This window comes from Sebastes umbrosus, chromosome 8 (genome assembly GCF_015220745.1).
Source record: "Sebastes umbrosus isolate fSebUmb1 chromosome 8, fSebUmb1.pri, whole genome shotgun sequence".
In the NCBI taxonomy this organism is placed as follows: Eukaryota; Metazoa; Chordata; class Actinopteri; order Perciformes; family Sebastidae; genus Sebastes; species Sebastes umbrosus.
This window is the reverse complement of record NC_051276.1, coordinates 8,068,583-8,212,761: the sequence shown is the minus strand read 5'-3', so window position 1 is coordinate 8,212,761 and position 144,179 is coordinate 8,068,583. Positions and strand designations below refer to the sequence as shown.

Below are 144,179 nucleotides of genomic sequence, written 5' to 3'. Positions count from 1 at the left end.
CATTTCCACCAGCCGCCACTGTATGTGATGAAGACCTACACTGTATTTAAAAAGGAATACAGGGTGTATATTTACTCTTTAGTGATACAAGGTATATCCATGGTTGAGCTGAACATGAATAGAGAACTTAGCTAGATACATATTTGCTTTGCTCATACTAAGCATTTATTTTGAAGGGGCATGTATCTGTATCTTAGGTAACTGTGGGTTACTTGACGTCACCCAATCACTGAGCGTTCAGTGCTAGTATCTCGGATTGTGATTGGTGGATGGTGTTGGCTTTCGACCAATCGCTGAGCGCTTCCTTAGACAGTCTGAGCACATTGCTTACATTGGACCGACACTGGGCTCAAGGTGAGAGGAGACGAATAAATAACAATTTAAGAACTTATGGTTAATTAAACATTATAACATTTAACCGGTAACAACTACTTTAGTGTAAATGCATCACGTTGAGTAACGTTAACGTGTAGCTTGGCAGCAGACGATGCAACATCAGCTGGCTCATAGATTGTCGTTAGCTAGCTAGCTAAAGAGTTAGATAACACAAACCTTCCAGTTATTCTCTAATTTAGCTGAATTAGAAATGCTTCTTTAAACTCCCTTGATTCCCTAGAAGACAACGTCCCTTAACAGCCATATTAAGACAATTACAAAGACAGCCTTCTGTCATCTGAAGAGTATAGCAAGAATCAGAGGACTGATGTCTCAGCAGGACAAACTATTCCATGCATTTATCTTCAGTCGTCTTGACTACAGTAACGGCGTCTTTACTGGTCTTCCTAAAGAATGGATCAGACAGCTGCAGCTGATTCAAAACCTGCTGCTGCTGGAGTCCTCACTAAGACCAAGGAAGTGGATCACATCAGTCCAGTTCTTAGGTCTCTACACTGGCTCCCTGTCTCTCAGAGAATTGATTTCAAAATACTGCTGCTGGTTTACAAAGCACTAAATGGTTTAGGGCCCAAATACATTTCTGATCTTCTGCTATGTTATGAACCATCCAGACCTCTCAAGTCATCTGGATCAGGTCTGCTTAGTGTCCCCAGAGTCACAACTAAACATGCAGAAGCAGCGTTCAGTTTTTATGCACCAAATATCTGGAACAAGCTCCCAGAAACCTGCAGGACCAACTCCAACTCTGACTTCATTTAAAACAAAGCTTAAAACTTTCCTGTTTGCTGCTGCCTTTTATTAAACCAGATAATGATCTTATACTGCACTGGAGCTTTTACTCTTTTGTGTTATACTCTATTTTAGCTTGTTTTTATTTCTTTAATCTTTAATGTTTTTTATGTTTTTATAACTGTTTTAATTATGTCTTAATGTTCTTTTGCACTTTGTCTTAATGTTCTTGAATGTTTATGTAAAGCGCTTTGAATTGCCCTGTTGCTGAAATGTGCAATACAAATAAAGCTGCCTTGCCTTGCCTAGAATGACGTTACATGTGTAAAACAATAATGTATTCTCTGCAGGTTTTCTCTGCCCTGGAAGGAGGAAACGCGGTGACACCATGGGTGTGTTGTCCACCTTGATGAGGGGTCTGGTAAGAGGAGCGGACAGGATGTCTGAGTTCACCAGCAAGCGTGGATCAAGGACTCATAATAAAGGCAGGGGCGCAAGGCCCACTGGACTGAAGCTCTCCAGCTCAAAGTTTCTGTCCATACGGACCATGATTCCTGAGTTTGTGGTGCCTAACTTGGAGGGATTCAAACTTAAACCCTACGTATCGTATCGCTCTCCTCAAGGAACAGAGCCTCCAGTCACGGCACAAAGTGTGTTTGCTGAAGTTGTGGCCCCTCAGATAAAGAGAGATTTTGAAGAAGGTACTTTCAGCAAAGGACAGCTGGAGAAATATGGATTCAATCCCACACAGGAGGGGAAGCTCTTCAAGCTGTATCCCAAGAACTATGTGCGTTAAAGATGCACTCACAGTGTAATGTATTGACAAAGAAAGACACAGACTTCTGATTAGACTGAAAGCTACAGACTAGCTGATGTGACACCTTCACAAATGGGACTGTATATTATGTTTAAAAAAATCTATTTCCTACACGTGGTTGACTTTTCTGTTATTTGATCATCCGGCAAAATAAAAACTTAAAGGGTTATGATCCATACTGCAGAGTTGTGCCTTAGTCATTGTAAAGATCTGTTGAACAAACAAGAACATAACATGGAGAGGACTGTCCTGAGGCTATTGATAGTTATTCTTGACATTGTCTTATACAGAGGAGAAAGACATTTTCACTCTGTGTCCAAGTTAAGATATGCACAGTGAACCCAGAACTTGACAATGTAACTTTATTGGTCAGAAAGTGTACTGAATGTAACCAGCAGTTGAAGTGGCATTTACAAATGTTGATAAACAACTGTGATCAATTTTCCAAAAATCATCATATGGTGAAGATCACAGCCTCAGATTTCTAGGGAGCAGCACATATGCTGGTGTAACACTTGCATAAAAGCAAAAAGGGGTTCATCTAGATCAGATTCAATACAAGGGAGTCTTAATACATGCCTTCAACCAGCCTCTCTGGGCTTAAATCACAACTCATCAAGCATCAACCCTGCCAAAATGTCATTAATGCTTAACTGAATGCAGGAGCACAATTTCCTTAAAAGGCAGAGGGGTGCAAATGAAGAGAATTTCCCTTTAAGGACCAATAAAATCAATCACATTCACACATACTGCATGGGTACCTACAGTAATACAATTGGTGCTGTCTTCAAGCAAGGTGTTTTTGTCAACAATTTTCCTTAACACAATCACAAAGTGCCTAAAAAAGCTTTAATAAAAGGCAAGGTATGTGGGTGAATGGTGCTATTGATCTTTCTGCTACAGGACATACAGTAAGGATATTGTTTAAATACAAGTTTATAAAAATCAATTACGAAAATATAGGGTTTTCCTAATTGCATATTCTGTGATAAGTGTGGGGACTTATCTTGAAGATGGTGAATTGAATCACAGTATATAATGCCAATGTTATAGTTGGGCTGTACATTCTGCTTTACTTCGGTAAATGTTATAATTTGATAGAAAATAATTATTATAGTGTAAAATGCAGCCAGCGCTACAGCCTGGTCAACATTGCTCTGATTCCTGTTGAGCCTCCTCTGGAGTCCAGTCCCAGCGCCACACATGGAGCATATGGTCATAGAAGGAGCAGCTTGCCAGCAGACAGGTCAGTGATGGGGCGTCCTCATTACAGTTGAAAGGTGGGCCTGCACTTGGGGTGACAGGGGGCGTTGCAATGCCCTCTGGGATGTATCGTCCTGCATCATCCTCCAAGGAAGTGTCAAAGCTGGCGGTGGGAGATTCATACTGAATTCTCAAGTGTCTTCCACTCTCTGTGAGGCTTTCTTTTGGTTCTGCAGCAACGGGGGAGCAGGGAGCCGGTTCCTCCAGGGACAGCCGGGACCAGTCAGCTCCGTACGCCAGGGAGTTGTGGAGGATATAGGAAGCTACGACGGGACACGCTCCTCCACTGCCCTCTGGACAGTGACAGGAAAACATTGATGGTTTAAGACTTTTATGGCAGAAACATAAATAGCTCACTTCTCAAGTTGACCTGGGGTCTCAGTTATAATTAACAGTACATACTGGATCCACTCTAAATATTTGCATACGTACAATTGTACATACACCTAAAAATATTCTGATTTGTAAAACCGTGCGTAATTTCCTTTTATAAATCTCAAAAGCAACTTGAAAATGTGCACACGTGGATCAGCCTCGTATCCCGCCCTCTACACGCCCACATTGTACCATAAATGGTCGATGCAAAGCACCTAATGAATGTTTCAGTATAGAAATGATCCTGCTGATCAAGAGAATTTTTCTGACACAGAAATCGAGGAGCTTGTGGGTGAGGTTATCCCTGAACACTCGCTCCCTCCTAATTCTTCCATTCACATAGTCCTCGCAGTGCCAGTGCATTCGTCAGCATTACGAATGTCACCGCAATATTGATATGTTTACAGCAATCAGACTGATTGCGAGTGCCAGCCAGGCAGAGTTTGTTGTGATGGATTACAGAAAGCGTAGCTTAGTGTTATCTAAACAATTTTCAATGTCATGGCTGAATATTTAGATGAGAAGGTAAGACATTTTTTTTATTTCTCTGTAGGGTCCTTTCCATAATGTTGTCAGACAAATATAATAACAATCTGAGCCTGTCAGTGGCAACAACAAGCACTTTAAGTGAATGTTAACATTACATTGATGCTGCTCATTTGCCTTTGCAGCTGCCGGTTACAGCGTTCCCCCTCAATACTGGACTAATTTCTAGAATTGTTGTCCCCATTAGTCACTTTGACACAAAAACATGGGAACATAGGGGTCCAGGTTGAAAAAAAATACCAAAGTTACCCTTTAAGTTAACTGAATGACTAACCTACCATAAAAGCGAAAAAGGAAAAACAAAGAAGTAACAGTCCAGATCAAGTATTTTCTCCTTCATACTCACCTAGGCTCTGCTGGCAGTGAAGGATGTGGAAGTCATTGTGCATGCAGGCTGCGAGAAGCAGGTGCTGATTGGTCGGATGCCACTTCAGCCTCCACACTCCACCGCCCACAGGACTCTCACTGAGAGGCTGCCGCATGTTCCTGCCATCCCACAGCAAAACCTGCTCGTCATAGCTGCAGAAAGAGAAGCCCAGGACACGAGACTTTCAGAAAATAACATGCCTGAAAGAGTTAGCCAGCTGACAATTTAGGGCAGGAAGACCGAAGAGAAAGGAAGCAGTGGTAGTATAAAAGGTAATACTCACACAATGTCAAGTTACCATAGAGAGTTTATTGGGATATTTACCTGCCTGTAGCCAAGATGTGTTCCCGATGTGGGTTGCTGTGTATACTGCACACACCCATTGAGTGCCTTCAAGAGAACAGACCAGAAATTGTCGATGTACTTTGTCTCAACGGGCTGACCAAATGAATGCTGTTGACACTAACATCAGTACTCACCTTTTACTAGTGAATGTGGGGCAGGAGGGACCAACCCTGAGATCCCAGCCTTTAAGTTTGCAATCATCACCACCTGTTGAGGAATGACACAAACACACATAGAGAAAAAGGAGTAAATGCATATACAGTACAAGCATACCGAAATGATCAATAAAAAGAGATATAGCAGTTAAAATGAGCTCTCTCTTATCCACCAACTAGAATTACCACCTCGCGGTGGTATGCCTCAGCCAACAAGTCAAGTTGCAGTTTACATCCATGTCTGTCCAAAATGTCAGCACTTAATTGTTTTATACTGTTAGACATTTGTGTGATATTGTCATGATAAGCATATGAATTCTTGAGTTATGGCCAAAAATGTGTTTTGTGAAGTCGCGGTGACCTTTGACCACCAAATTCTAATCAGTTCATCCTTGAGTCCAACTGGATGTTTGTGCCAAATTTGAAGACATCGGTGAAGGCGTTCTGAGAAACCATCAGAATGGAACAGACGTGAAGTAGCTGTGACCTTTAGACCTTTAACCACCAAAATCGAATCAGTTCGTACTTGTGTGTGTGGACGTTTGTGCCAAATTTGAAGAAATTCCCTTCAGGCGTTCCTGAGAAATCATCACGTTCACAAGAATGGGTCGGACGTATGTGCGTACGGCGGACGGACAACCCGAAAACATAATGCCTCCATGGAGGCATAAAAACACACGCTGATTACACATTACCACATCAACAAGAATAATAGAAAATAATTAATCATATAACACTTTAAAAGGAGACATGCAGCATACAAAGTACTTTTAGTGTGATACTGATTAGTAACTTTTGCTGATCATACTTACGTACTTATACTTTAGTAAAACTTGTAAGGTAGGACTTTTACTTGTAATTGGGTATTTTTACACTGTAATATTACCACTTTTTCATACTAAAGATTCTGAGAATATTCTTGGGTGAAAATCAACATGATTATTTCTATTATGTTTCCATTTTGATGTTAAAGGCATAGTTTGGGTGTTTCGAAGTGGGGATGTATGGGGTACTTATCCATAGTAGGTGTATTACTTCCAGTAGATGACAGATTGTGATTTAGAGGAGTGTTACCAGAGTAAAGCAGCTGTGTGTCCCAGTAGGAGAAGGCTGAGATCCAGGCCTCAAAGTCATGGGCCTTCCACTGTGACAGAGTCGTCAGAGCGCCTTCAGCCAGGGAGAGCACACTGACGCAGCCTGCAGAGTCACTGCACACCACCCGCACATCACTGCTGCTGAGACAAACAGGGGGACGTTTGACATGACCAGTGTTTCCAAAAAGTAGCTCCACCAGAGGCAAAATCAACTGGCATAAAAGTTGATTAAAAAATGATAATAAATAAATTATTATTATTTATTATAAATACTAAACTGAATCAACATTTGGTTTTGATGGTCATCAGTTATCATGTGTGTTCAGCTGAGCTACTGAATTAATCTGAATCATACTTGGACGAGAGAAGGTGCCGATTTATTGGTATATAGCCAAACTTTTTGTTAATGGAAACCGCCTACATGATAAAAAAAGCAGCCCAAATTATCACTTCCTTTACCTTCCCAAATAAAATGTTTTATCACCCACCCAAATAAATAAAAAGTAGCCCAATAGGACAGAAAACTGCCCTGTTTTGGCAACACTAGACAGGGATTTTCATACAAAATATGCAATTAACTGTTGACACAGCTGCAGGTGCTCGGGCTCTGTGTCCATGCTCAGTTTGTTACCTGTCCATTCTTCCAGTGGACCAGTCTAAAGACAGGGCCAGTCGCTCTGCTCCCACCTCCAAACTGCACAGAGAGTGCAGTCTACGGCCGCCTTCCTACTGGATACAAACATTCATGAGTGCAGAGTACCACATCAACAACTAGAGTCACACCAAGTCTTAGAATACATAATAACAGGTAAACACATGCGTCACTACCCAAACACATCATTTTAAATCAACAGTGAACTAAGCAGCTTCAACATTTCTGTGGTCTCCTGAACGAATACTGTGGTTCACTTCAGCGTGTCCTCCTCTCTAAACAGACTGAAGGGGCTATGTGTACAGTAACTTAGTACAACAGCTGTGCAAGCTTATAAAGTTGAGATGTTGTTGACACTGGGTCATGTGTTTTATTGTACAGTAGTATGTGATATGCCGTTTGTCCATCAAGAACATAATGCAGTCCAGTACAAACCACAGACTACAGCTGGAAAAATAAATTAAAAATGACACTCAAACAAACTCAATGATATAAGCTTCACAAGGGTTGTGTTTATTATCTTATTCATTGCAGGTCTGTTGTATTAGACCGCATATTATATTGTGTATCTGTTGTAAGGTGTTCCAGGTTTTCTTGGCCACCACTGTGCGTATGGTCAGTTTTAATAAGATACAAGGGCACTCGAGCGTGACAACAGGTTGGCCTAACGGAGCAAACTCTGTTTTAAAATCTGCTTTAAAATCTACAAGCTTAAACACAGAAGCACATATGGTTGTGATTATCTGATAAATCTGGTAAACACTTCTATGTAGCACAGAAAAATTGGATGTTGCCCTCCACTGACCATTTTGGTGTTTAGCCATTTCTTAAAGGCAATGTAAGACAAGTTAATTTGCCTCTAGCACATTCCATACACAGTGGCAGTTCATTGTGCTTTACAAGTTGCATAATTGGAAAAAGAAATCGGAAAGCAATAAAAAAAAACTAACAGTGCTATTTGATATACAGTACAAACATAAGCATTCACATGTTGTACCTTGTATGCATTCTTTGCTCACAGACAATGCCACATTAAGCAATATTATAACTTAGTTTGGTTAGAATTATGTTCTCTGCTTAAAAGAAAATGGACCATTTGGACTTAATATTGTGGTAGAAAAGGCTGCTTTCAACCGGTTTTGATCTCAGAGGCTGATGTATATATTCACCGGTCATGTGTCCTGTCAAATCCTTACATACCGATTCTGTACACAAACGTCTAATATTAGATGTCACTGGCTATGATTCTTCTGATGCCAAATTTCTCACCTGAGCGTCTGACAGAGTGTACAGCTGCAGCTCTCCGGTGGCAGCTGCCATTCCCAGCACTGCCTTCCCTGACACCGGCACATGGCACCTGAGAACATGCAAAAGGAATCAACAAGAAGAGAAGCAGACAATGACAAAAAAAAAAAAAAAAAGCCACAGTGCTGGTCCAACCTGATTTCTTACCATTTCAAATCTAAAATAGCCGCTGTGTCCATGCGCTGTAGCTCAGTGAGAGGAGGGCTCGTCGATCCCTCTCGCCGAAATTCAAAAAGGTACAAACGACCAGTCCGGATTGGGGTTGCATCCTCTTCCCCTGGCTTACAGGAAGAATGTAAAAGGGACATCATCAATCAACAGTCAGACACCAACAGTCAGACACTAACAGGAGCTACTGTAGCCCCAATATGTACCTCTTACTGCTGCATTAAAGTCACAAAGAACTCAGGCTGCACAATTGATCATATAATAATCATTATAACTTTACAAGACAGGCTTGGCAAAGTATTCACAATTAATTTATTTAACTGTTGTTTTTTTGGGGGTATTGGCTCTGTACTCCAACTTGAATTGAAATGAAACAATGAGTATGAGGTGAAAGTGTTGACTTTGTAATTTGAGAATGTTTACATCCATATTGATTCAGAGTGAAAAATTGTAACCCATCCCAGCCAACATGGTTATGTGGGCCCCACATGGGTTATGCTCGGGGGTACCTGGGTACCGAGTAGGTATGGGCCCAAAATGGGCATCTTATCTGAGGCCCACTGGGATCAACTAAGTAGGTCCCACATGGGCTCCCCATGTGGGTTCTAAGTGGGTCACTAATGGGAAATTAGTGCATGGGCTCAGAATGGGCAACACAAATGACGCCCACTTGGGTCAACTAAGTTGGTCCCACATGGGCTCCCCACGTGGGCTACCCATATGAGCCTTAGTTGGGTCACTACTGCAAAATTAGTGCATGGGGTCAACATGGAAACTGTGGACAAACCCACTTACAACCCATATTTCAGGCCATGTAGTCCCCATGTAGTTTGCACATAGATCTTAAACCTGGGGCCGAAATGGGTTTTGGTTTATGTTGCCCAGATTTGGCCCATATAACACCCGGTGTACTCCTGCATGAAACCAACAAGGGCAATTGGCATGGGGCCATTATGGAACCCACGGACAATCCCACATAGGGCCCATTTTTCAGCCCATTTACTACCCACATGGGCCCCACATACAAATGTTGGCTGGGAGGTGAAGAGAACAAATGCACTATGTATTAAATAGGAGTCATATTGCTGATCCAAGTACTGTTATTAGTTGTGTAGGCACTATAAGGGAACCCTATAGCATGTTGTCAATGTGTTTTACTATGTCAATGACAAGCTTCAGTGTTTACAGAGAATGAACACCTGACAGTAATGCTATGAAAACAGGTGAGGTAGCTCAGTGCTGGTTAGTATGAGGTCCTGCCCATAAGACAGGTAGACTAACGGGGTGTCCCGGGACAGTTAGGACTGTTCTGTATGTGATCTCACCCCTTTCTGTAGCTGATATGTCCCGCAGGCCAGGACGTCGTGGCTGGACGGAACAGGACACCACTCCACCGTGTCAGCACTCAGCTCCGTGTCAAACACCTGTAGGTTGCGACTCTTCGACTTCCAAGCCATGACCTCCTGCTTTGCATAACGCTAACTGTGCCCGGTGCAAGAACTGAAATGATATTACGTTTCCACTGTAAAAATCTAAAGTAAGTTCAGGAAAGTCTGTCATGTAGTTTAGTAGGTTAGACCTAACACACATCCAGCTAGCTTCCGGTCGGCTACCTGAGCTAAATAATCTGTTTAGCAAGCTATTATTAACTCACTGCGGTAAACTGTCAACAGTTAGACACTTCAGCTGGTGAAGAGATATTCAACAAGGTGAATAACATGTCCCAAAGTTAAGTTAACATGTGTTTAATAGTGAATATCCACAGAACAAATCATTATCAACAAACACTCACATGTGTGTCAGTCCCCGACCCGACGACTCTGTGCGTCGTTACGTCATCCGGACGTAAGGGTGCATTCAGGCACCACTGCAAAAACAACAATTTGTTGGTACTCATTGTTGTTATATGGTTGCAGAGATAGCAACTTCATGTTTTTGTTTTTTTGTTTTTTTTACATTTATCCTTTGATATTGAAATATATTTTTACTAATTGTTTTTTATTTGTTTGTTTGTTTTATTGACACAACAAACATTAATTACTTCTTTATTGTTTTTCTTCCATTTACATGAATGTTCTTTTTAAATATCTATATATTGTAATTTGCTTAATGAATTGTATATGTGTATATGTATATATATGTTTTTGTTTTTGTTTTTATTTTTATTTTTATTTATTATTGAATTGACGCTTTGGCAATATTGTTCACCTGACAGTCATGCCAATAAAGCAAATTGAATTGAATTGAATTGATAGCAAGACTAATTATTCTCTGTTATAGGTATCGGAGCAAAAATACTACCTGTATTCACAATAACATACACTTTTAGCTATGAAACAACACGAACCCCTGCATCATGAAATGCAATCCATGGCACTGCAGTAATTCCAACGACTTTTATTTGGCAAGTTTTATTTTGGTTTTTTAAATATATATATATATATATATATACATATATATATATATAATATATAAAATAATATACATACACAACAAAATATATGATATCATATATTTTGTTGTGTATGTATATTATTTTATATATTATATTATATTAGTATATATATATAACATATATATATATATACATATATAATATGTTTGTTGTGTATGTATATTATTTTATATATTATATTATATTATTTTATATATAATATTTTTGTTGTGTATGTATATTATTTTATATATTATATTATATTATTTTATATATAATATTTTTGTTGTGTATGTATATTATTTTATATATAATATTTTTGTTGTGTATGTATATTATTTTATAAATTATATTATATTATATTGTTTTATATATAATATTTCTGTTCTGTATGTATATTATTTTATAAATTATATTATATTATTTTATATATAATATTTTTGTTGTGTATGTATATTATTTTATACATTATATTATATTATTTTATATATAATAGTTTTGTTGTGTATGTATATTATTTTATAAATTATATTATATTATTTTATATATAATAGTTTTGTTGTGTATGTATATTATTTTATACATTATATTATATTATTTTATATATAATAGTTTTGTTGTGTATGTATATTATTTTATAAATTATATTATATTATTTTATATATAATAGTTTTGTTGTGTATGTATATTATTTTATAAATTATATTATATTATTTTATATGTAATAGTTTTGTTGCGTATGTATATTATTTCAAGAAAACTGCTGTAAATAGTTTTATAGTTTTTTTTTAAGCATCCATAATCAAATAGGCGGCGTCTGCTGTCCAACTTTTGGTGATGCATTCACGGAAACACGTAAATGCAAGACCTCAAACAGTGAAACAGCACAAACCTCTGACGATGAAGTCACAACTGTCGCATGTTCTTATCATATAGAAACTATCCACTGTTAAAGTTTGTCCAGTTTTGTGCTTCTATGTATTTTTGGCAGAGTGATGTATACGTTTGACGTAACTACGCCTCGTCGTCATGGTGATCACGTGATTTGTGCCGTGTGCCACAACATCCAGCCGCTGGAGTCGAGCAGTCGTCTACTGCTTCCAGTATAACATCACTATAGCTAGCAGCAGATACACAAACACACCATGGACTTCAACGTGAAGAAACTAGCCTCCGGGGCTGGAGTGTTCTTCACCCGGGCTGTCCAGGTAATGAACTCCTCGGGTACAGTATACTGAGACACTTCCGTCCATGTTGACAGCCAGCTGTTACTGTCGTTACTGACTACCGGTAACTACGCTACAGCCTCTCAGCTAGCAGTATGTTAGCACTGACGAGCTAACCTGCTGCTACCTGATAGCATAGGGTGACTTGATATTCAGCTACGTAGTTGCTATAGTTGAGGCCTTAACGTTACATTGTAATTAAACAGTCCAAATGCTACCACTGGCAGTGTTGTTATAACCACCACGATACCGTTATTTAGTTACTGTAACGTTATATTTTAGGCCAAGCTAGCCTACCAGTAGAAACTAGTGATGGGAATTCCGGCTCTTTTTAGTGAGCCAGATCATTTGGCTCAGCTCACCAAGAAGAGCCGGCTCTTTCGGCTCCCTAACGGCTCTTCGTTTTACCACTTCTGCCTTTTATAATTCAGCCAAATTTAGCATAGTTTTGACCTACGATTAGTATGTGTGTACATATATGACTTAAATTATTCAATATAATTATACTAAACCTTATAATTTTCAGAATACCATCATTTTACATGCTGCTTCGTTTCAGACTGTCACTCATCTTGTCTGCTATTCGCGCACCGCACTCCTCTCTCTTCCTCTCCTCCTCTCCCTCCTGCTCTGTACCTGTATAGACCGTCAGCGCGCCGCGCATCCCCGCCCCTCCCTGCTTGATGGTATGATCCTTGTCTGTCATCGCCTGATTGGTCGCACGGACGTCATTAACACAACATTCAGTCACAGTCAGTGCATGGAGTGCCCGTGGGGCAGAGAAAATGGTCCTATCATTCTGCCTTGAATTAATTAAAGAAAAAAGAAAAAGAAAAAAAAAACGGCTCTTGGACGGGAGCCGGCGCTTATCATTCACTTAAAAGAGCCAGCTCTTTGAACCGGCTCGGTCGCGACTGACACATCACTAGTAGAAATTAATCATGGACTCAATTAAAGGGCATGAGTTATATTCATCTGGACAAGTTTGAGGGTGACTGAGAGAGAGAGAGAGAGAGAGAGGAGATGGAAAATACTCTCACAGAAGAGGGTCGTGAACCCCCCATGACTTCATGTTATCGTTGATTCCCTATTCAATCAATCAATCAACATTTATTTGTATAGCCCCTTTACAATAACCAAAAGGTACCCAAAGTGCTTTACATTAACATCAAGAAATAACAGGAATAAAAACATAAAATCATAAAAAGGTACATAAAAAGCACAGGAAAAATGTCACAGCGCTACTAGGTATTAAAAGCTAATCTAAATAAAAAGGTCTTGAGTTTAGATTTAAAAAGTACTAGGTCAGTGACAGTGCGTATATCAGTGATACTATTGATTAAAACCATAGATGAAATAGGAAGAGTTGTGTCTCAGTAGGTCACTTATACATTCATGTAGTTCACCCGTGTGTGTGTGTGACAGTTTGTGCTTTTGCTCAGTTCACAGAGGAGAAGTTGGGCCAGGCGGAGAAGACAGAGTTGGACGCTCACTTTGAGAACCTGATGAGCCGCGCAGACTGCACCAAACACTGGACTGAGAAAATATACAGACAGACTGAGGTCCTGCTGCAGCCCAACCCAAGTATGCCATCAATATCCGGTCATTAGAGGTGGAGAGTGTATAGCCTATTCTAGAGTACATATTCTCTTCAAGCAGAACAACTGCTAATGATTTTCGGAATTTTTTTATGTTAGATGTTAAAAGCAACATAAGGGAAAGATTACCTCATCTATACTCTTAGTCGAGGTTATTGATTTTATTTAAAAGAGATACTGAATCAGATATTTGTCATGTAATTCCAAACACAATTTAAACAATTATTTATTTTAGAAAAACAAAATAAAGTCCAACGAAGTAATGCTTGACTGATGGAAAAATGAAACATTTTCTGGACTGATTAAACCATAGTCATAGTATAGGTTGTGCACCTTTTAAAGGAACAGTGTGTTGCATTTCGGGGGGATCTATTAGCAGAAATGGAATATAATATTCATAACTATGTTCTCATTAGTGTGTAATCAACTGAAAGGACTCATTGTGTTTTCGTTAGCTTAGAAGGAGCCCTTCATATCTACATAGGGAGCGGGTCCTCTTCACGTAGTCCACCATGTTGCTTCGCCATGTTTCTACATAACAGACAAACTAAACACTGGCTCAAAAGAAAGCCTTTCACGTTTTTGCGTTACCTGAAGGCCACCGTAGTTCTCCGACACGCTTGTGAAACTGCGGTAACGTGAGCCGCAGAGTGCAAAACGGTGGTACTGCCGGCCGCCGTCTGACTTCCGTTGCTCCTAAAGTAGTGTTATTATGGTAAGGTGTTACCACGGTTTAGCCCTTGGCGGCTCACGTTACCGCTGTCTTGGAAAGGGAGGAGTGAGCGGAGGGGTACTCAGTTGGTTGCAATCTGCAACCGCACCACTAGAAGTCACCAAATCCTACACACTTTACCTTTTAAATAATGTGTTCAAATTAGGGTAATCCCTGTGACAAACAATACAGTGAGGCATCACTACTTGGCAGTAGTTATGGCCCATTTTCCAGGGTGAGAGTCGGCTATTGTAGGAATGGGATAGTATATCACCTGTTATCAAAAAGTGCGAGTTATTGTCACATAAGACACTATGAGACTGCAGAATGACCAAAACACTGACCTGTTATTGTTAGTGATGTTAGTCAGTCTAACCCAGAGAATGTTGCATTACTTTTCGCCATCAGTGTAATTAATTCCATTATGCAATTAGATAATACAGTAGTAGTAGTAGTAGTAGTAATAGTAGTAATAGTAGTAATAGTAGTAGTAGTAGAAGAATAGGCAGTTCAATACCTAAGTCAAAATATATAATGCTGAAAGGACCACACCTATGGCATTACATGTTTTAACCTATAAGTTAGACATTGTGTATGCTGTATTTCTTCTGACCATATTGTCTTACGTCACATGCATGTGCATTCTCATGCAAATGCACAATACAAACACAACGGAGGACCCAGCCGTAAAATACCACTGCTATGGTCCTTAAAGTAATAATAAAAAGACTGATGCAAAAAATGTTTCTCTGAATAGGCACCTCATACCAAATGTCAGTACAGTTATAAAACATTGTGTAAGAAGGTAGTGTCAGCATATTTGCAAGGACACTTCAATTCAAAGAGGTCAAATACGTGTATCATAGTATTATTAGTTATAGGTTTACAGTGATATGGAATGACGTACTGGGGGACGGGGAGCTCTAACATGTGACTTTTTGATTCTCCATGCTACAGTTGATCACACTGGTAAGTATTCTGCCTCCCTATTTTAGTGCCGTGCTGTGGAAACCTTTCATGCTTTTGAATTATTGGTACAGAGAAGTTATTCATGAACCTTAACAGGACCAAATCAGCACATGATTCTTTGGTATTTTGATCAAAGTTTGCTGCAAAATACATTTTTAATTCTCAGGGATGAGCATATGAATGAATCCTATTCTGGCACACAGCTGATAGTAAGTCAGCACATGCTGTACTGTACATGGGTTGATAATTTATGCCAAATGGATATTTATTTAAACATATTGTCTTTCTTGTGTCTGTCTTGCTATGAAGCTGAAGCTTGATATTTGGCTATTCTGTCCATATTCAAAAATAGAAGAGTATCCTGGTTTGGCTTGTCAGATTTCAGCACCTGTTAGCATTTGTCAGTGTTATGTCCAATCCAAGTCATACAGTGTAGAGACTCCTCATTCTTTCCTGCTCCCAAGGTGACTGGCTTAGATCAAACTACAAGTTAAAAGTAGCACAATATATTTTTTTGCCAACATGTTGACCTTTTATGAGAGAGTGTTAGAACGTGGTTTGATTAATCAGAATGGACAATGATTCAGGATACAGGGACCCTCAAAGTTGACAAATATGGGGCGCCCACCCCTCCTAAAGACAGATATCTTCTTCATCAACTCAAATAGAAGGACTAATCACAGTTGAAGACAGTATCCTGACCTTACTAGAAATGGATCTGTCTGTTAATGTGACGCAGCATCAGGTAGAAACCAAAGGGACCTTCCACATCATTTACTTTCCTAACGCATTCTGATCAACTCGTGATTTGAGTTGGGTGATGTGCTCACATCAGTGGAGCCGTACACATCAACAGGCAGAACATACTGTCTAAGTCCGAATGAGATGAGCAAAGCATCATCAGCCCATGACCAGTTGCTTCAAAATAAAAAGTAAAGATATTCACAACTTCACATGATTTTGCACTACTCATTTTTGCTGACTTCGCCTTCCTTTTCCTGTTTTTCAGTCGTGTGATGACTGGGGTAACTAAAGTAACATTCAAAGTGAAACAGAAAATCATAGGCAACATTAAGGATTCATGTGTTAAACTGACCTACCCACCATATACTCTGTCTGCTGCTGCTCAACCGATAGCAGGCTCGACATGTAAACCTCAGGAGATCTAAAGAAGTGTCTGTCCGATATAAGGACAAAAAAACACCTAATTTGCAAATGTATCTATTTTGGACCAACAAATATTGATTTAATGGATAACCTTGTTTGTTAGCTTTCCGATAATCAGAGATAACATAGTGTTGTGTTTATTTTTGAAGAAGATATCTGTGTTTTTAGGATGGGTCGGCATCCGATGTGTGTCAACTTTGAAGGCCTGTGTCTCCTGAATGGTTGGTCATTCAAACCGCGTTCTAACACTCTCTCATGTAGGTCAACATGTCGGAAAATATTTGTTCAAATCGAAAGGGGTGAGGTCAGAAAGTGATTGATTTCTGACTGAATGCCCACCCTAGTATCCCTTACTTAAAAATACAGAAAAAGAAATGCATGTTTCACCTTTTATAAGTCTATATTGCTCCTCATATGAGAACTCCAGTGAAGAAAAATAGATTGAAAGATTGACTTTATTGTCCACTTCAGTGGAAATTTGTCCTTGGCTTCTCCAAATACTGCAAAGTTACATACAATACACATTACACAACATACAATTAAAACATACAAATATACAGTGTAAAGAGTCTGTAAAGGCACTCCTAGACAGAGCAAGGATACAAATTTATATTAAAAGCCTAAAAGTAGAGGATATTGTTAAAGAAGCCCCCTGTTTAAAGACTTCATGCTAAGCTAAGCTAACTAGCTGTTGCTTCATAGTTAAGGGACCTACACAAGAGTGGTATCAATCTTCTCATCTAACTCTTCACCAGAAAGCATATGCTTCCAAAAATGTCAAAGTATTCCTTTAGATGCCAACATCATTGTCTTTTTTGTGCAGTGAATCGTAATAACTTGTCATCTCCTGACTTTTTGTCTGGCGTCGTCATCAAGCCAAAGTTTCACCTCACCAAGCTGCTAGCATGGCTGTAGACTTAGACTTTTAACACTTTAACATTTTAACAAGACTACCAGCTAATACAGGCAGAATTTAGCTCAGAATATGGACAGAAATATGTCACAGTTTCAGAATGAAAGAAGAATAATGAAGAAGACTGATAAAAGAAACCCTCTATGAGAAATGACTTTGAACAATAAAATCTAATGGAACAGATGAGAAGCTAATCCAGAAATAGGGCAGGATTTCAGTTCTCTGTACCTTTGTGTATTTGGTTCCCCACATTTGACCATTTACACAGTTCCCACTCGCCCCGACTCTTCATATTACACCTGCTACATGTAGCAGTCTGTCATAGTGTGTAGTGATGTCTGTGTTTTTGGAATATGTAAACCATTTCTAACTTTTTGGGTGAGTTTTCTTGCACGTTTGCCTTGTCATACACAAGTGCGATATAACTTGTCAGCCACATGGCTCTTGGCTGTCATTTTAAATCTGTCTCATGACCCTTTTATCAGTATGTAATTAATAGTAGAATTTATTTTGTAGATTTAAGACTTATCAAAGATACAAAGTGATATACAAGAAAACCATCATCAGTAATATGTATGTATGTGAGCAATAAATGATGATGAAAAAAGAAAACAACAAATCAATACAATACAAAACAATGCCCAGAAACAAGAATGTGAACCGATGTCCTGATCAATATTCTTTGCTTTGACTGGAGGCTTTTTTTTTTTTTTATATAATCTTCTATTTAATAGATATATTGTTAAATATTATGGACATGTGATGGAGACCTTGAGATCTAACTGGATTAAGGAACTATACTTTTTGACCTTCTCTGTAGGTGCCAGAATTGAAGAGTTTCTCTATGAAAAGTTGGACAGGAAGGCACCATCCAGAATTACCAATGGAGAGCTGCTGGGTCAATATATGCAGGATGCAGCAAAGGAATTTGGTCCTGGATCTCCATATGGTAATTATGCATCCACTTAAAGGTATAACATGTAACTTTTCTGCATTAAAATGTCTGAAAACGACTAGACGTACTGTACGTTATATATTTTGTTGAGTTGTGTACTTCCATTATCCTAAATATGTCCAACAATTTTAAAACCTAGAAAAAATTTCGTAATTTGAATCAAGGTAACGGTCCGTTTCATTTGGTCGCCTGTCAGTGGCCTCATATACCCTTTGCTCATGCATCGGCTTTGTCTGTCAGAAGCTGTCATAAATTGACGTTAGCGGCAGCTCGGCTCGGAGCACCTCCTGGATGTCTTTTGCCTGCCGAACAGCGGCGAAGAAACCCTGATTTTTAAGGTGAAACTGCTTTATTCAGTGTTTTTATCCGTTTTAATCACTGGATCCGTTTGTTTTTGGAGAGGTGGAAACCTCAGCAGATAATTTGGCTCCTGGTAAAAATCCTCCTGAACGATGATCACTGAAAGAATTATAACCTGGAGACATTCATTTTAGTGAGGTCTACCTAATAAACGACATGTTTTTGGCTATAGCATTCCATCAAATGGACATGATTACATGTTTGATGTGTAAGTTTAGACATATTTTCAGCGGGACATATTCAGTGTTTTGCAAAAGTGCGCGTAGGAGAGCTAAGAGCTTAATTATTTTGATAGTTGCTATTGGAAGCTCTGGGTACATGCTGCAGTAAATTTAGAATAAACTATATTGCTGTGAGCAACCAATGGACAGACATCCTTTCCCAACTCTTCGATGTATAACGGGTTGATTCTGTGCACACCTTTTTGTTCTCTCGACTCAGAAATTCTCCTTGAATTCTGTTACACACACTTTTGGGCTGCACCCTCACTTGATATGTTATATTGTTTTGTGAATAACATTTAAAGCATGCTAGCACCCAAGACATAGGAATTCCTCTGCTCTCTATGTGCCGTTGTTATGCAACAGTAACTTAGTCGCAGGCTTTCTATTATTCATGCAGTGTAGATTGCAAAGAGCCACTGGAGCATGGTTCCTCTCTTTTTCCCTAAAACACTTTTTGGATCTATATTTAACTGACAGGAAATGTCAAAAGTCCATGTTTTGTCTCCATCATGTACAGTGCCAGATAATTGACTTCTTCTTTATCTTATTAGAAAAGATGCGATAATAGTCAAAGATACAGCGAAGGAGGAGATAGTGAGAAACAATAAAAGGGAACTTTAACTCAAACGTTACATCGTACTGTTTTTGAGGGGAAAAAAATGCAAGACTGTTGAAATCTGTCTTAAAATGAAAACTACAAGGCTTTCTTCAGCCAAGGCCAGGTGGTTTTGTATTGTGACATAAGAACAATTGTTTTCTTTGTTATGCATTTGTAGTACAAACTTGTGCACAATTTTGATACAATTTTTACCCCTGCATCCATAATTTGTACAGCAGAAGTAATAAGATCCTACATATTTTCAAAATGTTATTCATTTTTGCAGATGTTCTTCTTTAAGTAGAGTCTAGAAATGTATTGAAGTCAGAAGTGCAACACAAAGTAGTTGCGGCACGTAGTGTTGAGTCTTTTGACAGTCCTAGCATGTCAGATGTGTCGGAGAGACAGAAGAAGTAGTCAAGGTACGGTAGCCACTTCAGGGGCTTGTCTCATAGAAAGGCATGAGCGTAGACGAGAGTATCTACAACTATACTGTACATGCAGAAGACATTTTAAGGCCTGGGAAGAGAGTGGAATTTGAAATGAAAGCTTTATGATGAATGGATCTAATCTGTTTCTTGCAGGGAGCACTTTGATCGAAGTGGGGGAATGTGAGAGAAGATTAGGAGGAGCAGAGAGGGAGTTCCTCCAGACGTCAGCAATCAGCTTTCTTACCCCCCTCAGGAACTTTCTGGAAGGAGACTGGAGGACGATTTCAGTGAGTCCGAAATACTACATCCACCATACTATCTGTAGAAAGGCCATTCGCTATAGTCAATGTTGAAATGTTTGGGGAGAAATATCGTCGCATTCTAGTAGAACACATAAGAAACTCCTGAATGATTTCATTTAATGTATTTTTTACAAAGTTGGATCATGCTGACAGTCTTGCAGACAAATCTATGGCAGCAGTTCTTATTCAAATCCAGTTTTAGAGGTTTAAAAGATGTGGTTAGAAAACATAACCTACACTATGCTTATATATTGAATTTCACAGTTTACAGCCCACAAGTAAAAACCTTCAATTATAGGAAGTCAAGCCTTTTCTCCATAACCACCAGAGGTCAGCATCGTTGCTTTACTCATGTTCTATGAGTCTTTATAAGCCTATGGTTGTTCATCGGTGGGTCCATTATAGTCTGCTTTACTTGTACCATGCAAGCCGTGAATTGTTCGTGGTTGCTCACAGCTCAGCTCAGCTACTTCCCGATTGTGCCATCGTGTGTATTTCAGAAAGAACGGCGTCTTCTGGAGAATCTTCGCTTGGACCTAGATTCCTGCAAAGCACGTCTGAAGAAGGCAAAGGTGGCTGAGGCTAAGGCTGCGGTGAGTCTTTTTGTGCCTCCCAAACCACAGCCCCATTCCCCCACCCATAATGTGATAAAACATTTGGTGGTACTGGCATTAACCATGACTAACTGTCTGTGTATTCATAACCTTTGCAGTGTGATGGTGAAGTAAGTATTAAATACATTTTTAAAGACTTTCAGTATGCACTGCACATGTTGGGTTGTTTTTCCTGTCTCACTTGCTTTGAGTTTTTTTGTGCTTCATTCAGCTATTGGTGACAAGAAACTATTAATCATTGGTTTAAAAAAAAAAAAAAGCAAAGCAAACGGACTGAAAAAACAAGTTTGACCTGAAGTTTACTCTTTGCAGAGAAAGCTTGAAACTTGTGGCATATTAAATGATGTTAAATGATGGGAAATTAACACCAGCTATTGACCAAATTCAGCAAAATATGCAGTCACAGCTGAATTGCCGCAGCTACAGCCCATACAGCCTGCCTGCACACAGCTCTGATCATGGAGATGTCTGAGCCGACGGTTTCCGCTCTATCCTTACGGTCTGAGCCCCTCGTGGGTTGCATCGGAAAGCAATACAGTTTGCATTATTTATCAATAAATTTTTGTCATATTTAATGTTGATTATAATATAATGAGTTTTAGGGGGGTACAAAAGCTCATTTGGACAGGCATTGCCCTCTATGCCGCGCCGGTTAAATAGGTTATTGGTGAGTTTGCTCATATGCTGGAGTTGATGGAGTTGTTGATTGTACAGAGCATTGGGAGACATTGCGGAGGTTGGAGGGTCCACCGGCCAAGGACCACATGCATCGCACTTTCACTTTGCGCACAAGCAAATCTGTTTCCTCATCAGAAAACCGCTCGCTTCTCCAATTTGCTGAATCAGCCATTTAAATAGCAACGTGCCACTGTGCAGGCGATTCATGTTACGCCCAAAACACACCTATGATCAAGAGACTAAATACAACCCCTTTGCCCCTTTCACCTTACTTTGTGCCCAGATTATACACGGTTTAACTAGCCAAAGTGGAGTTGGACATTGTCGATTCATCTGTCGATTATTTTCTTTATTAATCAATTAGTTATTTGCTCTAAAAAATGGTTAAAAATCTTGATCAGTGTTACCCAAAGCCCAAGATGACATCCTCAAATGTCTTGTTTTGTCCATAACTCAAAGATATTCAGTTTACTGTCATAGAGGACTAAAGAAAACAGCAAATATTCACATTTAAGAAGCTGGAATCAGAGAATTTTTTGTTTTTTAAATTACTCAAACCGATTAATCAATAATCAAAATTGTTGGCGATTAATTTAATAGTTGACAGCTAATTGATTAATTGTTGCAGCTCTAATCAGGACAACAAGTCACTAGGGCTGTAATGGTCCATTTAACTCTTGCATCAGAGTTTCGGCAACAAAACGAAAAAAAAAGAAAAGTTGATTAATCAATAATCTAAATTGTTGTCGATTAATTTAATAGTTGACAACTAATTGATTAATCGTTGCAGCTCTAATCATGACAACAAGTCACTCGGGCTGTAATGGTCCATTTAACTCTTGCATCACAACTATGTTAATGTTTCGGCAACAAAACGAAAAGAAAAAAAAAAGTGGACTGTATAAATAAGCTAAAGTCTGTATGGATGAACTCTCTGCTGAAGGGATCTTTGCCATGTCATTTGCCTGGATCTGTGTTCACAGCAGTTTTTTTTCATTTGTGAAAATTCATAGTTTTTATTTGAAAAATGCAAATGTGTAATGAACGACTTCATGGCAATATTTGTTACAACCTGAAAAGATTGACTTTATTTTCTCTGAATGGAGATTAAATTGCAGTACAATATTTGAGATTTGGATCATAAGTTGGTCACTTGCAGTGTCTATGACCGTACTTCATCACCACATCTGGCATGCATGGTTTACCTGAATATTTATAAAATGCACCTTTTAAAAGAAATGTGTTTTCTGAAGAGTTTTATAGATTGCTGCTGTGAATACCGACATCTTAAAATGTGGCAGTTGTAATATGAAGGCGTCTGTTGAAAAAAATGATGAAATCTGGTACGCAAACAATTCCCAAAACCCTCTGAGTGAGACATGGTGCAAACACTTCAAAACCAATACAGAGCAAAGAGCTGAACCGATACACCCCTGCTGTTCTCAAATAAACTTATCTTAAAGGTACAATTGATAACATCAACAAACATTCTATCATTCTAACTATCTGTCACATTCTCCCTCCCATGTTCCATTACATTCCCTTCACAACAAATGGTTGCCAGTTCGTTGCACAACCTACATATTTCATGGTCGAGTGGAGTGACTCAGACAGACAGTCATGTAAAGTGATGAATATTTAATGGTAGGGTAAACAACAGAGTATAAGCCTACGTGCGCGCATGGATTTGGAGGCATACATGACCAGGCATTATCAATCCACTTGACAAAGGCGGTTCCAAACTCAGGTGCTTTCCCCGAGTGCACTCGTTTTTTATTCCGAGAAAATTCCTCTCCTTTTCCTGTCATGATATCAATGTTCTCGCAGCTCAGGTATCCAGCCGGAAACAGACGGTCCAAGAGGCAAAGTATCAGGGGAGTAAAGTGAAAAACAAAACACAAATTCACTTTTCACTAACGATAGTCTAACATAGTTTTAAAATGTTTTTCCATATTTTCCAAATTGAGCGCTGTAAGCGGACTACTTAATTACTATAAGCAAATGATTTAACCAGCGTAGAGGAATGATTCTGTCCCAAGATTTTTAATCCAGAAGCGGTTGCTGTATAACGTTAGATAACTGGATGCAACCGTCACTAATGCTAAGATGCTAAGATGTTAAGAACGTAGCTCCTCAGGGATTGAAGCTGTTCATTTTCTCATTTTGACAATCTAACCGGTGACAACACATTAGTTAAGGTTGTAAGAGCTATGGCTGTTGGTAGTAGTTGTTGGTTTCGTCTCTCTCCCTGTACTATTGGCTCTATTGTTAATGACAGGCCTTCGGAGACAAAGAAAATGGAGATAATCTTTTTTTACATTGGACATTTTCAATGTGCAGTCTCGTTCTGATTAATGCTCATGTTTTGGACTGCATGTGACAGACAAATTGCCAACATTTTTTAGAAGCACAGGATTATGTGGTTAAAGCTTCAGTCGGTAACTTTGTGCAAATATGATACAAATTTATTTTTAGAAATCTGTCACTATTTCCTTACAGTAGTGCAAGAGACAGATAATCTGCGAAAAAAATGTTATCAAATTTGCTCAAGTTACTGACTTCAACTTTAAATACAGATTGGCACAGGCTTAAAATGACTGGACAACATTAGGGCTTTACTCTAAGAGCTAGTTGTCTAGTAGAATAATAGAAATGGTTGTTGTAAAACTTGTGAATGCATTGTGGCATGTAATCAAAACAAATTCTTCCTTTCTTTTGTTATCTGTAAAATGGGTACAAATCCATTTGGACTTTATAGTCAAGGCCAAGAACCAGTTTTACTCAATCTGGGGCCTTAGAAATCTTCAAACTGAGAACATTGTATATTGTTTTGCCAGCAGGTGGCTGTGCTGCACTATCAGCCAGAGTCCAATGATATTGTGCTTAAATCTGACTTCCCTTTTTCACATAGTTATGAATTCTGCACGAAAATCTGTTTGAGTTGCAAACTTTGTTACTACTACTCGAGTAACCAATCCATAGTCCTAAAATAGAAGGCCCTAACTGATAATGTTCCTTCCCCATTTCACTTTGTATGTGCCTTTTAAAAATCCCCTCTGCTTTTTTTATTTAACTGTTGAACAGAATAAAAAAAGTCTGACTTTTATCAGAAGCATTTTGTTTGCAACCTTTATGCATGTTAGCATGAACATGATACATTCCTGCTGACTAAGCTTGTAATGTGAATGACTCCTATTTACAGTGGATTAGTCAGGACAGTGAGTTAGACGAATTAGTCACTAGTTTCAGTGGTGCTGGAGGGGATGTTTAAAATACAGTTGTGTTGCATCACCTCTCTGCACCTTTCTTTTATGAGTTCAGACACACCTAATGTCACAAGTGCTGCAACAGTGTGCTGGCAGGTATTCACTGCAAACCGCCTCTCATATCTTTGCAACTGGTTTGGATAACTCTGGGTTACATAACTGCCCCTTTGAATTAAAACAAATGAATTGGGAAAACTTGTATCTAACAATTTTAAATTAAAGTGGCAAAGGAAAATAAACTCAAGGTCACATTTTCAGACTTTCTGTCTGGAGGAAGCTCTGTATTAAAGATGGATCACATGACTACACAAATATCATATTGACGTTTTTTCTAATGTATTACAGTTTGTTGCAACTGCTAAAACACAATTTCTGAAACTAGGACCCTCTTTGTTAAAACTCTACACACAAAAACCAAAAACATATACACAAAATACAAAATATCTTCTATCTCTTGCAGAAGCAAACACTTTTGCATCACAACTTTACACACATACGCCAAATAAACAGCTTTTTCCACATGTCAACTGCACACTGTGCTAGGTATGTGTTAAGTCTAAAATACAATTACTTTAACTGAAGATGGCATGAACATAGTTACTGTGTTGTACTGTAAACAAAACACAGTATATTGCAGTTACAGTCCTCTAACTCTGTCTCCAAACTTGGCCTCCATTGTTGCGCACACCAAAGAGCAAATCTGAATCCTGAATCTGATATCAAAGTGATCTAATTAGTTACAGGTGTTTTCACAGGTGCATTCTGGGTGCAGGTGATTGGTAATTGAGTGTGGCATCTCAGTGGCAGTGTTTAGCAAACAACACACACAGGTTTTTAGTTTTGAATGATGTGTCCAATGTAGATAACCGAGTGTAGTTATTTGCAAAAAGTGTTTTTTAGAATTTCAAACTTAAGCCTCGGTTATTCTCCTGAACGGCAGCGTACATCGACAGCTGCGGACACCACGGATTCATAGTAGTTCTGTTTATAGTGTCCGCTTGGAGGACGCGTTCCACACATGTGCAGTAGATCGCTACACGGACGTCCGCGCAGGGCCCACACATACATCCTCTGATGACGAAAGTTACATCTCACGGAACCTCGCGGACGCGGAAAGTATATAACTTCGGCTTTAGAGTAAAGCAGAGTGCTTATGGTGTAGCCGTAGCATACCTGGTCAATAGATAGGCTATATATTAGTTAGTTGTTACAATAATTGTGCCACAAGTACCAGCTTTTGTGTCTTGGCAATTGCAGAAAACTGCAATATACTGGAAAAACTGAATTATCAGCCTCTGATGATATGAGTGCACAGATTGACCATTTCACAGATATGAGTGCTGTTGTGTAACTCATCAAGATCATGGTTTTTATTTCTGCTCTGCTTTCTGTTTTTGTCTGCATTTCTCGATACATAGTGTGTGCTGATGTATGGTTGCCGTGTATCCACTGAGTACACAGCAGTACGAATGTTAAATAACCTTACCGTTTCTGTAGATGGCTCCAGATTTTCAAGAGACCAGACCCCGCAACTATGTGCTTTCTGCCAGTGCCTCTGCGGTAAGGAGACGATTATGCTTTACTAAACAAAACTGGAAATGCACAAGTATCGCTTAAAAATAACGTCAGGTTCCATGTACACATAGTTCAATCAGAAACAGAGTGAGGTCATTGGCTATGAAAGGCCGCCAGGGGTGGGTGGGAAAACCACCTACCCTTTTTATTATGGTTCTTTATTATGGTTCTTAATGCAATATTCAGGTACATACTGGTTCATAGCAGTCACCTATTGTAAGTAGCTTTGAATCTGAATCTGTTAGTGGTAAGAAAGTGTTTCCATCTGGCAACAATGGTGATTATGAACTCAGAGTTGCATTCCTGACCTCTGTGTCATGTTTTTTTTTTGGGCGTGGAGGGTTTCCCCTTTATTTATTCAGGTGGAGGTTCACTGAGAACAATGCTCTCTCTTCAGGAACTCCCTGATTACATTAACACAGTTGCACATTAACACCTGGAAACTGCCCAGTACAACCGCAGTCTGATCTGCTGGCCAATGAGCAGCTCCACTGGAGCGGTTGAGATTAAGTGTCTTGCTCAAGGGCACCTCATTGGTGGTAATGAGGGAGGGGCATGCGCTGCTTTTCACTTTCCCCGCCCAGATTTATCCTGCCGGTCCGGGGGGATTGAACCGATAAATCTTGGCAAACTATTGATAGCAACAACAGCCATTGAAGGATATTGTTCATTAACTCGTCCTAATCTCTGTACTTTTCATTGCTTTAAGCCTTAAAGCCTTACGTCTTTCAGAACTGAAGCTTGAAATACAAAAAAAAAAATCAGATAACAATAAATCTGCTGATAGCAGTTTCTCTAATACAAAAAAATAAAATACACAAACAATCTTGGTTGGTTTAAAAAAAAATGTGACCAAGATACAGACTGAGAGGGACATTTTACAGTGTCAAAATCAGTCCTCTCTGGTGGACAAACTATGTAATGTTAACGCTGTTGTTAGCTCTAATCTAAAGCCACACACTGTCACTGCTTTTTGGTCATCTTTTTTTAAAAAAAAGGAATCAACTTTGTCAGGAGTGAATTTTTGTACTGTCATGCTGAAGCTGCTGTCTATGTTCTAAAACCATGTTCTCTTTTTGAATCATCCTCCTATTCTCATGTTCACTTTTTCACTTCCTCCTTCTGCTTATCTCTCTCTGAATGCTCATGCTCATTCCCCTTTCTCTCATCTATTTTTAGCCTCTTGAGGAACATCCAGCTCTAAATATTTATGATCAAGTGCAACTTAACAGCAACAGCAACTCAGCCAACTCAAACAATTACATTTTGAACACTCTACAGGGCTTGGAAATGGTATGGGAACTTCCAAAACTGACTCAACACAACTTACTTAATTTACACCACAAAGAGGAAGTCAACCCGAGGAACTAACCCCGCCAAACAAAAACGTCTTAACTGGTCAGAATCAATTCACATAACCAACATTAATAAGCGGAAATTCTTTCACAAGCCCACGCAAACATCAAAGTGACCAGCAGCTGCATGCGTCAGTGATTGTTTGGAGCGAAACTAAATCTTTTTCTTTCTTTGAAAAAAAGACAAGGTAATGTGGCATTTCAATGTGAATATCGGGCGAGACGCAGCCTTGATCCAAAACCGAGGTTTGCCTACATTTAGTACAGCCTTAACAAACGTGTTACGCCTACCACTACTGAGAGGATGTCTTCCAGGGATTAAACAATAGGCACTAGTTGTACACCGCACTAGTGAAGGCCTTCTGGAATATCCTTGTAATAACTTATATTTCTCTCTTCCTCTTTTGTTGTATGTGTTGACCTATCAGCTCTGGAGTGACGAAGTGGAAAAAGTAAGTATGCAATGTTGTGGTTGTGAAATTTGTCTGCTTTACCCGTTTTCCAGGATTAATGCGTCAGTATGGTTCAGATGGAACTTCTCATGAAAACATTCAAGACTTTGTGACCTTTATAACAATTCAATCACCAGGTCTATCAGATTATTGTTATTATATTGTCAGCCTATCATTATTCATTACCAGTCATTATCTTTAAGCACGTCTACGGATTCAAGTCTGGACTTTAGATGTGGCAAGTATCCCGAGAGATATGACGTAAATATGTCGCTAATATTCTTCCTATTGTTTCAGGCTGAACATGAGCTCCGAGTGGCGCAGACAGAGTTTGACCGCCAAGCAGAGGTTACACGGCTGCTTTTGGAGGGCATCAGTAGTACACATGTAGGTCAGCCACACACCCTCCAGTACTTCTATCAGTGTCACACATTTATGCTGCATTTATTCACTTTTATCTTTTCTTTTTGTTAACTGTGGGTTGTTAAAATATCACATTCTTCAAAGCACTGAAGTCTTTGAGCTGGAAACACTGCGACTTTTAGATGTGCGCATGAGGTTCATAAAAAACGAGTGAAAATGTATCTGCAGCATCCCTTAACGAGAACACTTCCGAATAAAATGCTTACTGATCTTGAACCATTTTGATTAGATCCTGGAAAGGTAATTCTTTTGAATTTGATATTTAAATACCAAATTAGTCTAAGTGATGCCGAACCAAATTTACATAGACACAGACTAGGTAAAATAAAATTTAAATGCCTGTTTTTAAAATATATATTATATTAAAGAAATAAGCATAGTGATATTGGGATCCTAAAATGATTTTCACATTATAGGTCTAAGTTACATTGTTCAGTGCACAAAAATGTCCTTCTAATCAAGTCATTATAGTCTGTAATTGAGTCCTTAAAATCTTATTTTTTTATAGTGTAAGACTAAGCAGTTTCAGGTATTTTCTAAAACATGATTCTTGTGCAACAACCTGCCTCATTTTTGTTCTTGTTTCGAGCTGCAGGCTCTCCTTTTTCGAGTGTTTTTGAAACAAACAGATTTAAAATAAAAACTGGTTGAATACAGTATTCTTACTGCACACTTTTCCCTTGTTTTAAGAAAATTAGGTTATGACGTAATTATATACAGACATGTCTTTGTGAGATTGCGGGTTTTCTAGATTAAACTGCCCAATAGTATATAGAAGAGTTCAAATTAGTTCCACCATGACCAACTACAACAGCAGTAGGCTACTTACATATTAATGCATCAGTAATAATCCTAAAAAATATTATAGTATGTACAGTGTACAACACCCTTTACTTTGGGAGTATTTTTCACATTGTGGTAATACCACTTTTACTTAAAGGGGACATATCGTGCTCATTTTCAGGCTCATACTTGTATTTTGAGTTTTTACTAGAACATGTTTACAGGCTTTAATGTTCAAATAATACATTATTTATACCTGTATATTTACCTCTGTCTGAAATGCTCCATTTTAGCGCCCGTCTCTTTAAGCCCCCCTCCCGAAAAAGCCCAGTCTGCTCTGATTGGCTTGCGAGACAAATATGGTGCACCTTTGCAAAAGTAGTTCTCAAGCTGTGGGCGGTATATTCTAATGAGCCTGCATGTGACAAAGGAAGAGAAGACAAATCTGAATGGCTTGTTTAATCACATGTTTCCTGATCTAGGCAGCCCACAAAAAACTGACTGGGTTGTCTTATTTCATAGTTTGTGGGTTGGTATGCACTCCAGATACCCAAATTTATGTGCGCAAGCACTGAAAAGGGGGAGTTTTTCATGATATATCCCCTTTAAGAAGAGGATCTGAGTACTTCTTCATGGAGATGAGCTTAAAAATCTGTTTCTTTTTTAAGAGTGACTATTGTGTTGTTGCTTATCTGCAGGTGAACCACTTGCGCTGCCTGCATGAGTTTGTGGAGGCCCAAGCAGCGTACTATAAGCAGTGTCATTTCCACATGCAAGAACTACAGAAAGAGCTGGGAAGGTGAGAACCACATGGGAGATAACGTGGGGTTGATTCAGCGTCAGGATGTCCATGTTGGGATAACTGAGCAGTGTGTTCTGTGAACAACCCAAATTCAGAGCCATGATGCAGGCACAGCACGAGTGCTTTTCTAGTTCTCCCAGGCTGCACTTAGCATCTGCAGCTCTTCATCTAACCAGCTCACTATGGCAGCTGGTTATTTTGTATAATTCCATCTTGATATCTTGATATCAGCAGCTGTAGGCTACAGCTCTGTTTGTTGATACAAGAATAAAACCTTTGTTTAACCCCATCTAATTTATGTCCCCCAGAAAAGCTTTAAAGTGGCACAGCATTGTTACCGTATAATTTGATTATATATATTTTTTTTAATATCTTTTTGAATTTTGTAACAACAGGCAGAGCAGGAGCAGCATTGAAAAGACGGGAATATTAAATGTAATTTTTCTGATTCAGATAATTTACTTCAGTTTATTTATGATGCATACGCCTAATTTACTTTCAACTACATTGGATAAGCTTCATCAGGGGAAAACCTGCATTCTGTAATTTATTAGCTTTTAATGATCAGGGTAATTCTTGGTTTAATGATTGACTGAGGAAAGTAAAAGTTGCAGCATAGTCAGTGTTGATCTAAATCCTTTTATTAAATATTGTGAAGATGATTCATATTTGATGAATGTATTGTTATACAACATAAAAAACAACAGCAACATAGATTTGACCTCAGTTCCAGTCAGGTCCTGCCCCTTTTTTGTTATTTTTGCTTTTGTCAAATGATGACAAATCATTGTCATTGTCTCATGCCCTCAGTTCTGATGAGGACGTGTGAGTATGACCTATCTTCTTGCGTGCTGATGCCATTTATCTTTCTCTTTGTGTGTCTGTTCTGACTCACACATTTGCTTGCTTTCCAATGCTTCCCAAATCCATATTAGATAAAAGATTAGTAGGTGTGCAAATAGGAAACCACTGCATTTGGTTATTTCCCCTCTTTGGTTAACAGAATGAGATTGAGGCCCTTGTTGGCTTTCCTACTTAAATTTCCATGGTGGCAAACGACCAGCACAAGCAGCGCTCCGACAGTTTGGTATTTTCCTGACCATGAGATTTACTTTGCCCACCTGTGTTGTATTTTTTTTTGTAGCCAGCGCAGAGCACATGGTGGAAGGAAATGCACAAACGTGGGGGGTTCATTCAAAAGAGACAGTGCACTTTGGTGATTTTATTTTTAGCAAACAATAAAGTAAACAATATACTTGGAGCGAATGCACCGCAATCACAGAATTATGCTTAAAGGCGCAGTGTGTAGGATTTGGTGGCATCTAGCGGTGAGGTTGCAGATTGCAACCAACTGGAACTTTTCCCGTGGGCCCTATCTAGAGCCAATTCTGGGCTACTGTAGAAACATGGCGGCTGGCTCTGTATGTAGATATAAACATCTCATTCTTACTGGGAATCCCCACTAGAAGGGAGATGAGAGTGCGACATGAGCGTAAGCGTTCTGTCATCCAATCCACACTGACTCTGTCTTCCGTTAATCTCTGTGTGTCGTGGCCTTCTTTCCAACTTTTTTTCATTTTTTCCCATGTTTGTGTTTTATTCTTAAAATGCATGGTGGTGCAAACACTGCTGTATCACATTTTATGATTTTACTCTGCTGCACCAAAATAGCGGGCGGGTTTGGAGACACCCACACAGTCAAGCCAAGACCTATACCACTTTGAACTTGTTGCAATTCTGGGAATACAATACGGCCCTAATTGTGTAAGACTCCAGTTTCCTGGACTTGAATGTCTCATGATTTATCATATGTTCCAGTGGAGAGTATAACTCATGATATGTTTGGTTTCCAGTATTGTTTTTGTGTAATTTTTGTATGTTCGTATTTTATATGTATATTCTGATCATCATCTGTCTGCTTTCCCCTCAGGCTTCCCAATGCATTTGCACTGAACTCCACTCACCCCGTAGCTGCTGCCAGCTCTGCGTCAGAAGACGCCAGCAGCCCTGTTGAGACAGACACGCTGAAGATTGAGGAAGTTCAGGCGCCAGCTACCGGAACCCGCAAGGCCAAAGTCCTTTACGATTACGATGCTGCTGACTCCAGTGAGCTCTCCCTTTTAGCTGACGAGGTGAGGTTTCATCATCAACCTGCAGCTCGTGATTCAAGTAATGCATCTTCCCTTTTCCTTGAAGGTTCATGTTTTATTATCCAAATGTATACGGCTTTTCTGATGATGGCGGAGTTGGGCTTTACTCGAGATGGCCCACCTCTGCTGTAAAAACTTTGTTTAAAATCCTGATGAAAGGCCTTTACACGACGAGGGCATGACGAATAAACGACACGAAAATGCTAAAATATTGCCTGCGAATATTATATGTCTAGGGCTTTTATTGTGAAAGGTAAGAACAGGAGGAGTAGATCTGGTCTGCACTGCCTTTGTCAAGGTTGAAAGGAGTAATATAAAATTTGGTTCAGGCTATTGAGCCTCCGTGTTGTTCATGAATATAGGCACAACTCAACCCATTCTGCACAACCTGATTGGTTGATGCCTTTAGTTCAGAAAACTACCTTGTTTAAAAAAACAGTATGTTGCTTTTTCGGCGCATAATATTTGCATTCTGTGTGAAAGTACAGTTCAAAAAAATATATTGACATGCAAATTGATCGCATTAAAAAAAAAACCTGAGCACGCGCCACTGTACCCCGCTGTTGCCTGGCAAAGGCGGCGGTGTCAGCGGCACGGAGGTCCCCGGGGAACCGTCTGTAGATAATAAAAAAAATGGACCTGAATCCATGAATATGTAGGATATCACTGCTGACATTCCTGTTATATTACGTCGCGGCGTCTGCTGTATTATCCATGTGTTCACCAGTGAGTATTTGGATATAGAGCGGGGAAGTGAGATCCGATCACAAGTGGTCACTGGAGACGCATTCTAATGCCAGGTGTGAACAGACTATAATATGAATATGAATATACCTGTATTCACCCTCTGTCTGAAATGCTCCGTTTTAGCGCCTGTCTCTTTAAGCCTCGCTACCGAAAAAGCTCAGCGTACTCTGATTGGCTTGCGAGAACAATATGGTGCAAAGGTAGTTTCAAGCTGTAGGTGGAGATACTCAGATGAGGGTGGAGGGGGCGGTATATTCTCATGTAGCCTGCATGTGACATAGGAAGAAGAGCCTGTAAGGCTTGTTGAATCAAAAGTTTTCGGATCCAGGCAGCCCACTTATTTCACAGTTTTGTGGTTTGGCAGGGCCTCCAGATACCCAAATGTATGAGCACAAGCATTGAGAAAGTGAGTTTTTCTATGACATGTCCCCTTTAAAAGTGTCCATGTACTCTGTGTTACAGCTCATTACAGTTTACACAGTGCCAGGAATGGACTCTGACTGGCTGATTGGAGAGAGAGGAAACCTGAAAGGAAAAGTGCCTGTCACATACCTGGAGCTTCTCAGCTAAAGAACACACACGCATTGACCCCCCCCCCCCCCACACACACACACACACACACACACACACACACACACACACGTGCATGATGTGCATGTGTGAGTACTACTGAAGCCATGAGGATATTTCATTCACCTCATTAAATTCCACACTCTTACAATAACCTGTAAAATCCAATAGCACTCCTCCACAGTAAGTTAAGCACGCACACACACACACACACTCATCCGTGTGCTTCTCAGAGCAGACTGAAGTATATTCACCTGACACTGACAGCAGTGATATGGATACATTGTTACTATGAGTGCAGGAAAATCCCCACAGGGAATGGTTAACATTCCTTTTAGATAACGTTTGGTGGATTATTACGATGATGCTTTCTTTTCCTATTTATTACCTATTTATTGTTGTGCATCCCGATGGTTCAGGTAGACCTTCCGCACTGTCTTCAGAGGGATTTCCAACCAAACGATGGTGTTGATTTGATTTTGTTTTTTTTAAAGTGTCTTTATTTTCTCTTAAGTGGAGACAACCCAGGTGAATAGGGTAATAAATAGGGTAAATAAATAACTGATAGATATCACCATGAAACTTCCCCAGTTGATTACTTACAATAAAACAATTATTTTTTGAATTACAAGTTTTCTGAAAATGTATGTAAGTATGTTTAAATATGCAAATGAGGAAGTATCTTGTTAAATAGGTGCTAATTTGCATACATTTCCAGAATTGTATGGTATTATCTAATGCAAAATTTTGGTGAAGTTAGGAGAAATATAAAGACGCAAATAGACAAGGAGTAGTGAAATGCAGTCAGTACAGATTAAATGGTGTGAAAATGACATGGGCGACTGGGCTGGAAAGAACACGTTATGGAAGCAAATTGGCCCAAAATTGACCAGAGAAAAACAATGTTTTTGCCTGGGTTGTCTCCCCTTCTTCTGAAGGCAGTGGTATGGATAAACCAAGCTTGCAATGACCACGTCTCTTTGATTCTCCCGATTAAAGGGGTTATGACAAGTCTTGTCCTTCAATTAAGTCAGTTAAAGGAACAGTGTGTAACATTTCTACAGTAGCCCAGAACAGACAAACCAAACACTGGCTCTAGAGAGAGCCTTTCGCGTTTTTACGTTACCTGAAGGCCACCGTAGTTCTTGAGAAACCACTGTAACGCGAGCCGCAGAGTCCAAAACAAACGGCGTTGTCACGGTTTTGTACTTCGCGGCTCACGTTACCGCAGTCTTGAAAAGGAAAAGGTATTTCGTTGATTGCAATCTGAAACCATTGGCCGCTAGAAGCTGCCAAATCCTACACACTATTGAAGAAGAAGTGAATACAACAGTGTGCAAACAGACAACGGATCACTGTGACCACCTCATGACAGACGCGCCTTTATATTGAGAGTTCCTGTAATCACCAAGTTTATTTAAATCTTTAAGTAAAAATGAAAGATGTGACTGCATCCCTAGTTTTGCTTCAGAAATGTGTTCTGTTCTTCCCCTTTCTTCCAATACGTCGTGAACAGAATTGCATTTCTTGTGTGTTGTATCCTCTTTTTTTTTTATCCTCGACGAAAACATTAAATATGACAACCGTTAACTTACTGACGAACAATAACTATAAAACAGCAAATAAAGTTTTTCACGGACGTTTTATCGTCCTATCATCCTCACCTCTTGGGAAGCAGATTTGCCTTAACTGCTAATGGAAAGAGTGTGTTATGTAGAGCGACAATAACATTTTGTGGACAGTTTGATGGAATATTACTAGCAGCAGCTTTACTTGATTGATTCATGTCATTCCTTTGTTTTGATTAGATTTTCCCAAATGGGCTTTTTTTTGCCTCTCACGGCTTCCACGCCACTGAAGATGTCCCTTTGAACAATATGAACACATGTGCAGCAAATAAACATGAACATCCTGTCCTAACTGCCTTAAGATGATGGGAAGGAACCGCTAAGGCCATCTGCTGCAAACCAGAGAATGTGCTCTTCACAACAAAATGTCCACAGAGACTTAATGTACACCACATCACAGCATGCAAGACTGCAACTCCTTTTAACCATGTGCGTGTTTGTGTGATTTTTTTGTTTGACATTAATGTTTTTTTTAATTAACGACGTTCCTGTCTGTTGCTGTTTTTGTCTGTTAATACTTCAAAGTGTCTTCAGTCTTAGTGCTGCATGTGCTACAGCTAGTAGCCTGTCCTGCTGGACGTGCGTGTGTGTGTTATACGATTATAAGATGTAGCGAAGTCTGTTTATGTGAGAACTGCTGCACCAAAAAACTAATGTGCTCTCTCACATCCAGTATATGTACATGCATGCACTTTGTCTTTTGTTTTTTTAACCAGCTTTGTGATTTTTTGTGAAATGAGCACAATGTTTGATCATGCAAAAAATCTGCCAGCAGAGAAGTGAGATTAACCTGAGACTCAAGCAAATAGGTTTCTTATACCTGCAGTCAATGAGAGGAGAGAATGAGATCTAATAATAATTCTTGTTGGCAGATGAATGTAATCCACGTCACCTGTCCTGCTCTCTACTCTTGTGCTCATTTCACAGATTTGCGAGGAATTGTTATTTTCAATTTTTTTTTTTTTTTTACTTATACTGTTGTGATTCTGTTTACCTCATCTTGTATTATTATTATATATTTTTGTCAAAATATGTATTGCCTGTTCCTTAACCATGCTGAATGAATGAAATGTATGGGATTTAATAAAAAGTAAGATTTATTTGAATTCAATTACTTTTTCCCAGTTCCTGCATATACACCATTTATAACAAACCACCGTGGTCGAAAGCTGAAGCCAATGCAGAAGTGCCTTAAGGTGCGGTTCTTCTAAATAGCTTCCAAATGCAACTATGTAATCTTCACATCCTGATCTCTATTTCTCTAGAATATGGTGGTATTTATAGAGTCATTGTTCAATTGGTGTGCCAATATATGAATGCAGAATCTGTAGGCGACGGGTCTGGGTTCTGCTTTCTGGTTTCCGTTTGTAGTCTGAGTATTAATATTAATCACTTTTGAGCGCGGGTTTTGGTTGCATCTAGGTACACAGTCCATGTGGAGAGCAAAAGAGGTCATTGGCCAAAATGCTATCTACTATTTCAATACATTCAGCTATACAGACTTCATTTAAACTTTAAACGGGTTACAAGACTCAAACTATTAAACTTGTATTCAGCTTTTTGATATCTTTTACAGTTTCTTCAGACCCTTTCTGGGTTTGGGTGTGTATTGCATTGCTTAAAGTGGAGAGGAGCTTTAAAATCTTCTGAAAAAAATAAATATCTTAAACTTAAAATAGAGGAAATCTGGCGTTGGTCGCATCAAATGGAATGGAATCAAACGGACTTATTCGCTTTATTCTCAGGGGCGTTACTGTAGAAACGATTATGTCCGTAACTTCCGGTGAGGTAGTGGAAGTAGCAGTAAGCTAGTTAGTCCCATAGGCTAACCATAGTGGCTAACCACCAACAGTGCTTCTTTTGAAAAGTAATTTACCTTTATTTTTAACAGATATTTAACTAACGTTGAATTTACATTTTCTAAAATGTCATTGCGGAGCTGTGGTACGATGTTCCGTACACTTTACGCCCGTAAGCGCCACGCCAGGCAGCACTCCTCTGTTGTTAAGAGCCAGACAAGCTTGTGTGCTCATTCTCCAGAGGAATATCCCAATATCATCCCCCTGCAGAGCTACACTTTGACTGATGTCTTTTGGACCAAGAGTTTTTGAGAAAAGTGGTGAAAAGTAACGCCTGAGTAGGAAGATCATTAAGCCTAACGGTGTGCAGTACAGAGCGCATAACATGATTTCAACGGCGATTAATTAAAAATGTAACCGTCAAAATATTCAGTTGATGTAATAAACGTTAACTTTATTGACCTTTTATTAAATAACACTGATGCAACATCAATATTGGGCGCAGGATAACGTGCAAACAGCGTCTGTGGTGACAGAGTTGCTGCTGCAGCGCCAAGCAGTCAGTGAGCACCATTGAGGTTAAAAATGACGTTTTGAAAGCATTTTATTCCACTAAGGGTAATATATTTAACAACGTGTGATAGCAGAATAATCATTTCATACAGACTACAGTACTGTGAGAAGCATACAATAAGTTGAAATGTACATTTTTGCTGCTCTAGCTATGATTTCATGTGAAGGAGGACATCAGCTTTGATTTCATGTGTAGGAGGACATCAGCTTTGATTTCATGTGTAGGAGGACATCAGCTATGATTTCATGTGTAGGGAGGACATCAGCTATGATTTCATGTGTAGGGAGGATATCAGCTATGATTTCATGTGTAGGGAGGATATCAGCTATGATTTCATGTGAAGGAGGACATCAGCTATGATTTCATGTGAAGGAGGACATCAGCTATGATTTCATGTGTAGGAGGACATCAGCTATGATTTCATGTGAAGGAGGACATCAGCTATGATTTCATGTGTAGGAGGACATCAGCTATGCTTTCATGTGAAGGAGGACATCAGCTATGCTTTCATGTGTAGGAGGACATCAGCTATGATTTCATGTGTAGGGAGGACATCAGCTATGATGTCATGTGTAGGGAGAACATCAGCTATGATTTCATGTGTAGGGAGGACATCAGCTATGATGTCATGTGTAGGGAGAACATCAGCTATGATGTCATGTGTAGGGAGGACATCAGCTATGATGTCATGTGTAGGAGGACATCAGCTATGATTTCATGTGAAGGAGGATATCAGCTATGATTTCGTGTCTAGGGAGGACATCAGCTATGATTTCGTGTGAAGGAGGATATCAGCTATGATTTCGTGTGAAGGAGGATATCAGCTATGATTTCGTGTGAAGGAGGATATCAGCTATGATTTCGTGTCTAGGGAGGATATCAGCTATGATTTCGTGTGAAGGAGGATATCAGCTATGATTTCGTGTGAAGGAGGATATCAGCTATGATTTCGTGTGAAGGAGGATATCAGCTATGATTTCGTGTGAAGGAGGATATCAGCTATGATTTCGTGTCTAGGGAGGATATCAGCTATGATTTCGTGTCTAGGGAGGATATCAGCTATGATTTCGTGTGAAGGAGGATATCAGCTATGATTTCGTGTCTAGGGAGGACATCAGCTATGATTTCGTGTGAAGGAGGATATCAGCTATGATTTCGTGTCTAGGGAGGACATCAGCTATGCTTTCATGTGTAGGGAGGACTCAGCATTATAGCATCTGTTTAATGACAGCCAGTAACTTTTACTGTTTTCTGTACAGTTTATAATGTAAGACAGTTTATGCAGGGCAGCATCAGACTACAGATAGATAGTTTCAGTACAGTTATCTGTGCATATAAACCCAAACCTTGTTACTGTGGAAGTATTGATCTGCCTTAGAGCTTTTTCAGATTGTTCATCTCTTCACCGTCTGTAGCAGTGGAGTCAATAAAGTAGCTAGCTTAAATATGCAAGTGGAGGTTATCTGAGGCTCCATCCCTCCACAGTAGAAGGCAGAGAGCTATGATCACAGGATCCCGTTTGAGCTGTAATAGGTGGTGTTACCACATGTTTTACTAGATGTATTAATACAATCACTCTAGAAGAGAGGATTAGCGTACTTTCACCATAGAAAACGATTCAGTGACACGACGCGCCGGAAGTTAGGGACACAATTCACTCAAGGCATCATGGGGGCTAGGAATAAGGTGGATACACATTTGACTATAACAGCATGAAAGTGACAGGAATTCCAAGCAACTGCCCCCCATAGGCACTCATGTTAATTGAGACAGCAAACAGTACCAGTTTCCTATCCTGCTACCATGCTCACATTTTGGACACTACACACACAAATGTACCACAATTTGTTCATCAGAGGGTCCTAAATCCTCACGTAAAGAATTTAGGCGATAGGAATTGCGTTTTTTTCGGCTAGGAAGCAGAGGTATGAGAGGTGCGCCTCAGCTTAAATTCAATTCAATTTCCTGTGTGACTTTTTTTTACCTTTATTTATTCAGGGGAGATTAAGGAATGCCCTGATCACATTCACACTTGGAGGTTGCCCAGTACAACCACAGTCTGATCTGTTGGCCACTGAACACCTCCACTGTAGCGGTTTTGGGTTGAGGGCCTTGCTCAAGGGCACCTCAGTGGTGGTATAATTATGGAGGGGCAAGTGCTGCTTTTTCACTTTACCCACCCAGATTTATCCTGCCCGTCCGGGGGATTGAACCTACGACCTTCCGATCACAACCTCGCTTCTGTAACCTTAAGGCCACCAGTGCCCAATAAACTATACTTAGCAGGTACCATCACCGTGTGTACCATCACCGTGTGACGTCAGAGCAACTGGCCTGTAGTCATTGGGGGTGCTGGGGTGTCCCTCATTGGTCACCGGGACGATGCAGGAGGTCTTCCAGAGCTGGGCAACCTTCTTCACCTACACATCCGACTTCCGCTTCAACTCGGGTACGTGCCACCTACAGAAGTTCTCCGATGACTCCTCCATCGTCAGCTGCATCACGGATGACAACGAGGAGGAGTACAGAGCTTTGGTGGAGAACTTCATAGGGTGGTGTGATAACAATCACCTCCAGCTCAACATTGGAAAGACCAAGGAGCTGGTGGTGGACTTCCGGCGGAGCAAGAGGCCCCCAACTCCCATCACCATCCAAGGGGAGGAGGTGGAGGTGGTGGACACCTACAAGTTTCTGGGAGTACATATCAACAGTAAACTGGACTGGACTGATAACACCGAGGCCCTCTACAGGACGGGACAGAGCAAACTGTTCTTCCTGAGGAGGCTCAGGTCTTTTAATGTGTGTAATAGGCTGCTGCAGATGTTTTACCAGTCTGTAGTAGCCAGTGTACTCGTCTTTGCTCTGGTATGTTGGCGGGGTAACACCAACACAAGGGATGCCAACAGACTGAACAGACTGGTGAGGAAAGCCAGCTCTGTGGTTGGATCTGAGCTGGACGATCTGGAGGTGGTGGCAGAGGGCAGGATGAGGAGGAAGCTGGACGCTATCCTGGATAACCCCTCCCACCCCCTCCATGATGAGCTGGTCAAGATGAGGAGCACCTTCAGCCACAGACTCATCCCCCCTCGGCACAACACAAAGCGCCTGGGTCAATCCTTCTTGCTGGTAGCCATCAGGCTCCACAACCAAGGCTGACCCCCATATGAGAACTATTAGGACTTTAAGAACTTTAAACATGCACTATCTGAAACCCTCTTGGTCTCTAACCACTGGCGCACTTTACACTTACTTACACTATACATCCTATATACCACTTTATTGCTGACTGCACATATGTACATATTACATTTATTTATTGCACATTCTACATTTATTTATTGACGGACTGTACACACTATGTTCACCCATTCACTCTGTATCTTTTATATCTCTATTATTGTTTTTATAATTTTTGTATACCTTTACCTCACCATCTTATCTTATCTTACCATCGCCGTGGCAACCTTTGATTGTTGCTAAACAAAGACAGGTTAGTTGAGATGAGCTATTTAGTGCAGTTTGACACACACAGAGACACACACATGCTTTTCTCTACTTAATCATACTGTCAGCGAAAAAACTTGTTTCAAACCTCACAATGTTCCACATCTTTCATACATTATTAGTATTTTTTTAAACTTTTAAAGCCAGCTATAGTACTAAAAGTCTTCAAATGGTTCAGAACGCTGAAGCTAGAATCTTAACTAAGACTAGATTATTTGAGCACACTGTCAAAATACCTTGTTCTGGTTCAATGTGCCTACTAGCAACAAGGCTGAAAGCCATTCAGTCAGTCAGTTTGTCTCTGTTGTTTTGTTGCTGTATGGAGTTTTGGTTTGCCTGTCACCTTTCTGCTGTACCTGCCTGTCTTTGGGACTTTGAGCCTGTAAGAATATTTTTGCTTTATTAAAGTATCTTCATGGTGTCAGCTCGTGTCGAAGTACGCATTTCCTGCTTCCATCAGCCACAACATTAACCAGACAATTTTTTTTACTCATTCAGTAATACAGTATTTCCAAACTGTTTAATTTCCCTTTTTTTATAAGCTAGCCTATATGTTGTGTATTTGCACTGACTCTGTCATGTAACAGTGAATTGCTTTGTTTGAAAGCAGGAGGCCTTGTCTGACTCAACGGTCTGTCAAATCAAAGCAGGCACTTCTGTACCAACGACATAAAGCCGCTTCACATTTTCTTTACAGTTTTGACAATCGCTAACATCCTTTTGTCCAATCTGTTGTCACATTTAACACATCATCCGTCTGTTGAGGACCATACCTTTAACACAGTTCATGTTGTTTTCACAGAATATGAAGTTACGTAATAGCTGCACTTCAGATTTCTTGAGCACAAAGTGTTCTCTTTAGGATATACATCTTTAATGCAAATACTTCAGTTTTCATCTTTATGTTGTGTCTGTCTGTTTGTCTGTAAAAGTGTGAATTTACTGCACTTATTTAAGTTCACAACATCCCACGCAAAAGAAATAATACTCTTATGATCCTTGTTGTCCTTTCAAAACTGAAAGGGCACAACAAGACCGAGCATGTAAATTAATAGTCACGAGGCCTTGCAGCTGCAGTGAGTCAGCTATCGCCCACTCTTTTTGGAAAGCCACATGAAAGTACTCACCAACAATCAATCAGTTTCGCATATACATCCGCTGTGGGCTTGATAGGCGCCATGAAATGCAATTATAATGGGTGCCAACAGTGATTCAGTCACAGCAAAGAAGAGTATCAACATGACCATAGAAACTTCTCAAAACACACCTTCTTTTCATTCTCTTTAGTTCCACAAAAAGCAAAGCACTGACTGGAAGATTTGGCAGTGAACAGTGATGAAGTCATTATGCTATTATTAGGGTGGTTTGAGAGGTTCTAATGCAGCAACTCTGGGTCAGTGTCAGGCGAAACGGTGCTACTACAACTTCTGTGTCCGTCACGTGATGCCATTGGGCCCCTAAAAGACTTTTTCCCATAGACTTACATTGGGAAAGAGACATCTGTAACTCAGCAGACATTTTTTTTAGGTGAATCAACTCCCCAGTATGAACACTTGGATAGCCCTTATTTAAATCATTATGTCCTAAAAGTTGTAAAATGCACTAATAGCCAATTATCCAGAGTTATTTCCCTTCCTCCGTTTATGTGAATGAGTCATAGTGCCACTGACTGGAAACTTTTACAACTTCCTCCTCGGAGATGAAGCAGATCCATTTGAATTTGGTCAGAAACGCCTTTGCGACCTCAATGATGCTTTATTGTGAAGATTGTGAGTTTTCGGTGTTGACATCTTCTGGCCACTTTTGTATCATACTCATAACGGCACCATAGTGGCAACAGGAAGTTTCAGCTGCTATACTTTGCCGTACTACTCTTTGCAAGTTAACCAGATCACCCTCAAACTTGATCGCAAAAATTGAAAGAAGGAACGCCGTGTCTGCGGCGACGCATTCTTTGCCATGAAACAGGAAGTTGTTTTTGAGGGGCTACTTCAAAACAAACTAAACTTGGCATATGTGTTAAAAGTGCTAAAATGTGTTGTCTGATATGGTTCTTGTGCTCGGGTGTGTGCAGCCCTCATGGTACATTTCATCTAGATGTACAGAATTTGGTATGCACATGTATCACATTTACTTAAAGCTTCAGTAGGCAGAAATTCCATAATAACTAGACTTCTTCTTCTCATCCTCATGGCTCTGTTATCAGGCTTTAAAAAATCTAGCCCGTGACGGGAGACTTTGACCAATCACAGGTCATTTCAGAGAAAGCGTTTCTATTGAGCGTTCCTATTGGCTGTGCTCCGGTTGGTGGCTTGGTATTTCCTCAACAGATCTCAACATGGCTGCCGGGTCACAAACTTTCTCATTTTACAGCTAAACAGTACACTACAAGATGTTTCTGAAAACATTTGAGGCGTGAAATAGGCATAAACGTAACAGAATATTGATTCATATTTGATCAGCGCTGCCTAGTTTGACCGTTTGATCGGAGTTTGCAAGTGATTGACTCGTGGCTCTCATAGATGATAGCTGGACGGCAGACTCCAACTCAGCTCTGATTGGTTGTTTTCCCTACGGTCTGGGAAATCTTGCAGATGCCATTATATCACCGGAGGACACAGAGGCACATGATTTTTTTTTTCAGATTACCTGTCTCATGTACTACTGTCAGGATATAGTGACTGCGTTATAAAACCACCTCCATTTCTACCCACTGCAGCTTTAAGGGCTACTCCAGCGACTTAACGTTGTACTACGGGGCTCAAATTCATAAAAGGACTGTCTAAATCAATGCAGCAGAGGCTGAGATATCCTGACATTTAGTCAAGCTCCAAAAACCGTAGATCATGCAATACCCATCATGTACTGCAATAGCGTCTCAAGTTCATAACACAGGCTTTCTGTTACAAGTGTTAAGTTCTGAAATAATCTAAAATAACCCTTCAGAGCTACGGGGCACATTATACACCTATTTTTACAGGTTGAGTATAGCATTCCCCATGACGAGTAAACTCCATGTGGTGCAGTGCCCATTTAATGTAAAGACAGCTAAAAAAATAAAATAAAAGATACCCAACTGCCATTGCCGTTTTTGTTCAAATATAAGTGACTATTCCAGGACTGTACAGATAAGAAGGTGATATGGTAAGATTTCCTACACTGAAACCCAATAGCTGTTTGGGTGTTGGTATCTGTTTGGGTTTCGATGAGACCAGGTGCCATTGATCCTGTACCAAGGAAATGAGTGGTACACTGTAAGGAAGTCATCATAACTCATGTCAAAACAACTTAATTTTTTTAAAACACACAGAGAGCTTTACAGGATAGTGACGAACAAGAAGAGATGCAAATACAGTATATGTATTGCATTATAGCTGAGATAGATTAAAATAATTTGAAAATTTACTAACACACCCTGCAACTGCACTTGCCATGCATTGGCTTTCATCTCACATGTACTGTAACACTGTTGTCTTAACTGTCTTGGCCAGCCTACACACAAGGAGTGGAGCTTTCCAAAAGTGTGGGTGGCAGGTGAAATCTAGTGATCAGGATCAGTGATTAGATTCCCAGGGGACACATCATGAAAATACTCACTTGTTCAGTGCTTGTGCACATACATTTGGGTTATCTGGAGTACCAACTCACAAACTGTGAAATAAGACTACCCAGTCAGTTTTGTGGGCTGCCTGGAAACATTAAAAATTAAATGTACAAACAGTACACCATACAAGATGTTTCTGGAAACATTTGAGGTGAGAAATAGGCATTACAGTAACAGCATCTCGAGTCATATTTGATCAGTTCCTCCTATAGTTTGATCAGAGTTCACAAGTTTCCCAAGCAGTGACTGACAGCTGCTCAGAGAGTCCTCTGCTCTGATTGGTTGTTTTCCCTCGGGCACGTTGAAATCATACAAAAGGCCATTAGGAGGACACAGAGAAACATGATTTTTTTTTTTTTTATCTGTCTCATGCACTACTGTCAGGATATAGTGACATATCATGTTTGCTCAAAGATACCGACTGCGAATGTGAACAGGTTCTAGTAGAAACCCAAAATACAAGTAGAAACCTGAAAAGTGAGCATGATATTTCCCCCTTTAAATCTGGGCTTGTTCATCTGAAAGAGATTTACAGTAATTTACAGTTACAGTTTACACAGTCATGAATTACAGTACATCACTCATAATGATGCGGAGGAAGCGTTGGTTAATTGCATTTCACAACGCTTTGAAAGAAAGGAAATTTTATGCCACTCATTTACAAGGGCTCAACCTCAAGTTCACGTCTCGCGTCTGCAGAGGGAAATGTCACGTACGCGGACAGATTTACTGTGCTAATACAAAGGGTTCAACCCTCCCTTTTTGCTCTCTCATTCTTCTTTTGCCCCCTCCACCCGCCTCCACCAGTGACACAAAACCTACTGAAAGCCAGTCTCCCTCTGTCTCTTTCTTTGGCAATCGGAGAGTGGGAAATTAAATAATGTTGATTTAATAAGACAACTTTGAAGTGATCAAACCTTGGAGGTGTAGCATGCACTTTTGACCCCAACTAAGCATAATTTTTTATCTTTGGGCTTGGGGAGGAAGTTTCCTTTCTCTGCCCATACCCTAAATCTCTGTTTAGGGAATATATATATTTGTTTTCTTACCAGACCTTTACAGCCCGCTCCTCATCTCAGTTTGAGATTGGCGGCTCGAGGCTACATTAGCCGCGTGAATCTCCAACATGCATTGTGGTACATGTCCACAGGGGCGTTTTTTATCGCGAAGGATCGCCTCGCTTCCCAGCATTGGACGCTTGATGGGCTGCCACTATAGACACTAGTCACCTGATTGGATGAACTCTACTGCTCCCAGCTTTCAAACCAGAACCAACATGGCGGCTCGTTTGGAAACTTTCTTCTCTTATATCACGAACATAGTTCACCGAAATGTGTTTCTGAAAACGTTTTATGCGAGAAATAAGCCATGCAGTTGCTAAATCTGTCTTTATTTTAGATCGATTAGTTTCAAAGTTTCTCGGGAGTTTCCAGAGACGGCGAGTCGTGGCGGATGCCCCTGATTTGCATAAATTAGCCTAGACATCAACTTTATGCTAATGAGGTGCGGCCAAAGTGACGCGCCATCTCTTGAATCCCACCGCTGCATACATAGACAATGAATGGGAAGCGCGGAAAGGACGGAGGCTGTGGACACGTACCATTAGTGCACTTAAAGCGCAGCCAAGCCAGGTGCGATCACGCTAGCGGACAGAACCGGCGGAATAAGGCTGTGTCTATTCATGAGGCTATATCCAACTTGAGGCTGTCAGAAAACACCCCTCACCCGGTGTGGCGGCTTTAAATAACGTTACTGACAAGCTGTCTGACATGAGGTTTGGCCGTCGTTGCGGTGATTTCACCGGGTTGTGTGTGAGAGGTCTGTCGGCATAACCTCGAGGAGAAATACTGTTCAGTCCAGAGTGACCCTGGGGGAGGCAGTACTCCTGTGTCTGTTTTTCCCTCATCTACCCATACGTGGGTAAAAAGGGGGTGCAGCACGATGGCCCAGCCAGAGATGATGCGCTCATCAACAGACGTCACATCACTGCGTTCCATTCCTCCCTTCTCTCGTGTGGAGACTGGAAAGGAAGAACACTGAAATGACCGAGCCTAAGATGAGGTCATTTCAGTGTTCTTCCTTTCCGGTCTCCACACGAGAGAGGGGAGGAATGGAACGCAGTGACATGACTGTCATAGGATAAGATAAGATAAGGTATTCCTTTATTAGTCCCACAGTGGGGAAATTTGCAGTGTACAGCAACAAAGGGGATATATAGTGCAAAAAAACAAGAAGCATTGGTAAAAAAACAAAAAGCAAGATACAACACGGTGCAAAAGCATAACAAAAGTGAAACACAATATGAACAATTTCAATAGAAGGAAATATAACAAGGACGTGATGTCTGTCATCACGGGCGAACCCATTACCGGCTTAGCCCACTCCATGTTGGCCCCCCTTTGGACCAGTCTTCCGTTTATGGGGAGCTGGCGTCGGAGAGGGCTGAAGGCTGGTGACGCACCTGTGTGTTAATGGAGTGGATGGAGAGAATGCAGATACTTGAATATTCTCCCCAGTTTGCAGCCTTCGTCCTCTGGGGTCATGGAGGTCAAGGAGGTGGATTTATGACAGCTAACTGTCACAGTGTAATATCCTTCCTTTTAGTAACTGTCATCATCGGTTTGCACAGAGTTTATGTCATTATTGTCATGTAATGACAGGCCTTTAATGGATTTGTCGTCACTGTCTGAATCTGTTTCTGAGAGCTGATTCACCTGTCTACTTGATTTTGCCGGTTTTGCAACACGTTCTCATCCCAACTCGCCATAGGTGCTTTGTCAGACCCCTCGCCGTAACTTTTTGGTTACAGTAAATGTTGTGAATTAAATAAAACAACTTGTTTAGGATTAGGCAGCAAAAGCACTTGGTTAGGTTTAGGAAAAAACAACACAGTTGGGCTTAAAATTACTACGTTTTTACAGTGCAAATGAGACTTCACATTGTGAACACAGGACACGGACGAACAGCCGATTGTAAAGTGAAACGTAGCGCACAGGACATGAACAGCGGTCTCCTGGATGAAAGCCTTGTGTAGCCTAATTCAAATGAAATCAAAGTGATCCGACACACAGCTGGACATCCAGCCCGCCACAGTTTCAGAATGAGGCGAACATATTTTTACACTTCTCAATGGGTGGGGTCTGCGCAATTCTCCGGTGAACCGGCTTTAGGTCTGCTTGGAAAGGCCAGGGGTGAAGGTGGCTCGCGGTCAACCGGGTCGGACTGTCAGTCTGCGGGGGATGTCGGCAACCCATCCGTTCCCATTCCAAAATTTTCTTCTGGTGGACCATGCCTTCATAGTCCACAAAATCTTATGGGAAACACTGTATCACGTCATCCAAAGCTAGATGTCCCGTCCCCCCTCACTAAATCTACATCTATGTTGACGTTGAACAGGTTGTACTACCTTTCTTATCACATCTGAAAGCATCACATACATACATCCAGAGCTTTGTCTGCATTTGGAACCTGACAGACAGGTTTCAGTAAAAGTTTCTTGCATGTAAAAGAATAGGTGTGAAGGAAAAAAGAGAGTTACTGGTAGTAAAGAACTCCATGACTATGAGATACAGTTGAATAAGTAACAAAGAGAGGTGGAGCAAAGTGAGAAAAACATTCATGTTGTGATTCATGATGATGACTAAATTCTAACCTTTTGTTTGATTTCTTGGTATGGGAACCTCGCAGTGCAAAACAAAAATAGACTGCAAAATCATTGGCACACAGCAGCTTTCCTTGACAGTTCTATGACAGACAAGTGTTACGAAAGGCATGGTTGATCTTAGCCGGCTCTAACCACCCACTCTCAGAGGAATTCCTTCTTCTCTGGGGCAGAGATACTGATCCCCCAGGATAAAAAAGCAATAGGTTGACATTTTCCTTTCTTCCAAGTGCAATAAATGCGCTTAACCTGCACTGAACCTTGCCTGCACTGCTTAGCAGCACGCATACCGGCTACCATTCCAATGGTTTGATACTTTTAGCGAACAGATATATCTTTTTTTATCTGGTTGTTTGCTGTAACTGTTATGATTAATGTCCCACGTCCTCTTGTATGTTGTGTTTTTGCCCTCTACTGTAAATCAAATTTCCCCTACAGGAACAATAAAGCTCTGATACTGATACTGATTATCCACAATCCATAGAGGTTTTCAAAGTGGGATTTGAGCCTCCCAAGTGGAGGTTCAAAACTGTTTCAGGAGAGGCTCAGTGAATGGAAGTGAAAAAAATATTATATTAGTTATCAAAAGAAGAACACATAGAACAGCCTAAGTGTGTGAGATTTAGTCAAAAAGATAGTTCAGGGGGGTGAGAAGGCACCTTTTCCCAAGCTTTGTCAGAGGGGAGGCCCACAGTCTTTGAAAGCTGCTGGCCTAAAGGAAACAATACTGCAACAATATTATGGCTGGAACCAGGTTGGTGATATTAACGTAATAATGATTCATTTAATTTTCCTGTTTCTCTGACTCCTGCCTCCCTTGCCCTTCAACTCTGGAGCAGTTTGGCCTATGGGAACAAAAGCTCTCCACTCATTGTCGGATAGAGACATCAATCAGCCATGTTTCAATTCACATTTTTACGCACAATAGAACTTCCTTCACACGACTGATAAGCTGTTTCTGCTGTCGGCGTCATTAAGGATATTCCCGTGACGCGCAAAGCTTGCCTCCGTCTCTGGAAAGCACGCGCAGCCAGAGGCCTGTACTACGAAGCAGGATTTGGCGTAAGCGAGGTAACTTCAGGGTTAACTCAGGGTTTTCCATCCTACGAAGGTGGATCACTTCTTACTGGGGTAGAGCACCATGGTAACTGATGCTGAACAGCTAACCTGCTCCAGGGCAGGTTATGTTCCAGATAAGAGATCAACTCGTATGAAGGCACCTCCTACTGACCAATCAGAGCTCTGTGCGGTGATTGTATGGTAATATTACACAAATATGAAGAAGTTACAGTCATAATCTAGCTAAAAACAACACAGTTTAAACTGAAAAAATGCAGGAAGGACAACTGGCTGTATGCTGTGGGTGTTTACTTTGTATTTGTCTAATATAGTTTACTCTTTGTAAAATGTGCCACTCTGTCTGTCTGTCTGCAGTCAGTAGACTTGTCCATGTCTGTGATTGGTCAGATGCTGCAAACACCGCCCCGTTCATGTGAACGCGCTCACAGCCAGACTGAGAAACCCTGGGTTGATTTACCGAGTTGATAACCAGCTTCGTATGACCGCTTAGCGGGATCTCGTTTGTTAGGGTTAGTTAAGCCAGATAACGAGAAGATACCCTGGGTATGTTGAACTCGCTTCGTAGTACAGGCCTCAGTTCTCAGTCCCACGAGAGGGGAGGTGCACGGGTCCAACAAACACAAGGCTTTCATCCAGGAGACGGCTGTTCGTGTCCTGTACATTACGTTTCCATTTAACTTTACAATCAGCTGTTTGTTTGTGTCCCATGTTCACAACGTCAAGTCACATTTGCACTGTAAAAATGTAGTAATTTTAAGCCCAACCATGTTGTTTTTTTCCTACACCTAAATACTTGCATCAGTGGCAAAGAACAATCTGGCAAAGAGTGTCTGTGAGGCTGGGGTAGGCCTATATAAACTGGCAGTGAGCAATGAGGAACAGGTGAACAGAGTTACCTTGATAAAGTGGATTTGGCTGAAGCTGAGGAACGGGAAAACCAGGGTGAATGGAAAATTGGTGAATGGAAAATTACTGAATGGGAACTGGGTGACTGGGAATGCAGAAATGAGAATGTGACTGGTAATGCAGAACTGTCACATAGTTTCAAAATAGGATGCAGGCTCTACACAATGTTTTTTTCCTCGGCAACTATCATGTTTTTCCCAAATGATGTACAGATTTTTAGGTATTCAGAGTAGACTCCGCCTCCTGACGAATCACAGTTCCTTTAATTTGTGCAACGAGATGTTGCAAGTCTTTTACCAGTCTGTTGTCTCAAGTACAGTCTTCTTTACTGCAATGTGCTGGGGCAGCGGCTAAGAGCCGGCGACCAAAATAGACTGCATGAACTGATCAAACAGGCTGGCTTTGTTCTGGGAACTACCTTGGAGCTGTTAGAGGTGGTGGTGGTGAGGAGGAGGAGGAGGAGCGGGATGCTCTTGTGCATCATGAAAAACACCTCACTTCCTCTTTACGACCTCCTGATCGAGCGGAGCCCTTTCAGTAAGAGACTGTTTTAAGCTCCGCTGTGACAATGAGCGCTATAGGTTCTTCTTGCCATTTAAGACTTATACAAACACTCTCATCCTGGACTCATACACCTTTCATCTTCTTTAAATGATCTGATCCAAAGCTATATTGCAACTTTACAGTATACAGCACCTTGCATTTAATTCTGCACTACTTGCACTATATCCACCTCACACATGTGTATATCTACAAAACTCCCACTTTTAATTTAAGTTATTGTTTATAAGTATTGTATATTGTTAAGTATTGTATAGGTTTTTTTTTGCTCATTATTTGATGAGTATTTTTTGTATGTTTATATCTTTGTCTTTAATAATCTAAGCTGCTCTAACAGTAACATTTCTAAAAATACAAAAGAATCTATGATCGGTTCCCTCTTTGTCATGAGGATTACTACTCAGCCTGTGCAAACAGTGACTTAATGTGTTCTTTGGCTCTCGAGGAACTTCCCAAAGTCTTCTAAATAATGATGACATCAGGGTTATTATTGTATTTTTTCGAATTGGGCTTGGATATGGCAAATTTATTACAAAAAAAAACTGAGTTACAAAGTAGGGGTGTGGAGTTTGAAGGACAGGCATTTACCAGTCAGGTTAGGGTCCAATGAAAGGAGCTGTTGAATTGCATTGTGGGAAATGTAGGATCTAGTGCTTTTAAAGGTTGTCCCATATTAGGGACTAAAAGTCAGGATGTCTTGGCTTCTGTGTCCTTGGTTTTAACCATTCTTTTTAAGTGAGACTCTTGTGAGTCCTGCAGCTTTATGGAAGAGCAATGTTTAATTGCTGAGTGCCAATTAATGCCAGCCAATCAGAAACATGAAAAATGTCCAAAATGTGAAATTCCAAGAAGCCTTTTTTTATTTGTCAGGCAAGCAACAGGCATTGAACGTGTTTCATGAACATTATTAATTATGATTAACAAAGTTCCAAAGTTTCATTTTAGTTGATCAGAATACAGCATCTGCATAGAAGTTGAGATCATTCTAAACTTGCAAAACTGCACTTGGTTTCCATCAACGGACAGACATGGTCCTGGCCCATGTGCACATTTCTTAAAATCTCAGTGAAGTCACCTTTCACGGACAACCACAGTGTAAGGAACAACATAACCAGATATCCCAGCCACACGATTCAATTCTATAGCACAAACTTAATAACTTATGAATACATTTTACATTCTTTTTATGATCAAATAAATAATATTTTTTTTTTCAGATAACAAGACATGTGTTATAGATACAGTATTACACAAATATTCATTCTAGAAATCATTTAAATCCAATTCTTTATTTAATCCTCTAGGGTTTAAAGTACCCAGTTTAGCAATACAAAGCAACGAAAACAAAGAAACGTAATATTACTGTAAATTATTCGTCACTGTATAACTCGCCAAATACGCCCTTTGGAAAGACTATAAATGCCGAATATCATGAGGAACATTCCAAAAGGTTAATAAGCAGCCAGGATGGGTGGAACAAAGTAAGGAAAGCGTTCCAAAACCCTGATTCATGTTGATGATTGAATGGTAATGGTTTATCCACAATCATAAACTGTGTTACCTTAAGGAAACCATATTTCGAACAACATTGTGGCTGTAACCAGGTTGGTGACCTATTTCCTGTTATTCTGACTCATGCTTATCTCTGGAGCAGTTTGGATTTTGGGGAAAAAAACTCATTTGCGGTTGCAGACATACTCCCTTATTCATCCATTATAAACATTTGGGACGTGAGAGAATGTCTTAAAAGTTACGCCAAAACATTAACCCACACATTTTCACTCCCCACTGACAAAAGGTAATAGCTTGATGTTTTGTCATTTAAGTTGTTGTTTTTTTTAGAAACTTTTCTTTTAGAAATTCTGCACAACACACATACACACAAATATATATAAAAAAAATCACAAATCATATGATATCTTTCAAAGTAGGAACACGTCATTTTGCAAAGCACCAACTCAGAGTACATAGTGCCCAGCAACCAATGAACTAAATAATAAATTAAACACATCTTTAACTTTGTTAAATAGACCTATGTAAGCATAATTGCATAACAGCACCTTGCATGTAAAAAAATAACAAAGAGAAAAAACCCTTTCCATATGTTTTTATCAGTTTACAGTTAGCCTCATGGCGAGAAAAAGTCAAATTCATCAATACAGCAGGGGTGTAATGATCTCTTTGTAATCCATCACCAGATCTATAGCAGACTATTCAGAAAGTCGTCAAGCATCTCGAGTTGTGCGTCTGAATCTGAGCCATCATTTATCAGACAGAGCTGACCATATGTTTAGCACATTGCACTTACTTTAATCTATTTCCAGCATATTCTGTGTCATTGAAAAAGTAGAACTGTTTTGTCCTTTGTGCTGGTGAAAGTAGTTCTGCATTTCTTTCTTCATCTTTATTACTTGATAGACAATAATATGGTCAGACATACCACAAGAAAGAGATCATGGCAGCAGCAGTGCATGGGCGTGGGCGTGGGATGATGTGTGACTGCCGGTAATTTTCTTATCACACCCACGAAATTGGCTTTGGCGACGCATTGTAAGCTAATAAGCGCCGTCCTACAGCACTAATCACATTCAGCTTGTGGGATAAAATAGACGTGAGTAAAAATGACCAAGCACATGACTTCTCTGAATACCAATGATACTGGTGTTACACCAAAATCTGTGACCATTGTGCATCACGGAGTCTTCCACGAGCTGCTAGCTAGACAGCTGTGAGTACTAACAATAGCCGGTGTTCGTTGTTTACATTCATAATGATCATTTTGGGGGAGTGGCTTTGGAGGGAGAACTGAAGGGATGGACTGTTGGTGTTGCCGACTTGGCGAATTTCTCGCTAGATTTAGTGACTTTCGGGTGCAAAAGCTCGAACATCAACGAAGAGCGAGCTGTACCCAGCATGCTGTTCGGTGGTATAACAGTTGATATCAAGTAGATCTATCTGTGGGTCCGCAGTACTACAGGACACGCTAGTGCTGCTAGCTACTTTCATTGGCGAAGAGTTGGCAACACAAGGTTCAGTATGTCTCTGTGGGCTGATATTAATGCGTTAAAAACAACGCATCTTATAATTTCAATGAGATAAAGCAATCCTATAGTCGAGCAGATACTAGTAGCTTCTTGCTGTTGCATAGTCATCATTGGGTTTAGACTTTTCATGAGCAGTAATAGCAAAAGAAAACCATAAAGCTATACACTGATACCTTCCCTTAAGTTCCCATGGAGTTGAAGGTGCAAACAACTTCAAGATCAGAGTTAGGTGATTCTAACTGTCTGACTGGATTACTTAGGCAGAAGTTCAGCGCCAAAGAACACCTGGTGTTCTGTCTTAACAATAAGTTCATGTTTCGATGATTTCACGCGTAGTCTGCTGTTAGCCTTTAGGGAGAACAAGCCGGCCGTGTAGATGGATTTACTCCAGCGTTTCTTGCCGCAATCCACTGAGTCGACTGATGACAGGAGTTGCATATAGTTCGGGTAACTGTCGTGGAATAAAAACACTCCTATGCTGAGCCTATGCTCATCCTCATCGGGGTCACACTTGAGGTCGTCCTTGCTCTCATAGGTGATCTGCAGGAAGACTCTGAAGATGCCGTCCCTGGGCACCACAAGGGACCCACTGGAATAGTTGAAACCGCCTTGACAGAAAGCAAATCCTATGGCATTCTCCCATACAAGATATCCCCCTTTACTGTTGTTGCCTGTAGGAGCTAAGGATGAGAGCAGAAAGGTAAAGAATTAGGGATTTCTGCATCTGTATCATTTCTACATCATATGTATCATACATGAAATATGTCACATATTTAAGTAAAGCTGTGAATGTGCTAAAGCACAGGCGGACAACTGTTTACCACTAAAAGCCCTAAAGTGTGCAAGTTTTTATCACAACCAAACTCCACAGTGCCTGTTGTTACGGATTAACATGGCGTCAGTCAGACAGGAGGACCACGGGATCTGTGAAACCTGCTGATGTAGTTCTTTGATTCAAAATGAAAACCTGCATTGACACTCTTCTTGATATCAGCGATGTCTATATTACAGAATTGTCTAAACCAGTGACTTTCAGTACTTGTCATCAGGAACCCAAGTATTGCTGGGTGCAACCCCTGAAGTGCTTCCAATTTTCTTCCTCCAGCTCTATTATTCTAGCCACTTCTTCACTTTCACTTCCTGTAATACTGCCTAGGAAATATGTGGTATTAAAGGAGGACAGGAACAAGTAAGGAACACCCTCACCAAATAGTAAAGTACAGTTAACATTATAGTGTTACAACTATAGGAAAGAAATGTCATTGATTTTAAACCCTGGCGATCGTAGAAGAAAACCTTTGTTCCCACATCTACTTTTATGACTATGCTGATCATCTGCTGATCACTATTATAATCTATAATCTGTTCACCCCAATACAGCCTCTGTTTATCAGATGTGCTTTTGGGGCAAAACAAAAAAAAATGTGACTATAAATACAGTATTACAGTTTATAGGTTTATATAGTTTATATGTTATGTAACACCAACATACTGTATAGACTGTTACAATATATGTTGTATATGTTGAAACTGGTCGCATGCGTTTACTGTTCTTCTTTTTTTTTATTTTAAAGAGCATTAAAGTCAAAAGTAGCATGTTTTCTTTTAGCCTGTACAACCCCAGTGGGAAACAAACATTAGTCCAGTAAAACCCTAATCCTGGTGGCCTTGCACTAATGCATTATGTCTTACCTGTTAGCATGGCACTTGGATTCGTGAGGTCTTCCTGCTGCTGCAGCCGTTCGAATCTGCCCCCTACAAGAGAGATTCAAAGTGTTGTTCAACACACTGCTGTATGATTGCTTTTACAAACCCATTTTTTCTTATCTTTCCTGGCCAGAAATCCACGCAGAATATTGAACATTAAGATGTTTACCTGAGAAATGGCTGTCAGGCTGCATCGTCGGCTGTAAGGAAACAAAACACAGTCTTAGCGACATTTGTTGATTAATTAACAGTAATGATACAGTACATTAAAATAACACAGACAAAACCAATACTACAATACTATAAATGCAGTAGCAAGTATGCATTATAATGGCACAACTGTAACTACAGTATGTTATGGATTGTTTCACTCGAAAAATTATAAAAAATAAACTGACCTCAATTGCAATAGCTAGTTATACTTATATTGTAATATATAAACAGTTAATTTGACTAATGCTATGTTGTTATGTGCAACATTGCAGTAGCAGAAATTATTTATATAGTATTATTATATAAAAGTATTTCTGAAAACAAACTAAGGATTTAAATATACAGTAAATGGTACGATATCACGTGCACAGCTGATACTGAGACTGTGAGACTCTGAGAGCTCAGATTTGTGACATGTTTGCTCACGTCAGAAATGGCGGAGGCCTTGGCGGTTCATTATTCGGTGCATATCGGTGCAAGTTAATGTATTGTAATTCTAGTCGTATAGAGTTTTTTCTCCATGTCTGAGGAAAATGTTGATATTCCCAACGGCCTGATCTTTTCCCTCTGTCATTATGCCTCTGCATTTCCTGCATTACGTTGCTAAGCTTGCTAAATTGTTAGCCTCTGTGGCTTCTAGACGCATTCTAGACACATTACAACCACACATTACGCATATTGCACAACCAGTCATAAGAACATGCAACATATTACACAACCAGACATAAGAACATGCAACATATTACACAACCGCTCTCATCATACCATGAAGCTGTTAAACAACAGGTTTTCACTGAGGTAGGTACAAATCAGTTTTTTTTTTAAATGGTTTGGTTTACATTGGGGGTACGTGTGTGTATATCATCTGCCAGAGGGTAAGAGATCATACTCGGTGTGGAGAATTATGGGATGGATCGGACAATCTGTGCTTGCCTGAGAACAGACTGTTCATTGCCTGGAGGGACTGATGTTCCTTCCTCCAAAATGACGCATGTCTAGCATTGCGACTATTGCTATAAGATCATGCAAGTGATCGCTGGTGTATTGCTCAGGACCCAAGGAAGGGAAGTGTCAAGTGCGTTTATTTTTGGATGAGCGGTTCTCAAGAAAGCTGCAAGCAGCAATACCACATGCCAAGGATTTAACCTGTTCTAAACAGGCACGCTTAGGAAAAAAGTTATTTTTAGCTATTACAACTGCCAATTATTACATTACAGTAATTAAAAGTACATTTTGTGCAAATGTTACAACATACAATGTTTTGGTGAATAGAAGTCGAGATAAAAACACGAGCGCGTGTTGTTTGCAAAGAAACACTATGATACTACAGAATTCTTTGTTCTAGCGGAATTTTACAGGGTTTTTTTCTCACATTTATTACACATATTCTTAGACCTCTACACACAAATCCAAAACACACACACACACACACACACACAAAAGGCAAAACTCCATGAATCAACTGCAACATTAAACTCCACATGCAAAACAATGCTATAGGTCTTCTAAAAATGGTATTTTTAACATTTCACTGTGATGTTGATGAGGCCAGACCAAAACAGAAGACAGGATGCAGCCTCAGTTTTCTATTGTCTACAGTTAAATAAAAAAAAATAAAAATAAAAATAAAAAACATGTTTTCGTTTACGTAATATATTAGCCTACAGTATATTTGTTTTAGTATAAAATCATTATGCAAAAATATTTTACAGCATTACATATTTTATTTTACAAACTCCTGTAACTGAACATGCACATTCATGCACAGTGTTTTACACACTAGTTCAACCGGTTCTTAGTGCGTCATTGAAACACAATTAAAATACCAGTTTGAGAAGACAAATTAGTTTTTCATTTCGCAGGAGATCCGCGGTGTTGCCTTTTGTGTGTGTGCGCGTGTGATTTTGTGTGTAAACAATTGGGAAACACCTCTAACGCACGTGCTGTGGAGCCTAACTTAATTAACTGACGTCATCCTCCAGGTGGTTTTGATTTCATTGGACTTCTGGTGTCAGAGCACTTTAACTTTAAGCTAACTTTAACTTTAGCACGAACACTGCAACAGGAAATAAACACGGACAGCTCGTAGAACCGTAAAATATCACGACGTTATGTTTTCATTTACATAATGATACAACACAAAGACACTGCGTCACTTTAACGAACTGGACAGGCACACAGTCACTTCAGAACAACAATACTCTGGTCACACTTTGTTGGCCGCCATCGGACTAACAACGTTACGGACTATATTGAAGTAGCATATAGTGGTTTACCTGTGCCTGGTGACCTCGCCCTCCTCCCAGCACCACCGAGAACAGCACCGCCATAGTCCCTGAGACCAGCAGCAGCAGCACCACGACCAGACACCAGGAGATCCGCATCAGTCGCGTCTCTTTCCGTCGGAGAAGTTGAACAAGAGAGTCTTGCCGGTGTAACTTTGTTTCCCCTCCTCCTCCTCCTCCGCAGTAGCAGCCCTCTTCTTCCTCCATGCAGTCGATCTCCCATTCATGGATCAGCCCCCAGCTGCCATCCAACATCTCTATTTATCAGCGCGCCGTCGCCCACGTTCAGATCACTGTGTGCTGCTGTGTACTGGTGGTGAGGAGTTTAAACCCGGTTTCACCGACGACAACTTCCTCTTTCTGAGGTCAGTTCGTTTCAATCTTCCGCACGAGACAGGATGGTCAACAATAGTCCTCCCACTCGAGATGTGTTATGGATGAGTTGTGACTATCCCATCCTCACATCATCACAACATCACAACATGATCTTGATGTAGCCTAACACCCCGCACGCACATCAGTACACACACTGTTTAGAGATGGAGTGATTACCACAATAAAGCTGGTTTATATCTATGGTAATTACAAGTTGTAAATACCAGTGGCATGGGCTTGTCTTTGTTAATGAAGAAAGTAATCTTCCATTATCACATCAGACTTCCTTGAAGTTATCTGGCTGCACATCTACTGCCCCATTCATTCATAAGGACAGTGTAGGTCGGAGGTCAGCAGCAACCTGAGGCTCCCGAGCAACATGGGGCTCTTTAGCTCCTCTCCAGTGGCTCCCTGTGGATTTATAAACATGGAAATGAAAAACTGTTTTTTTGTTTACATTTTCATTTTTATTTATCATTGTTGTAGGTCTATGGTACGATGGAGTATTAGGGCCACATTGATTCACGTAGTATTACGACTTTTTTCTCGTAAAGTTAGGACTTTATTCTCGTAATATTACCACTTTGTTCTCGTAAAGTTAGGACTTTTTCTTGTAATATTATGACTTTATTCAATTAATATTATGACTTTATTCTCGTAAAGTTCTGACTTTATTCTCGTAATATTACAACTTTATTCTTGTAAAGTTATGACTTTATTCTCATAATGTTACGACTTTTCTCTCGTAATATTACAACTTTTTTTCTCGTAAAGTTCTGACTTTATTCTCGTAATATTACCACTTTGTTCTCGTAAAGTTAGGACTTTTTCTTGCAATATTATGACTTTATTCTCTTAATATTATGACTTTATTCTCGTAAAGTTCTGACTTTATTCTCGTAATATTACAACTTTATTCTTGTAAAGTTATGACTTTATTCTCATAATGTTACGACTTTTCTCTCGTAATATTACAACTTTTTTTCTCGTAAAGTTATGACTTTCTTCTCATAATGTTACTTATTTTTTCTCGTAATATTACGACTTTATTCTGGTAATCTCAGATGTTTTTTCCCTCAATGTGGCGCTAATACTCTGTAGTACATTTGCACTTTGGCCCTCACTGCATTAGACTTACAGTATATACTATGAAGGTATACTTAGACTATAAACTGTGTGTAAGCTGTATAAGCTGTATAATGTTTTGCGACTTCAGACAGTTTTCTTTTCTCTTTTTTTTGCCTAAAATGGCTCTTTGATAGTAAAGGCTGCTGACCCTTGGTCTAGACAAACACCTGACAACTTCACACCTGTCGAAGTGAAAATGTTGCATTCCTCTGTAATTGAAGGAAATCAATAAAAAGGTGCCATCCTACAGCAGCAAATCTTGTTTTGGAGCATAAAATAAAGTGTTAACAGGAGAAGGGCAACATGGGAGAAATTAGGAAATACATATTGAATAGAATCAATGAGACAGAATAATGAATACATCATTACTTCATCCAAAATGTGTTTTGCTTATTATTAACTTGGATGTTTGAGCTTCACTGTAGAATGATGTGTGCAGTTTGACACTAGAAGGCTGTTTTCACATTCATCTGCTGAAGGACAAAACATTTCTCTTTGCTCGCCTTAAGGATTTTTTGACATCACAGCTTATAAGTTATCATCTTATTATCTTTTTAAAGTTATAACATAATACATATACTGTATATATAATAACATTATTATCGCAATTATTTGTAAATCTTTGGAGGGGATCTTTAAAATATGAAAGTGATTTAAAGGGGATATATCATGGAAAAATCACACAGATTAGTGCTTGTGCACATACAGTTGGGTATCTGGATTGCCTACCAACCCACAAACTGTAATAAGACAACCCAGTCATTTTTTTTTTTTTTTTTTTGTGGGCTGCCTAGATCAGAAATCATGTGACTCAACAAGCCATTCAGATTTGACTCACCTCCCTTTTTCACCCGCACTCATTAGAATAAACCGCCCACGGCTTGGAAGCTACCTTTGCAGGTGATGCACCTTTGTTATTTTATAGTAGCTGATAAAACTCAGCATTGCGTAGGTGTGCCTGACTGACATCCCTGCGACTCTCCTGTTAGCTTTGTTGCGTCTGTTAGGGTGGGACAAATTACACATGTATGAACCTGAGCAGACATCTAATGAGCCAGACTACAGTAGCTGAACACACCTGTGTGAAAGTGTGAATGGCCTTGTGTTACAGAGCAGACTGGGCTTTTTCAGGAGGGGTGAATACAGGTATATTCAGACAGACACTATGAGAAAAATAATTCGTTTTTTGAACATTTAAAAGGGACTGTTTGTAAGAATCAGAAATGCTTGTTAACAGCGACACCTGTGGCCGTTAAGTCAACGAAAGTCAGCGTTGGCCTCGCGCTTGTGCTCGCTCTACATGCTCAACATGAACGAGCATCGCTCAAAACAGTGAGGCGACACACGTCAGCTAAAACCACAATATCACTCTATATTTCAGCTGCTTGGCAGTAATGTTAGCTGACCAGACGAAGGTCTCTCCATGAATCAATGCTGATTGTAGTGTTGGCTTTTCCTGCCTCAGCCTCCCGATCATGGCCGGAGGGAACAGGGGAGACACGGGAGTTTTGGTCGGAGACGATAACGTTTCTTGCCACTTCACGGGAAACCTCTGTTTGTCTGGAGGAGCTGCAGCAGTTATTTCTGCACAAACGTCCACTGTACATTCACTAGATATTCTCAGAGCTAAACTAACTCTTCTGCAGTGTGGAGTGTGCGCGCATAACGTAAGAGTGGAGCGAAATAGCGAGAACGAGTGCGGCGTGTGAGTGAAGGCAAGCAGGCAGGCAGAGGACCAAAGTACAGCAGAGACTCCGGTCCTGGAGACTAAAGCTACGGTCTCCCCCGCGTCCTCCGACCGGGGCCAACACTGTTTTGGCTTCACTAAATTGGGTGCAAAGCGGAAAACGTGTTTATAGTTTTGGAGACTCGAGCTGAAGTTCTGCTCTCTGAGTGTCAGTTTCAATAATTGTGCTTTATGTGTCATTTTTATGACGGAGAATTAGGGCCACATTGATGGGAAAAAAATAAATCTGAGATTTCGAGAATAAAGTCGGCTTAACTAGATATAACTTTGCGGTTTTGGTGCTTCCGTGTAGTTTTTGTTGGAGTCTTGCCTGAACAGCGTAACCACACACGAGCGCGCATGGCGCACCGCCCCGGATTGATTTATACATGTAAGAAGTTACAAACAGTCCCTTTAAGCATGTAAACATGTTCTAGTAGAAACCCAAATCACAAGTATCTGTGAATCTGATAATGAACCCCTTTAAAATCAAGGTATTGAGAAACACACAGACAACAGTTAAACCCATTTTTATTTGAGAGTTGAGCTCTGATTTTGGGGTATTATTTACATAATTGTATTCTTTGTTTTGAGTTCCGGGTTGGTGCATTTTTAGTCCCGCAGCTGCGTATATGGCAAAGTCCACTGAGAATTAGAAATAAAAATAAAAATACAAAAAGCTGTGGGCTGACTGCAACATCACACCCTGGAGAGTGAAAGGTTGGGAGCTTGTTGAGTGACAGTGTACACACAGTATTCTACCTGTACAATAATAGTGCTACTATTCACATTCATCTGTACAATAATCATATTTACAGTGATCACATTAGGGAAAGAGCCAGTACCTGAGGAGTTAGTTCCATAATTAGCTTTACTCATTTCACCATGGTGAAATGAAGCGCACCCAACCGATGGTAGCCTAAACAACACAGAAGACATGGGATCCGTGTCCAGGATCAGGTGTGAAGCTTTGATGTACATCAATTTTAAAGCGACTCCCCGTTTTAGCTGATGCAACTTGATTGTAGGTGATAACAATAACCAGTAGGCTGAGGAAATTTCACCATGTGCAGGCTGGTTTCACTCCATAACAACAGTAACAATACTAGAATACTGTTTATGTTTTAATCGATCTTATCATTTGACGCTGAGTCACAGAATCCTCCTCTGCATAAATGTGTAATGTGTTTCAAATGGTTTGTTCGACTATTGCTGAGATAGGCAGCAAAGAGCAGATTAGATTACAAGCGGCGGTTTATGCAAGCCCGGTTATGAGTCACTACCCTGCAGTAGTAGCGCCAGGTGGTGAGAGTTTATAAACGGTAGTTGTGGTTTCTTTGAAAGAAACACTCCTCGTAGATACTTAAAGGTGAGCTGGCACGCTTTAACAAAAGACAGGAAGCTATAAACAAAAGATGAGGTCATTAAAATGCTTGTGCCAGCAGCAACCCTTCATCTTCCCCTATGATTCTCTCCGAAAACACACAAAACTATACATGAAAACATATTGGCCAATTCAAAAATTACCATTCGACAGCACGTAAGATAAAACACCATGAATAAACACACCATACATGTGCAGCATTTCTCCCAAGAATGAAACGTCAACCAATAAATAAGAACGGAATAAAAACTCATTAAATAACAATCATTGTCTCAGTTTTAAGATCACTGTTCGAGTGATCCAGTTATAACTTAAACAGTCAAAAGTCCATTTTAAAAATATCTGAAATGTTAGGCTCCTGTTAAGTCCCTCTAACCAGTGTCAGGATCATTGTTTCAGCCAACAGGTGTATGCTTTGCACCTGTCTTATGCCATGCCAATTTACCCAACTAATCTGCACAACAGTGCCCTCTGCAAGCACAACTCAAACCAAACACTTTTTTTTTCTTTGGACCCTTTTCACTGATCGCCCATTCCACACAAATCATATCAAAAAAGGGGAAACATTTCAAGTGGAAACTCTGCGTCTCTTTTCCACATCTTTGATCACATCTGCTTGATCTCACTGTGCTGTGAAGTGCCGCAGCGCAGAGCAGGGTAACAACAAGCAGTCATACATGAAGGAGCTTTGGATTTGGTACTTTTCCAGCAGCTTTGTGTCATCTGTAAATCTAGGTGTCCAGTTTGGGGATGGATGGATGGATGCTAAGCTTTGTAGCAGTTGCCCTGCGTGGTGAGCGCCAGCTGGCCGTTGGGCGCCACCTCGTTGGCCTCGTCCTCCAGTAAGCCCGACACGTCAGCGTTGGGGATGCTGTCGTGGTAACTGCTGAAGCTAATGTTGTCCTCTTTCAGCTCAATGGTCCAGAAGGGGGCGTTGAGCTTGCGGTTCTGGTACTCCCGGTAGGTGTACACGCCTCCGACGAAGCCCAGCAGCACCAGCACCACCAGTATGATGACGGCCAGGATGATGATGTTGAACTGCGTCCAGGTGACTTCTGTAAGGGCCGCCGTGGTGTTGTCAGTGGGGCTGCTCAGGCTGGTCAGCAGTGCCTGGGTGGTGGCGGCGGTGCTCAGCGTGGTGCTCGTGTTGCTGCTGGACGTGGAAGTTGGGACGCTTCTCGCTGTGGTGGAGATCAGAGTGGTGCTGGTGGTGGTCGTGGAGGGGGAAGATGTGCGGGCCTTCGTTGTGGTTGCTGCTGCTGGTGTGGGAAGGAGCCGGGGTGCTGAGGAGAGAAAAACATTGAAAACATTATTAAAAGTTTTATTCACAACTTTGTTAAATCCATAATCCTCATGGGCCGGTAGAATGAAGGCTTGTAATTACTAATAGGTAACAGAATGCTGGTTTAGACTCCAGGTTGTTGATGTATAACCAAAGTAACTAGTGACACCTTGTGGCAAAAGGATATAACTACCTCTTAGTGTAGATACACCTGCTGCATTCTTTTTTTTTTCAATTTCATAACTATGTGTAAAGGAAGTCAGACTTAAGCACAAAATTGTTGGACTCTGGCTGATAGTGCAGCACAGCCACCTGCTGGCAAAACAATATACAATGTTCTCAGTTTGAAGATTTCTAAGGCCCCAGATTGAGTAAAACTGGTTCTTGGCCTTGACTATAAAGTCCAAATGGATTTGTACCCATTTTCCAGATAACAAAAGAAAGGAAGAATTTGTTTTGATTACATGCCACAATGCATTCACAAGTTTTACAACAACCATTTCTATTATTCTACCAGCCAACTAGCTCTTAGAGTAAAGCCCTAATGAAAAGAGTGCTGTTGGATGTCCAGTCATTTTAAACCTGTGACAATCTGTATTTAAAGCTGAAGTCAGTAACTTGAGAAAATTTGATAACATTTTTAGATTTTTTTCACAGATTATCTGTCTCATGCACTACTGTCAGGAAATAGTGACAGATTTATAAAAATAACTTTTTATCGTATTTGCTCAAAGTTACCGACTGAAGCTTTAAAAGAGACTGTTTGTAACTTCTTACACATATAAATCAATCCGGGTCGGTGTCCCATGCGCGCTCGCGTGTGGCTACGCTGTTCAGACTCAGACTCCAACACAAACTACACGGAAGCACCAAAACCGCAAAGTTGTATCTAGTGAAGCCCGTCTGTTAAACAGTGTTGGCCGTGGTCGGAGGACGCGGGGGAGACCGTAGCTTTGGTCTCCAGGACCGCAGTCTCTGCTGTACTCTGCCTGCCTGCCTTCATTCACACACCGTGCTCGTTACTCGCTCAGCTCGCTCCACCTCTACACGTGCATGCGCGCACACTACGCACTGCAGAAGAGTTAGTTTAGCTCTGAGAATATCTAGTGAATGTACAGTGGACGTTTGTGCAGAAATAAATGCTGCAGCTCCTCCAGACAAACAGAGGTTTTCCGTGTTTTGTGAAGTGACGGGGCTCCGCAGCGAGTTACTTTATCGTCTCCGACCGGGTGCCGGTGTCTCCCTCCGGCAGCGGTTGGGGGGCAGAAGCAGGAAAAGCCAACACTAGGATCAGCATTGATTCATGGAGAGACCTTCGTCTGGTCAGCTAACATTACTGCCAAGCAGGTGAAATATAGAGTGATATTGTGGTTTTAGCTGACGTGTGTCGCCTCACTGTTTTGACGGATGCTTGGTCACATTCACGTAACGTGTGCACACGGGTGAGCGCGACCAACAGGAGGCCGACTTTCGTTGACTTAACGGCCACAGGTGTCGCTGTTACAACCAATTGTAAAAAAATACTTTAGCTACTCTAACAATATCTCTGAAAAAAGTCAAACCCAGACTATATGATTAGAAAAATAGAAATGTTAAAAGTGTTTTAGATTGAAACAAACTGAATTAGATCCTATGTACCATGTGTGTGTGTGCCATATGGTGACAACTTGGGTTTTGAATGAAGTGTTTAATTTTGCAAAATATCTGAGGTGTTCTGCTACTTGTGTGTGTGTGGTTGTTTCAATTGTGTGTAGTGTTTGGACAAAATGAGCCCCGTTTTCAAAATCTTTCTTAAACAATCATAAAAAAACTGTAAGTAATGATTTTTGGTCAGTATGTCTTGTCATACAGTGATTTATAAGCTTTGTCCAAAATCACTCATTCACTACTATTGAGCAGTAAGTTGAGATTTCAGACTCTTATTACAGTTCTTTGCATTTGCTGAAACATAATTTCTGAAACGAGGGCCCTCTTTGTTGAAACTCTACACACAAAAACATATTTAAATAAAATACCTTACAACTCTTGCAAAAGCAAACACTTCTCTTCAAAGCTATATAAACTCTTCTAAAAATTGTATTTTTCCATCACAACTTTACACACAAACACCAAATAAATAGCTCAGTATATTGCAATTACAGTCCTCTAACTCTCTCTCTCACCAAAGAGCAAACCTGAATCCTATTTATAGTGTTCAGCTCTGATTTCTAAGTGATCTAATTGGTCACAGGTGTTTTCACAGGTGCATTCTGGGTGCAGGTGTTTGATAATTGAGTGGTGTCTTTCAATAGCAGCGTTTAGCTTAACAACACACACAGGCTTTTAGTTTTGAATAATGTGTCTAGTGTAGATAACCGTGTGTAGTTATTTGCAAAAAAGTGTGTTTTAGAATTTCAAAACGTAGTGTAAAGCAGACAATGTGCTATTGGTTTAGCATACCTGGTCAATAGATATGAGTTACATGAGTTAGTGGTTTCAATAATTGTGCCCCAAGTACCAGTTTTTGTGTCTTGGTAATTGGAAAAAACTATAATCATTGTAATTTTTTGCATCATCACTAATAGGTCTACAAAATGCAATGCATTTCATTGTAGGGCTGTTTAGAAAGTAGTGTATACTGTATATGTCATGGACACTTTTTGGTGCTATGTAGAACAGTAGATATAGTGCTCTACAGTAAATATGGAGTGATTTAGGACATAGCAATATACCTTCTCATGAGTCAAAACTTATACTTTTCCAAGCAGAAAAGACACAAGTGCAGCTACTGAATTAACATTAATAATGGACTGCAGCCACATTTAACGCCCCTGGCCCGTCGCGGCTGGTGTGATCCCTCTGTAGTTGATACCTCTAAAACCTTTCAAAAGTAGCTCTGATGATGTGTCACACGTGTAAAACATCATCATAAATGCATTAAATTTGCTATAGTAAGCTATTACATTATCTTTCTGTCAGTTCTGTCTAGGGTGACCAGATCCCAACAAACCAAATGTGGGACAAAGAGTATGTTTGTGTGGGACAATGTGGGACAATGTGGGACAATGTGGGACACGTTACCAAGGCTATAGTCTACAATTTTGATATAATGTCTATCTAACTTAAATAATAAACATTTCTATTCTGCCCCTTATCTTGTAACATCTCTATGCTTTGCCAGAATGCATCCATAGATCGGCACATCACTTTTTGAGCCGCATGTTTCTTGCGAGACTCACATGAACTGTGTCGCTTCATGTCGTATTACCCCCTGTGTGTGTGAAATCGAAAAATAACTGGCAAATTTCACAAAAAAACTCAGAGAATCGCCTTCCGCCGGCTTATAAATACTTCTAAGTAGTTTCACGGTCATTGTCGTAGCTGCTCTTCATTTTCTTTTTGGTAGTTTCCATCATATTCCACCTCAATCTGCATAGCTCGTGACTTTTGCGGTGACTCGCAATTTTCTACGTTGGGCGTAGCGTAGCAAAGACGGTGACAGTTCAACCTGCACTGGACCCACGTGTACGCAGTTTGACAGCTAACACAGACCTGTGATGACAGCCTTTCCTGCTTTCCTCACAGCTATTGGATAAAAGCCAGATCTTAAAAAAGCGTCTGTCCTGCAGCAGTTTGATAAAAATGTGGGACATCGTCTCAATAGGTGGGACGTGGGACAAGGGATACAAATGCTGTGTAGTCCCTCGTAAAGTGGGACCCTAGTTCTGTCGTTCATTTACCAGTTTAGGAGCCCCAATATTGTGCATGCCAACTCCCTGGCAAAGCTAAGCAAGACACCTCAATGGAGCTGATCTATTGTGAATGTTATTAGTTCCACCGGTGCTTTTCTTGCAGAGCAAAAAGGTCCATTCCTTTTTTTTTTTAAAGATTATCTTTTGGCCATTTTTGCCTTTATTAGATAGAGACAGTGATAGTTGTGAATGGGGGAGAGAGAGAGAGAGAGGCTATGACATGCAGCAAAGGGCCTTGGTACATGGGACACTCGCTTTACCATGTGAGCTACTGGGGCGCCCCTACTTTTAAATTTGTTTTCTAAGCTGTTGCCAGAACCAGCACACTACTGTCTTTTTTTTTTTTTTTTACTGCTTTGAGTAGCTCCAACAGGCCTCACTCAAAAATCCAGGGATTTTAGTGTGCAGGCTGGCATGTCTGAAAGTACACAAACAACCGTTACAATCTATATATAGTATGATTGGGACGTACAGTATCTGTCCATGTAATGATCTTCAGGTAGTTCTATTTCCTCACAAAGGAGATGAAAATGTGTGTATATATTAAAGTATGTAATGACATCATATGTAGGATGTGGTTCGGGTCTTACTTGGACGGGTGCAGTTATGTGCTCGGGCGTCCCCTATGAAGCCCGGAGCACAGAGCTGGCACTGGAGGCCGGCGGTGTTGTTGATGCAGCGGAAGCAGTGGCCGGTGTCGGGGTGACAGAGCTGGGCGGGGTCCTGAGGGTCTGCATTGCCACTGCAGTCACACGGAACACAAGCCCCAGATGCTTTGTGGAAGCCGGCGCTACACTTGTCACACTGCGGGCCGCTGTACCGGGGAAGGCACTGGTCACATACGGGGGAGCCACTGGGATCTGCACAGGAATAGACAAAGACGCACATCAGTACCTGAACACTACTAATGACAAGTGAGGCCTTGAAAAGACTTTCCAGAACATAACCTGCAGCTTTGTCTTCGACCTGAAGTATTAATGTTGTAGTGAACAGATCTGCACTGGATTCCACCTAATGTAAAGACACTAATCAATACAATTCCCTGATAGTTCCTGTCTTTTCTAGATTATTCACCAGCATTTATGACTATCCCCATCTAAAATAAACTCACCCTTAAACTCAGTTAATATATCACAAATACAGTCGTGGAATCATGTATTTTATTTACTATTAAAAGGTAGTTTAAATGTTTAATTCTAGCATTTTGTTTGGAACATGCCATGCTCTTCTCTTCAAAAAGGCAATCCCAAATGAAACAGCCAACACTGCACCACTAGGTGGCTCAAGACGACAGTATATTGATCTGGTAGAGAGAGCCATGTTCTTTGAGTCTCCACACTAGTCTTCCCTGTGTTTGCCCTGTGGATCTCTGCTGTTATAATAATACTCAGTAGGAGAGGCTGGACTGACACGTTTAAGATTTTTCTGATGTTGGCTAATAAATACTACATTTTTTTTTACTGGCATGATGTGGGTCCACATCTCCTGGGTCACTGCAAATCAATACAAAGTTATTCTGATCACCTTTATCCTATAATGAAACATTCCTATCTTGATGGGACAATACCCCCCTCCACATGGCATGAGGGCTCACTGGTTTGGTTAGTATGACTGTTGTGAATCACATGCTGTGGCCTTCACAGTCACCAGATCTCAACCCACCTGATCACCTAATGAGAGATTTTGGAGCGTCCCCCCATCACCAAAACACTCAATAAGGGAATATGTTTTGGAAGAATGTTGTTCATCCCTCCAGTAGAAGTTCACACGAAGACCTTATTTTATATTAGTTTCCTTTATAGTATGACATCAATCTGTACATAGTATACTTGTGTTTTTAAAGGCTCAGATGAAGTTTGAATTGATCCCAGTTCCCTGTGAGGACCATCACTCTTCATCAGCAACACATGTATGTCGTTTCTAAGGGTCAGCTTTCCCCTGAATCATCTGGTTCCTGGTAATATGATGCCACAACACCTCCTTGTATGTCAAACAGGAACTACGGTAAAAAAGGACGCTACCCTCAGCAGCAACGTGTCCCCAAGGGAAAACGTATCAATCTGTAGGTAACAAGTCTCTACAAACCCGAGGTATGCAGAAATGTTTGGCTAATCAACCGTCCGTTTAAAGCGGTATTTACTACACAGGCAACCTGCAGATCATGTTGTAAACTGCATTCTATCATCATTTTTATTTGACAAGCACTGATTTAGTATGTAGCAACTCCTGAGGCAAACTTAAATCAATGAATGATGAGTTTATTTACGATGTGAAAATTAAGTCATCCATCCAGGGTAGACCAGATGCCTTTCTCCCCTGTCATGTCCTCCGGCTCCTCCTGGGGAGATCTCAAGCATCTCACCTGTGTTTTAGGTCCCTTCCCATTGGGACGTAGCCAAAATACCTTCACATTCATGATGCCCAAACCACCTCAACTAGCTCCTTTTAATACAAAGAAGCAGGGAATGGATCGTTGTTGAGGGTTAAAGCACCTGGTAGGTCAAGCGACTAGACTTTTAATGGCCCTTATGATGAGGTCAAAAAAAGACATAGCCACCTATGGAGCCATGCCTGGGAGAGATGGTTTGTTTCACAGAACCATCTGAGAAGCCGTCATTGGAAACTGTTTGGAAAAGGGCTGGCACTATCAAAAAAAATACTTGGAAGGTGATTGGACGAACCATCTGTCAATCAAACTCTTGCCGAAGCCAGTCGGGAGAAGAGCGGAAACATCTTTTCCATCGAGAAAAGCTTTCAGTGGCCTTCTTCTCTTTGCTTTTCTTTCAAAGAAGAAATACTCCCCCAGTTCTGATAGAACTGATGCCATTGAAGCATGTATGTTAACCTCTTCAGGAGCCGCCATCATTGTTTAGATTGGTCCGTGCACTGGCTTGCCAGACACAAACGCATCACTTGAAGCCTGACGAAAGGGATTTTCGTGTGATCTCGTGACATCGCGAGAATCCAGCTCGCCGTGCAATGTAACTCACCAACCACTAGGAAAGGAAAAAGGATGCAGTGCATTGCCAGTGGGCGAAGGGACGTACAATAACAGACTGAACCATGGATACATAACTCTGATATGCATATACTGGTATGACCATAACAAAACAAATTCCTGTCAACTACCCGCCTCTCTTCATTTTGACAGACTCCAGCCCTAACCAGAGCTCTGAGTGTTGAATGATTTAGACACAGATAACTGCCTTCCGATGGCCTAGATGTTGGTCTCTATCTAGTGTGGTCATGTGACTGGGTTGTATTCCAGCACTGTGCAGGCTGCTCCTGATAAGCTTCATTTAACCTCTGCTGAGGGTTCAAAGGCAGCCGGCCTGCTGGGTTATATAACCAGGAAGAAACATGAGCTGCTCTGCACTGTACAGGCCGGAGGACCTGACCTGCTCGTCCTCCACTTCGCTGGCCACGTAGTCACTGTCTCACGCACGCGCACGCGCACGCGCGCACACACACACACACACACACACACACACACACACACACACACACACACACACACACACACACACACACACACACACACACACACACACACACACACACACACACACACACACACACACACACACACACACACACACACACACACACACAAAAGAGTGATGGACAAATTAAAAAAAAAAAAAATCATACAAATATTTGATGAACCTCAGGCTAACCTGAATGAGCCCAGCCATCCTGTACTACTGAGCAAAGATACAATCATACATGGATGATTTAATATGTGTGACCCACATTCTGAACTGGTGCAATGCTCCATTTCACCACTCCGTGTGTCAGAATGGAGGGTTATTCATTTACTGCAACAGGCCTCATCAGCACATTTATAGAAAGCATCTATCCTCCAGTGCGAAGCCATGATACTGCATTGTGGCATCTTCTCATTTGTCACTGTTGCCAGGGCAACCTCTGCTTGGAGGCTGCTTTCTCTTTCCAGCTCCAAGTGTTTAGTCTAAAACATCCTCCACAGCCACACACACTATAAACATAAGAGCAGCTCTCTCTGTGGACACGATCCTGAGCGCACTTCAGATCATTTCCTCCGTAGCGCAGCTCTTCCTACAGTATGTCGAAACAGAGACTGTGATGCTGCCCATCCCCCCCTCCGCCCCCAGTCTGTTGCTGCTTGACTGGCGCTGAAATGGCCCAGCTGTGCTCATGCTGTCCCAGCTCAGCTCAGCCTGGTTTGTGTCCCTTTCCCCTCCCTCCCACGTTGCACAACCTCCACTGCGGCCTCTGGCAGGGGCAAACATAACCTGACAGCCTAAGTGCATCTATACGTGTTGCCATGCAGGTCACTGCCAATGGGGGTTCGTCACGTCAGGACATGGCAACGCCGTCGATGATTGGTCCAGAAAGGGGAAGGGCAAGGTGAGAGGAATAACTAGAGTAGAGTTAAAGCACTGATGCAATGCTGAATGGAAATCTCAATTGGCGGTTTGCAGTAAAGGGTTTGAAGAGCAGTTTGACGCCGATAAGCTGTGATCTAAGCCACTGTGTCACGGTGTGATGTCTGAGCCAGATGAACTCAAACCACAAATGGCTGATGACATGCACAACATGGCGTGACATGGCTCCTGGCCATACTGTAATTAAGCGCTTGGAATTGTGGAGTTAATCTCTTTTTGATTGATCACCCTGTTAGCGCAAATAAACCAGGTAACACAATATTCATTTGTGTTTCCTTTGGTGTCCTGTCCGCTTAGCATAGCAGAATGAAAAGGTTTGGTCTAGAATGGAAACAATTAGGCCGTTAATCGATTAGTCAATCAACAGAAAATTAATTGGCATCGGTTTTGACAATTGAAAAATGCCGAACATATTTTTTTCCAGCTTCTCATATGTGAGCATTTGCTGCTTTTCTCAGCTTTATAAATTGAACATCGTTGGGTTTGGTTGGACAAAACAGGCAACTTGAAGACATCACTTTGTGCTCTGGGAAACTGGGAAAAGTGATAAGCATTTTCCATTTGTTCAACGATTGTAATATTGTTGAACATATTGTAAATATTCCTTAGTTGCAGCAATAGCCATGAATACCTTAGGATTTTTGTGACATCATCATTTGTGAAGACAACACTTTGGGCACTGGAAACATTGCTTGGGAATTCATTTTTGATATTTTATAGACGTATATAATGTCTCTATGAAATAATAAAAAAGTAGAATCAATAACAATGAAAATAAGCTGTGGTTTCCCTGGCAGCGTGGCCCATTTAATAGAGGAGTAATCATAATTTAACTGGGTTATTCTATAGTTATAGACGTTCACATAAACACACTTTGAATCAGGTTACTTGATAACTTAACGGTATAGAAATATAATTGGTGTAGATTTGAGATGTGTGGCTTAATAGAAACCGTAGTGTTAACCAAAAATAACTGGTCGAGACCTACTGACGCCAGTTCAGTAAATGAGTTGTTTGCAGAGGGGCATTTCACACACAGCTGCTGGAAGCTTAAAGTGGAGGGAGCATAGTGGGCATTTTCTCACCAAATAGTCAAGAGAATGATGTCTTTTCCTAATCACTTTTCCTTGACTTTGATGGAAAAGGTCAAGAATTCATAAGGATTTAGGGAACAGACAAGCGCGGTGCTAAATTATCCGACAGCACTGCAGGACAGAGGAAGGAAGTTTTGTTTTTTTGTTTTTTTTCCGAGCAACTTTATAACACATATAAAGGCTACATATGAGTAGGCTACAGTGACAAACTTAAATTCAAGTAAGGATTCTTGTCCAAAACAGAACCACACCTCCAAAGAAGGATGTTTTCACTTTACCCACAATGTACAATTAAAAGGACCAGTGTGTAACATTTATCTGTGTTCACACTACGAGCGACACCGCAAGATTCTACGAGTCATTTTCAATGGAAGCCGGTGACGTGAAGCTACAAACTGACTGCGCTACAAATAAATTTGAGCTGGTCTCAACTTTTTTCAGTGCTCCAATGTCGCGGTGAAGCGTCAATCAATCATATGTTTTTGTTTCACCCTGTTTCATTCCATCTAAAAAAAATGTCGTTAGCCTGTTTCAGTTCTATTAAACGACATAACTATGTCAACGAGCGCTTGAGCAACGCTTCAACGGTGACACGGCGACAACGTGGCTGTTTTGACGCTAGTAGTGTGAACACAGCATTAGGGGGATGTATTGACAGAAATGAAATATAATATTAATAAGTGTGTGTTCTTTAGTGTATAATCACCTGATAATAAGAATCATTGTTGTTTTCGTTACCTTAGAATGAGCTGTTTATATCTACATAGGGAGCGGGTCCTCTCCAAGGAGTCCGCCATGTTGCACCGCCCTGTTTCTAGCCAGGAACGGACAAACCTTTTCCTGCTTGGGCCGGAGTCGATAACGTACTCACTCCCTTTGCTGCCGCAGCTCTCTCTCTCTTGCTTCACCACTCACTTCACACTCTACGCACTGACTCTGCTCCAAATGACCTACATTTCTCTTACAACAACTGGCTCTAGAGAGGGACATTTGTGTTTTCACATTGGCCACCGTAGTTCTCCTACACGCTTGGCGCACGGGAGAGGCTTCAGTTATTTGCAATCTGCAATCCCAGCCCTAGTTACCGCCAGATCCTACACACTGATCCTTTAAACAGTGACGGCGGATGTTATTGACGGCCAAATGGTGCGTCGCTTTAAATGTTGCTGCAGCAAGGAACTGTGGGACGGCATTTTCTGGCCCAGTGTATCCTATGCTGAAGGAGATAAGAAAGGAAGCATTGAAGCACCTTTCCTTTACATTTAGAGAATTCAAACAGCTCTTATCATGGCTGCTAGTGAGATATTTCCGGGTTGTTTCACTCAGTTAGGAAACTCATTGAGCAAAACAAGATTATTCGACCGCAGCCTAAGACTGAGAGATTAGATCTGAAGAACACTGCCTGCTCTGGTAGATTCTAGTGTCTGTTGTGACATGCCGGTGGCAGGCAGTAACATGAAATCATGAATCCATCCTACCTCACACAGCGCGGGATGATGGCGGACTAATTTGGGAAATGTTTTTCTTGACTCACATTAAGCTCCTTTGGTAGCTTAAGCATTAAAGTCGACCAGGTGCAATCCCTTCATGGTTAGTTAAGCTATTTCAAAGTGAAATCTGAGGCAGAACCGAGGTGGTTTGAGGAATATGACTGTGTGACTGTAGTTCAACCTAGTTCTCAACCCAAGAGAGACCTTTTTGGGTGTGTTGTGTAAGTAGGGCAGCAGCAGCCTGGAGGTGAAAGAGGTGAGGTCATAGAGGAAGGTCAGACTGTCTGGGAATAGAGATCGAAAGCACTCTAGTTTACGGTTCTGGAATTTAGGAATATTATTTCTCACCACAACCAAAACATTATTTGTTCACTTAATGGAAACACTTCATGCAAATATTCAATGATTTGTGTAGGGGAAGCTGTGTGTAGCCTGAAAGACAAAATCCAGTGTACTCACATGTTGCTACTCTAAAGTGTGCTGTGACTGTGACACAGTAGCAGTCAATGCCAACCTAGATGGATGTATCTGCAGTCAGTTTGGTCTGGCGTGCAGAATCAGTCACCACACGATCAATGTGAGGCAGATATGTGATGCATCTCTCGCCACGACTAAAATGAAGAGAGACTGGAACTAATGGCTGGATTTCGAAGAGCTTATTTTTTCCTGCAGCGCCACGCCGCTCGAAATGTGTTGATTCATGAACTATTCATGAAAATGGTACTTATTAAAAGTTAGAAAGGCCATTCAGTTCACTAATGGAACTGACTTTAAATTTCAGTTTTATGGGACTGACTTGGTAATGACTTAAATTCTGGCACGTCACTCTGAACAAATGAGTTTAACCCATGGATGTATAAAGAGAACCACATACAGCGTTGTAGACGGACTCCCGTTCATACCTATGACAGTTGCTTAGTGGCGCATAAAGCCAAAATGGCTCGACTGCAGAGTAATGAAGTACCCGGATCATCCGGGGGTCTTCCCGACCATTAGGCCCATAGAGCAGACGCAGTAGCGTTTCCTTTAACTCCTCCTCCCAAACCTCGCTCCAGCCTCGGTCTGGGTCTGGCGGTTGGCAGTACTTAGTATTATTAAGGTCATTGTTTGTTTGCCGTGCATTTTAAGTGGTGCTATGTGATTTGAGGATTATATTTAATTGTGATATGTATTTATTTTTATCAATATTGCCTATGAATACGAATATCAATAGATGTTTAATGTCAAATACTGCCACACACACATAAAAGGTGCTGCTTTTGTTTATGTATTTTTGTTTTAGCTACCCATTAATTGTTTCTTGCTTGCTTGTCTACATGTCGTGTTCATCTTGTTCCTCACTATGTGTGTCAGACTGACCTCTTAGATTACCGTTGTCATGTCTACAGACACACAAGGTACAATGTGTTGGCTTCTCTCCTTTTCATGTCGTCTCTCTTTGACTGCACTTCCCTTATTACTTTGGATAGCTGGCCAAAAGTAGACGACATGACGTTACGTTGAGATATTCACGGCGCTGCTGCAGTGATGTTTGATAATGGAAAATGTTTTCTAAGACATCGTCGTCGTAGGTGTCAGAATCACCAGGATGAAAGAGCGGAGATTTCTTCTTTCAACAATTAAATAAAGTAGATGACAGTACATACACCGTTAAGACAGCACTCCCAACATCGACTTAATGATGTGAGTGAGGCCGTACTCGCTGCAACATGCCACAAGGAGAAGAAGCTGAACTAATTGCCTGACTGATGTGTGGTTGTGAGTGGCAAGCACTGACCGGTGTGGCAGATGCCATTGGAGGTGGTGTTGGAGCAGGGACATGGTGCACAGGCTTCGGTCCGGGCGGTTCCAGGTCTGCGGTAGGAACCGGGCTTACACTCCTCACAGTTGACTCCCTGGGTGTTGCCATCACAGTTCAGACACACTCCTGGAGGACAAGAACAAAGGTCACATGATTAGAGGGTTATTTCCTGGATCTGTACACTTCCAACCAACACAAAAAGTGAGATAAGCCGGTTATATAACTTAATCTCAGGTTGGTCACTGCAAAGTCATTCCAGCAGTTTGGGTTTTGATATATTATATTCAGATTCTACCATCTGAATCTGACCATTTTATACCGGAAACATAACAAAGTTGCGTTGCATTCATAACACAGAACCAGATCCTCTACAGTATATGGCGTGACATTCATCACCATGACCTCATTTGTATATAACCCTACATGTACATCAATTACATGACACAGGAGAATCGTCTCAAGATGGAAACTACTGATAGAGTAGAACAAAGACACATGTGACCAACCAAACCACATTCTATCCATTTCAGAGGGTAATCATACTCAGGAGGCTAACACCTAATCAAAAGGTTTGTACACATCATTTCCTGCTTCCTCCTCATTTTGTTCCGAAGGATTTCCTACCCTCTGAAAAAGTTGCTTATTATTATTATAACCTTTGTTTAATCAAGGAATCACTTGATTGTTGAGTCGAGACTTTTGCAAAGAGCGGCAGCGTACAGCAGAAGAAATAAGTAAAGAGGGAAGACATACAAAAAGCATAGCCAGTCACACACAAACACAGACATTTCGTTCACAAATCAGAGAGAGAAAAGAAAAGGGAATGCTATTTACATGTATATACATTTATATCAATCTCTATCAAAATGTGATAAACTGGTTATTGTGCTTTTTATAATAATGGTAGCGTAAATAAATTAAAAATGCAGTTTCAATTTAAATTATTTAAAATGAACTTCCACTGTCCTTTATCTTTGCTTGATGTTTAATTTTAGAATATTTTTAGGAGAATTTTAACTGTAAAATAAAACTATAGATTAAATGATTAATTCAAACATGCAGAGGGGATGGAAGTACTTTATTAGGCCCAAGTCTTGCCTGCAAATCTTACTCGTTCTGCTATAGACTCAATGATTAAGACAGGACAGCTTGTATGCTACCTGAAAGGTGAAACCCAGGGCAACAAAAAATTATCTGTAAATCACTCACTGCAAACACTTTTTTTGAAACTCAATGGTTGGTGCGTTCAAGGACACACAGACATCTGAGACTTCAGGGTCAGATTTAGTTCTGGCTTCATATATCACATGAAGTTAGCATAGTCACAGCCATGTGATGATGTTGTTTAATGTAATATTTTTAAACTTAAAGGAATACTTAACCCATAAAATGACCATTTGTATATCAATTACTCATCCTGTTACCTTTTTGAAGAAAACTTAGTTTTTCTCGCATGCCGCCACGGTGAATGGAGAATCCGAAAAACAGAGAAAAGTCTTGATGAACTGAAGTAAATGGGGGCTGCTTTGCAAAATCAAGACATCCGTTCTTCGTTGAAACCTTACTATTTAAAACACTTCTATAGTCTCACGCTTGAGCAGGCGCGCTAAGTGTTTTAAATAGTAAAGTTTTAGCGAAGATGCATATGTTTGGGAAGTAGTAGAGCATACGACTGGATAAATGAGACTTGGATTACACTGTACCAGTTGTGTGATAGTTTGTAAACAGATGTTTTCGATATAGTTTTGCTGTTGTTAAACGCGGCCCCCCCATTTACTTCAGTTCATCAAGATTTTTCTCTGTTTTTGGATTCTTGGTTCACCGTGGGGGCGTGAGAGAAAATAAAAGTTTTCTTCAAGAATTCAAAGTAACACGGGGTGAGTAACTGATGTGTAAAATTATCATTTTAAGGGTGAAGTACTCCTTTAAATCTCGATTGTTTGCTGTCCTGGCTCCTCAATGGTGGAAGGAGCTCCCCATTGACGTCAGGACGGCAGAAACACGGCACATCTTCCGTCACAGACCGAACCTTAACCCATAAAATAAAAGGAACTCTTTCTCTATCTCCTATTGTCTCTAAATGTAGCATTTAGGTTGTGCAGACAAGGTTAAATGCACTTATTCTAAGTCCTTTTGGATAAAATGAATATAATGTGACATTAGACTGATTTTATGTATGTTGTTTTTTTACATAAAAAAACATTAGCTTCCCACAATAAAGTCATTCATTGTTATTATTGTAAATATTTGTGCCGTTTGTGGTTGAGCCTCTGTCTGTGGTTGAGTAGATGTGTCTCCATAATCATAGACATAGAAATTATGTAGACATGACTAAACCTGTCCACAGGCTGCCTAACTTGCTATATCATTGCATAACAGTGGTTTCAACCATGAGCCCTGAGTCACTGCAGCAAACCCTACAGTACATATTACACGTTAAATTATTGGTTGAAGAGGGGTTTGGCCCGGAGATAAGTGCTCGTCTACACCAAATTGTGGACCAGTGATGGTAAATAACAGCTTTCACGTAACTTTTGTTGATAAATGATGGGTTTCCTGAGTGAAATTAAATTAAAGTTTATATTTATTATGATAAAATCAAAGCCACGTGGATTTACTGCATTCCCAACACCCCAATTTTATAAAGCAGGTTTTAAACATGTGAAATTAAGGTTCAGAGGTGAATATCAAATCTTCAAACTTGTGTTCTTGATTTTTCTCTGCTTTCTTTTATTCAGCCTTTAGATATTAATGATTTCAGTTGGACACAACGGGTCAGCGTGGGGACAATCTGCCGCTGTCCTGTTGGAAATGACGAGTCCCTGTCATGTTTATCTGAGGTCCACAGTGTTTGGGATACTGTATAATTTGCATTTGCACAATGTGTTCTTGTGGAAGCGGGGGGGAGGCCAGGGTCAGTCTTTAAAGAGCGCTGTCAAACCTGAGCTACGGTAATCCACAACACTGTGAACACTGAGCCCGGGCACGGCTGCAGCGCTCCATCTGCCCCTGCATTATAAAGGCAAGACATGTGGCTTCTAAAAAACCCCGTCCCCCCTACCCACCCTAACCCCCGCCCGCCTGTCACTAGCTGGAGGTTTAGTCTCAAAGCCCGACTGCTGGGAATGAGCAGCAATCCTCCTTTACATGTGATCAAGGATCGAGAGGAGGATAAATCCACCTTAAATCACACAACAGACTGAAAACTGGGTTTGTGATATTCTACATTTTTAACATTTTACAGTTATATATCCCTCTGATTCAGCATCTTTCTCGGTCTCCTCAAGGTCCTTCTTACCAACTGAATATTACACTTCTGTTGTGGTTCCACAGTAAATATTTACCTTGCACAAACTGGAGCGTTTGTGTGCTGCCAAAGTCTCTAATTAAATCCCTCAGCGTATAATACCGAGGTGTTAACTTGCACAAAGCTCAAGAGTTACATTTATGGGGAACTTAATGAGCATTTCATTCATCGCAGGCACCAACAGATCATTGCTGCCATTGTTTCAGAGGGGGAAATAGAGGCTATTGAGAAATCACAAAGATTTCTGGCGTCTTAATGATACAGATTTAGTTCAGAGAGTCTAAAGAGTCTAATTAAAACAGCAGATACCGCCATTACATTCATTTGATGCGTTAACATGAAAGCAGCGTAGAAAAGTTGCTCGTCAAGATGCAGCTAATTTCAACTACTTAATGTACTATTAGTATGGCTGTTGCGATTAAAATATTTAATCAGATTCATCACATGATTGTCCATAGTTAATCGTGATTCATTTGCAAATTAATCACACATTTTTTATCTGTTGAACATGTAAAAAAGGGAGATTCGTCAAGTATTTGATACTCTTATCAACATGGGACTGGGCAAGGATGCTTGCTTTATGCAAACGTATGTTTATATTAATTATTAGAAATCTATTAACAACACAAAACAATGACAAATATTGTCCAGAAACCCTCACAGGTACTGCATTTAGCATACAAAATATGCTCAAATCATAACATGGCAAACTGCAGCCCAACAGGCAACAACAGCTGTCAGTGTGTCAGTGTGCTGACTTGACTATGACTTGCCCCAAACTGCATGTGATTATCATAAAGTGGGCATGTCTGTAAAGAGGAGACTCGTGGGTACCCATAGAACCCATTTTCATTATATCACATATCTTGAGGTCAGAGGTCAAGGGACCCCTTTGAAAATGGCCATGCCAGTTTTTCCTCACCAAAATTTAGCTTAAGTTTGGAGCGTTATTTAGCGTCCTTCGAAACAAGCTAGTATGACATGGTACCGATGGATTGATTAGGTTTTTATCTAGTGTTATTAACTCGTTATTATCGCGTTAACTTCGACAGCCCTAACTATTCGAAATTTTAAACCTATAACAATGTATATCATTTTATAAACTGATCATATGTTTTGTATGAAAAATGTTAATCTGCAAAGTAACATGTGACTACAGCTGTCGGATAAAGAAAAAAAACAACAACAACACTGCCCTCTGAAATGTAGTGGAGTAGAAGTATAAAATAGCATAAAATACTCAAGTACCATTACCTATAAATTGTACTTTAGTATAGCACTTCAGTAAATTCACTTTCCACCACTTATTTTAGAGGAAGTCTCCCTGGATTTGAACCCATTGGATCTCCTGTTTCCTAGACAGGTGCTTTAACCAACTAAGGCCCTGTGGACAGCTCTAAGTACAGGTGTGAATGCACCCAAGAGCCACAGTCATTTAAATTGATATTGACAACCCTACATACTAAAAACAAAAGTGTTGGAACATAAAAAATGACAGCTTAGTTTGGTAAATTGAAGGCACAAATTGAAGGTAATGTATCACTGCATCAAAGGTGACCCACACTGACCTTCCCAAATGTATTTTCTATGAAGAGAAAAACATTAGCAAAATGATACAGTGCATCAGTCTATAACGGCAACATTTTTGGTATCCTCAGCAGACTCACCGGACTGTGGATGGCAGTAGTTAGTGTGGTTGTTACACTGGCAGGGCCGGCAGCCAGTGCTGCTGAAGTGGAAGAAACCCGGGTGGCAATCATCACACTTTGGTCCGTACACTCCCGTCTTGCACACACATATCCCTGAGCTGGAAGGAGCAGAGCAGAAGACTAAATCAATACAGTTCAAGAGAACATTTCATTTAATGCAACAGAGAGAGAGAGAACACCGAGCCGGAGACGAGACGGGAGCCGTGTGTGTGTGTGTGTGTTTGTCCAGACTGTTGTGGTGATTCCACACTTGACTTCCTGCAGGTTCTCCCATCTGCTTTCCCCAACTCTGTTCCAGGTAAGCATGTGGGAAGCACCCTGCGTCACTCACAGTTCATGTTAGTTTCTCCACGAACGTGTGGAACACTGGTGTCCAGCAGCACAACGTATAAAACCGGTTTTCCCTCTTGTGTTTCTTTAATATGTCATTATGTCTGTAAAGAATCGGTCCATCAAAATCACAAAAACACATGAGATCACCTACCACTAGTGTTAAATCTAACTATACAGATAGTTTGGGTTTTATTTAGTTTTAGTTTAGAGATATTCATCGATGAGACTTCTGTTGCCAAAAATGCTTTCCAAAAACACTGTTGCAAAGTTGCGTATATTGGATAATCCACAAATCCCACTGTGCACTGCTTTCATTGGAAGTACTTTTTACAGAAAAAAATACAGCTCATTAACCACAGCATGCATCTTGAACAAATTGGATAGCAGCCTGGAGAGCTACATGGAAATGCAACCGAGGAGGACTGGAGCCAGACTACAACTACTGGTGAGAAGGTGTAAATGCATCAGTCTCTCCAAGATGCATTCGTAATATTTACTTCTCCCCATTGTAACTATGTAAGTAAGCAATCAGTAGAACTGCTCTGACATGGTGATGGCAGCTGAATGACACCGAAAATACTCAACCAATATCAACCATCTGTCTCCCTGTCACATTAACCCCTTAACACTATTAATAGTATTAGTAATACTACTAATACTAATGCCTAATAGCTAACAGAACTACACACACAGCAGGACTGATCGTTTCTGCTCAGAGGAAACGTTAGACAGTCAACATGAAGTGTTACACAGTGAACTGCAGTTTAGCTGCATGGAGCCGGTGCAGACAGCTGCACAGGTTAAAACGAGAGCGTATCTGCTGTGTGAGATGTACGAAAAACGTGTCTGGTACAATTGCAGTCTAGATGTGGGAGGAAATTGTGGTTTGTATTCATTCAATCTATCATTACAGCAGTGGTCGTTGCAGACACACCTGGCAGAGATCTGCAATCTACTGAATGTTATATGTTTAAAAAAATATGATCTGTCTAATTATGTTCTAAGATGTTTTTTACACTCACTAATATTGATATCTGTATCAGTATTTCTATTGATGTGTTTACTGTTTTACATAACAGTGTGTTTGTTTCTCAGCTGAGAAAATCTCAGTGGATAATGCCTCAAAGAATGCTCCAGCAAAGTTAAATCCAATTACACTTGAGCTCTTCGGCAACAATACACACATACAAAATTACTCATTTCATTTGCGTCATATGTGTTGTTCCCAAGTTGGATCTACACTGGCTCTTAACCTCTTAAAACCCCACCTGCCTGCTGGTAGGTAAATGATGGGTAGGTAAGTAGGTAGGTAAATGATAGGTAGATAATATGTAAATGATGATCAACAATGTTTTGAATGATGGTATTAGGGTTATTTATTTTAAAGGTCCCATATTAGACTCATTTTCAGGTTCATACTTGTATTTTGTGTTTCTACTAGAACATGTTTACATGCTGCAATGTTCCAAAAACACTTTATTTTCCTCATTCTGTCAGCATGAATATACCTGTATTTACCCTCTGTTTTAAACGCTTTTAGCACATTTCGACGGAATTGCGATGTAATTGCAAGAGAATTGCGTTGCTAGGCAACAGCTTTGGTCCATGTGTACTTCCTGTCAGCTGATGTCATTCACATACACTGAAACCAGGAAAAAACTGGGACACGTTTAGATTGTTTACGTTTAAAACTGTGTAATGGTCTAAATATTGTATATTTGTGACATCACAAATGGACAGAAATCCTGACAGCTTGTTTCAAATGAAGAGTTTCTGAATACGGGCTGTGTGTATTTCCCTGTGGATAGAGCGTTTCGATACTTTCACAGTATTTATATAGGACTTAAGCCTGCTTTATAATAAAAACAACATGAAAATCTCACTTTTTTTATAATATGGGACCTTTAAGAGGATGGGTTTTAAGAGGTTAAACACAGTAGATGCATGCTCATTTACACATGTGGTAATAGTGAGAGTCAGTGAGAGGTTTTATTTCTTCCCAGTCAGAAATCATCGTGGCTCTCTGATCCCGGCCAGACTCAAGGTAATTTCCTCGGAAAAGTACGACGCTAAATCAAGCCTGATCAGCTCTCAAACCCTAGACAATGGACTCACAAACATAATCTGAGGACAATAACTTCAAAACAATTGAAGTAAATCAAGAGTGACTGGGAGCACTTTCCATGAGCGTGTGCGTGGGTCTTGATACAATCCGGGCTTTGTTAAAACAACTGCACTTAATGCAAATGAGGAGGCCCGCGGCGATGCTTAGTGGGGCGTGGGGGCTCTGCTGGGGACGAGGCTGGGAGATCAACAGTCCTCATTCTTCCAGCTAAAAACACACACAACACACACACACACACACATGCAGCAAGCATCATGACCCTAATGCAGTGAAGTCAGTCAGAGAGATAATGTCCAACTGTCGCAAAAGCTCCACTCACTCCACCGTAAAGTGCTTAATTTCAAAATGCCATCAAACAATAAAATCATAGAAGTCCAGTTATGTGCGACTGCAGAGGATTGCATCCTCAAAAGTAAATATTTAGCAGTGGACGTCTTGAGATCAGGGATACACTGGTGATCAGTTTAGCAATATTCATCAGCATGGATTTCACTTCTTTGTTTAATCTCTCTTCACTGACTTATATTAGATATTATAAAAGAAATTAAAAATAAAACGGCATATTGGGTATAAGAAATTTAGTTTGAAAATGTGTATTGATGTTGATATCCCTCTATTGGTCTATCATTACCAAAAACACTCGTTAATATTTGTCCCTGTTGGATAATTAAATGAAATGTTTTTCGCAAATTTTTAGTAAAGAAATTAGCAAAATTTTAATTTGATTGTTGAACTCCACCTCATCTTCCGCACACCACCATGAATAAATGACTGGCAACTTTCTGTTATGCTGTTTTTGCACATTACCATACCACTACCTCTTGCACCGTCATTGCCACTATAACCAAAGTCGTGCACTATAATTTAAAATACTCATATTACACTGACATTGCAAAAACTGTAGCCTGCATACTTTCTGTGTGTATATGTGTATGTATATATAGTTTTATCTTATTTGTATGTTCTAAGTGTCTGTGTATCGTGAAGGGGCTTCAACGTACATTTCATTGTGCAACCCTGTGTTGTAAAATTACATTATCGTCTCAATTTAAAATGCTGAAAAAATGTCCATCATAATTTCCCAGAGCCAAGGGTAACGCTTTCAAATGTCTTGTTTTGCCCGAACAATAGTTCAGAACACAAAGACATTTCATCTACGATGATACAAAACAGCAAAAAGCAGCAAAGCATCACATTTGAGCATCTTTAACTCTGCTTATTGTGGGTTTTGTCTCTTTTTTTTGGCAAACGAATTACACTCAAAATACAAGTGTAGAGAGGTGGAGAGAGAGTCTGTAACCATAACTGTACAAAAGAGTACAAAAAGAACAGCTACTGCGTCACAGCGTCGTCAAGTCAGGTGTGTGTGTGTGTGATGTACTGGACACCACAATCTCCTCCTCCCTGAAATTAGATGACTGGCATTGTACTTTCCACCATGTCTGAGCTATACCAAAGGAACATTTTAAAAGGCCTCCTCACACCCTGCAAACTCTCTACTCAGTCTTCTATCTCCGGGTAAAAGACTACGCAGTATCAAGACAAGACCATCTCACTTCCATACTAGCTCTTATCCTGAAGCAATCCACATCCTACATGCTTCACATTACATATATTAAACAAGCACATGCACTTTAACTTGTCACTTTAAGGGCATGAGCCATCTGGTTGCACTTTTGTATTATTGTATGGTTACTTGTTGCAGGATGTTTTGTTTTGTGGGGTATCTTATTATTAAGGCTGTCAAAGTTAACACGATAATAGCTTGTTAACGCAAATTAATTTCAATGGCACTAATTTCTTTAATGCAGGAACGCAACTTGTGATTTTTAGGTTGTAGCAGATTCAGTTCTAAAGCTACAGATAAAACAACATGAAGATACTGGTATCATATGAAACTAGATAAAAACCTAATGAATCCATCGGTATCATGTCATACTATCTCGTCGCGAAGGGGGTTAAATAATGCGACACCCCTAGCATGCATGAGAGAGCATACATGACAAACGGTTGCATCATTAGTAGAGATCTAGTCCGTCTGATGTATGAGGCTCATCATTCCTCGTGGAAAAATACAGATGGTGAGGACATGTCAAAGTACATGGGTGTACTAAACGCCTCACGACTGATAACACACATTGACAAAGAGTATTTCCAGTTTAAAAGGAACAGTGTGTAGCATTTATTGATTTATTTTTATGTTGAAGCATAATGAAAATGTTCTTATTCCCTGATCAGCAGTTACAGTAAACAGGGCTTCAAGCTGTGATCAAGCCCGTAGTGGTTAGGAAAAAATTTAAATAACACTCATACATATAAATCATGTCTCATAACAGAAGGAGCAGTGATGTGATGAAAAAGGCAACCTCTGGGAGGGGTCCTTGCTCTTTTTGTCCTTGCTGTGTCACCAACATCAATTTATTTATGATGCTTGAGGGTTTCTAGGCCTTTGATTAGTTAATTAACTATTATACATATTAAAATCCTTCAATTCATGTTTTAGCTACAAAAGGCTCCTCTGATGAAAGCCATCATGAGTCAAAATGGGATTATTTGATGATGTAGGACATTGTCATTTGTTAGTTCACAACTAGTAGCCTATGCTGTGAACAAGAATGGTGCAGGAAGATCTGAGTGACGTTTTAGCTGCTTTATAACCTGTTTGTAGCTGCGCTGGAGTCTACTTCCTCTATACTCTGGGTGAGCTCCAGAGCCCGACAGGCACAGAGCCGGTTTATGCCAGACAGGCGGGGTTTCTCCACCATTTATATTCAGCGTACAAACGGCACATGGCGCTTGTGCTGACCTGCATCGAAGGCGTGACGAGAAAACAAAGTACCATGTGTGCCAGAAAATAGACGTTGCTAAGCACATGGCCCGAGATGGCTAAAAACAGTTACTGCACTGTCTCTGCCAACATCTCACACTGTATAAACACATAATAATAATAATAATGTCATAATATTGACAGTGATATTGTCTATAATGCTATTTTCTAGTACATGCTGGTACCACTGGTCCTCACTAAACCAGAATTTCAGCACCTTCAGCCACACTATCACTAGGAGTAAGTAATAAAATCCCCCATCGCAGCATACATTTTAAAAGTATTTTTTATATGAATATATATTATGATAATGTAAATTACCTAGAAAATCAATGAAGAAACTGTTGATTGGATAAAATATAACCAGACAGGAGATTATGCAAATTAAATTTGTGAAAAATCAAGGTACTTCATTACATTTATGCAAACATCCTATAAAATCCAATATTACCATAAAGCAGTCCTGCTCAATGGCTTATTATAGAGATAGATGGCACAGTTTACACTGTTTGGTAAAATCTCTGACAGTTGAAAAATATATATATCTTTACGATATATATATTACAGCGGATATAATTAGTCAATCAATTAGTTGATCAACAGAAAATTAACTGGCGTCTATTTTTGATAATAAATTAATCATTTAAGTCATTTTTAAAGTAAAAATACAGATAGATTTCTAGTTCCAGCTTCTCAAGCTTCTCAGGATTTTCTTCTTTTCTTTAAGTAATCCAACAGGAAACTGAATGTTTCTAGAGTACAGACATCACATTTGATGAGCAGGACTACCTGGTAGAAGAGATATTATATCTAAATGGGACCTTTCTAGTTAAATAAAGGATAAATTAAAAATAAATAAATAAAATAAAATAAAATGTGTCATAATTTTTCTAACAAAACTCTAAACACAATTGGTACAACATCCATCTGCTGTGGACCATATCATTAATACAATTCATGTTGTTTTCACAGAATATGCAGTCAATTAACAACATTTCTAAAATGATTAAATCTTTCTTTACATACAAGCTTACCCAATACCAACATTATGGGTCTTTCTTATTATTATTTACAAATGCTTTCACACAGCATGCCAGGAATGAAATCCTAATGTTCAAAACCTTAAATATAGTATAGAGCCTTTACTTATAAAGCTATGTTGAAACAGCTGATACGCAACAGATCATTGAGAAACAGCTCATTTACTGTAAGTTGTGTAAAGTAGACTGCCAGGGGTTGGGTAAGGCATGCCAAGCGTTTCTATCCAAAGTGCACAGCGAGAGACGATATAAGGCGTGATGTGGACGAGAACATGTGGCCAAAAGCTGAAGATCGTAGTACAGATTAGAACTGTGCACTTTTGTGGGTTTTTTTCCCCCTTCCGTGCCGTGTTTACTGTATTTGTGTATTTTATTTTCACACGTTCAGAACCAAAGGTCATATATGATGATCACTGGCAGCAATATCATGTTGCTAATACAGCTTTTATTGCAGCAGTTCTGTCACTTACTATTTATTTCTACTATGAAGTTAAGATGACTCATTCACTTTTAGATAGTATGTTGCCAGAAATGCAGTCATTCAAAACATGTAGAGGGGTTTACAGTAAAAGGAAAGTGAATTACAGTATAAAAAAACATGGATTTCATATTTGTATGCAGGTAGAATTAAACATGAAGAGTAATGTAGTTTTTTGACTACTTGTGCTAGTGTTTTGAAAGACTGATTTGATATTGAGTCAGGTTTTCTGCATTTTGATAGTTAGTGTATGTAGGGAACGTTTTGTTTTCCATTTTGAAATGTAAAGTAAACAGAAAGTTAACTATTTGGCTAATTGTGTGATGTGTTGCTATGTTAAGACTTTAGAAAAAAAGCATCTGAAGTAGCCTATAGGTAAATGCTTGTTAGCAACTGTAAAACTGTAATGTTTCTAATTAAACTGAATCATACACTTCTAGGGACCTTTGCTTTGGAAAATCTCTAAATTGATACAGTACAAATGTTTAATTTTCAGCATGTAAGTAGTCAGAGATGTCCTGAAGTTAAATATATCAATCATTGTCAGGAATTATTTATACATTTTTTTCCAGCAACGCAAAAATCAAAGAATAAAGACATTTCCCTCACAAATTAGTTCTATTTTCTTTTTAATTTATAAGGGGCATGTAATGTTTATACCTCAGGTGAATATGATCCAATCAATCTTATTTCCATATATGTATCGAGTTGTTAACACCTTATTTTGAAAACCGGACGTTACACTTCCGCTGCCAAGTCTGTGGCTAGCTCTCCCGTCAGCTCTGTACAGTGATTGAGAAAAATAATCAGATCAATAAATAATGAAAATGACTGTAAGCTGCAGCCCTGGTTTATCATTTCTTTTGTCACTGCTTATCATCAGCTGATAAAGATTCAATGCACAGTAAAAACCTGCTGCCCACTGGGATTTTACGCAACATCCAGCATGCCAGTGAGGCCAGATGGTCTGTTACCTTTGATTTATGTTTTTCCTCACAAAATAAAACCGTTAACATCTCTGCAGTGGCGTCAGAAAATTGTTTGATTTCATATAACTACAGTTTATTTTTTCTCATTAGGGGAATGAAAAAAAAAGATGAAGAAAGAATAAGAGAGAAAAAAGCTTGCAAGTCATGAGTTGCCAAATTTTCCGTCGTAAAGCTGACAAATATCTCATATGATTAAGGCTGGGAAAACCATCCGATGTGATGTAAATCAGTTGAGCAATGCAGGAAAATAAATCACGCTAGAAGAGTCCCTTTAATGCATCACCATGGCCTGTTCTCTGCTCTGACTGGCTGGCAGTCAGTCAGTCAGACGCTGACCTGTGGCAATGCAGTTTGTCATCTAATGTGCAGCATGTAAAGCCAGCAGGTCCACTGTTGCTATAGTAGATGGGGTACTGGAGGACAGATTGTTATCTTGGATGTATGTAGATGAGGCTGGTGTGAAACCTTCTCCCTCAGTGATCAGTAATCCGGGTGTTCATTTGTGCCGTCTTGGCCAGGAGGAGACGGGGGGTTGTTATTGTTTTGGTGTGATTTCACTGCTCTGGCCCAGCCGCTCCGCGTCAGATCTGCATGTTAAGTAGGTCAGTATTACATGGGCGACGAAGCTTAACCCCATTCTGCGGCTGCCACAGAAACGCTGGTCATCGGCTGTAACATGTGTCGAAATAAGAGCAAACAGTCACAAAACATCCTCTCTCCGACAGTGAGGTGATCACCAGAGGTGCATGTTTGGCAACAACAGACAACGAACTACACCAAGCAGGTTTAGTTGCATTGCTGGGTGTGCTGAATGCAAATCCTGAAAGAGTGTGTTAAGCAACAGAGCAACGGGGAACTTGTGTTCTCTTCTCCACTGTCCTGGGTCATGCCAGGTTCTGCTGGCCGGAGCACAAGCGCAGACACGTCCACTTAATTAGGAGAGAAAAAGTTTTCTGACGAAACGCCAACAACATTCCGAGTCATGTTGTCAAAGGTGAGATCTGGAATGTTTTCTATCTGCTTACTATCATTAAATACTGGTTTTGTGGGGTGGAGTGTGGTGAAAGCTCAAACACTGTGCATGTAATATAGGGTTAGAGTCAGGTTTGAGAAATGTTGATGTTTTAATGTTTTGATTGAGCGCTTCTTCAAATTAACAAGTCAATATTTTGTGTCAATTTTTGTGTTGAAAGTGTGCACTGAAGTTATTGAAAAATAAAATTCTAAATGAAAAAGGTCAGTTTCATTTCTCTGCATCCTATACAAGCTTAGTGTGTCTTAGCCTGGAGAAGACTGGAGGCAATGGGGAACAACCAAAGTGGATTTAACAATTTGAAACCGGTCTGATTTACATGTTGCATCTTGTTAGTGTGCTTTGCACAAATCCATTCAAGAGTCAGTTGGGCTTTGTTGATAGTAGAGTTATAGCAGTGCTCAAACCAGCAACCCTTCTGTATGTTTATAGACAGTTAGAGATGATGCATTCAGTCACTGGACAGAGCGGTTGTTGGTCAATAAATAGATCCAGTGTTAACTCCTCCCAAAGCCACAATCAGAGGTCCAGGGACCCCTTTGAAAATGGCCATGCTAGTTATTTAGGAGCGTTATTTAACCTCCTTCACGACAAGCTAGTTTGACATGGTACCAATGGATTCATTAGGTTTTCTAGTTTCATATGATGCCAGTATCTTCACTCTAGCTTTAAAACTGAACCCACTACAACCTAGAAATGCAAGTTGCATTAATACGTTAAAGAAATTAGTGGCATTAAAACAAATTTGAGTTAATGCTTTACTGTCGTGTTAACTTTGACAGCCATACAAAAAACATGAATGAATAACTATGAGGCATTTCGTCAAAGGGCAGTATACCAGCCCTGTACATCTGTGTATCTGCAGTGAACAGCCAGCCACAGCTGGGGGCTGTGCAGTTGAGCATTGACTGGAGGTCTCCTGAGTGCGGCCATCAGTCAGGACTCAGACACGTGGCTCTAACACCCCCCGCAGTCCTGCGGTCCACTGCTGCTTTCTGAAGACAGCAGGATGCTAAGAAGGAGCTCACTGCTTCCACTTGATCAGGCAGCAACGCACGTTTCATCAAATGCATGAATGAAAACAGGTGCTGTTGCTTTACAATTTTTGGTTTAAAACTGCAGAGCAGTTCATGGTACCTGCTTAGCAGACCATTTGTTTGATCCTTAAAATAATTTTACAGATATATTTACCAAAAAATAACAAATGCAAAATGATGAATTCAGGCTTTTTTTTTCAGTACACATTTTCTGTATTCTCCATTTTCTTGTGCCCTGCACTCATATTACTGTTCAACAAATAAAATAAAATCAAACAGACCCTGCGAATTAAGATAAAAGATGGCAATGATGCCTCCACTGCAGTGACACATGATGCAGAGGCGGAAACATCTGCACCCAAAATCAATATTTCATTACGGACCGTGGTGCCTTCCATACAGTGTTGTAAAAAAGGCATGCCTTACAGACAATGCCCACAGGAGCTGACCCAAATCCAGCACTGACACAAATGTTATAAGTGGTTAATACAGCCCTTTTGTCAAATATTGGCATAACCTAACCCAACAAAACTGAGCAACAGTGTGTGTCCATTTTTACATTACATGATTTTGTAGAAAGACTGCAGGCAGAATGCTGCATTATGAGCCAACAAGAGGAGGAAATCTCATTAGGGTTGTTACGTTTTTTTTTTTGTAACTGCCAAGAAGACACGAAAACTGGTACTTTGTGGCACAATTATTGAAACCACTAAGTCATGTAGCCGATCTATTGATGCTGCTCTACACAGACGAGAACATAGTTACTATATCGTACTGTAAACAAAATACAGTATATTGCAATTACAGTTCTCTAACTCTCTGTCTCCAAAATTGAACTGCATTGTTGTGCACACTGAAGAGCAAACCTGAATTCTACTCATAGTGTTCAGCTCTGATCTCTAAATGATCTAATTGGTTACAGGTGTTTTCACAGGTGCATTCTGGGTGCAGGTGATTGATAATTGAGTGGTGTATTTCAGTGGCAGTGTTTAGCAAACGACACACAGGCTTTTAGTTTTAAAAGTAAGTGTAGTGTAAAGCAGACAATGTGCTATTGGTTTAGCATCAATAGATAAGCTACATGAGTAAGTGGTTTCAATAATTGTGCCACACAAGTACCAGTTTTTGAGTCTTTGCAATTGAAAAAAACTGTGAAGTGTATGCATAACAACAAGCTTTTCTTTGCCAGATAGTGATACACAGTACATTTCCCCTTAAGGGCATTGCCCTTTAATAGTTCACACACACCACTCACACACACACACTGTATACTGCTGTTGGCGAAAGACGATCCTCCACCATCGAGCCAGTGAGCACAGGTCACGTCATTATCAGCAATTCTTGTGAAAGCTGAGTTAATCAACAACCTCAGATGTGCTTGGTGCTTGTTTGTTCTGATAAATGGCTGTTTCCTCATCTGATGCACGCTCTGGGATCTATGCTGTTAAAGGGCACAGCGGGTCATTAAGCAACCTCAACTTCATATTCCAACAATAACTGTATCTGAGGGCAAAGTGGAGTCCAAATGCAAAGTGGGTTCAAGCCTGATCCATTGTTTGAGGATATTGAATGGTCTTTACTCAAAATACAACATGTCTCGTGGCCTCTGTTCATTCTGCTTCTTTGAGGTTATAAGAGAACAAATGTATCTTCCATAGGGTGATTCTATTCGTATGATGTGGCTGAATGTACAATATTTGCACTACAGAGAAGGTCTTGCTCTTTGATTCGAAAGAACTGATGCAGAATTCTGACGTTTACATAGATGTCTTAAAGCTGAAAATAAGTATTCTAGAAATATCTCCTCGTGATGTCATGTCATCTATATTTGGCCAGCTATCCAGACAAATGCACCGCCACCACATCAACAACAGTGACTTAAAATACAAGGAGCATTTTTAACAGTGCTCAGTACCTGTAGCAGAGTCGGCGTCACGCCATAACACACACAGTCACGCACAAATCCAGATCCAGATCATAAGAGAGCCTTTTAGAAGGGAGCTCTGTCTGGCTTGGAGCTACATATCGTACTGCAGTCAAGTAATGTTGCCTCAGCAAACACTGCCTAACAAGCTGCAGGTTAGATTAATTTAGCTAGCCTGGCTCTGTCCAAACAAAATCCAGATATGACGTGTCAAGTAGTTGAATAATTAACACGTTATATCTAATGTGTTTAAAAGTGTAAAAAACAACAATTTGCCATTTTATGCCGGACTATTTATTGGGTTGTCAAGCAACCAGTGGCACATAATCACATTTTAACGTATGATTTTGGAATGACATTGACAACAATAACAACAAATATCAAACATGGCAGTAATGTTGAAATTTCCACATACTTTGTTCCATTGGCCACATACTTTTGGCCAAGGCGTGCATCATGTCTTATGTTAATTGTTTTAATAGTTATCGGTTTAGCTACAGTATCTTAAAGCAGCAGTAGGCGAGATTGGAGCAAATATGATTAAAAAAAGTTATTTTTATAAAACGGTCCTGACAGTAGTACATGATACAGGTAACCTGAAAAAAATCATGTGCCTCTGTGTCCTCCGGTGCTCCCAACGGGTTCTGCAAGATTTCACAGACCGGAGGAAAACAAGCAGTCAGAGCTGATCTGAGGTCTGCTGTCCACCTGCCGTCTATGAGAGCCAGCTGTCAATCACTCGCGAACTCCGACCAAACTGTCAAACTAGGCAGCGCTGATCAAATATGAATCAATATTATGCTACTGTAATGCCTATTTCTCGCCTCAAATGTTTTCAGAATCATCTTGTAGTGCACGGTTTAGCTGTAAAATGAGAAAGTTTGTGACGCAGCAGCCATGTTGAGATCAGGTTGAGATGGCTTGAAGGGACGCCAAGTAACGGTCACATGATAGGAGCACAGCCAATAGGAACGCTCTCTCTCGGAAATGACCTGTGATTGGTCAAAGTCTCCTGTCACGGGCTAGATTTTTCTAAAGCCTGAAAACAGAGCCATGATGAGGTTGCAGAAGTCTAGTTATCGCTCAGAACACTTGAATTACAATATGCTTAAGGATTATTATGGAACTTTTGCCCAATGATGCCAAAAACATACAACTACCTACTGCCACTTTAAATGGATTGTGGACTGTTATTGATAAAAATGAGAAATTTCCTAGAGGTTTTAACCAGGTATGATGAGTTGTCGTGATATATTGAATGTGGCATTTTTTCCACGAAATCTACAAGCTCGTCTCCGCAGTGTGCATCTCTCTGGCGGGATGAAGACAGTGAAAACCCACTGTGTTAAATTTCTCAAGCGCCAAGGTGTCTCTGCTCTTGTTGGCTCTAAATCACGATATAATTGGTTCCGTTTACACTGTCATTGCATCGTGTTCCAGTAGCAGTGGACAAAACTAAAAGCACTTGCTGGCTCCATCTCAGCTGGATTGCTCATTACTTAATGGGAAAGATACCTTAAGCAGCAGTCTGGGGGTCAGGAAAGCTGGCTAATCTGTGTAACTCACAGTGATAAGCTCCTGAGGAGAGGGGGCTAGGCTAGGCTAGCAGGGTTAGCAGTGGGCAGGCTGGGCTCAGACTGTCTGAGAAGGACTGTATTAGGTGTGCTACTGTGTGAAAGCTTTGAGATAACCCTCCTGCCTGCACCTTCACCCACATCCCATTGAACTCTAGACACAGCATTTCAGGCTTCATAAACAACAGAAAGAACATTCTGTGTTTCCAGTGAAGGACTACACCTATTATGATTTATCTTATGTAAGCCTGCACTACTGTGACGTATATTTTTCAGAGCATGACAACACAAATCCTCCACGCACTGGACATCGAGTCAAGCTTTTGAAAAGCAGCAGCATTCCTTTTCATGGTTAGAGGCAGAAAGTACAGCCGCTATTTTTACCGCGTTCCTAACCCACACACGCAGCCTCTTTTCCAAGTCACAGTTCTTGTGACTTGCGGAGAGAGAGAAACTGCATGTAAGGTCCGCTGTGTGCTTTTTGGCTTGGAATTAGAGGAGTAAGCAGGGTCTGAAGTTCATTTTGCTGACTTCAGGGGAGGCCTGCGGGATGATGTTCCTCACTCAATGGGCAGAATAAGGACTCTGCAGGGCTATGGCCTTAAGATGAACATAACGTCATGAGCAAATCTGAGCCCCAGAACATCTTGTCTCGGTCTTCATGAGATAACAAACACTAATTCACAGCAGACAGTCTGTTTGGGCTTGGCCGGCCCCGGCACTTTTGCTGCTAAAGATAGCACTCCTTTAAAAAGCTGCAGACACTTTGCAGGTATACATCACATATCTTCCATGAGGACATGTCTGGCTTTGTAATGAAATTCCAATGCACATGTACAACCACGTTATATAAATATGAGACATACCTGAAAATATTCACTAATGCTCAAAATAAATCTCAACAGCAGTCTGATAAACAGGATTTGTTTCCAAGTTTAGATCACAGTGACACAATTAGCTGTCTTGTTTTTTCCCACACACTGCAGAACGCTGTGGTGGGCTGTCAGCCATAAATTGCAGTCCCTCTGTGGTCCACCCACCGGTTCTCATTTACTCATGAAGGCTAGGTGAACAGTCAGTGTTTGTACACTTGTGTTCTCTTGCATGACAATTAAAGTTGCTGTTTGTCCAATCACGCACTTGCATGCATAAGTTCAATCACATACTTTTGATCAACAACAAATTAATACCTAAACATAATTATATTTCTTAATTTATGCTTGCCTGTCAGACAGTTTTGTTATCTCCATCTCATCACATGGTCTCTCAGTAAATGTGTATGGAACTCATATGCAACTACTAGCCGCAGATAACGCTAGTGCAGCTGGAATTGGAGTTCCTCCAAATACTGGCTTTAATGAAATATATTATACATGATGTATGTACAAGGAGCACCAACTTGCTTCTCAAAAAACACATTTTCCCCTCACAAAGTCCTGCATTCAAAATGTTACTTAACTAAAAGTATAAAAGTATTAGCAGAAAAATACGCATCATGCAGAATGGCTCAGTTCAGAATAAAATATATTACCACTGGATTATAATTATTGATGCATTAATGTGTTCATCACTTTAATGTTGCAGCTGGTAAAGGCGGAGCTGCTTTTAACTATGGTACTTTATATACTTAACAATTATAAACTGCTTAATAATAAACCATAGTTTATTAGTTGATTTTATATTTTGTATTAAGAATCTGAATCTGCAAAGTATAGCTAGTAACTAATATTGTAAAAATAAATGTATTGAAGTTAAAGGTACAATATTTCCCTCTGAGATGTAGCCTAGTGGATTAGAGGTGGGCTATAACGTTACAATAAATGGAAATACTCAAGTAAAGTACAAGTACCTCACCATTGTACTTAAGTACAGTACTAGTCTAAAAGAGATCTAGTCTAGACTATTAATAGATCTAGCCTCTTAATTTTGCTCTCAAAGAGCACCAGATTGATGCATTCAATTTAAATGTAAAACAAATTTCTTCTGGGGGAACATGTCCCCAGCATCCCTCCTAGAGGGTGCGAGGTTCACCCAAGACAGTCTCAGATAATTCTGGATGGTACCACCCCAGCCTCATTTTGAGCCAGGAAAAACCCAGATTAACAGAAATTTAACCCAGAGCTAGTAGAAGTGTAGTATGGATCGTATAGCCCTGGGCTTGAGTTAACCCTGGGTCAACAATGTGTGTGTGAAAAGGGACTACGTTATCCCAGGGTCAACTCTTAGCCCAGGGCTATGGATAGCTCCTGTTCAGTGTGAAAAGCCTATAAACTACCAAACAAGTTAACATTACCTAAATACAATTCAATCCAGTGTAGTACTTCTGAGATGACCACTTTCCAGCCAAACACAGCACAGAAATCAGCCATGTCTCTTCAATTACAGTATGTTGACACAACAAATATACACATCCAACATGGCTACCAGAGGGTGTATGTTGCTTCATGTGAAAACGTTACAGAAAGCAGGCTGACCTGTCACAGAGGTGGTTCACTGCGCCGTAGGAGTCGCAGGCGCAGGGCAGGCAGCCGCTGGTGCCGTTGGTGAAGTGTCCCTCCTCGCAGTCCTCACACTGCAGACCAGTGTAGCCCGACAGACATGAACACTGACCGGTCTTCAGCTCACACTCGTCCGGATCCAAAATCCCCTCGCTACCGCTGCTGCAGTTACAATGGCTCTCTGGGTGGATAAAAAGGGGGGGGGGGGTGTCACAGTGAAAGTGAGAGACAAGAAATGGGAAATACTGCATGAGATGTATTAGCAGTGGTAAAATCCAAGTCTGAACAATATATGGTTATTGACATTTTATTTTACTTTATATAATATACTGTATATTGTATATCATATGGATTTTATGTGATGGCTGTTTTTATTGATTCAATTCAAAATATTATAATATATATATCATAATATTATTCATTCAAAATAATTTTAACTAATATGGGCTGTTTGACATATTGACCAATCACTGATCAAAAAATCAAGATAGAAGTAATGCTGAAGTAATTAGTCCATTGTGATAGACAGATTTGATTGACAACAATTATTTATCGTTAAAATCATTTATATATATATATATATATATATATATAAATAAAAAAATGCTTGTATAGATTGTAGTGAGTCCATCCAGAATATATATATATATATATATATATATATATATATATATATATATATATATATATATATATATATATATATATATATATATATATATATATATATATATATATATATATATATATATATATATATTCTGGATGGACTCACTACAATCTATACAAGCATTTTTTTTTTCATGAAACACGTCTCTACAAGCCATAAAGACTCGTTTCAAGGTCTGTTTTGGTAACATGGTTTCAGAAAGCCTTGGTGACATTAGTAGTCATAGTAAGTCTACTTCTGTTTGCAGAATATTTTGATCATATATCTTATATATTACTAATATATTTAAATTGCCCTACAGCTAAGATTGCACAATGTAATGGCTATAGAACAATGGCACCATCAACATTTAGATTGGATCGCTTTCACTATGCAATTCTGTCTAACACCGGGTACGATCTACTGTGAAAAGGCTGATCAAAACCGTTTAGCCGTTCCACCGACCAGACTGAAAATGAAGGGTGACCTTACGTTTTCGGTTACGTCCACTCAGCTTTGGAACAGCCTTCCCCTCACTGTGAGATTGGCAGACTCCACTGCAGCTTTTCAGTGCCTCCTTAAAACTCACTTTTTACAAGATGGCCTACATTTAACAATGTTTCCTTTTCCCATTATCCCATCACATATTTACATTACTATTATGGTGTTTTATTTTTCATTACATATTTAAATTGTGCTTGTTTTAGTGTCATCATTTTAGTATTTTTATACGCATTTCCAAATATTTTGCAAGTTTTATCTGTTTTAAATTCAAGAGTTTGTTCTTTAATTGACATTCTATCTCCCTTATATGAGATTACTGCTTATTTGTTTATATATGTGTTTATTTCCTTTACTTAAATTGTACCTGTTTTAAATGAGCTTATTTCTCTTATCCACATCTCACTTAATTATATATGATTTTTTTTTTATTTTGCACTTGTACTACCATCTGTTTATGTATGGGCTCAGTGCTGCTTGCTCTTGTGTTCCTCATACAAGGGCTTACATGGGTTTCTGATTTTTTTTAAATTTTCATTCTGTAGTTTAAATCTTTTAATCTGGAAAACACGTTGTGCTTAAGCTCGAAAAGTGCTATGCAAATTTAAATATTATTATTATTAAAATTAAGGCTTGATCTACGGCACAAAGGAAGGGCGTCAACCATAACGTACAGCACTTTTGGTAGCTATCGGTAGCTATCCACAGCTACCTCCCCAGAAGCCTGTATGCCTAAATGTACGCCTGGCAAATTCAATACAGCATTTCCTGTTTTGGTGTGATCTCCAGGCTGGTTTACTTTTGCCCTTTTGAATTTGCACAATAGAAACAGTGATGCACTGTGTTTGGAAATGAAGAAGTCATTATGTTAGTTCTCTTGAGTGCAATATTACATTACCAGACTACAAACTGCAGCATTAGTTCCATAGACACGTGTTTACAATCACTCAATATCAAGACATCATTACATAGTGGGAAGGGAAATTTCTTTGGAAGATGGGTTGATCATACCAAGAAACAGTAACACTGAGAGCTGTCAAGTGCAACAATCCATTACTCCACTATCATTCACTTAAAGCTGCCGAGCCCATTCACAATCTTGTTATATCATCGGCCCCTGGGAGCTACCCAGTACATGTGTGAGTTGCTAATTCACTTTCCTCCTCCATACTCCTCTCACCAATCAAGGAATTTAAAAAAGCAGCCTTTTTAGTCATGACCCTGCTTCTATTACTGTACATAAACAAATTCTTTGTAAGCATTATTAAAAGGGACATACGTTAAATGCTCATTTTCAGGTTCATACTCGTATTTTGGCTTCTACTAGAACAGGCTTTAATGTTCAAAAAACACATTATTTTTCCAGGTCTATACTACTTTATGTTATTTTGTATATGATGAATTTACCTCGTGAAGATTGATGTCAGTCTAAAAAAAAGGGATGGTAAACCTGGTAAACCTGGTAAACTGAGCTGCTGTGTTGCCAATGAAGGATTTTGCACAGTTCAAACTGGTCCAAACCAGAGGATATAATGACAGACATGTAGATGATGACCCCGTAGAGTACAGAGTGGCAATCTATTATTCATCTGATCTCAGGTTAGGTGTGGCGAGTGATGACTGAATGCCTGACTATAGCATGTCTCCATTCTGTGCTCGGCAGTCAGACAAAGAAGACGGACAGATAAGAGCTGCGAGAGCAAAAATAAAGATGTTTTCCATATACGGTATGCCCACAGATTGCACACAATACCTCAGCTAGCGGTCAGATAAAGAGGAAAGGACAGCTGAATTTGAAAGTTTTTCCTTTCCTGGCGTCCCACTCAGATTAATCTCCTCTTTCACTGATGCTTGGACTTTTATGTAACTAAGTAAGGCCCATGGTTATGCAAGCCTGTGGAGTGTACTGTCGGGCCCTTTGCTACAGTGGCCGTCCACTGAAGAACTGTCGGCCCCGATAACGATTGAGAATGTGTGAGATCCGGTGAATGCATATCACCTCACACACTGCAGTGAGGCGTCCTCTAGGTGTGGGATATAGGGGCCCTGTGGGGTGATCTGTAAAGCCACACAACAGGTTTGATGTATATTGGACTGGACCTGTGTGTAGTGGAGAGAGACAGGGGGAAACTGAGGCAGAGTCCACCTCTCTCCTATCTATCTGACGTCTGTAAAGTGGTGTGACAGCATGGCTGGTATTCAGACACGGGCAGCGGCAGGCTGTTCAGAACAAGTCATGTCTCAAACCTCTTCTCTTGCCTAATTTACTGCTCGCCTGTCTGTGCTGCTGCAGAGAAAACAACAGAGGTGGGAGGCGCCCTTGCAATGGAAACAATTGCTGTACTTTCAATTTTGGTTTCGGTGGCGTCAAACCACGTTATCAGCATTCAGAAGGCGTAGAGAGATGTTTCAAAGGAATGGATGCATGTGAAAACACTTACATCTGCCCTGAGAGATAATGTTTATTGGTTGCTAGGCGGGGCCTTAACCCAGCTGACGCCTTTGTTGACGTGATATTATTGTGAGTGGCCTTTACACTAGAACAAAGAACAGGGAAGCTTTTTATGTATGATCTCACACAAGGGTGCAGATTTCATTTTGACTTCGGGGCCCGAATGTATGCCAATAAATAACACTGACAGATTAACTACCTAAACACGCCGCCATTTTAGCTCAATTCATCTGCTATACTGACCCAAATGTTCTCGTTCGGTCAATAAAAATGGTGGAAAACGGCCAACAGTTCCCTAAAGCCCAACATCCTTGTATCACTTGTCAGTCCAAACCCTAAACATATTCAGTTTACTGTCACATAAGAAAACGAAAAGCAGCAAATATTCACAACTGAGAAGCTGTAAACGATCAATGTTTGGCTTTTTTTTTTTCAAGAAAAAAAAGACAAATGATTAAAACAGAATGAGAAAATGTCATATGTAACTGTTCAGAAGGACGTCAGCACCTAATAAAATACATCGTTAAAATCTATTCACAAGCATCACACCAGACTTTAAACATCTGGATATCTTTAACCGGCCACTCGATGCTCATTTTGAGCTACCGGGTATATACCACGGAGATCAATCAGAACCCTGTGTTCCTGCTTCTTCTTCTTCTACAACATTAGAACCAGCCATTTATGGCTGTAGCACACCAAAAACTAATCCTCCTCCTATCACTGAGATTAATGCTGACAGTAAGATAGTACAGCGTGTGGAGAACAAAGGGTCAAAGTAAAAACATGACTGGACTGAACCCCCGATGTGAGGGGCCAATATCAGTCAGAATATGAAATAAAACACATTTTATGGGGTTTTTTTTATGTTCTGGCTTGAGGGCAATAAGTAACAACTAGAACAGGGCATTTTCAAAGATAATGAGCTTTTGATAGAAAGTAAGGGTAAATAAAGATTTAGTGAACAACATGTGAAGCCATGGATGGAAAATTTAACTTCTAGTATATGTAGTTTAGGGAGAATTAAAACTAGGGTTGGTATTCTTAGCAGGAGTACGCTAGATTTTTTAAACTATCCAACCGAAAAACCCAGCCTAGTGTTGCGAATAGGGATGCGCCGATCCAGCTTTTTCAGTCCCGATACCGATAGCGATACCTGGGCTTTGGGTATTGGCCGATACCAAGAACCGATCCGATACCAGTGTTTAATTAATAAGCTGTATGCCTCACTGTGTGGAAGTTACTGGGATCATTCTTTTATGTGTAAGGAAACATCAGGCCTGGCCTAAACATTGCTTCCTTAACTTTGTAAAACAAAATGTAACAAATAAATATATCCACCCATCCATTATCTGTTCCCCGCTTATCCTGTTCAGGGTCACGGGGGGTGAGGGGGCGGGCTGGACAGCTCTACATCCTGCAGGTCGCCAGACTATCACAGGGCTAATGCTTCATGCTCACATTCACACCTACGGGCAATTTAGAGTCCAAATAAATACATAGAGATGAATTTAGTGAGTTGTTATTTATCGTTAAAACAATAAATTGTACACCAACAACTTGGTAAAAAATCTTCAATATTAACAGGAATTACAAGTCAACAAGAAATTGGTCAAAACTTAAACAGGAATTAAAATTCCAATATATAATATATAGTATATAAACACAGAATTGAATTGAATGGATCGGCCCCATTATCACCGATATCCGATCCAGCTATTTGAGTCAGAATCAGCCCGATATCTGATCCGGTATCGGTATCAATGCATCTCTAGTTGCTAACTCTTTTCAAATTAAAGCAGCTAGCAGCTCTAGCTCCAAAAGTCCCCAAATCTAGCGAGAAAGTCGCCAAGTCGACCACACCGACAGCCCTTCCCTTCAGGCCTCCCTCCAAAGCCACTCCCCAAAAATCATAATCATTATCATAATGAACGTAAACAACGAATATGGCTATTAGTTAGTACTCACAGCTGTCAAGCTATAGCAGCTTGTGGAAGAGTGCGTTGACCCGAAACAAGTGCACGGGCAGTACATCCAATTATTTAATTTGGAACGAATAATGTGACTGGACGGGCTCATTACAGTCCTGCACGGACACCAGATTTTTGTTTTGTTTTGTTTTTGTCAGAGCATATAATGCATATAATAAAAACGTTTTTTTGAAAATTGCCAATCCCAGCTTTAATGAACTACATCTCCTATAATAACATCATGGGGGACGTCCTCTGTGCTCTGAAATCCACACGTTTGCCTTCAGCAGAATTCCCCCGACCATTTAAAGAACCATTTTAGACAGGATCCCTCAGCCTGTGTGCTGCTGCTGTGTTGTGCTGGAGAACACATCCACATGGATATCACTGGGGATGTGTGAGGTGTGAGAGGAGGGGCTCCCTCCTCTGTCATTTGCTCATTCATGGCTTGGCCTGCCTGGCCATTTTGGTTGAACGGCCTTGTTCTTCTGTGTATGTATGCCATGCAAACAACAATAGAGAGGATGAACAGCTCATTTGAGCAGCTTCTTGTAATTTCCTGTCAATATCAAACACGTCTAGTCTAACACAAAAGGATCACGGGGGTTTGTGTGGATGCTGTGTGCACTGACGGATTGGATAAATTGACTGAACAACAACAGGATCAACCTTGCACCCCCTCATAGCCCCCTCCTTTCCCAGCCCCACTGTAATATATGGCATCCTAATAAAAGATGGAATATTATAAATAGGCTACACAGGAAAACTGCACATTGGACAAATGTGTGCATGTTTTTTTTTTTTAGATTTGGATTTGGTGATCTCAGGATTATTCTAAGGGGTAACACCGTGCTATCTGAGGGGTCTGCCCATTGTTGCAATCTGGTTTATTCGCTCGCTTCTCTGCGTCAAAAAACCACCGTGCGACCACCCTGCAGCCTCAATTAGACATGGATGTCTATTTTTTTTTCTGAACATGAATGTGCTAAAAAAAACGCATCATTTTTATAAAGATCACAAAAGATAAAAACAAATCTGAATTATCTTTTTTTTTTCTTCTGTTTTCAGTGTTTTCCTGATAGCTATTTGATTGGAAGGTAATTACTCACCTTGACTATTCTCTATTGAGGTAACAGACGCGCCAGTATGATCTGCTGTCCAGGCATCGTTTGCAGTGCGCTGGGACACCATGGACACCATGGACACCATGGTCTGCAGCGTCTTCTCCGGAGCAAAAAGTGATGTTTGTGCATCGGTGGATCTTTTGCGAGCGCTGGTTGATCTGGAAATCGTTTTTTGTTCTTTAGTGGCTGATATTACTCCAGTATGAGGGCCGGTACTAGCAGTAGTGGTGGTGGTGGGGTTCGTTGTTGGAGGCTTGAAGGTGGTTGCAGTTTTAGAAATAGACCTAGCAGTGGTGGTGGTCGGGCCGGCAGAAACAACGCCAGGCGCCGGTGTGAGTCCGGTCAGAGGCCCATAAGCGAACCGTCTCTCGGGTAAAGTTGGAGGCATGTCGGTGCTGAAGGTCTTCCAGGTGTCGGAGGCTGAGCCGGGCTTCCTGGAGGAGACAGGCGACGCATCGTCGGGACTGATGCGAGGTGCAGCGTCAGAAAACCCAACATACACATACAAAATAAAGAGCAGAACCGGAGATATGTACATCATTAAGGACGTTAGCCTCATAATTCACTTTCAGCTCTCCATGTAAGCCCCCCGAGTAGCGGTCTCTGTCAGACCTTTCCCTGAATGGACGCGTACTCCACCATTGATGTCCCCGGCGGCGCTACGCTGCTTGCTGTTTGTGTTGCCCTATGAACCACAGGCAACACACAACCTCTTCTGCAGCCTACCATGAAGACGCCCCCCGAGAGCGACGTGCTCCTCAGCCAATGGGAAGCAGTGGAAGAAACGCCCCCTCGGCGCTCGTTCATTGGCTGGTTGGGACAGTCGTCGCTTGAGCTATTGGAGTTAGTTTATAATCAGTGTACACTGACCTCTAGTGGTCACAATGTGAAACTGCATCTCTGTTTAATGTGATAGATAGATAGATAGATAGATAGATAGATAGATAGATAGATAGATAGATAGATAGAAATAAACACTTTTTTTACATACTATAGTATGACCTTTGTTTTTTACTTTTTTTTATATACTATAGTATGACTTGTTTAACGTTTTTCGACATACCATGACTTTTATATGACTTTTTTCCACATACTACGCTAAAACATTTTATGACCTATTTCGACATACTATACTATGACTTTTTAGATATAATGATAGATAGATGGATGGATAGATAGATATATAGATAGATATAAAGATATATAGATAGATAGATAGATAAATAGATAGATAGATAGATGGATAGTAACTTTATTGATCCCGAGGGAAATTCAAGTTTCCAGCATTACAGTTCCATAGTGCAAAACATGTTAGTAAAAAGGCAGTAAAAAAAGTTAGTAGTGCAAAGTACAAAGTACAAAAAAAATATACAAGATATAAAAATACAAGGAGATGAAGAAAACTGTTAAAACTGAATATAGTGCAGGGTAACAACTGTGATACACGACTATTAAAAAGTGAATATAGTGCAGAAGAGACTGTCAAAAATGAGTATAGTGCAGGGTAACTCCAGTAGCTAGTCTATGAAAGTGCACTGTGTGCATTATTATCTGTCCTGCAGACCGTCCTCCTTTGTCCCCCCCTCCCTCCCTAGAGAGGTGTTGTATTATGTTGTTCTGATTAAATTCTGCTTTTATTCGACAAATCTGTATTATTTCCAAAAATGCAGTTGTAGATATATGTCATGAACATCATTAGAAACCCTCAACATTATAAATACTGTAATTATAACTGGCATACTGATTTAACTACACACATCAAATCAGACACAATATTACAGTAATACTTCCGGTGGGAACAATCAAAACAATACTCCCTCAACAAATATACATTTTAATGTTTATTATTGGGGGAAAAAGAGGACATAGCCCACCCCCTCAATGATGAGCTAGTCAAGATGAGGAGCACCTTCAGCCACAGACTCATCCCCCTTTGGCACAACACAAAGCGTCCAGGCTCCACAACCAAGGCTGACCCCCATATGAGAACTATGAGGACTTTAAGAAGTTTAAACATGCACTATCTGCAACCATCTTGGACTCTAACCACTGGCGCACTTTACACTTACTTACACTATACATCCTATATACCACTTTATAAACTGCACATATGTACATATTACATTTATTTATTGTACATACTACATTTATTTATTGACGGACTGTATACACTATGTTCACCCATTCACTCTGTATCTTTTATATCTCTATTATTGTTTTTATAATTTTTGTATACCTTTACCTCTCCTGTGTTTCACTCTGTTTGCTGATGTTGCTGCTTTGACACCAGAATTTCCCTCCGGGGATTAATAAAGGTTCATCTCATCTTATCTTATCTTATCTTATCTTATCTTATCTTATCTTATCTTATCTTATCTTATATGCGTTGTATATTCCATCTATTTGAAGTTGCAGAAGTTTCCAATAACATGTGTGTCATACATACAGATGAGAAGATGCTATTACCTGTCCTGGTTAACTCGGCCGACAGGTGGCGGTAGTGTCACAGTAGAATGATACTCTCTCTTGTTGTTGCAGGAAGTGGCTCTTGACGACTAGCTGGCTAGGAGGCACCATGGCGCCTCTAGATCTGGATAAATATGCAGAGATTGCGAAACAGTGTAAATACCTCCCAGAAAATGACCTCAAGGTAAATGTGACTCTATAGAAATGATGTTGATTAAGACGCGTGATGAGCTTTATAACGGTATGTGTTGTAACAGCGTCATTAACTGTTAGCTAACGCTAGCTTGTAACGTTAGCCTGCTGACTATCATCTCTTGGCCAGGAAGTCAACAACCCTTCAAAGAAATGATTCAGCTCAGCTAATAATAGCTAAATACGAGTCCAACTAAACTATAAACGTGTTATAGAAGAAGCAGGACTGATAGTGAACTGCTTTGATGTGCCATTAGACCAGATATCCAGATAGTGAGCTAGCTAGCTCCTGATGTTGACTGTCATGATGGTGGGATGACAGCTGGTTGTTTATCACCAGTCTGGACTGTATATCTGCTGCATTTAACAACATCCTAGACTCTTCTCTCTTTTATAGATAGACTGAGACACACCTGGTAAAGTTAGACTGCAGGCTAGTGGACAGATTACACATTCAGTAGCGTTATAGCTCATAATAAGGTCTCAGTATCTCACATTGCAGGGTAAAAGAAGTAACTTTAGCTCAGACAGTTGAGGGAATAATGTGCTCATCTTTTTAATAATACCTCCCCATAGCTGGAAGGTCTTCAATTAAGATGTGAATATGACTTGTTAGTAAGCATTCTCCCTCCAAAAGGCAGCATCAGTAGGCAATTATAACAATACAGCTAATGTTAGAGTAAATGTGGCACCATTGTAAGTAGCTATAAACTGGGGAAAATAAGTTCGGGAACTTGTGTTTGGTGGATTATTTCTCTGTTGTTACAATGCTAATTGGCATTGTATTTTACATCGTTGGAAAGCCTGTTTATTTACCTTCACAATGATGTCCAACTTGTAAGGATCATGCATTTGTTGGATGAGCAGCACAGCTGATTATGTGGGTAGCGCCCAAGAAAAATTTGCCAAAATGCTCTGCCAATGGTAAACAGTGTATTCTCCTGGAATTGAATTGAACAGGAGAATACACTGTTTACCATTGGCAGAGCATTTTGGCAAATTGTTCTTGGGCGCTGCCCACATAATCAGCTCTGCAGCTCATCCTCCATCACTGTAACAACAGAGAAATAATCGACCAAACACAAATTTCCAAACTTTTTTTTCTGAGTTTATTTAATGAGTTCAGGTAGATGCAGGTGTACTCACAGTACAGTCAGTTTGACATTCTAATCAGTGAGAGTTAGTGTCAACTACTGACCAGTCAGAAATACTATTTTTAGAAGAAGTTTATATAGTTTTGAATTAAGTGTTTGCTTTTGGAAGAGATGTAAGATATTTCGTATTTTATGTAGGCCTATATGTGTTTTGGGTTTTGTGTGTAGAGTTTGGACAAAGAGGGCCGTACAGTAGTCTCAGAAATGTTGTTTTTAGCATATCAATTTCGGAAACTAGGGTCCTCTTTTATAAAAAAAAATATTTTTGCATCACAACTTTACACACAAACACCAAATAAATATCTCTTTCCACATGCCAACTGCACACTGACGTACTGAGTATAAAACACTATTATCTAGAGTCTTTGGCATTTTCATTTTCAGCACGCTGTAAATACTATACAATACTCTTATACTCATAACAGTATCAGACACAATAACTTTAACTGAAGATGACATGAAAGACAATGTGCTTATGGTTTAGCATACCTGGTCAATAGATAGGCTACATGAGCATGTACCAGTTTCTGTGTCTTGGCAATTGCAAAAAAAACTTTATAAATCTAGATGCCACAGTGGGACAAAGTAATGTAGCAGACTTTTCCCTGATAAAAAGAAGATTTATTTCTGTCATGAAAGTTGTCACATTTAAAAACATTGAATGCCAGTGCTGAATGATGACTCAACCCTTATCGCTTATGTCTGTGTGTTTCATCTATACAGAGGTTATGTGACTATGTCTGTGACCTTCTGCTGGAGGAGTCCAACGTTCAGCCTGTTTCCACCCCTGTAACAGTATGCGGTGACATACATGGACAGGTAAAAACCAGGGATTCAAAGCAGAAAGAGCAAGTTGCATCACTTGATATTTGTCTGTTGTACACATAACATGTAATGCCTTCACTAAATTTGTATCTCTTTGTGCCTTAGTTTTATGATCTTTGTGAACTCTTCCGAACTGGCGGCCAGGTTCCAGACACAAATTACATATTTATGGTTTGTACATTGAAATCAGTTTGAACTTGAGAGGCATTTTGTCTTAATGCATTCTATTTAACTGGTGTTTTAGCAGAGTGTTGTTAAAAAAACCTCTGTCATCTGCAGGGTGACTTTGTTGACCGAGGATATTACAGTTTGGAGACGTTCACCTACCTGCTGGTGCTGAAAGCCAAATGGCCCGACCGCATCACGCTTCTACGTGGAAACCACGAGAGCCGACAGATCACCCAAGTTTATGGCTTTTATGGTGAGATTTGATTTATGGCAGGTGATGATCAGTTTTTTGGCCAGCTGCATTGTCACTAATCTCACTCCCTGGACTATAATCACACCTTTCTGCTTGAAATCAATGAGTGCTTTTATTTTCTTACAGATGAGTGCCAGACAAAGTACGGGAATGCAAATGCCTGGCGTTACTGCACCAAAGTCTTTGATATGTTAACAGTTGCAGCTGTAAGTATTGAAGGTGGTCTTTGTGTAAATTCTGTAATTGCAAAATTGTCATACAGTAGTATAAATATCACACCACCATATGCATAAAATCATAGTAAAAAAAAAGTTTACTTTTTTATACAATCAGAACAGTGGGATCTGGATTTGCATTTATCACAGTCTCTGTAACATCCAACATCATAGCACTACTTTGTGCAGTCTGAATCTGCCACCACTCTTTGCATGTAAACTATTAATTAAGGATCAATACAATGTTTTTCAGAATCAATACAGTATCACAAAACTTAATATTGCGATACTCAAGTGTATCGACGTATTATCTATGATGAGGCTGCTATCTGAGCTCCATTAGGTGAAAGAAATGAACAGTCTCTACCTGCTGCTTGGCCATCATTTCCACATTACTATTTGTTCAGAGACTAATATCTTGTTTAGATTAAGTATTGTATGAAAGCACTCATTTTGTGGTGCCGTTTGTGTAGATAACAGGATGGACGTGACTTGGGATCACTTTTTAAGCTCTTAGGGAAATGGCAAAGATAGCAAAACTGGGACACTCATGACATTTCTTTGGTGGGACAGTTTTTTATTTGCATATTCATGAGAAGTTGGTTTCCACTCTATTTTGCCTGTTTTGCGTATTCATCCATCCATCTTTATCCTTAACCTTCACATTTTACTCCCTTGTAATAATGCCACCGCCACATTTTTCAGAATCATCCCAGAACCATGCCACGACATTTTATATACACTCAGAAAATTAATCGTCCCAAATATGAAATTTACTTTTTCACATTATGTGTAAACTTACTTTTCAGCTGAAATTTGTAACTACTGATCACAGTTTCCCAAATTCATTTTTGCAGGTGCTATTTGTTGGTATTCTTCCATCAACTATGGTTTTAACAACATCCCATGTAATAGCTCAATAGACTGCATTTTTCTTAGATATCACAGTGTCACAAAGGTAACTTACCTGATTTCAGCAGACAGCTGTCTGTTCAAAACCACAGGTGCTTCTTCAAGAAACTACTGCTCAGAAGTAGCCAATTTGTTTTTGCATGGCAAACCACGTTTATCATTTAAAACTTGTAACAGCCATTAACCGATCACCGTGTTTTCTATCTTACAAACAGTAGCACAACAATCCAATGATGTTTTTAGTTTATATGGTTTGTATGGTCTGTGACCTTTGGCCAAACAGATTAATATTATATGTATGATGCCCTAACTCTTCTATTTTGTGTTATTTGTTGTCAGCTGATGGACGAGCAGATCCTGTGTGTCCACGGAGGCCTCTCCCCAGACATAAAAACTCTAGATCAAATTCGAACCATTGAGCGGAACCAGGAGATCCCCCACAAAGGAGCATTTTGTGATCTGGTGTGGTCAGACCCTGAAGACGTTGACACCTGGGCCATCAGCCCCAGAGGAGCTGGCTGGCTCTTTGGTGCCAAGGTCACAAATGAGGTATTTTTCATCGAGTTACATGAATACACATGTACACTAAGGTTAAATTCCTAGATGATCATCAACATTGTTTACCAGAGCAACAAGGAGTGCAATGATTAAAGCCTAAAGACACTAGTAGGAGCAAATACATACGTGTGTTGCCTTATTTTTCTGACGCACAGTTAATAGCACGGCTGATATTGGAGTGGCATTTGGGGATGACTCCTCGGAAACCTTTTTCAGTGCATCAGTGCATGCTCTGGAATGGTAGTAACACAGGGTATCATATTGCAACATGCAGTCCGTTTGTGGGTTCACATCTCTGTGCACATATCAACATGTTTTGGTTCAAGCGTGAGGTGCTCCTGAGGTGCTACAGACCGCAGCTCGGCAGTCGAGCACACATCAGCACAGACACATTCCAGATCTCTAGCAGGCTAAAAATCTGGACCTGTCCTTTTTGCCTACTTTTTGTGAAACGTAAGAATATCTCCTGAACTCCATACAGGACAAGTGTTTAGCCTTGGCCCTACAATCATAGAGGACTTCTTACATCTGGTAGCAAACATGGCTGCAGGGAAAGTGGTGATGTCAGTCCAATTTAATAATAGCTACTGACACATAGAGACAGACGGCCATTCATGCTCACATTCACACCTACGGGCAATTCAGAGTCATAATTGCTGTGTTTTGTTGTTATTTTTAAATTCATAAATGAAAGTCCACTTAATTAATATGACAAATTCCAATGTATCTCTATACCGCTACACTTCCACGATGACACCGTGGGTCAGGACGGCGTTATCAGCTGTAACCGCCGTATGAGAGCAGTGCAGAGCGGCGGTCATGAGCTAGCCAGTGGGGCACGCTCATATGCACAATTATGCACTAAAAGTAACGCGTGGCCAGCCCGGATATGTCAACAAAGCGAGGAGAAGCTGGGATTACATTACTCCACTATATCTTTACATAGCAAATAAAGTTCTCAAAATACAGACAATTACCTCTGGCTAATTTGGGGTCAACAAAGAAAATAAGAGGCGATGTGTGTTCTCTGTGTTTTTCAGTTTTTCAACATATTTTTCTCCTTCTCCCCGTCTTTTGTTTCTCTCTATCTTCCAAAAAAACCCTGCAGTTTGTTCACATCAACAACCTGAAGCTGATCTGCAGAGCGCATCAACTTGTCCACGAAGGCTACAAGTTCATGTTTGATGAGAAGCTGGTCACAGTGTGGTCGGCTCCGAACTACTGCTATCGCTGCGGCAACATCGCCTCCATCATGGTCTTCAAAGACGCTAACACAAGAGAGCCAAAGCTCTTCAGAGCAGTGCCCGACTCTGAAAGGGTCATTCCGCCTCGAACAACGACACCTTATTTCCTGTAAGCACATTAAAACCAAAACAACGCAGCCATTTGTTCGGTGCACAGATGCCGACTGGGACAGTGGCATCAGCACTCGTGAACTCATATGAATTTTGTATTGTACATTTAGAGTATTTACAGTGCGATTCTTGGTGCCAACTGTCAATTGTTATTCCCACTCTGGCATTCAATGCCATTATTCTGCAGTTTAAATCACACTGAGATATTACAATGAAGGCCCGGCAGTACCGCTGTGCTGTTGAAATGTTTAAGAGGAAGGATTCAAATGACATAGAAATCAACTGACCTTTGTAAAAATGTTCCTAATTATAAATCGCGATTTTACTTTACTATAGAAATTCACTCTGCTGAGCAAACAGCAGGTGCAATGTTATATATAGTGTTTCATGGTAATGTATTAAAGCTGGGTGTTAAATAATAAAGCACTGCACAAGCGCAAAACTATCTCTGACAAATTTCAATGGAGTTATACACTTGGTGTTATCATGTGATCTTATGAATAAACATGTAAACCTGAGAGTTAATGTGTAAAAATAGACTATATCCATTTGTTAGAGATTTTGGTATTGTTAAGCCTGTGGTACCTTAAAAGATTCTCTGCGATTTCCAGATTTGGAATCAGTTCTTTTAATTATTCTTTTTCTGTGTGTCACCATACTGTTTTTAAATAAAGAAATCAAAAAATTGTAAAATGTTTAACATCAATTACATTTATGTTGTTTGAACAGCTCAAACTGCTCAAGCTCAAGCTTGTGCTAAAACAAATGCTTCCATGTAGGATTATTGCAAAGTCTTAGGTGAACAGTATCTGCTGATGATAAATTAAGGTGAAGCTGAGGTGAATGGTATGTTCTTTACCTGTTTTGAAACCTGTGATTTTTTTTTTTAGTATACTCCACAGTGAGAAAATAATGCACAGTAACAAATATGTTAGTTTATTTCGAGGTTAATTTACTAAAAATGCATGACAAAAGTTAAAGAATGTAATAATCATATAACATTGTTGTAATGAGTCCACATCCAGCATCCACTATTATCATCTTATAATAAACGGGAAATTTTGGCATATTAATAACAGACAAATGCTAGAACATTTTGGTTGTGGTTGTTTAGTCTGTATTATTGAGGACACGTCTAGCAATAATTTGGACATTTTTTAACTGATGGATATATTATACATCACTGCAAAAACAATCAGTTTGTCAAACTGATACGTCACTGTGGCTTGGGAGACTAAATATTTCTCACATTTGTCCAATATTTGGGCAGAGAAAGGTGGGGATTTCCAGGCGTTTGATATTGACATGTACTAATAAACTGTTTTTATTAATGACACAATAAGCAGTTAAAAGATGTAGGCTAGTATGTCTGCATCTGCATGGTCATTACCCGTCTGAAGATAGGACATACAGGATTAAACCAAACACTCCATAGAATAGGCAAGCACCCAACTGGATTACTATGCACGCACTGTAATAAACCGGAAACTGTCAAACATGTTCTTATAGAGTGCAACAAATATGACAAAGAAAGAAGGGAATTGCTATCAGTAGTAGATGATGGAAATATTACAATGGGGAATCTGCTAGGAAAGACATCTAAGAAAGTACACAATCTTCTAATTAAGTACTAAGGGCAACAGGAATAATGGAGAGAATTTAATTTGAGTAGTATTATTATTATTGTTATTATTATTAATAATTATTATATTATGTTATTTTATTTATTTATTTATTTATTTTCCTGCCAATCTACTGCTCCACACTCCAGTCCAGTGGGTGTCGGTAATGCACCTATAAGCTGGTTTGCCAACCGCCAATAAACACCGAAGAAGAAGAAGAAGAAGAAGAAGTCTGCATCTGCATGTCTGAAGCTGCTATTCCCCATCGTGCCTGAAGGCGGCGCATGTTGCCAGCTCCAGTCCCCACGCCTCTCAGTTCTGCTAGCCAATGAGCAGAGGCGCTGCCGTGACGTCACCAGTCATCTGTGTTGGGGTGATGACGTGTAGCTCGTAGCTCACCAACTTGCAGCAGCAGCAGCAGCTAGCTTGTCAGACGAGACAGCGACAGCGAGTTCATACCGACAGACACAATGAGAGCTACTCTTTGAGTGTATATACAGAAACAAGACGAGCGTACAGTCATTGAGCACTTGACAACGCCACGGACTGATACTTTATGGAAGTTAATATGGTAAGAGAGAGAGGCGACTTCAGTGAACGAGCGAGCTAACGACAGCTAGCATCGCTAACGTTAACTGTCATTGTTGTGGCTGGAAGAGCTAGCAGGCTAGCTGCTTGTCAAAACATAGTCTGACAGGTTAATTGTACGTTTCTTAATGGGATTAACACTGATGAGACACAACAGACAGAGCTTTTACTTTGCAGCAATGTATGATCCACACATGAGCTATTAGGTTGTTAGTTATAGTTGGTATACACTGTAGCTCAGCCACGGAAACACATTTAGCTACAAACTCTAAATCTGGTTTTACTTTTCCAATGCAATCATTTTTGATGAATTGAATACTTCAAAATAAGTTTCCCTAAGCCCTGTGAAAAGCATATGTACCAAACTCAAACATTTAGATTTGTTTTGGTGCAGTTTGCATTACAAAAGAAGCATTCATAAGTTTATCATCTGCTTTGAGTAACACAATTATCACCAAATATTGGACAAATGTGAGACACATTTAGTCTCCCAAGCAGGGAATGAAAGCAACATCTGCCACCTGCCAAATACAGGGTAAATGTTGGCAGTGGCAGGTAAAAAGCTTAAAACAGTGACAAATCAGTTTGACAGACTGGATGTTTTTCCAGTAATGTATAATTTATCCAGTCAGTCAAAACCTTCCAAATTATTGCTAGACTATTTGCTAGAAGTGTCCTAAAGAGTACACAGACTGAACAACCACAACCAAAATGTTCTAGCATTTGTCTATCATTAATATGCCAAAATAGCCCGTCAATTATTAGATGACAATTGTGGATGCCAAAAATATCTTGAACTTCTTGTTGGGCTCATTACAACAATTTGACATGTGCCTGTTGCAGACAAGTAGCCACTGTTGTCAATCTTGGCATTATAATAACTGTCTCTTTTTCTTTTTCTAGCTGTAGCAGAATGGAATTACCATTACAAGCTTGTTTTGAGTGGTACTGCATAAGGACGCGGCTCTGTTTCAGCCCTCAGAACAAGGAGCCATAAACTCCATGCGTCACGTGACGTCACTTATTCTCCAGAAATTGCACTCAAAAAGAGACACTTAAAGGACAGACATGTTTGCCAAGTTGAAGAAGAAGATCGCAGAGGAGGCAGCCACAGCACCTCGGAGTGGTGTTCGTATACCACGCACCATCAGCAAGGAATCCATCACCTCAATGGGGGCAGACTCGGGGGATGACTTTGTAAGTACTTTGTGAAATCATCACCAGTCACTAGCCACTAGTCAGTTTTTTTTTAGCAATTTCTCACCCCGTGTTACCTTGAATTCTTGAGGAAAACTTTTTTTTTTGCAGGCCTCCACAGTGAAATGGAGAAAAGTCTTGATGGATTATCAAAACATCCGTTTACAAACTCTCACACAACTCGCGCAGCATAATCCAAGTGTCATTTATCCAATTGTATGATCACTACTTCCCAAACACATGCATCTTCGATAAAACCTTTCATTTAAAACACTTCCGCATAAACAGTCTCATGCTTGCGCAAGCACACTACTCGTCTATGCGAGTGTTTTAAATGGTTTAGAACGAGAAAGTAAGTAGTAGGTTTTATTTTCCAACTGTGTTCACACGATTGCTTTCACTGTTTTCGGTCCAGCCGTAATGGAAAATAGATTGAAAAACAATGGTGGTCAAGGATGGATTGTCATGTCATATATCATTTCTCACATGTCACTTTTCACTCTGAATTAGTTCTGGAAAGTCACAGAAAAGTCAGGAATTTCAGGTCAGTGCTATAATGGGGCCCCTGGCTGGCTTTTGAAATTGTCACCAGTCAGGCACTTCTAGGTAACAGGGCTTGGGTGTGACTGTGTTTGTTCTTAAGACCAACCAGTCTAACATGATGCCCTGTTGATGAATTTCTTATGTTACACACTCACAGCTGACTTTATCTGTGTTTTATTTCTGAGTTGTTATTTGTTTGGCTGTGGCTGCTCATTTTACCTGTTTCAGTGGGTTCTGTAGTGCACGCAGTGATATTTTCAGGGCTGTGTCGATGTTATCCGATATGGTTTTCAAGAGAGAGGTTTTTGTCATAGCTTGTAAAGAAAAATCCATATCTGGGGTAAAGGAAATCCATATCTGGGGTAAAGCTCTGTTCATTGGAGCAGGGTAGTGCAATCCCTCACAGGGGAAGCCAGACTCCTGAGGCTGTAGTGCCGTCTCAGTTGCACTTGGCTAAATTATTTAGTGAAGTCGCTGAGTAGCAAAACTGCCTGCCAACATGTGACATTGTGTCTCTGGTACAATGAATAGTTGAGCCTCTTTCACACATAGTTCCCAGTAAATCACTGGGATAACCTTTCAGGCACCGCTAGTGATTTTCACTATTCACACATGCACTACATTCAGGAACATTTCCATCTAGCGCCTTTTCACACTTGCCATGGTAATGCCAGAATAGATGGGGCAAGGAACAGTCCAGCAGATGAAGAAGAAGATGGGGAAAGGCGGTGGTGGACTGGTCGCCAATTTTTTTTTCCTAGGTTGGCAAAGTCTTGACCCACACTACTCTGTCTTCGAATGGCTAGTACTCATTGCCTTCGTTGGTTGGGGTTGGTTACGAATATCAAGCCAATCAGAGGCAGAGTAGGGCTTGTCTTGCCTTCACCATTGTAGGAAAAAAAAATCGCATACTGTACATATGTAATCAACCCTCACCGAACCGGCGTTATCAGCGGAGTCTTGTGATTGGTTTCTCTCGCTCCATGTGAAAGCGTATGCAGTCAGACAATCGTAACCCTTTACCTGCTTGTCCCTGCAATGTTACTACTGTCAATCACAACACAGCCGTACTGGCATTTTCCCTGAAATGTTATGAGGTCTTCAGGTGGGACATTGGCAGCACAGATTTCCTTGAATATTGATCCTCGATCCCATTCACACATGAGCCCATGAAGGAAATGTTCTGTACATTTCAGGGATAGACTGCATGTGTGAAAGAGACTTCAGTACTGTGGCTGCTACAGTTTAGCCAACTTTGCATGACAATGACTGGTGGCACCTTTACTTTCTGCGTCCATTTCATATATTATATACCAATGATGTATCATACAGAGGTATTTGTAGCACAACACCAATGTAGTGTGATAGAAGAATTACTTTTTGTGATAAACAACATCAATGATTAACTCCAGATTTTGGACTGAGCATGTGGACTTGATATCCAGGAAGTTCTCGAAATTTACGACTGATGAGCAGATTAGAAATCAGCCAGTTAATAGAGCGATGCTACCTGCGGTGAAAATAACAAGTTACCACTGAAATGCTTTGAACACACTTGATGATTGCTGACTGTGAAAGAGCAGATGGATATTTGCTTTAAATTCCCCGTTCCGAACAGAGTGAATATTAAGTTCTACCTAATGCTGTGTGTATGTGTGTGTGTGTGTTTGTGTGTCTTCAGGCATCCGATGGCAGCAGTTCCAGGGACGACCTGCCCGCACAGCTTCTCAGAAGGAATGATCAGATCCGGAAGCTGGAGGCCAAGCTATCAGGTAGGATATGTCAGACTTTAAGGTTAAGCAGCTGTAGCTCTCAGGATGGATCAGTACACAGGATAAGAGAAATGTAAACCCAAGTGCAACTTGTACCAGTGATGCACTGGACTGTAAGCAATTGATCCTATCATAACTGTTGGATGATGAAATATCAGAATCATATCAAATGGCCCACTCTGAATGACCAAGGCTGAAGCATTAACCAAAATGTCATTGCAGTGTTGATAAATATTTTACACTTTATTATTTACCTGCAGATTAAATAAATTATCAGTTAATAGCCTATACTGCCTTATAAGGCAACTCTGACAGCCAAGCTCAAATTGTGTCCCATTTTTTTTTTAAACTAGCAACTTTATTTTGTATGCTTCTATTCTTCTCTCTGCACACCACAGTCCCAGCCAAAATAAATAAAAGCACTTAAGTTTATAACTACCAGACCATGAGAAAGTTGGCCTCAAAGGACTAGCCAGTTTAAGCACTAATCTAGACAAACAGTATACACAGAACTGGCAAAATATTGGATAAAACAGTGGTCTTGTTGGTGAAACTTGAATGTGTCTCTTCTATGAGAGTGGCAACAGCAACTCAAAGTAATTCTCTTTGCCAAAGGAATATAACTAGATTCTATCAGGAACCAGTGTGAAAAAACTGGGATATGTAAATGTTGTATTCAGTCTTGTAGCAAATTATATTACTGTCACGAAGTAGTTAATTTTCGGTGCTTTAATCTTTGCGTAGCACAACTACAAACACTTGATGAGCATGACTGCTTCACTTTCAGTTCAGTCCAGTTCAGTTAGATTAACGGGGCGGCTCAGGAGGTAGAGCGGGTCATCCACTAATCTGAAGATCCTCCAGTCCGCATGTCGAAGTGTGAATGGGTGAATGTTAACATGAAGTGTAAAGTGCTTTGAGTGGGTGGAAGACTAGAAAGGCACTGTATAAATTCAAGTCCATTTACCAGTCTAACATACATTGCAGCCCAATCTCACCAAACCAAAGCGTCCTTGAGCGAGACACTGAACCCCAAGTTGCTCCCCAGGCGCTTTACTGTAGCCCACCGCTCCTAAGGACGGGTTAAATGCTGAGGTCAAATTTCATGATGTATCTGTATGTATATGACAAATCTAATAAAAGTTCAAGTTTAAATTGAAATAACAGTATTTTGCAAGTCATTTCACGTGCAATAACAACACTTTTGTTGCTTTTGGCGTGTCATGTGTACGCCATGTAGTCTGTACTGACTGCAATGCAAACGCATCCGTGTAAATATGATAAACATCAGACCGTTAATACGTCATCCAGAGTAGGCTCACATGACCACGCCCCCTTTTGGGGGAAAACAGTCCCGTGCCTCTGATAGACGGTAACAGTAAACAGAAGAAATTGAAACATGTCTCCAAACTTCTACTTTAAACAAGCTGGTAATAGTAATAACACTATGCTGAAGAGTTGCTGTGTAGTTGGTTGCACCAAAAATAAATAAAAAAACGCTGATCTCTGATTTGTTCCCCTGCAAGGTCCTAAAATAACTGTAATAGAGGGTCTTTATGGCTCCGAGCTATAGGAGCTCCTAAACCTAACTAAGTGGTTTTGTTGCCTTAACCTAATTGCGGCCGTTACACGTAAATGACGTGGCATTAAATGACACGCGAAAAGCTGTTTCACATTGTTAAGCCTGCGGTGTATAAACGACACGGGAAAAGCCTAAAATGCATTACCATGACACGCTGAAATGTGCTGTTTATACGCGTTACCATGAGATCGGGTTTGTTTTTGCCAGAGTTCCAGAATTTAATCTTGAGCAAATCAGTTTTCCAGTAAAATGGTGGCAGATTATGAGAAATGACACACGTGTTATATATCAAGGCCAAGTTAATTGTGAAACTGTCAAAAATGCAAATTATATTTTATTTTTCCCATCACCTCCTCAACCATTGAAATTTACCACAAAGTTTGAAAATCTGTTTGCCTCTCCCTGTTTTTAATTTAAACCAGAAAAAGCTAATCTCTCTGTAAACCTGACCAGGCTCTACACGTTGCAAAATGCAGAATGTTTCAGATTCAGAATTGATTGCCGGTTGTATATTCAATGGGACACAGACACTGACATATTTTAAGTTTTTTCCTTTTCTACTCCGTATGATATCTCCTTCCTTTGGGTGGACTTGCACCCTTAGAAAAGGTTAAAGGTCGCCCATTCTCATGCAGCCTTTTTTAACCAGTATGGTTTTCTCAGATAAGAAAATCATTAATAGTTTTACCTTCCATTATTTCTCAATCATGTTTTCCCTTTTGCTTTCTCCCTCTCCTTTTGTTCACTTTTGTCTCCTGCCTCCTCTCTTCATCTGCCGGTTCCTCCTTGTTGTTTGTCCTTTGTGTGTGTGTGTGGTTGTGTGTGTGTGTGTGTGTGCGTGTGTGTGTGTGTGTGTGTGTATATACTGTTGATACCCCATCCCATCACCCTACTTCCCAACACTAGACTACGCTGAGCAGCTACGAATTATGCAGAAGACCAAGGACAAGCTTGAGATTGCATTAGAAAAGCATCAGGATTGTACGTACCTCTACTCTCCTCCCGATTAGCTTCCTTTCTCTCATCTGTCTGTCCGCTGTAATAATCATCACCTGGCGTATCATCACTTCCTCCCATGAAGGTGATGTTTCCTCAAGCTAATATCATGGGCTTTAGAGATTTGCTTTGAGAGCGCTGAATGCTTTTTTCCTTTTAATCTAAAAATCCACCCTCAAATCTTTTACACTGCTATTTCTTCAGCACAATTGATTTCAGAGTTATATATGCATAAAGTCTGTTACTTTGTTGGTGTACTCACTTTCTCTCAATTTGCTCCACACAACTACTTTAATTAATGGTTTCCTAGATTTCCTACAATGCCTGGTAACTGCTCCCGAAGACGTGATTTGAACCTGTTGCTATCAGTTGGACGTATGTGTATGAGAAACATAGACTGAATGATATAAATATAGCTCACCAGCTACCCTAGCTACGGTTCTGAACATTAAGACAATGATGGCAGCCACATCAGTCAACATGTCTTATACATAGCTGTGTTGCATTCTGGTATGTTGGGCTTACTGTCAGTGGAGAAACTGGTATATCCACCTCTTATGATGGATCTGTCCATGTGTTTTTGACATAGATTGGCTTGTCTGTCCAACACTGTTGAGATTATATTATGGATGTTTTTGGTGACCTTTCCATATGGTTGAAATTTGAATTTGTGCACAAGAAATATCACAATCTAACCCCCAATGTCCACTGGACGCGGTCGTGACCCGTTCCGGCTCTGTCACGGCTGCCAGGAGAAGATCCCATGCTTTACGCGTCAAAGCAGGTCTTTTGTCCTCACTTCACACTCTAGGTTTATTTATTTTGTTGTATTCCACAAGTCTCTAGTGTCACCATCTGTCAGATATCAACTTTTCTCTCAAAATATCTCAGACATTTTTAGGCATAAACCTTTTGATTTGAATGACCTCACAGCTTGTCCCCTAGCGCCTCTCTCAGAGCTGACTTGAAAGGTTTCTGTCATGGTAAAGAACTACTTCAGTTTGTTGTTGCTTCTATCTGGTACTGAAGTAAGAGTTGTAATGAACTTCAATGAGATTTAGACTTATTTTAGGGTGGATTTTGTTTTTTTCAGTTTACACAGATATTGCAGTGTTCGCTTTAATAAACTGCGTTTTAATTTTTGTCAGTTGCCATGCATTGCTTATCTTTGCCTGTCTTTGCTTTTTGGATGAACACACTTCTTAATCGGACTCTAACGTTTCACAGCTACTAACGGTGCCACTGTCTGTGCTATTTAATATTTCTGTTCTCATTGGTTGCCTACAAACCTCTCTGTATGGTTTCCATCTTTCCCTTTCTTTTTCTCTTTCTCACTTTTTTCTGCTCAGCATCCATAAAGAAGCTTCAAGACCAGAATGAAACTCACCAGGCCAGCAGAGCCAAAATGGCAGAGGGGATGGTTTTAGCACTGGAAAAGAAGGATCAGGTAAACGCCACTCTGTCTCAGTTATTGTACAGCCCTGGGGTCTCATTTATAACCGTTGAGTGCTCACAAAACGGGGCCTGAAAGAGGCGTACGCCACTTCCCACGCAAGTTTTGATCTATACAAACAAACTTGATGGGAGAATGTGCTCACCTGTACGAAAACTCTGACCCATGCCTACGCACATCATGGAGACAGGGGAAATTGGCGATGCAGAAGCCAGATTGTAGAAATGAAATTAAACACATTTAATTTTACTTCATAATTATAGATCCACAATTCCATAAACACCTTTCAAATGTAGATATAAGTCAACTCAAATCTCAAATCAAATTCTGCTCAATAATCAGCGCTGTCTCACCATCACATTGGGGGATACCACTGATTGACACCATCATTTTAGAAGCGATCAGTGTGATTGCTGTAAACATATCAATATTGCGGTGACGCTCTAAATGCGTAACGCTGCATGATGAATGCACTGGCACTGCGAGGTCTATGTGAATGGAAGAATTAGGAGGGAGCGAGTGGTCACGGACCACTTGGCCCACAAGCTCCTCAATTTCTGTGTCAGAAAAAGTCATCCTCTTGGTTGTTCCAGTGAGTCACCATAAAGAAACCATTGATCAGCAGGATCATTTCTATGCTGAAACATTCATGAGGTGCTTTACATTGATCATCTATGGTACAATGTGGGCGTGTAGAGGGCGGGATATGAGGCTGATCCCTGTGTGCACATTTCCAAGTTGATTTGGGATTTATAAAAGGAAATAACGCTCTGGCAGATGTACGCATGGTTTTATAAATCAGAATTTTGTTTTGGTGTACGTACATTTGCTCATTTGTACGCACGCAAACATTTAGTGTGGATCCTACGTACTGTTTTATAACTGAGTACCCTGATTTGTGGCTTGTCTACTTATATCTTTCTATCCTTTACCTGCAGGAATGGATGGAGAAGATGACTGATGTGGAAAAGGTAAATCTTTAAATCTATCTTTGGTGACTTTCAAATAATACACTGTTAATGTGACTGTTTTCCACGCTTAAAATAGAAGGATCAATTTCAAAAACAGTGCTTTCACATCTAACCTGTTTGATGCGGTACAGTTGAACTTACAGTTGGTGTATTTGCCTGTTTAGTTCGGTTTGCTTGGGCAGGTAGGAAAGATGTCTATTGAAGTCTGGTGCAGATTAAACACCCAGACTGAGAAAACCCCTGAAAAGGAGGGTGTGTTTCCAATCAAAGTTGTGCGCTGCAGTTTCGTTGTGGTGTGAGGTTCGTTAAGGTAGTAGAAATCTCTATAAACAGATTCTGCATTCATATGCAGAATCTGTAGACAGCGGGACTAGATTTTGGTATTAGAGGCAGTCAGGTTTCCGTTTGTATGTAGGTAAGCAGTATTGACCAATCACTTTTGAGCAGGCTTCGGTTGAATGCAGGTAACAGTCCGTGTGGAGAGGAAAAGAGGCGGAACGCATCGGCCAAAATGCAATCTCCCACCGGCTGTCGTCTGATGATGATTTAGCTTTTTATTGGTTTGAAATTAGCTTGTAAACTGACTACTTGTGAAACAATCTGGTCGTACACGTCGTGTCTCTACTCCAACTCCAGTCTTGAATCTCAAGTTGCTAATTGGACTGTAAACAATGAGCAGCGCACAGAAGAGGAAGTCTTGGCCCGGATATCCAGAAATATAGCCCCTTGCCTCCAGAGGCTTATCCGTCGTCAGACCGATAGCCGATGGGTTCCGAGATGGGGCTAGTAGATATGTGATTTTAGCACAAATTCAAAAGCTATCTGCTGATTGTGAATGGTTTAGAAAGTAATCTCCTGGTCGAGGCTATAAGCGCCATATAGCCTATTTTTCTGCAAGATCATGTGACAACCATGGTATTACGTATGCGAGCCACCATATGATTGCAGGGATATTCCCTGATATTTCAGAAAGAGAAAAGGAGTTAAACCATAAGTGTGTTGTGCTTGTGTCCAACTCTGTCTATTTATAATATGTGAATGAGTGACCAAAGCTTAAAGGGAGACAATGTCTTATTTTTTCCTTGGTCGAAACCAAACAAACAGAACTACAGGTGTGAAAGCACACTTAAATTTGGTTTCTTGAAATCTGTTCATGTCCTGAAAATGGACAATGCACGTGTTCGTTCATGGTACAACTGTTGTGTTTGTTTAGGAGAAGGCTTCCATGTCAACCCGTATAGAGGAGATGATGGAGCAAAGCTTAGCACTCTTCCAGAAAAGGGATGACCTGGATGAACTGGAGGGCTTTCAGCAGCAGGAGCTCGCTAAAGTTAAACACATGGTGCGTACATGTGGAGTTGGATGGTCAGATTTGTAGCATTACGTAAAAACAGTGATGCAGTTTGCAGCCATCTATTTGTCATTTTGCGATTAAATTGCAAATTGGAGGTGGAAAGGATTTGCTCTCTTTTAAAGAGCTATGCTTTGGAGTAAGCACAATCTGTGAGCCTCTGTGCAGGATAGGATAGGAGAGTCTCACTTAGTTTGCTGAGGTGTGATTTGATTTCACCTGGGTCAGCAGCACTTTCTTTCGTGGATGGTATGTTCTTCGATTATGATTTATTTCCCATTTATGTCTATCAGTTGCTGAAGAGGGAGGAGCAGCTGAGCCAGCAGGATCAGGAGCTCCAGCAAAAGGAGGCTGAAATTCAGTCGGCAAAGCGAGGGCTGTCCGAGGCTCGAGGGAAACTCCAGACTCTGGAACAGCAGCACGAGGAGAGCTGCAGTCTCAACTCTGAGCTTGAAATAGAGCGGTAAGAAGGAATGCAACAAGCAGCAGTATGTGATTTCTTTATGCTCGTTTCAAAACATTTATTTTGGTCTGTTTGGTCAAGCTTCTGAATCAGCTGTGCTATCAGATAGCTAAGCTAACCTAGACAATTGTTAAAAACGCCAACCGTATCCCCGACAATTACATTGAGGATTTGCTTGTGCTTTAAAGTGCAAATCACACCCTACTCTAGAAATGATAAGTTTACATTTGTTGTTGAACTGTGATTTTTGTGAAAGAACACCAGAAGACAATGTGCATGTCACTGAATTTGTACAGAGAGGAACTGCTGCTGCTCAGAGAGGAGGCAGACCAGAAGATCGGTGAGTTGGAGAAACGATGCCAGGAGCTGCAGTCAGTCGTCCACCAGGTGTCTGAAGACTTCCAGAAGGTCAGTCCTGAACACAAGCTACACTCTACTACTTCTGTACTGAATTTATGAACACTATTCATTCATAAACAGTTTTCCAATGCAGCTGTCTGTGAATAAAGTGAGTTTGTGAAATGTTTGTGTTTCAGTCACAGAGTACGGCGTCAAATTTAGAGAGATCCCTCGGGGAATTACAGACTGAACATGACGCCCTGAAGCTGCAACAACAAAAGGTCAGAACATAATCCAGTTGGAACCCTTCATCCATGTTTATGGTCTAAAATGCAGGTGATGCATATCACACTGTGAGTGACTTGTCTTTGAGAGAGTCAGGGAACCGTACAAGTTAGGGCTGTCACTTCGAGTGACTTAAAGTTCAAATAAATGAGGATGAGGAATGTCCCGATCCGATCTCAAAGGTACTTTTCATCTGATCGGTATCTGCTATATTGAGCCCGATCCGATCCTTCATTTTACGTCAGCTTTCACTAAAGTGCTTTTACTTGTGAAGCTTTCCTGCACAGCAACGCAACGAATACTCTGTCAACACTCCCAACTCTCCGCTGTATGTCTTTCTTCCACTCCGCTGAGCTCTGGGCTGAGGCCCCGCCCTGCTGTGAAACACCACACACCATAAATGACAGCAAATCGCAGTATGAGACTGTTTATTTATGTTATTTACCTCATTTATGTGCACTCGTTTCATTTCAGCTCAGTGTGAGATTCTCTTGCATTTTGCTGTCATCTAAGGTGCATGGTGTTTCACAGGGGACAACACAGACAGACAGCGTTGGACAGCCAACGACAACCACACTCACCATGCCACTGCAAATGCAACAAAAGCACCGCGAGCAAAAAGCCAATACGAGTAATATATTAATGTAATCCGCGCAAAAGATGTACAGACAATGAAAATAAACACTCAACAGAATACAGTTCATTCAGGTAACTCAGGCAAAGGCTGCAATGAAACAACAATCACTGGAGGACACTTTTAAAGGGACCGAAAAATTCCCTTGAGACTGTGGCAAGGCCTAAAAGATTACAGAGAGTGCTTGTTATGCAGGCGCTTCAATTGTCAAGCATAGACATTGATTTGATTTTAATAACTTGGATGTGCTTGAAGTGTGCAGAGTGCAGCTGTATTATCTAGGAACTCCCTAATGAGGACTAACAGATCACATAGCGTAGTCCTAAACTTTGTTGTAGTTTGACATTGTTCCACATAGCTTTATCTTTATGCATAATTTTGCCATTTGTGGTATAGAACCCAAATTATACTTCCACACATTGCTTTTCACATGCCTAGTGTTGCCATGCCATTTATTATCCATTGCTAGTTGCGTCTATCTTAGATAAGCAGGGTGAGCATCACTATCCTGGTTTACTGGGCAGTAGGACATGCGGTAGATCGGGGTCACAGTGCATTTTTATCAGCGACCCCTGCTGGAGTACAATGTAAACTAATTCAAACAGTCTGGTGTGCTTGTAGATTGTGAGTTGTAGATTTTTTTTTTTTTTTTTTTACATTTTCCCACATTTTAATTATCATGGAAATTTTTATATAAAAATGTTCTGCCCTACTACAGGATATCTGCAATATTATGTTGTGTACAGCATGTGCAGTTGTACAGTAAGCAATAAACATCTTGTCAGGTTTCTCCTCAAGCATCAAATCATTCAGAAGGAGAATGTATTCAAGGCAGGGAAATTCAGGGAGTTTCATCGAATTTAGTTTTTTTTAACTAGTTTCAAATATCTTATCAGGCTTTTAGAATAACAATATTAACAATCCAGGTCTTAAAATTGAATTAAGAAAGGGTTAGCTGGAAGTCCATTTCATGTCTTCCCTTGACATCCTCAGGCCGCTGTAACGGAGGAGGACAAGGAGCGCTTGTTAGCGGACCTTCAGAAGAAAGTGACGTCTCTGGAGAGACGGCTACAGGGGGACCTGAGCCAGGACGAGCATCTACAGGAGCTTCTCGAGGAGGTGAAGAACATCTAGAGCAGGACTCAGTTTAGGAACCTACTACCTTATTTTATGTGGCAGATGTTGAAAGATTCCTTCCACTCTGTAATTTATATAAGATTAGCTCTTTTCATAAACACGGACAGCGTTCCTCTCATTAATGTATATACAATAGTATGTACACACCAAATTAATAACTTTCTTTCTTTCAGTCATTTAAGCTAAATAAGATCAATTATCCATTTCTCAACAATTATAATTCAATGAAATGAGATGGATTAAATGCAGGATTAAGTCAAATGTTCCATCTGACATTTTTTGACCATATAAATTACAATACATGTTTAGGTATGTTAATTGATACTAATCGAAATGATTGGGCCTTTTTATTGCTGTGTTTACAAACAGTATTGATGTAAACAAACATTTGACATCATTAGATAATATTCATAACTTAGATTTAGTTGTTGGCCGTTGTTAGTCTTTTTATTAAAATAATTTTATTTATTAAGAACTGTCAATCTCTTTATAGAAGCTTCATTTAGTTGTACATGTTGTGCATTAAAATAACAGATATAGTTATGAGCTTACTTTAAATGTATTTCATTATAAGTATGCCCCATTCTAGGGAATGACAGATATATATCCAATTGCCTTTTCAGAAGTCCAGCCTGGATCAAAGTTTGGAAGAGACCAGAGCAGAGCTGGTCTTGGTTCGGACAAACCATGCCGATACTGTCAGCTCTCTGGAGACACAGGTAAACCACTGCATCTGTTTACTAAACCCACACCTATGTATGGTAAAGCCCCTGAATCTATTATCACTTCCCACAAAATCTGCAAACCCATGATTACAAATACATTTTTTGTGGATTAAGTTGAATGATAACAGCTGTAATATTTACACATTGTGCTAATTTTGCAGACATAGTAGGTCACCAAATATCAGTTGATGCTGTTGCAGGTTTCAAGTGAATAAAAAGAGGGCACCTTTATTCATTCACCTTTCCTTGACTTTGACTTTAGTCATTTCAAATCTGATCATTTTGATTTAATTCCAGTTTCACTCCCAATGAAATGTTTACTATGACAAAGCTTCTACAGGAAATCTACTTTCATACTTAGAACAGGTATTGTCAAAAGAAAGGTAATAAATGCGTGTGGCTGTGTGTTTCCTGCCTGATTTAGGTATCCAGAATGAGCTGCAGCATTACTGAGCTGCAGACCCTTCTCCGACATAAAGACGACTCCTCCAGAGCCTACAGAGAGAGAACAGACACACAAGTAAGCAATCAGACACAGAATAACAGATGATGAAATGATGAAATGACCCTAATCAACTTCTTGTTCCTTTTGAAGCGTTGTTCATGAACAAAATCACATGGTTATGGGGACCAAGGAAGCATACAGTAAAGACTGTTTGATAATAGCTGACAACAGTGAAACATTAGGCAATGGCCAGGGCATTCTGGCTGGGATAACTTTAAAATATGTATAATGTACTAATATGTCTGGTTCCTCACCTTAAAGCTAGGGTTGGTAATCTTCTTCAAAAACATTTTGTTATTTTTACCGAAAGTCTCATTACATCCCAACAGCAATCAATAAATCAAATGCTCTGACAAAAACACAAAAAAAAAATCTGGTATCTGTGGCTGTCGCAGAACCGTAATAAGCCCGTCCAATCATTTCATTTGGCCTGAATGATTGGTCGGGCAACCTGCCTGTCTACCTACCTGTTTACCTGCACGCACTCTGCCCGTGCGCACTCTGCCCATGCGCACTCATTGTGCGTCACCGGAGTCTTCCACAAGCTGCTAGCTTGACAGCTGTGAGTACTAACAACAGCCATGTTTGTTGTTTACGTTCATTATGATCATTTTGGGAGGGTGGCCTGAAGGGACGGGCTTGGCGACTTTCTCGCTATAGGGACTTTTGCAGCGAGGGCTGCAAACTACTTTTATTGGAAAAGAGTTGGCAACACTGGGCTCAGTTTTTCGGTTGGATCATTTTTAAAGCGCACTCTTGCTGGTTTCTCAACATTACCCACCCTAGCTTTAATAGGAAATAAATGGATTCCTGTTGAGTGGCTGATGATGTTGCTCACAGTGTGGAGGTCTGGTCACAATCAATCATTATACTTCTTTCTGTTTCAGATAGCTAATTTGGAGCAGAAAGTCCTAGAAACTAGTGAGAGACTGAAGAGTGCAGAGCATCAGATCACAGAGAAACAGCAGCACATGGATAAGCTGGTGAGTACCACAACAGTTAAGAGCACAAAATTAGTCTTTTTTTTTTGACAGAAATAGGCTTGATATTTCCTAAAAAGGCTCTTAGAGTAAACAGATTTATCACTGAAACTATAAACACAGGCTTGCAGGACGTTCTCTGAGCCATTGTCAGGTATGATTCTCAGCAAACTGGGAAGAATGGTCCGGAAAGTAAACAAGTAGAGCTTGCCTCACTAACAATAGAATACAAGTTTAAGCTCTATCAATTTATTGTACAGTGTATAAAATGCATATTTTCATTTAGAAATTCGCACAAGTAAATTATTTGAATTAAAAATTACATAAAAGTAAAAATTGCTGCTCCCGCTCCACATGTCATTACTCTACAAAAGTATTACAACTACAATGTAGGATTTGAAAATTCTTTACTTTGGTGTCATCTGCTGGTAATATCAAGAATAAACTCCATAATGTTGTTAATTTCAGCACAGGTATTCAGACAGAGAATAGACATAATAGAGAGTCATGTGCACGCAAGCTCTTTTTTGAGGGAAAATATTGATTTTCAATGTGGTTGAATTCCAGTTTAACTGGGTTTTTGTATATATATGTTTAACTATGCATCTGTATGTGTGTTTTGTTCAGCAAGGAGAGTGGAGTGCGGAGAAGGCCTTTCTGGATCAGCAGGTGTGTTTGCTACAGCAGCAGAGTCAGGAGAAGGCCAGCCGCCTGGAGGAAAGCATCAACTCTTTACAGACAGAAAGACAGACGCTGCATGACAGGATTGTGTGTTCCATTTCTCATTTTGGTTTTTCCATGATTTATTTGTAATCTATAACATGATGCAGTAGTGGGTTGATATAAATGCATGTGTTGCAGTGAAGAGAGAGCACTGTTTGTTCTATGACGACTGAATCTTTCCCTTCCTTGTTCTTGTGTGCCAGACGGATCTGGATAAGCAGAGGGGCGAGGCAAACGTCACTCTAAGCCAGCGGACAGAGCAGCTGGAACAGTGCCGGGTAAGATCAACTACAACACACTAGATTTTTTTTTGAACACACAAATTCACATTTGATTGACTTTTAAAAGCAGATAAAAACAGCTTTTTCATTTTCATTTTAATATGGTCATAGAATGCCCATACGATTATATGAAAATTAAAATACAAATTGGATTATTGCATTTTCAGCTTTACTCAAATAACACATACATATGTGGAAAACGATAATGCTATTGTGGAAGTACATTTTCAAGTGTACGTTATCATTTTAATCAAGTCCCCTATGGGCTTCCATACATGACTGTACACATTTTATCCAGTTGTAGTCTTCACATGATGTGATACAGCTTCACTGACAGCCATATTACAAAGCCAAAAGCGATATACTTAGTACTGAATATTCACCGAAATTGTTGGATCCACTAGAAAATATAGAGACTCAAAAAAAAGGTAATTTTCATAAAGGAAAGTAGAGTGAATTTGTGGTTCTCTTGTCTTGGTCTTGGTGTGTTCCCTCAGGCGGACCTCGACAGTCGGCAGACAGTGAGCACGGAAATTGCCCATGCTCTTGAGGAAACCAGACGACAGAAGGAAGACTTTCAAACACAGGTCTGTAGGCAAACACACATAATGTTATATTCGCGGTAATAGAAAGGCAACAGCTAACATGTGGTCCCCCTCAAATGATGTAGCAGTCTTCCTCTGGCCCAGCTGCAAACACTGGTATTTCTTTGTCGGACAGGAAGAACAGAAGAGTCGTTATTTAGTGGACCGTACCTTTTATTTGATCACCCACAGATTATAAGACAATGCAAAAGAGATTCAGAGCCGGTTGTCATTCTGTGTGTGAATGTGAAAGCATGTGCTGTGTAATGAACAGTGTTTGTCTTTGCTTATTGTCAGGTTGGAGAGCTGAACACATCTCTACAGACCTCACAGCAGGAACTGTCCAATGTCACTGAGAAGCTAGCACTGAGAGAGGAAGACGTCAAAACACTCCAGAATGGTACATACATACACACACACACACACACTTCAGAGAGCCTCAGGTACCGGGGAAACCTGTTAACGTAGTTACAAAATATCTCTATTTCATAATCGTCTATTTATAGAAGATATGAATGTTATACTGGTTTGAGGTCTTCAGCTTTCAGAATCTGTAAAACAACTGTATGTTGTCCAAACTGTCTTATTACAAAGTAGTTTAACAATAAAGTAGTACAGAAATAAACTTTGAAAATATAAGAACAAGTTGTGATCAAAAGATCCGGGATGATTTTCTCTTGTCACCATACAGTCATTGTGTGTGTGTGTGTTGCAGAGGTGCAGTGTCGGCAGGCATCACTGGTCCAGCTACAGGAGGAGTTGGAGCTGCAGCGAGCCCAGCTGGAGCAGATGGAGCTGGACAAAGATGCCCAGCTGATCAGCCTGAGGGAGGAGCTGCTCAGCCAGACACAGCAGCTAGATAGCTGCCAAGCACGGGTTAGCACCTACACACAAAGTCCGAAATGCCTACATGCATACATACATGCTCTCGTATGGTACGTACTGTCTTGATGCAGCAAACACAATTAGTAAGTTGTGTTAGTTAAATTTCTCCTGTAATTGTTGTTTTGTTCAACACTACCCAGAAGGCAGTGTTTCATCTGTAGCTCTAGCACATCCAGGGAAGAGCAGTATTCCATATTTGAAGCTCAAGCTTAAGACTAAAATTTGACCTTAAAAATAATTTTCATATCCTATATTGGTTTTCAATTTTCTTGTGTGGATTACTGTCAATGTGTTGCACACCTTCAATGCTGTAATTACTTTTTATACATGTATTTATTGTCTTTGTACGTGCCACCATCAGTTTGCTCTAATCATGTTTCTATTCAGATTTTCTCACATGTGATAACCTATTTTCTGCTACAGCTTCTCCAAAGAGGTAACTGCTGCTTATCTAACCAGAATTAATGCTCAGTGTGGTTTGGTATGTGTTTCTCAGATCTCATACCTGGAGGTTGAGGTGGAAACGTTGACAGAACAGCTTCACAGCCCTGAAGTGTGCGAGGAGGATCAGAACGGCAGCGTGACCGTGTATGATCTGGATCACATTCAGAAGATCAACAGAGAGCTAGAGCAGCAGCTCACCGACAAGAACAGGGTCAGTTACCTTTATTCTCTCACTCTGTTGTTACTCTAGCTTTTAATAAGATATCAGTATCAGCTCCAAGTAGATAACATTCTGCAGATACACCCATCACCTCGCATAAACCACGTTGACATTGTTTTGCAGACCATCAAGCAGCTGCAGCAGAGACTGGCAGAACTGAGGAGGACGCTGCAGAAGGAACTGGTGAGACACAGTGAATCACATCATGGGTTTACTTTTTTTCCTTTGTTCTGACAATATGCCTGCAAACTGAACATTTCTTGATAAGGCAGCTAATCCACCCTATTCTGCAAACATAACAGAATGTGAAAGAAATGAAGGGGTCTAACTACTCTCTGGATGCACTCGATGTGTTTCCTTCTTTGTGCTCTGTAGAAGCTGAAGCCTGAGCCAGAAGCCGAAGGGAAGGAGAAGTTTCCAGAAAGCCGAGCAGAAAAACAAGAGAGGCTTTTTACAGACCTGCTGCCAGCATCCAACCTGAGCCCCCCGACCTCCAAAACCACGGTGACCAACACCTCAGACCTCAATGACTCACGAGAAATCAACTTTGAGTATCTCAAACACGTTGTACTCAAATTCATGTCCTCCAGAGAGGCCGAGGTAAGTCCTCTGGGCTCATTTTTAAAGTCCCTTCAATTCAATACCTAAATAAGTAAATAAAGCCTTTGTGTGCAGCTCTGTAGGTCTGCCTGGTATGTACTGACTAACTGACTGACCCTGGTTCTGTTACAAACCTTTAGTCTGAACCTGTGTGTCTTGCTCTGTCAGGCATTCCAGCTAATACGAGCTGTATCTGTGCTGCTGAACTTCACTCGAGAGGAAGAGGACATGTTGAAACAAACTCTGGAGTACAAGGTTGGTACAAACTGTCATGGCCATTTTCAAAGGGGTCCCTTGACCTCTGACCTCAAGATATGTGAATTAAAATAGGTTCTATAGATACCCACGAGTCTCCCCTTTACAGACATGCCCACTTTATGATAATCACATGCAGTTTGGGTCAAGTCATAGTCAAGTCAGCATACTGACACACTGACAGCTGTTGTTGCCTGTTGGGCTGCAGTTTGCCATGTTATGATTTGAGCATATTTGTTTATGCTAAATGCAGTACCTGTGAGGGTTTCTGGACAATATTTGTCATTGTTTTGTGTTGTTAATTGATTTCCAATAATAAATATATACACACATTTGCATAAAGCGGCATATTTGCCCACTCCCATGTTAATAAGAGTATTAAATAGTTGATAAATCTCCCTTTTAAGGTACATTTTGAACAGATTTATCCATTTATTTATTTATTTTAGCATCTAATGTCATGTCAAACTATTCCCTCTTTATTTCTGTCATGGTACAGCTCTGATGACACATCCGCAGTGTGAAGTCCTTCTTTTTACTCTTGGTTGATAATGAATGAAACCTGCTCACAAGGGGAACTGGTAGTATTATATAACAGTTTAGGGGCGGTGATTATGCTGATGATCACACATCTCACAAATGCAAACCTCCTCATAAACAGGTGAGATTCAGCAAATCGAAACTAGCAGTTTCCGACAAGGCTGGGCAGTTAAAGTTGTTTGGTGAATCCAACTTGGAACACTCGTACGAACAAACATCACGCCTTGTATTAGTCCCAATGTTTCTTTAGAATGAAATTACCCAAATATATTTTATCTCTTTGCAGTTGTAGACCCCAAACTCTGGGATGAGTCGCTTCTGCATGTTAGGCTGGTCCCTACATTGCCTGTTTTCAAATCCCGTCTTAAAACACATCTTTATTCCTTGGCTTTTAATTCAGTATGAAAGTTGCCTTATTGCTGTATTTTATTGTCCTTTTATCTTTTAGACTGGCCTATGTGTGTTTATTGTGTTGTTTTATGGTTTTTAAATGTGCTTCATAAATATATTTGGATTGGATTGGAATATATATATTCATTTGAGCTAGTTTTATCCTAACTTAACCTGGTGACTGCCATGTTTTGTGTTCCAGATGTCCTGGTTTGGCTCCAAGCCTTCTCCAAAGGGTACCATCCGGCCTTCAATCTCAGGCGCTGCGACTCCCTGGAGCTGATGAGCAGCAGAAAAAGAGCTGAAGTGATGGAGAGCAAGGAACCGAAGGACCCCCTCCAGGAGGAACAAGTCCTTCCGCTGTGGCTCCCATCACTGAGCAGGACTCTAGCTTTAAACTTTGAACAGCTTCCCACAGCTTTCTCTGACTGTGTGTAGGAAGGACACAGAGAAGGGCTGCACAGTGTGTTCATAATCAGTTGTTGATGATTTTTTTAAATGATATTCTTTCCTTGTCAGTGGTTAAGGCAGATGGACTTTTGACTGTATGTTATAGAGGGTAAACTGACACGCATCATTCACACTGGAGTTTTATAAATGTCTCAAGTCAGCCCTGTCTCCTAAAAATTACGTTCCCATACAACTAAATTGCATTCTCAGTTATGTTCGGAAGGAAACGTATTATGTCATGGATTACGTTTGTCTTTTACGTATCACATATACTTTGTAAATCAGCGGACGGCCGCAGCTACAATGAGTATAACAGGCGAGAAAGTCCACTACTGGCGGGTGGGAGAAGAGGAGAATGGCGTAGTCATTTTAAGCTAAGTCATGATGATTTTTTTTACTAAACCTAACTTAGTAGTTTTGTTGCATTTCGTTTTGTTTCCATTTACAACGTTAATCACGTGTTTAAAACTGTTTTAAAGTGCGACCGTAATCAGGGAGAAAATACTTCTCCCTCAAAACGTATTTTGGTTATGCAGTATAGTTGTATGGGAACGTAATTTGGGGGGAGACGGGGTGGGGGCTCGTTTTTCTTCCCGACATATGACACAGATCTGATGTTTTCTATTCTGTGAAAACAGCAAAAAGTGAGTTAGCATGTCAGAAAATGAGACACAGCAACAGAAAGAAATGGCAGACTGTTATTCTTAGGTGCTGCCTCATTTCTACCCAGATTCAATCTGCACAAATCACATCTGTTTTTTGTCAGAACAAAAACAGATGTGACTGTCTTCACTGGACAAATGGTGCAGCATTGATTGCCGAAGCACCTCTTCACCTGTCACCTGGTTAATCTTTCATTTTAAATCACAGAGGGCCTCCTAATGAAAATGTGTTATTTAATGGCCGGTACAGGTTACCGAAGCTGGTTTGGTTTCAGTGTCGGTGAGAGGTTATTTAATAGTACCTGCCAAATGGACATAAATGGTTCACATTTGTGTCAAAGGATCTAAATTTGTCTACATGTAGAGTTTGAGGCCCCTTTTTCCCGAATGTCTCATAAAAATGTCGTCAACCATTTTCTTTACTGTAATAGCAGTAAGTTAGTGAATTCTTTATTATCTGTAGGGATATTCATTATAGCGTTGAAGTTTGTGTCTACTGTGTTCTGATGGCCAAGAAATGCAGTTAGCATAAGACTACTTTACAAAGCTAGCAGGCTAGGATTTCTGTCCAAAAGCACCCACCAAATTCCACAATTTTCTTGAGAAATGAGAACACTGACATTTCACCATCAGTGATTAATGATTAGTCATGATTAAAGGTGCTCTATACGATAGCCAGAGCATTAATATAGCAACAAACAACTACTTGCTATGTAAAGATATAGAGGAGTAATGTCTGCCTGAGCAGAGAAGGAAGTCACTCTCCCTCTGTGTGTGTTGTAGTCCGAGCTTCTCCGTACTTTGTTGACATAGCCGGGCCGGCCGCATGTACCTTTTAGTGCATGTGAGCGTGCCCCAGTGGTTAGCTCACGGCGGCTGATCTGCACTGCTCTCATACGGCGGTTACACCTGATAACGCCGTCCTGACCGACGACGCCGTTGCGGGAAGTGTAGCGCCCAGGTAAACACTGTTAGCTCTGTCAGCAGTGTTGCTGTGGTTTTCACTGTTAGCACCGTTAGCAGCAAGCCGCCGGCTCAGCTGTCACCATGTTCAGAGCCGTGCAGAGGCAACAGAAAAGCTCCCAATCTCGCATTCAGCACTTTTAACGGTGTTGAATTTTGAAGATCAAACATTTGACTAGCAAAGCTTGTTGTGGGGTCATGTATACGTAGCTTGGAAGTACTGCCTTGAAGGCTCAGGTCAGGGTAAAAAAACAAATATGGCTGCAACAGCTGATACAATCTGTATGCACAGACAGTCCTTTAACACCAATATGAATGATTTAGACTATAGCTGTCCATTTGGATGATATAACAATGTGATAAAATAAGTGAATGCTATGTAAATGATGACTGGAGGACATGCTCTACCTTTACCTGCCTTTGCTCATGTAAATGAAAGTACATTCCACATGTCTATTTATATAGAGAAATATGTACATACTGTATGCATTGAGAACTTTATAAATCAGTGGATGTAAATGGTTTTGATGTGACCAGTTTGCAGTATTTATCATCATCATCATCATCATCATCATCATCATCATTATCATAGACCAGAAGAACCCATACGTTTTTCCTTTCCGGCTTGTCACTCAGTCCTACTGCCAATCGCTATCCTTCTTCCTCAGCGTGATGTCAGTCACAACATGATGAGGTTTATTTTTATCGGTGGGAAGCCCAGGGAATCTGCATGTTTGCTGTTGGTCAGTCTTTTACAAGTCTCTTGATTTTCTAAAAGCCACAGGATTCTGCATTTGCCTCTATTCCAGTGATATGCATACAATATGATGCAGAAATACATCGGGGTGCTGTAAAAGAAAACTGTATTTTGGGTCCGACGGTTGTTTTTCTGCCGTTTGAAGTTGTATCTGCTGAATACATCATCTGTATATTGGGATGCAGGAGTACATCTTTGAATGGAGAACTGTCATCATCTTGTGTCGCTAATGGCAGGTAGCAGACTGGTGCAGTCACCCAGACTCTGCTGGGTAATATACTATCTCCATGAGAAGCACAAGAAACGGTGAATGCACTTTTTTAAACCTGATTCTGCTGTGTTAACCCCTGAATCACAACTTACTGTACAATCACTACAGCTTTGCTGTCTTTTGCTTTTTATGATTGCTGCCACTACAAAGGTTTACTTTTCTCACATTTATTAATAATAAATCTGAAATGATAAAATCACACCTTCTAGCTCCAAATCCTGCATATTTGGTCGGAATCTTTCCCAGCTGACTTTGGGTGAGAGGCGGGGGAACACCTTGGACAGGTGCCGCCAGTCAGTCACAGGGCTGAAACACGTAGCGAGACAACCATTCACACCTACGGGAAATTTAGAGTCATCAATTCTTGGACTGTGGGAGCAATCCGGAGTACCCAGAGAAAAACCACGCAGGCACAGCGAGAACATGAAAATCCTAACATTAAAAATGTCTCATTTATTCATAATTTTATCGATACGTTTTTTCTTGATATGGTATTAGAATATTAAAATTTTTGTCTTTGATTTGAATATGTATAATAGCATATTTTCTGTGGGTTTTTTTCAGTTTGGGAGAAAACATTTACTTGCTAAATGTAGAGAGTATACTATGTATATTTTCCCATATTGTAATTCAGAAAGTATTCATACCCCTTCACCTTTTCACATGTTATGTTGCAGCCTTATGCTAAAATAATAATAATTTTAAAAAATCCAGTTATCGATTTACACTCAACACCCCATAATAAGGTGAAAACAGGATTTTAGAATTTTCTGCAAATATATTAAAAAAAGAATAAACTGAAATATGACATTGATGTAAGTATGACACCCATTTCTCTTGCTGATCTTTGAGATGTTTCTACATCTTGGTTGGTGGTAAATTCAGTTGATTGGATATGATTTGAAAAGGCGCACACCTGTCTGTATAAAGTCTCACAGCTGACAATGCATATCAGAGCAAAAACCAAGCCATGAGCACCTCACAGAATGTGTGTGTGTGTGTGTGTTACAAACTGTTTGCAATCAACTGAATTTACCACAGGTGGACTCCAACCAAGGTGTAGAAACATCTCAAAGATCATCAAGAGAGGTGGGAGGCACCTGAGCTACACCTCAAGTGTCATATAGCAAAGGGCCTGACTATTTATGTCAATTGGATATTTCAGACAATTTATTCTTTCTAATACATTTGCAAAAAAAATCTAAAACCCTGTTTTCGCTTTCGTCATTATGGGATATTGAGTGTAGATTGATGAGGGAAAGGTGAATTTAACAATTTGAGCATAATGAGGACTTTAAGAACTTTAAACATGCACTATCTGCAACCATCTTGGACTCAAACCACTGACGCACTTTACACTATACATCCTATATACCACTTTATAGACTGCACATATGTACATATTACATTTATTTATTGATGGACTGTACACACTATGTTCACCCATTCACTCTGTTTCTTTTATATCTCTATTATTGTTTTTATAATTTTTGTATACCTTTACCTCTCCTGTGTTTCACTCTGTTTGCTGATGTTGCTGCTTTGACACCTGAATTTCCCTCCGGGGATTAATAATTATTATCTTATAAGGCTGCAACATAACAAAATGTGGACACGATGAAGGAGTGTGACAACCTTCTGCATGCTGTATATGCTGTTTCCTTTAATTTACCCTATAGGAGGACGTTCAAATTCCTCAGGGAATTGTAAAAAGGTTATTCCCCTTTTTCACATTTTTGTGTTGTTTCTGCATTTCCCCGCTCCGCCTGTCGGTGGCGCTGTCTGTATGATGTCACACAGTCACATTTAAAGCGACGAAGAAGAAGCAGTTCTCCGGAAGCTACTTCCTCTGAACACGCGGTGCGTCCGGCCTTTCCAACAGGCATCGAGAAGAGAGATGGTGAGCAGCTCCAGACTCTCACTTTAACTACGATTATATCACGTTTATCTCAACTAAACCCAGCTAAATGTGTGTCAGACGCATACATAAGCTTCTTGGGTAGCTGTTCATGCATGAGTTGATGAGTAGACTGCTAGTTTAATGTAATAAGATGTTATATTACGGAGCGCTGGATCAGACCGACGGAGCTGCTAGCAGGGAGCTAATGGCAACATGGCTGCTGCTGATAGCTTGTTAGCTAAAACTGATATATAACATTAACAGATCACATACAGTCAGTGCGTCTTCGTACATATTAGTAGCAGACGGCTTGGATTGTCTATGTTGGGACAAACGGACATAATGATGTGAAAGAATAATGTGATCGGGTCTTTTAACCACATCGAGCCACGTTGAGGAGCTACTACCTGAGATCAGTGCGCTGCTGTCACTTATATACATGTGTCTTCTTCTGTCGTGGTCCAGGCCAAGATCAAGGCAAGAGATCTGCGGGGCAAGAAGAAGGAAGAGCTGCTCAAGCAGCTGGACGACCTGAAAAATGAGTTGTCCCAGCTCCGTGTGGCCAAGGTGACCGGCGGAGCAGCCTCCAAGCTCTCCAAGATGTAAGTTCATTTATTTGTTTATTTATTTTGCACAATTTAAGACTACACAACATAAAAAAACAAAAAAATAATGATATACAGTGCAGGAAGACGCAAAAACACCCACTGGGCTTATCTGAAGCCTCCACCTAAAGACAAGAGTAATATAAAGAAATAATATGACTACTTAATAGTGATAACAAACAATTAGAACAAGATATATATCCTCCTGGGAACTGAGTTAAAAAAGTGTCTTCCAATTACTTTTTTTTTTTTTTTAAACAGCCCCTCACTGAGCCTGTTTGGGACTTCAGCTTTTTCACTTTGGTCGTCTAGTCGAAGATGATACTTGTTGAGCTGATGTTTTGCTGATGCATTTTCAACTGCTTACCAAAAGACTGAGACTTGAGATGACCTGAGTGTTCCTCATAATCAGTGACTGTTTTTACATGCACTGAAATAATTCTGATTGAAACATTATTGATTTGGGTGTTGTGTGTGTGTGTTGCGTGGAAGTGTATGATTAGTGTTTGTGAGGAGGATATTGATTTAAATATCTATAAAGACTTCTGGGTAATTGTAACCAAACAACATTGTGAGTGGGAAAAAATAAAAAACATAAAAACAGATACATGGACATATAAGTTAACCTGGTGTATGAAAATGATCAAGCAGCCACCCAGTGCAGTGGTCCACTAGTGGGCCGGGTTGCCCTGTTTTTAACACGATTGTCCCTGGCTATATGGTCGTGGTACATACAGGTACTGCCTTTAGTCTGTATAGAGAACCGTAGTCTGGCTTAGTGTAGTAGTCAGAGGCTGAACACCCTGCACCGTGATCAGATTAAAGATTTACAAATGTTAATATAATATATTCAGAACTATATTAGGTTACTAATGTAACATGTGTCGGGTTCAATAAACCGTTGTAACATATAGGTTTGGATTCTCCGAAATCCACACTGCCGCCACAGAATACGGAAGAAAACAGTACAAATTGCAGTATTTTATAATGTTTAAGTCCTTTGAGTCAGTGGGGAGTTACACATGAGCAGATTAACCACTCAGTATAGAACAGTCATCTTGTGCAGTATTTTATTTCATGGTGGTTTTAACATTTATTCATTGAGACTATTTTACCAGTAAATCAAAACCTGCTGTGTAAAAACTGTCTGACTTTGTGGTGTTTTTTCATTGCAGCCGCGTTGTTCGCAAATCCATCGCCAGAGTCCTGACTGTAATCAACCAGACACAGAAGGAGAACCTGAGGAAGTTCTACAAGGTGAGAGCAACCAGCTATCTTGGATTGTAGTAACACAGCCCCTCACTGAGCTCTCATGAACACATGCCTGTTTGGGCCTCCAGCTTTCCACTTTGGTTCCCAAGTCAAAGATGATACTTGTTGAGCTGATGTTTTGCTGATGCATTTTCAACTGCTTACCAAAAGACTGAGACTTGAGATGACCTGAGTGTTCCCTCATAATCAGTGACTGTTAACATGCACTGAAATAATTCTGATTGAGCCATTATTTTGATTTGGCTGTTAGGCACTGAGCAGACTGGGGATGTTAATTAAACTGCTGCACAAACCTGTCACTTTAGAAAAAAGATCCAACTAATGACTTCTAATGGCTCCTTCAAATGATGTAACATCAGTTTCTCTGCACAGCTGTCATGTCACTATCGTGGTTTTTGTGATCATTTCCATTAATTTTTTTCAAAGGGGGGTTTGAAGACACCATTCAGAAAATGGCCACAAGGGCACATTTGTATACTTCTGGTTATGGGACTTAAAGATGGGTAGTAGTAGGGCTGCTTGATTATGGCAAAAATCAAAATCCCGATTCTTTTGGTCGATATTGAGATTACTCGTTGACTTTGTAAACATCATGTATTTAGAAAGAGAATTTTGTAGCCTAAATTTTTAATTTGTGTCAATTGGGTGCACTTTGAGAGCAAAATAAAGAGGCTAACTCGATGAAGAACTTTGTGCCCTTGTAAACAATTTCATCATAAGCACATTAGTTGTATAGATATGAATAGTGATGATGGCAAAAAAGCCACACCCATAAAGCATGGTAAACGAGATGGGGGTCCACGTTTGTTTATGTAGATTACCTTGTTTTCATAATTGCTGGAAGCAAAAATCGTAATTGGAAGTCAATTAATTGCACCGCCCTAGATTTAGGTGAATCTCCCTAAAATATCTTAGGTAAAACAGATGGGCTGTTTATTTGATAAATGACGACCTAATGTCGACTTAAGCCAAATGTCCAACCTTTCTAGACCTTAACAGTTTCAGATTAACCTTTTCCTGTCTGTCACTTTTCATTCTGACGAAAAATATATTTTTTACGCTTTACTGAAAGTTCATTTAATTTGTTTCAGGGTAAGAAGTACAAGCCCCTGGATCTGAGACCCAAGAAGACCAGAGCTCTGCGCCGCCGGCTCAACAAGCATGAGGAGAGTCTGCGGACCAAGAAACAGCAGAGGAAAGACCTCCTCTACTCCATCCGCAAATTTGCAGTCAAAGCTTAAAGGCTTTTTCTATTGACAAAATAAAATCTGTGTAAAAGACAAGAATCGTCTGTGTAGTATTTTTATCCACAAACATCATCACGTACCTCCCGAGGACTGTAATCAACCAGACACAGACGGAGAACCTGAGTAAGTTCTACAAGGTGAGAGAACCAGCTACCTCTGATTGCAGTAACACAGCCCCTCACAGAGCTGCCTGAGCCTGTTTGGGATTAAAACTTTTCCACTTTGGTTTTCTGGTCGATGATGATACTTGTTGAGCTGATGTTTTGCTGATGCATTTTACAACTGCTTACCAAAAGACTGAGACTTGATATGACCTGAGTGTTCCCTCATAATCAGTGACTGTTAACATGCACTGAAATAATTCTGATTGAAACATTATTTTGATTTGGCTGTTAGGCACTGGGCACACCGGGGATGCTAATTAAACTAAAAACCTGTCACTTTAGATAAAAAGTTCCTATTAATGACTTATGACGGCTCCTTCGAATGATGTAACCAGTTTCTCTGCACAGCGGTCATGTAGCTATCCTAGTTTTTGTGATCATATACATTCATTTTTCTTCGAAAGAGTTCGAAAATATTTTCTTGAGATCTTTAGCGGAAAGACCTCCTTCACTCCATCTGCAAATTTGCAGTCAAAGAGTTTCTTTTTCTGTAAATATGTTTTATTGATTTTCAAAGATTTTTTCCCACAAAAATAACGGATACAAAACATGGGTGAGTCACACAAGTTAGATACTATTCATCAGATCTGTTTACAAAGTTAAGTCGGCATTCCCTTCCCTATCCCCCCCCCTACCCAGAGTCTTTTTCTATTAACAAAATAAAATCTGTAAAAGATAAGAATTGTCTGTGTAGTATTTTTATCCACAAACATCATCACGTACACTTCAGTCACACTTGAACCAGTCATTTATAGCCATGAAGCAAATATGATCGATAATGATGAATGCAGTTTTCTCTGACCTCATTCATGTTGATGAAGCTTGTTATGAAACCAGGAAGCAGAAGAAACAAGGAACCTGCTGAGGTGTTAAGATTATATATTGGAAGTGGAAGTCTCATATAATTCCAGCTAGTGTTTGTTTCCTTATTGTCTTAGTGATGGGCAGATGAAGCTTTGGGGCCTTCTTTTTATTTGGAGTAGTCAAGCCTGTGTTAATAAATATGTAATACTTTAAAGTGAAACGAATGAATGCATTATCCAAAAACCTCACATAAAATATGTTTTTTGCAGACCCAAAACCTCAGTGTACCTTATTGTAGTAGTTTAGGCCCTGCATCCACTGGGCTCCCTGTTTTAACTAAATGCTTGTTTGTTAAACAATTTGAAACGGTGATTTCACCGGAGTGATAGTGTCTGTATCATACACCCATCTCTAGTCTTCTTTGTTTGGTGTAGAAGTGGAGAAAACTAGCAGCAGTATTTGATATTAATGATCACTTCAAAATCATTGTAACTTTATAATCTACCAAGTAGCTCTGACCAGTTTGTGTGGCTGTCACTAGTAAATTAAAGGGGACGTATCTTGATAAACTCACCTTTTCAGGGTTGTGTCTACAAGGGAACCTACGAGTTAGGGAAACTCTTACGAGATGGTTAAGGCATTGACCTCAAATAATTAAGGTTAAGTATTGATCTCAAATAATTAAGGTTAGGATAAATTGTTGGGTAGCAGGTCTCATGCGAGATTTTGCAGATTTCAGATCAGATTTAGCAATTTGTGGGTTACCTTCTAGACAACCTTTTTTAAGTGCTTGTGCGCATACATTTGGGTATCGGGAGTGCCTACCAACCC

General features: G+C 40.2%; 8 protein-coding genes across 16 annotated transcripts; 5 read left to right on the top strand and 3 right to left on the bottom strand.

Annotated features, from left to right (window-relative positions):
* Positions 1 to 224: 224 nt before the first annotated feature.
* Positions 225 to 2,125, top strand: mrpl41 (mitochondrial ribosomal protein L41). The gene is made up of 2 exons (XM_037778474.1): positions 225 to 354; positions 1,476 to 2,125. Exons 1-2 carry the CDS (start codon positions 270 to 272, stop codon positions 1,919 to 1,921), a joined length of 531 nt encoding a protein of 176 aa, XP_037634402.1. The 5' UTR covers positions 225 to 269; the 3' UTR covers positions 1,922 to 2,125.
* Positions 2,126 to 2,287: 162 nt separating this feature from the next.
* dph7 (diphthamide biosynthesis 7) lies at positions 2,288 to 10,118 on the bottom strand. Of its 2 annotated transcripts, none has more exons than XM_037778472.1 (10): positions 10,005 to 10,118; positions 9,538 to 9,712; positions 8,192 to 8,325; positions 8,009 to 8,096; positions 6,719 to 6,813; positions 6,068 to 6,228; positions 4,973 to 5,045; positions 4,818 to 4,883; positions 4,473 to 4,645; positions 2,288 to 3,498 (listed from the first exon to the last, which is right to left on the bottom strand). In XM_037778472.1, the coding sequence occupies exons 2-10, from the start codon at positions 9,667 to 9,669 to the stop codon at positions 3,089 to 3,091; spliced, it is 1,332 nt and encodes a 443-aa protein (XP_037634400.1). In that variant the 5' UTR covers positions 9,670 to 9,712; positions 10,005 to 10,118; the 3' UTR covers positions 2,288 to 3,088. The 2 variants fall into 2 exon arrangements, with proteins under 2 accessions (XP_037634400.1, XP_037634401.1); XM_037778473.1 differs by lacking the exon at positions 10,005 to 10,118 and adding an exon at positions 9,867 to 9,991.
* Positions 10,119 to 11,549: 1,431 nt separating this feature from the next.
* On the top strand, positions 11,550 to 33,674 carry sh3glb2a (SH3-domain GRB2-like endophilin B2a). Of its 6 annotated transcripts, XM_037777560.1 has the most exons (13): positions 11,550 to 11,854; positions 13,315 to 13,456; positions 15,140 to 15,151; positions 18,052 to 18,180; positions 19,953 to 20,086; positions 20,602 to 20,694; positions 20,814 to 20,825; positions 26,157 to 26,219; positions 28,018 to 28,041; positions 28,339 to 28,428; positions 29,946 to 30,046; positions 31,980 to 32,181; positions 33,409 to 33,674. In XM_037777560.1, exons 1-13 carry the CDS (start codon positions 11,792 to 11,794, stop codon positions 33,514 to 33,516), a joined length of 1,173 nt encoding a protein of 390 aa, XP_037633488.1. In that variant the 5' UTR covers positions 11,550 to 11,791; the 3' UTR covers positions 33,517 to 33,674. The 6 variants fall into 6 exon arrangements, with proteins under 6 accessions (XP_037633488.1, XP_037633492.1, XP_037633490.1 ...); XM_037777562.1 differs by lacking the exon at positions 20,814 to 20,825 and having other exon boundaries at positions 11,551 to 11,854; XM_037777561.1 differs by lacking the exon at positions 15,140 to 15,151 and having other exon boundaries at positions 11,555 to 11,854.
* A 17,996-nt stretch (positions 33,675 to 51,670) lies between these two features.
* Positions 51,671 to 58,602, bottom strand: LOC119493529 (lymphotoxin-alpha-like). Its single transcript, XM_037778904.1, has 4 exons — positions 58,074 to 58,602; positions 55,754 to 55,784; positions 55,570 to 55,632; positions 51,671 to 54,557 (listed from the first exon to the last, which is right to left on the bottom strand). The coding sequence occupies exons 1-4, from the start codon at positions 58,335 to 58,337 to the stop codon at positions 54,130 to 54,132; spliced, it is 786 nt and encodes a 261-aa protein (XP_037634832.1). The 5' UTR covers positions 58,338 to 58,602; the 3' UTR covers positions 51,671 to 54,129.
* Positions 58,603 to 61,825: 3,223 nt separating this feature from the next.
* On the bottom strand, positions 61,826 to 104,819 carry LOC119492711 (multiple epidermal growth factor-like domains protein 9). The gene is made up of 6 exons (XM_037777382.1): positions 104,076 to 104,819; positions 97,371 to 97,575; positions 81,495 to 81,634; positions 76,497 to 76,646; positions 68,299 to 68,568; positions 61,826 to 63,978 (listed from the first exon to the last, which is right to left on the bottom strand). Exons 1-6 carry the CDS (start codon positions 104,647 to 104,649, stop codon positions 63,461 to 63,463), a joined length of 1,857 nt encoding a protein of 618 aa, XP_037633310.1. The 5' UTR covers positions 104,650 to 104,819; the 3' UTR covers positions 61,826 to 63,460.
* A 1,778-nt stretch (positions 104,820 to 106,597) lies between these two features.
* LOC119492712 (serine/threonine-protein phosphatase 6 catalytic subunit) lies at positions 106,598 to 112,881 on the top strand. The gene is made up of 7 exons (XM_037777383.1): positions 106,598 to 106,740; positions 108,626 to 108,721; positions 108,833 to 108,898; positions 109,007 to 109,148; positions 109,275 to 109,354; positions 110,615 to 110,824; positions 111,942 to 112,881. The coding sequence occupies exons 1-7, from the start codon at positions 106,666 to 106,668 to the stop codon at positions 112,188 to 112,190; spliced, it is 918 nt and encodes a 305-aa protein (XP_037633311.1). The 5' UTR covers positions 106,598 to 106,665; the 3' UTR covers positions 112,191 to 112,881.
* A 1,304-nt stretch (positions 112,882 to 114,185) lies between these two features.
* Positions 114,186 to 134,545, top strand: golga1 (golgin A1). 3 transcript variants are annotated; one of them, XM_037778482.1, is made up of 24 exons: positions 114,187 to 114,381; positions 115,302 to 115,595; positions 117,820 to 117,910; positions 120,399 to 120,473; positions 121,838 to 121,935; positions 122,880 to 122,912; positions 124,126 to 124,254; positions 124,557 to 124,726; positions 125,023 to 125,134; positions 125,263 to 125,346; positions 126,978 to 127,103; positions 127,745 to 127,840; positions 128,271 to 128,366; positions 129,239 to 129,334; positions 129,959 to 130,099; positions 130,258 to 130,332; positions 130,833 to 130,922; positions 131,217 to 131,319; positions 131,635 to 131,795; positions 132,301 to 132,459; positions 132,592 to 132,651; positions 132,844 to 133,068; positions 133,237 to 133,323; positions 134,456 to 134,545. In XM_037778482.1, the coding sequence occupies exons 2-24, from the start codon at positions 115,467 to 115,469 to the stop codon at positions 134,534 to 134,536; spliced, it is 2,517 nt and encodes an 838-aa protein (XP_037634410.1). In that variant the 5' UTR covers positions 114,187 to 114,381; positions 115,302 to 115,466; the 3' UTR covers positions 134,537 to 134,545. The 3 variants fall into 3 exon arrangements, with proteins under 3 accessions (XP_037634411.1, XP_037634410.1, XP_037634412.1); XM_037778483.1 differs by lacking the exon at positions 120,399 to 120,473 and having other exon boundaries at positions 114,186 to 114,381; XM_037778484.1 differs by lacking the exon at positions 124,126 to 124,254.
* Positions 134,546 to 139,144: 4,599 nt separating this feature from the next.
* Positions 139,145 to 142,416, top strand: rpl35 (ribosomal protein L35). Its single transcript, XM_037778763.1, has 4 exons — positions 139,145 to 139,256; positions 139,722 to 139,858; positions 141,037 to 141,118; positions 142,225 to 142,416. Exons 1-4 carry the CDS (start codon positions 139,254 to 139,256, stop codon positions 142,372 to 142,374), a joined length of 372 nt encoding a protein of 123 aa, XP_037634691.1. The 5' UTR covers positions 139,145 to 139,253; the 3' UTR covers positions 142,375 to 142,416.
* The last annotated feature ends 1,763 nt before the right edge of the window (positions 142,417 to 144,179 follow it).

Excerpts from the sequence above, each read along its gene's own strand:
- LOC119492712 (XM_037777383.1), top strand. The coding sequence starts at position 106,666 with ATGGCGCCTCTAGATCTGGATAAATATGCAGAGATTGCGAAACAGTGT. Across the intron at positions 109,149-109,274 it reads CCAAGTTTATGGCTTTTATG|ATGAGTGCCAGACAAAGTAC; the intron begins GTGAGATTTGAT and ends ATTTTCTTACAG. Across the intron at positions 109,355-110,614 it reads ATATGTTAACAGTTGCAGCT|CTGATGGACGAGCAGATCCT; the intron begins GTAAGTATTGAA and ends ATTTGTTGTCAG.
- golga1 (XM_037778482.1), top strand. The coding sequence starts at position 115,467 with ATGTTTGCCAAGTTGAAGAAGAAGATCGCAGAGGAGGCAGCCACAGCA. Across the intron at positions 130,100-130,257 it reads AGACGCTGCATGACAGGATT|ACGGATCTGGATAAGCAGAG; the intron begins GTGTGTTCCATT and ends CTTGTGTGCCAG. Across the intron at positions 133,324-134,455 it reads AACAAACTCTGGAGTACAAG|ATGTCCTGGTTTGGCTCCAA; the intron begins GTTGGTACAAAC and ends TTTGTGTTCCAG.
- LOC119492711 (XM_037777382.1), bottom strand. The coding sequence starts at position 104,649 with ATGAGGCTAACGTCCTTAATGATGTACATATCTCCGGTTCTGCTCTTT. Across the intron at positions 81,635-97,370 it reads GTGAACCACCTCTGTGACAG|CTCAGGGATATGTGTGTGCA; the intron begins GTCAGCCTGCTT and ends TGCTCCTTCCAG. Across the intron at positions 68,569-76,496 it reads CAATGGCATCTGCCACACCG|ATCCCAGTGGCTCCCCCGTA; the intron begins GTCAGTGCTTGC and ends ATTCCTGTGCAG.
- LOC119493529 (XM_037778904.1), bottom strand. The coding sequence starts at position 58,337 with ATGTTGGATGGCAGCTGGGGGCTGATCCATGAATGGGAGATCGACTGC. Across the intron at positions 55,633-55,753 it reads GCCTGACAGCCATTTCTCAG|GGGGCAGATTCGAACGGCTG; the intron begins GTAAACATCTTA and ends TCTCTCTTGTAG. Across the intron at positions 54,558-55,569 it reads TCCAAGTGCCATGCTAACAG|CTCCTACAGGCAACAACAGT; the intron begins GTAAGACATAAT and ends TCTCATCCTTAG.
- mrpl41 (XM_037778474.1), top strand. The coding sequence starts at position 270 with ATGGTGTTGGCTTTCGACCAATCGCTGAGCGCTTCCTTAGACAGTCTG. Across the intron at positions 355-1,475 it reads GGACCGACACTGGGCTCAAG|GTTTTCTCTGCCCTGGAAGG; the intron begins GTGAGAGGAGAC and ends TATTCTCTGCAG.
- dph7 (XM_037778472.1), bottom strand. The coding sequence starts at position 9,669 with ATGGCTTGGAAGTCGAAGAGTCGCAACCTACAGGTGTTTGACACGGAG. Across the intron at positions 6,229-6,718 it reads TCCACTGGAAGAATGGACAG|CAGCAGTGATGTGCGGGTGG; the intron begins GTAACAAACTGA and ends TGTTTGTCTCAG. Across the intron at positions 4,646-4,817 it reads CACATCTTGGCTACAGGCAG|CTATGACGAGCAGGTTTTGC; the intron begins GTAAATATCCCA and ends CTCTTTCTGCAG.
- sh3glb2a (XM_037777560.1), top strand. The coding sequence starts at position 11,792 with ATGGACTTCAACGTGAAGAAACTAGCCTCCGGGGCTGGAGTGTTCTTC. Across the intron at positions 28,042-28,338 it reads GGAGTGACGAAGTGGAAAAA|GCTGAACATGAGCTCCGAGT; the intron begins GTAAGTATGCAA and ends CTATTGTTTCAG. Across the intron at positions 32,182-33,408 it reads TCTCCCTTTTAGCTGACGAG|CTCATTACAGTTTACACAGT; the intron begins GTGAGGTTTCAT and ends TCTGTGTTACAG.
- rpl35 (XM_037778763.1), top strand. Across the intron at positions 139,859-141,036 it reads GCCTCCAAGCTCTCCAAGAT|CCGCGTTGTTCGCAAATCCA; the intron begins GTAAGTTCATTT and ends TTTTCATTGCAG. Across the intron at positions 141,119-142,224 it reads ACCTGAGGAAGTTCTACAAG|GGTAAGAAGTACAAGCCCCT; the intron begins GTGAGAGCAACC and ends AATTTGTTTCAG.